The sequence below is a fragment of the Theropithecus gelada genome, chromosome 1 (genome assembly GCF_003255815.1).
Source record: "Theropithecus gelada isolate Dixy chromosome 1, Tgel_1.0, whole genome shotgun sequence".
NCBI lineage: Eukaryota > Metazoa > Chordata > Mammalia > Primates > Cercopithecidae > Theropithecus > Theropithecus gelada.
Genome location: NC_037668.1, coordinates 136,219,138 through 136,363,316, shown reverse-complemented (window position 1 = coordinate 136,363,316; position 144,179 = coordinate 136,219,138). Strand labels below are relative to the sequence as shown.

General features: G+C 40.2%; 2 protein-coding genes across 3 annotated transcripts; both read left to right on the top strand.

Moving 5' to 3' along the window:
* The first annotated feature begins 20,100 nt into the window (after window positions 1-20,100).
* Window positions 20,101-37,373, top strand: LOC112635384 (neuroblastoma breakpoint family member 4-like). The gene is made up of 14 exons (XM_025403498.1): window positions 20,101-20,277; window positions 20,380-20,592; window positions 22,007-22,106; window positions 22,970-23,184; window positions 24,217-24,289; window positions 25,150-25,361; window positions 26,814-26,865; window positions 27,724-27,863; window positions 28,840-28,891; window positions 29,711-29,880; window positions 30,901-30,952; window positions 31,695-31,867; window positions 34,880-35,116; window positions 37,168-37,373. The coding sequence occupies exons 2-14, from the start codon at window positions 20,415-20,417 to the stop codon at window positions 37,371-37,373; spliced, it is 1,860 nt and encodes a 619-aa protein (XP_025259283.1). The 5' UTR covers window positions 20,101-20,277; window positions 20,380-20,414.
* A 24,643-nt stretch (window positions 37,374-62,016) lies between these two features.
* On the top strand, window positions 62,017-118,092 carry LOC112606919 (calcium-binding mitochondrial carrier protein SCaMC-1). Of its 2 annotated transcripts, none has more exons than XM_025357881.1 (10): window positions 62,017-63,537; window positions 77,737-77,863; window positions 81,654-81,741; window positions 94,999-95,110; window positions 97,421-97,579; window positions 99,914-100,066; window positions 103,612-103,719; window positions 108,708-108,875; window positions 113,602-113,752; window positions 115,960-118,092. In XM_025357881.1, exons 1-10 carry the CDS (start codon window positions 63,355-63,357, stop codon window positions 116,142-116,144), a joined length of 1,434 nt encoding a protein of 477 aa, XP_025213666.1. In that variant the 5' UTR covers window positions 62,017-63,354; the 3' UTR covers window positions 116,145-118,092. The 2 variants fall into 2 exon arrangements, with proteins under 2 accessions (XP_025213666.1, XP_025213676.1); XM_025357891.1 differs by lacking the exon at window positions 62,017-63,537 and adding an exon at window positions 70,736-71,057.
* Window positions 118,093-144,179: the final 26,087 nt, after the last annotated feature.

Sequence of the window (144,179 nt, the reverse complement as noted above, 5' to 3'; positions counted from 1 at the left end):
TGTTGTTATGTGTGAATTTGAACCTGTCATCATGATACTGGCTAGTTAATTTTGCAGACTTGTCAATGTAGTTGTTTCATCATGTCACTGGTCTGTGTACTTCAGTGTGTTTTTGCAGGTGATTTTCCTATCCATGTTTAGTGCTTCCTTCAGGAGCTCTTGCAAGGCAGACCTGGTGGTGATGAAATCCCTTAGCATTTTCTTGTCTCAAAAAGATTTTATTTCTCCTTTGCTTATGAAGATTAGTTTGGTCTGATATGAAATTCTGGGTTGGCATTTCTTTTCTTTAAGAATGTTGAATATTGGCCCCCAGTCTTATCTGGCTTGTAAAGTTTATGCTGAGAGGTCCACTGTTAGTCTGATGGGCTTCCCTTTGTACGTGACCTGGCCTTTCTCTCTGGCTGCCCTTAACACTTTTTCCTTCATTTCAACCTTGGAGAACCTGACAATTATGTGCCTTGGGGTAGAACTTTTTGTGGAGTATCTTATTGGGGTTCTCAGGATTTCTGGAGTTTGAATATTGGCTTGTCTTTCTAGGTTGGGGAAGTTCTCCTGGATGATATCCTGAAGTGTGTTTTCCAACTTGGTTCCATTGTCCCCAACTGTTTCCAGTACTCCAGTCATAGTTTCAGTCTGTTTACATAGTCCCATAGTTCTCATAGGTTTTGCTTGTTCCTTTTCATTCTTTATTCTCTAATTTTGTCTGCCTGCCTTATTTCAGCACGATAGTCTTCAAGGTCTGATATCTTCTCTTCCACTTGGTTGCTTTGGCTACTGATACTTGTGTTTGCATCATGAAGTTCTTGTGCTGTGTTTTTCAGTTTCATCAGATCGTTTATGTTACTTTCTATACTGGTTATTTTAGTTAATACCTCCTGTAATCTTTTATCATGGTTCTTAACTTCTTGTATTGGGTTAGAACATAATCCTTTGGCTCAGTGAAATTAATTATTACCCACTTTCAGAAACCTACTTCTGTCAGTTAATCAGTCTCAGCTTCAGCCCTGTTCTGTGCCCTTACTGGAGAAGGGTTGAGATCATTTGGAACAAAAGAGGCATTCTGGCTTTTGAAATTTTCAGTGTTTTTGCATTGGTTTTTCCTCATCTTCATGGTTTTGTCTACCTGTGATCTTTGAGGCTGTTGACCTTTGGATGTGGTTTTTGTGGGGTCTTTTGTGTTGAAGTTGTGGTTGTTGTTGTTACTTTCTGTTTGTTTATGTTCTAACAGGCCTCTCCTCTGCAGGTCTGCTGCAGTTTGCTGGGGGTCTACTCCAGACCCTGTTCACCTGGGTATCACCAGTGGAGGCTGCAGAACAGCAAAGATTGCTGTCTGCTCCTTTCTCCAGAAGCTTCTTCCCAGAGTGGCATCGACCTGATTGATGTCAGCCAGAACTCTCCTGCATGAGGTGTCTGGAGACCCCTGATGGGAGGTCTAACCCAGTCAAGAACCACAGGATTGAATCGGGGACCTGCTTAGGGAGGCAGACTGACTGTGTCTTAACAGAGCTGGTGTGCTGTACTAGAGGAGTAGCCCTCATTGGGATCAGGTGGTCTCTTCAGAACCAGTAGGCAGGAAAGATTAAGTCTGCTGAACCTGAGACCATGGCTGCCCCTCCCACCAGGTGCTCTGTCCCAGGGAGATAAGAGTTCTGTCTGTAAACCCCTGACTGTAGCTGCTGGAATTCCTGCAGGGATTCCCTGCCTGGTGAGGAGGGATGGCTTCGGGTCCCACATAGGAAGCAGTCTGGCCATGATCTGCAACAGCCACTTTGCTGTGTTATGGGGGAATTCCACCCAATCCAAACCTCCTAGTCTCCTTAGCACTGTCAGGGGAAAACCTCCAACTAAAGCCTCAGTAATGATGGTCGCGCCTCCCCTGGGAAATGAGGTGTCCCAGGCGGACTCCAGACTGCTCTGATATCAGCGAGGATTTCAAGCCAGTGGATCTTAGCTTGTGGGGCTCCGTGGAAGTGGGACCGTCTGAACGAGACCACTTGACTCCCTGGCTATAGCCCCCTTTCCACAGAAGTGGACATTTCTCCTACCTCACTGGAGTTCTGGGTGCTGCTGGAGTATGTAAAAACTCCTCGGCTGAGCGCCCTGATTCATGCATGTAATCAAAGCACTTTGGGAGGCCGAGGTGGGTGGATCTTGAGGTCAGGAGATGCAGACCATCCTGGCTAACAAGGTGAAACCCCGTCTCCACTAAAAATACAAAAATTAGCCAGGCGTGGTGGCGGGCACCTGTAGTCCCAGCTATTCAGGAGACTGAGGCAGGAGAATGATGTGAACTAGGGAGGCAGACTTGCAGTGAGCCAAGATTGCACTGCTGCACTCCAGCCTGGGCAACAGAGCGAGACTCCGTCTCAAAAAACAAAACCAAAAACAAGAACGCCTGCAGCTCAGCACCTGCCCAAACAGCTGCCAACAAAAGCAGCTGTCACTGGTCTGCCCAGTATTGTGTTTGAGAACCAGTTTCGTGTTTGAGGCCCTGGTGATGTAGGCTCCTGAGGGCATCTCCTGATCTGCGGATTGCAAAAATCTGTGGGAAAAGCTTAGTACCCTTGGTGGGTAGCACTGTCCCTTACCACTTCCCTTGGCTGGAGAGGGAGGTCCCCCTGCCCTGTGCAGTTCCTGGGTGAAGCAATACCCTGCTTCTTCTCGCTCTCTGTGGGTCATGCCAACCATCTAGTCAGTCCCAATGAGATGAACTGGGTATCAGTTTCCAACTCAGTTGGAAATGAAGAAATCACCCACCTTCCTCCTTCCTCTCACCAGCAGCTGCAGACCAGAGCTGCTTTTAGTCGGCCATCTTGGCCCCTCCCCACAGAGGTAAGTTTAATAAGTCTTCTAAATTGTCCTTGCCATAATGATCAGTGATGATCTGTCTTTTTTTTTTTTTTTAATTATACTTTAAGTTCTAGGGTACATGTGCACAACGTGCAAGTTTGTTACATATATATACATGTGCCATGATGGTGTGCTGCACCCATTAACTCATCATTTACATTAGGTATATCTCCTAATGCTATCTCTCCCCCCTACCCCCTCCCCACAATAGGACCCAGTGTGTGATGCTCCCCTTCCTGTGTCCAAGTGATCTCATTGTTCAATTCCCACCTATGACTGAGAACATGCGGTATTTGGTTTTCCGTTCTTGTGATAGTTTGCTGAGAATGATGGTGTCAAGCTGCATCCATGTCCCTACAAAGGACACAAACTCATCCTTTTTTATGGCTGCATAGTATTCCATGATGTATATGTGCCACATTTTCTTAATCCAGTCTGCCACTGATGGACATTTGGGTTGATTCCAAGTCTTTGCTGTTGTGAATAGTGCCACAGTAAACATACGTGTGCATGTGTCTTTATAGCAACATGACTTATAATCCTTTGGGTATATCCCCAGTAATGGGATGGCTGGGTCAAATGGTATTTCTAGTTCTAGATCCTTGAGGAATCACCGCACTGTTTTCCACAATGGTTGAACTAGTTTACAATCCCACCAACAGTGTAAAAGTGTACCTATTTCTCCACATCCTCTCTAGCACCTGTTGTTTCCTGATTTTTTTTAATGATTGCCATTCTAACTGGTGTGAGATGGTATCTCATTGTGGTTTTGATTTGCATTTCTCTGATGGCGAGTAATGATGATGATCTGTCTTTTAATAACTTAAATGCTTTCCACACTTCAAGACTCTCACCCACATCAAAAATAAAATTATATATCTGCCGTATTACCAGGATTTTAGAATGTTGTACTTTATCCTCTAATTATAGGTCAAATAACTAAGGTAGAAAGGAGTAAAGCAACTTCCATGTATGTAGTGAGGATGTTGGGGGATCTGGGAATAAAATTCTGCCTTGGGATTCCCAAGAGGTTGATGATTATGATTTTTGTACTCTTAGAAACAAACTAAAATGGCATTCTGTTTTGTTCCTCTGCTTACCGTATTCAATTCTCTAAACTACAAAATCTCTGCTTATCGAGATAACTTGGATTGTCAATTTGTTGAGCTCAGCAAATGCATTTCCTGAGCCCTTCTGAGTAAAGCTCTGTGCTGGTTACACTGGGTATCTGTGCCCAGCTCAGCCTAGGTTGTGAGAAAACCAATAGCCAACACCCACAGGCTTATTCTGGTAAAAGGGAGATGATAACAAATGGTGGGTTTTTTTTTTCTTTTTTTCTTTCTTTTTTTTTTTTTTTGAGATGGTGTCTTGCCATGTTGCCCAGGCTGGTCTTGAACTCCTGGGCTCAGGCAGTCTTCCCTCCTTGGCCTCCCACAGTGCTGGGATTACAGCGTGAGCCACCACACCTGGCCTTGTGATGGTGGTTCTGATAGGGCTAGGCTTTCAACCTCCCAAGGATTCTGATCAAACAACTTCAGGAGAATCTTCTGCAGAGAGTGCCCAGCTGCCAACTGTCATAGTTGAGTGTCACAGAGTGGCATGGGTCTCCTCCCTCCGTTTCATTTCACAGATTACACGTTGTTAGTAGGAACATCAGCAGAAGGAGCATGAGGATGTTCCTTCTAAGAACTAGAAAAGATATAATAATGCTGCTGGGTGGGCTGTTGATTTTTAAAAAGTGATCAAGGGCCTTCTCAGAAAGTGATTTTAGGAACTATAATGCATAGATGGGATCAATTATAGTGTAAGAAGTGAAAAATTATTTCACTGAACAGCATCTAACAGCTTCTGGAGAAAACATATTTCCCAACTGACCCTAATGATGGACTTAAATACCAAAAAACAGAACCACTAACTTCTATTATCCTGCAGAAACAGGAGAACCTCAATACACTTAAAACTGGAAAAAATGTGTGTGCCTCTAGGGCCATGCAGTGAAACAGATTGCATGGTAGGTGACATAGGCAGGGGCAGAATGGAGTTTATGACAATGGCCATAAGATGATGAAAAAATTATTTGGGGCCTTGAAGCAGCAGGTGAACTGGCTTAGAGGAACATTGCACAGTTGTAGAAAAACAACTTTTGCAAAATTTTCCTCCACTCAGTGGGCACTACATATTTATTCTAGGATCTGCATCCATTCTTTCACAGACTGTCTACTTATTGCCTTGGGCCTACAGTAACTTTTCTGAGAGAGGTGAGGGATTAGCACAATAGCACACACACACCTGAAAGAAATAGTGAATTTCTAATTTTCAGATTTTAGTCTCTGACCTAACCAAAGAATTGACCATTATAGATTTTAACTATTAATAATATTAATGATGCTCACAAATATTAAGATTTAAGCACATCTTATGATAATAAGATATGCTTTCTAAAAAAAGAAATGTTAGAACTGTAGTCCAGGGATGTTAATAAAAGTGGCAAATAACATTACATCATCTTTAAAAAAAAAAAAAAAAAAAGATGAGGTCTCACTATGTTGCCCAGGCTTGTCTCAAACTCCTGTACTCCAGTGATCCTCCCACATTCCTGGAATCACAAGCTTGAGCCATCACCTTCGGCCCATATCATCTTAACATCTAACAGGAAACAGGTAAAAGAAGGAAGAAGGCTGACAACCCAGTGTACAGATTCATATGTAATATACAAACTGTTGATTGGTTATAAATCAGCAGAATTAAATCTATGTTTGTACTGGCTCTTGGGTTCTGTCATAGAGGCAGAACATTGAGAAATAAAAAATTGGATTATAAGATATATTCACTTAAGTAACTAGACTTTAGTAAACCACAGACAAACATTTAAGAAACCACCTTTAAAGCTGTTTGTGAGCCATGTTTTAGCCTATCAAGGTTGAACTCTAGGCGAGATACATAATGACAAATGAATGCTTTTGTTTTTTGTGACACGGTCAACAGACCCACTGGGAATGTGACCTTGTGAGTCACCCAGGTGAGCAAACTTGACATGATCGGATATAAACGTAGGTCAATAACTAAAGAGGTACTCAAATGTGTTACACATGTCAACTGTGACATAACAAACTGAAGGCCATTCATTCTCCCTTGAGGGAATGAAGCTGATACAGCAGGGCACTGCAGAATCAGGGTCCTGATGCTCACATACTGAAGTGAGTGGGCTCCTACTTCAGATGTGTGATACGATCTACTGTCTCCTAAGGCTGAGTATCCCACAAAGAAATCCCCTCAGCCCAACATTATTAGTTATTTTAAAGCTTTTGGTCTTATTTTATAATAGATCACACCAGAAATAAGAATAGTCAGGATCCGGTACAAACTCATGATAACTTGATAGATATATCATTGAAGACCATCACAAAGTCCCTGATACTACATAATGCTGGGATAAATTATTGAATACTAAATTTAAAAAAAAGGGATAACATTTCAGATAAACAGACAGGCACATGGGAAGTCTCATCAACTGCATGAGCACTCTTAAGGAAAACCTATTGATGAACATAACAGAACATTTCACATGCATTGGTCCACAAGGTACACACTCTGCCCAGCCTCAAAACTTAATATAGATTGGGACGTTCCTCTTCCTTGGGCTGATGATAAAGCTCCAAGTAAAATGAAAAAGATTCTTTTCACCTGGTAAATACGCAGGACCCCCCCCTCCCCCACCTGCAAAGATGTTGTCACTGCCAAATGTAACTTCAATTTGAAAAGCATTTGTTTCTAGCAGGATACAAGATCAATATACAAAAATCAATTCTATTTTATGTAATTCCAATGCACAATTGAAATGTAAAAAGCAATACCACTTCCAATAGTGTTAAATGTATAAAATACATAGGGATAAATCTGACTGAAAATTACAAAATGTTTCACAGAGAACATAATGAATACCTAAAAACTAGAGAGAAATTCTTTGTTCGTGGGTCAAGAGACTTAATATTGTTGAAATGTAAATTTTCCCCAATTTGATCTATAAATTCAATGCAATTCCGCTCAAAATCTCAGTGACCATCTTTGGTAGAAAGTGATCAGCTGACTCCAAAATTAATATGAACTAGCATAATCAAAATGCTAGTAAAATGAAGAACAAACTTGGAGGACTAGCTCTACCTGATTTGAAGAATTATTATAAAGTTATAGCAATCAAAACAGAATGGTACTGGGATATGATCTCACGCCTGTAGTCCTAGTACTTTGGGAGGCTGAGGCAATTCCTCTATGTGGATTTCCTGAACTCAGGAGTTCGAGACCAGCCTGGGCAACGTGACGAAACCTCATCTCTATTAAAAGTGCAAAAAGCCGGGCATGGTGATACACTCCTGTAATCCCAGCTACTGGGGAGGCTGACGCATGAGAATCACTTGAACCCAGGAAGTGGAGATCACACCACTTCACTGCAGCCTGAGTGACAGAATGAGAGTGTGTCTTAAAAAAAGAAAAGAAAAAAAATTGGTAAAATAGCAACAAAATACACAGTCCAAATATAAACCAATGCATATATGGAGAAAAAGATATTTGACAAACATGAAAAAGAAAAATATTTAAAAATGTATAAACTTTCAACAAATGGTAGAGGATTTTCTTTTAAACAAATGGACATGACATCTATGTGCATATAAAAATAAGTAAAAATCAGATTCACGTGTCATTCCATATATAAAAATTAGTGTGTATCAGAGGCTGGGAATAAGAGTGGGGAGAGGGTAGAAGTTGGTTAATGGGTACATTAAGTTACAGTTAGGTTGAAGAAATAAGTTCTAGTGTTCAATAGTGCAGTAGGGAGACTACTGTTAACAATAATTTATTGTATATTTTTTTTAATAGCTATAAGAAAAGAATTGGAATGTGTGTAACACAAAGAAAAGATAAAAGTTTGAGGTGATAGATATCCTAATTACCCTAATTTGGTCATTACACATTATATACATTTATCAAATTATCACACATACTCCCAAAACATGTACAACTACTATACATCAATTAAAACATTAATGAAAAGTAGATCATAAACACATTTATGATGATTGAAATCACATCAAGTATTTTTCTGGACCACAATAGTATGAAACTAAAAATCTACAGAAGGAAAAGTGGAAAATTTCACATATAAGTGGAAATTAAATAACATGCTTTTGAACAGCTGATGGGTCAAAGAACAAATCAAAAGGGAAATTTAAAAATATCTTGAGACAAACAAAAATGAAAACAAACATAATGGAACCTTTGGAAACAGCAAAAGCAGCTCTAAGAGGCAAGTTTATGATGATAAATGCCTACATTGGCTGGGCACAATGACTCATGCATGTAATCCCAGCACTTTGGGGAGGCCAAGGTAGGCAGATCACTTGAGGTCAGGAGTTCGAGACCACCCTGACCAACAAGGTGAAACCCCATCTCTACCCAAAATGTACAAAAATTAGCCCAGCATGGTGGCACGCACCTGTAATCCCAGCTACTCAGGGAGGCTGAGGCAGGAGAATTTCTTGAACCAAGGAGGTAGAAGTTGCAGTGAGCCAACATCATGCCACTGCACTCCAGCCTGTGCGATAGAGTGAGATCCTGTGAAGGAAGGAAGGAAGGAAGGAAGGAAGGAAGGAAGGAAGGAAGGAAGGAAGGAAGGAAGGAAGGAAGGAAGGAAAGAAGGGAGGGAGGGAGTCGGGGGGAGGGAGGGAGGGAAGGAAGGAGGGAGGATGGGAGGGGAGGGAAGGGGGGAGAGAAAGAGAAGAAAGAGAGAGAAAGAAAGAAAGAAAAAGAAAGAAAGAAAGAAAGAAAGAAAGAAAGAAAGAAAGAAAGAAAGAAAGAAAGAAAGAAAAGGAAACCCACATTAAGAAAGAGGGTCTGTAATAAGTAACCTAACATTATACCGTAAATAACTAGGAAAATAATGAAATACAGTTAGCAAAAGGAAGGAAATAATAAAAATCAAAGCAGGAACAAATCAACCAAACAATAGAAAAACTAGAAAAATTGACAAAACTGAGTTAATTTTTTGAAAAAATAAAATTGACAAACTTTTCACTAGACTAAGAAAAAAAGAGAAGAGTAAAATAAATAACATCAGAAATGATGTGGAGGTATTTCAGCAGATGCGTCATAAATAAAAAGTATCATAAGGGACTATTATAAACAACTATATAGCAAAAAATTGGATAACCTATAGAAAATGGATAAATTCCTAGACACATACAACCTATACAGATTCAATCAAGAAATAATAGAAAGCCTGAACAGACCAATAACAAATATGAAGCCAGCATCACTCTGATAGCAAAGCCAAAGACACCAGAAGAAAAGAAAACTACAGGTCAATATCTCTGATGAACATAGATGCAAAATTCCTCAATAAAATATTACCAACCCAAATTGAACAACACATCAAAAAGAATATATGTCTTAACCAAGTGGAATTTATCCCTGGGGTATAAGTTTGGTGTAGTATATGCCTTATTTGTTGAGAGTTTTTCTCATGAAAGAATGTTGAGGTTTGTCAACTGCTTTCTCTGGATCTACTGAGGTGATCATGTGGTTTTCATCTTTCATTCTGTATCACATTGATTTGTATATACTACACCATACAAATTTAGAGGGTTTTTTTTTCTATTTCTGTGAAAAATGCTATTGAAATTTTGATATTTTAACAATATTTATTCTTCCATACCATAAACATGGGATATCTTTCCATTTATTTGTACCTTCAATTTCTTTAACAATGTTTTATAATTTTCAGTGGATAGATCTTTGCCTCCTTGGTTAAATTTATTATTTGTAAATTATATTACAAAGCTATAGCAATCAAGACTGTATGGGATTGGCATTAAAATAGACACATCGACCAGGAACAGAATAGATAGGCCAGAAATAAACCCAAGTACATAAAGTCAACTACTTTTTGACCATGCCCCCAATAACACACAATGAAGAAAGGATAGTCTCTTCAATAAATGGTATTAGGAAAACTGGGTATCCACATGCAAAAGAAGGAAATTGGACTCATATACAAAACACACAAAAATCAACTCAAAATGGATTAAATACTTATGTGTAAGACTTAAAATCATAAAACTCCAAGAAGAAAACAAAGGGGAAAGACTCCTCGGCATTGGTCTTGGTGATGACTTTTGTTTTGCGGGGTGGGGTGGGAGTTGCAGAGGATAGGACACCAAAAGCAAAAACAAACAAATGGGACCAGCTGGGCATGGTGGCTCACACCTGTAATCCCAGCACTTTGGGAGACCGAGGCAGGTGGATCACCTGAGGTCAGGAGTATGAGACCAGCCTAGCCAATATGATGAAACCCCATCTCTATTAGAAAAAAATTTGCCAGGCATGGTGGTGGAAGCCTGTAATATCAGCTACTCAGGAGGCTGAGGCAGGAGAATCACTTGAACCCAGAAAGTGGAGGTAGCAGCAAGCCAAGATTGTGCCATTGCACCCCAGCTTGGGCAACAAGAGCAAAACTCCGCCAAAAAAAAGGGGGGGACCACATCAAACCAAATAGCTTCTGCACAGCAAAGGAAACAATCAACAACATGAAAAGGCAGCCTATGGATTTGGAGAAAATATTTGCAAGACATATATCTGTTAAGGAGGTTAAATCCAAAATATAAGGAACTCATAGAACTCAATCACCAAATAAATAAAAAATGGACAAAGGACCTGAATAGATATTTCTCCAAAGAGAGCAAACAGATGGGCAACACGTATATGAAAAGTTGCTCGATATCACTAATCATCAGGGAAATGCAAGTCAAAATCATGATATCACCTCACACTTGTTAGGTTGGCAACTATATAAAAGACAAAGGAGAAGTGTTGGCAAGGGTGTGTAGAAAAGGAAACACTTGTACACTGGTGGCAGAAATGTAAACTGGTACAGTCCTTATGGAGAAGAGCATGGAGTTTTCTCAAAAACTTAAAAATATGACACAGCAATCCCTCTTCTGAGTATATATCCAAAAGAAATGAGATCAGCACCTACTAGAGATATCTGCCCTCCCATATCCATTGCAGCATTATTCACAATAGCCAAGATATGGAAACAACTTAAATGTCCATCACAAATAATGTTTTTACTTATATATGAGAACGTGCTGTATTTGCTTTTCTGTTTCTGCATTAATTCACCTAGGAGCATGGTATGTTTCTCTAAATGTTTGTCTTATCTGATTTCCTTCCACAGTGTTTTACAATTCTTGTTGTAGAGATTTTTCACCTCCCTGGTTAGTTGTATTCCTAGGCATTTTATTCTCTTTGTGGCTATTTTGAATGGGATTGCATCCTTGATTTGGCTCCCAGCTTGGATGTTACTGGTGTATAGAAATGCTACTACTTTTGTACATTGATTTTATATCCTGAAACTTTACTGAAGTTGCTTATCATTTCTAGGAGCCTTTGGGCAAAGACATTCAGTCAACTACATTTGACCGTGACCCCAATAACACCCAATGCGGAAAGGATAGTCGGGCAAAAAAATGGGGTGTTCTAGGTATAGAATTAAATCATTAACAAAGAGAGATAGTTTGACTTCCTCTGTTTGTATTTCAATGCCTTTTATTTCATTCATTTGCCTGATTGCTCTGGCTAGGACTCCCAGTACCATGTTGAATAAGAATGGTAAAAGTGGGCATTCTTGTAGACGTTAGGAACAGCTCAAATGAAAAATCTATGAATCAACAACTCTATGCTGAAAAAAATCAAAGAAAAAAATTAACAACCTAACATTAGACCAAGGGGAACTAGAAAAAGAAAAGCAAACCAACCCCAAAGCTAGCACAAGAAAGGAAAACCAAATCAGAGCTGAACTGAATAAAATTGAGATGTGAAAGTACATAAAAAAAGCTCAACAAATCCAGAAAACAAAACTAGAAGAAATGAGTAAATTCCTGGAAACATACATTCTCCCAAGATTGAACTAGGAGAAAACTGAAATCCTGGAACAGACCATAAAGAGTTTTGAAATTGAATTGATAAGAAAAAGCCAACCAACCAGAAAAAGGCCCGGAACAGGTGGATTCATTGCTAAATTCTTCTATAATGAAGAGCTGCTAATAATTCTACTGAAATTATTCCAAAAACTTGAGGAGGAAGGACTCCACCCTAACTCATATTTAGAGGCCAGCATCATTCTGATACCAAAACCTGGCAGAGACATACAACATAAAAAGAAAACTTCAGGCCAATATGCCTGATGAACATAGATACAAAACTCCTCAGCAATAAACTAGGAAATCCAACCCAGCAGCACATCAAAAAGCCAATGCACCATGAGCAAGTAGGCTTCATTCCTGGGATGCATGGTTGGTTCAACATACATTATACGATTCATCACATAAATTTAACTACAACTGAAAACATGATTATCTCAATAGATGCAGAAAAGGCTTTTGATAAAATTCAACATCACTTCATGTTTAAAAAACTCCCAGCAAACTACACACCAAAGGAACATACCTCAAAATAATAAGAGCTACCTATGACAAACCCACAGCCAGTATCATATGGAATGGGCAAAAGCTGGAAGCATTCCCCCTAAAAACTGGTAAAAGAACAAAACAATAAATTACACTTCAATAACACTTTTAAAAAATTGCTCCTCAAAGACATTGGTAAGAGAAAGAAAAGACAAGCCATATTTAAGGAGAAAATGTTTGGAAATTATAGATCTGATATAAAGGACCTCTGTCTACAACACTAAGGGAACTCTCAAAATTTATTAATAAAGAGACAATCAAACTTTCAAGTGAATAAAAGATTTGTAGAGATACTCAGCAAAGAAGATTTATGGAAGGCACATAACAATATGACAAAGTATTCGATATCATTAGTCATTAGGCAAGTGAAAATTTAAACCACTGTATACCAAGTAAAATGACTAAAGTTAAAAGAATCACCATTCCACATATTGGCAAAGATGTATGGAAACAAAAACTCTCATACACTGCTGATGGGAATGTGAAACTTTACAAGCACGATATAAACAGTTTGGCAGCTTCTTAAAATAGTAAATCTGTACCTACCATATGATTCTGCTATTTCACCCAAATGAAAGGAAAGGATATGTCCATACAGATTCGTTGACAAAAGCTTTAGTTTTATAACCAGAAGCCATCCAAATCCATGAACAGATGAATAAATAAAATAAATTGTGATATATTCATCACATGGAATATTAGCAGTATAACACAGTGATCTATTAATACACATGACAACATGGCTACATCTCAAAATAATTATTCTGAATTAAAAAATCAAACCAAAATAATTTACATAGTGTATAATTCTATTTCTAGAAAACTTAATCTATTATGATAGAAAGCCAACCAGTAGTTGTCTGAGGTGGGGTAGAAAGGTGAGGGAGGAATTACTAGTGATGCAAGGACACTTTGGAAATGGTAGATATATCCACTATCTGTTTTTTTTTTGTTTTTTTTTTTTTTTTTGAGACAGTGTCTGGTTCTGTCACCCAGACTGGAGTGTGGTGGCACATTCTTGGCTCACTGCAACCTCTGTCTCCTGGGCTCAAGTCATCCTCCAAACTCAGCCTCCCAAGTAGCTGGGACTACAAGCACATGCCACCATGCCTGGCCAATTTTTGTATATTTTTTAGAGACAGGGTTTCACCACGTTTCCTATGCTGGTCTTGAAATCCTGAGCTCAATCTATCCACCTGCCTTGGCCTCCCAAAGTGCTGGGATTACAAGCATGAGCCACCATGCCTGTATATATTTACTATCCTGATTGCAGATGTATACGATGCTCAAACTTTTTAAATTAAACACTTTAATTATGTGCAGTTTTTTACATGTAAGTTATATCTCAATATAATTGCTAAAAGTTTAAAATATTATTTTAAAACTACCATAGCTTGATTTAATAAATCTGTTTATATTTAAAAACTGATATAATTCTGTATATTATCAGGACAAAAGAGAAAAACCATGTGATTACCTTGACATACACAGAAAAAGCATTTGGCAAATTGAAAACTTTTTTCATGATTAAAGAAAACAAACTCTCAGCTTGATAAGAACAGAAGGCAACACTTCCAACTCTACTAAGGGCATATTTGAAAAACCCACAGGTAACATTAATAAGATTGATTGCTTTCTATTAAATAGAGAAAAACATGGAATATCTGCTGTTACTCTTTCAATCCAGCATTATACTAGAGATATTATCCATTGCAATAAAGTAAGAACAGTAAATAAATAGAAACATTGCAAAGATTGAAAAGAAAGAATTCAAGCTATCTTTCTTCACAGATCATGATTATGTATGTAAACAATTCCAGAAATCTACAGAAATTTACCAAAACTATTAAGTGAATTTGGCAATGTTGCAGAATGTAAGTTTAATATAAATAGTCTGTTGTATTTCTGTATATTAGCAATGAGTGTTTGGAAAATAAAATAAAAATACAATTTCATTTAAAGTAACATCTGAATTCATGATGTGCTTAGAAACAATCAACAAAATTTATGTAAGGCAAGAACACTGAAAACTACAAAACACTGCTTTGAGAAATTATTTAAAAAAAAAAAAAAAAAACTAAATTAGTGGGGAGATAAACCTTGTCATGAATCAGAAGTGCTGTTATAGTTAAAAAGTCAGTTCTACCCAAATTGATCTCCAGATGCAATGCAATTCTAAGAAAAATTCCAACAGGTAATTTGGTAGAAATTTATAAGCTGATTTGTATGAAAATGTCAATGATCAATAATAATAAGAGAGCAATATTATAAAAGAACAATGGTGAATATATTCACTCCCTATTTCTAGATTTACTATACAGCTATGGAAATCAAGATAATGTGTATTGTTGAAAAATAGAACATATATCAATATAAGACAAAAGAGAATTCAGAAATAGATCCTTACATATATGTCTAATAAATGATTCTTAGACATGAACATAGTTATATGTATATATACATAATCACCTTTTGATGATTATCTATCTTTATCTTCAAAGCAGGTAACATTCAGAGAACATAAAAAGAAGCCACAATAGAGGAGAAATTATATTTCTCTCCAACAAAGGATTTTTTAATAGTATGTATATATAATGCAGTCTGATAAGATAAACAGCACAATGAAACAATTTCTCAAAAGACTTGAATAGATACTTCAGAAAATAAGATACATAAATGGTCAATTCGCAAATGAAAAGATGCTCAACTCTTTAGTCATCAGGGAGATCAATCAATACAACAATGAGATACCATTACTTATCCATGAGAACGGCTGAAATTAAAAAGACGGAAAATACCACATATAAAGCACTTGGAAGTTTTATACTTGCGGGAATGAAAAATGGTACAACTCCTTTGAAAATCTGGCTAACAGTTTCCTGTAAGACTAAACATGTACAGTCAGATGGACAGTCCTTCCACTCCTAGGAATTTACACACTATATCCACACAATGATCTGTATGTGGATGCTCATGATGCTTTATTCAAAATAGCCCAAACCTAGAATGACACAAATGTCCAGCAATAAGTGAATGTATAAACAGACATGGTATAGCCACGCAAAGGAATACTACTCAGCAATTACAAGGCATTAACTGTTGCTGAAAATACTCACATGGATGGATTTTAAAATTAATATAACACATGAAAGAAGGCAGACACAAAAGTACACAGGTATAATTTCATTTATAGAAAATGGTTAAAAATGCACTGCCAGAAAGTGACAGTGGTGCCTCAGACCTGAGGGTTGAAAGATTGATAAACTGCAAAGGGTTACAAGAAACTTTGGGCTTATGGAAATTCCTATATCTTGATTGTAGCAGTAGTTCCATTAGTGTATACATTTGTAAGCATGCATTGGATTATTCATTTTAAAGTGGTGCAGTCTATTGTACCTAATAAATATCCTTATAACGTTGATTTAGTCATCTTAATATCTCCATACTAGCAATTAGCAGCTAGAAAATGAAATTCAATAAAAAATAATAGAGATTAATATCCAAAATCATTACATGCTTAAGAATACATATAATGAAGCAGGTACAAAGCCCCTGAAAACTATTGGTGAGAGAAATTAAAGAAGACTAAATAGAGAAATATATTACATTCATGGATTGGAAGATTTAATTTTGTTAGGATATTACATCAACATAGTTCTGATTACTGTTTCTAGTAGGAATTTTTAGAGAAATGTAAAACCTAATTTCAAGATGTATTTGAAAATCAAAGAACCTAGAACAGGCAAGTCAGTCTTGAAGAAGCAGTAAGTTGTAGGAGTTATTCTGCTGGATTTCAAAACTCATTTTAGAGCTACAATAATTTAAAAACTATGGTACTAGTGTAAGTATATAGAAGTATATCAACATACAAAGAATACAGACTCAAACATTATGCTCACATATATACAGTTATTTAAAGTTTTTAAAAACAAAGACACCAGTGCTTCTCACTGGGGAAATGAAAGACTTTCCAATAAAAAGTTCTTGAGTGAAAGAAGTTTAAGACCAGCCTGAGCAACATAGCAAGACCTCGTCTCTACAAAAAATTTAAAAACAAAAAATTAGCCAGAAATAGTGATGCGTGCCTAGAGTTCCAGATACTTGGAAAGCTGAGGCAGGAGGATCGCTTGTGCCCAGGAGTTCGAGGTTGCAGTGAGCTCTAATAACAACTGCACTCCAGCCTGGATGACAGAATGAGAATCTGTCTCAAAAAAAAAAAAAAAACAATAAAAACAAAAAAAACAAGCATCTCACATTAATAGTAAGTGGCCAGAATATAATGCTGACTGCATGTTGTAAGGAAATATATTAAATGAAACAAATTGAATTCAAGAATTTGTTTTGTTTTGTTTTGTTTTTTGTTTGTTTGTTTTAATGTGTGTTTGCTTGTTTTGCAGAAATGAGGTACGGGGGAGAGAAACACCTACTTGGAAAGCACCTACACAACTGAATTGGAAAATGTGGAATGCGGATTGGGGAAGGGGGACTCTTCCTGACATCGGGCTCCAGTGCTTACAGCAAAGGGAACTTGGGCAAGTTACAGATTCTCTGTGCCTTGGTTTCTTCATCAGCAAAACAGAATCATCCCATAAACTGTAAGGTCCGTGGTATCAGAGTGTCCCCAAACTGACTGCACATCTGAGTCATGTTAACAAACACATTCCAGGCCCCACCTGAGGGCACTGAATCAGAATCCCTGCAAGGAGGACACTGGACTTGTATTTGCACTGACCTTCCAGGTGTTTCTTACTCTGGTCAACTTGCGGGTAGGAATCATTGAACTGCATCACATCATTCCAAAGCCAAAACACAAAAGCAGAACAAGAATGTTTTTCAATGCAGTCTCTAAAGAGGAGAAAACTGTTGGGGGAACCTAGAAGTGAAGGAGACATGCCTTGATGGGCTCCATCTTAACTTTATCCTGAGTATGGCAGAGACACGAGCCCTTCAGGACACATGCCTGAGGCAGTGACAGTCCAACCTTGGAACAGTGGAAGCCCTAGTTTCAAATTCAAGCTTGCTTTGAGTAGATGTTAAGTTTACATCTTTTTGCATGGCAACAGGGCCAACTTTCTCCAAGCTGCTCAACTTACAAGAAAAGGAATCGTACTGCTAAGACTTCAAACTTCAGCAGACTTGGGTAAGTAAGTCTTATAAATCTGTTCTAGCCGCCTAACAAGAAACCAGAAATTTAGCAAGTTCTTTTTCATTCAGGACAATTGTGTTCACTAGATCAGAAGCACTGAGACATGAGGAAAAGAACCCCTAAAAAGGGAAAGCATTCCTTCCTGCTCTAGGACATCACTGCCAACTTCAGGGAGGTTGGAACACAGCTGCCCACTCTACAGTATGGTTTGCTTTTGTGTCTGGAGAGTGTCTGACATCCTGAGACCTGGACCCATTTCAGAGAGCTTTGAGAAGAGCCTGAATCACTGATGGAATTGGACAGTGCATGTAAATGGTTCAGCAGGATGAGGGTAAGTGCAGGACACGGCCAGGTCATACTGAAAGACAATGAGTGGCGCTGATGGGGACAGACAAAGATGAAAAACAAAAGTTTGTGCTTCGACTTCAGAAACGCAAACCAATAACTAATTTGCTCTTATAAGTAATAACGAGTATTTTTCTATTTACATGAGAATTTAACCTCAAAATAGAAATCAGAAAACTATTAAGTCCAGGGCATAAAACCTAAGCCATAGCTTATACTTATTCTTTCTAAATAGAGTTAAGAGTATAAAATCTTCTCCATAAAAAATATATATCATGGTTACAAAAAGGCAAAAATCTTAATGAGAATCATTGGTATTCTATAGAAGAGTGAATTAAATACAGCCAAGGGAAGACCCAAGTGTCATACTTCTCTTGTGTATTAGGAAGTTCCATTGAAATTCCAGGTAATAGAGGTTATTTCCCATACTGATAAAACGAGGTTGCAGACACTTCTAAACTTTGACCCCAAATACTCTAGTAAGGCACATCTCTGTTCTGGAAAATGATACAGTAGTGAATACTATTCCCTTGACTCAATATGGTCATTCTGCCAGAATCACAGAAACAAAAAAATGGAAATATGGCCAAATACATGATTTGCTATCCTCTTCTTCAGGTTTCATACCTGTTTCTTATAGATAATAACATTACCTTAAGGATTATGATGAAAATACAAAGTCTAAATATGTGCAGTTTTGGGGAAAATGCCTGGTACAAATTGGTCGATTAATATTATTCATAATTATATGAATATTCACTGAATTATATGGATTCTGTGAATAATCACTGAATAAATGTGATTGCTTTTATTGACAATGCTCAAGACTCATCCCTGTGTGACCTCAAGTAAGCCATATAACTTTCTGATCTTTCTGATCTGCAGTTTCACCATTTTTAAAATGAAGAAATTTTGCAAATTTTTCCTCCTCCCATATAATATCAGGTCTCACACACACCAGAAAATAGATTTATTTACAGCTTTTGCTACATCTCAAAGCACTGTCATTACACAGTGTAGTTGGAGGATGGTGCAGGCTGCTGAGAGGCATGCTTTACAATGGGATTGATCCAGTCCTCCTCCCTTCATTTCCACATGAATGCTGAGTAGCCCGTGGTCACACTTACCACACCTCAACTCAGGCAAGTCCAGCAGCCAAACTTAGGAGACTTGGGCTACAGGACAATCTCCCAAGTTCTAGCATCACAAAATCTAGGTGGGGATGAAAGCTGAGAAAGTGAGGAGGTGGTTCAGGGGATCACGCTCCCCTACTCATCCCTCTCATCTCAAACTCACCTTCTATTGCACAGGAACACTGAGGATCACCAACCACCTCTGACCATGAGCTTGATCTTGCCAGGTTCTGTTACTGGAATGCAACCACACATGAGTGGTTTAGAGCAACTCAAAATGTATATATATCCAACAGTATTCCATAAGGAGTGTTCATGGCCCTGTTCTTTTCAATATATGGGAAAACTAAATGAAAATAGTTACAAGTTTACAAGACTTCCCAAGATACATGGTCACACATGCTTTCAGGGGATATATACAAATGATTTTCATCACTTGACACCTTGAAAAGAACTCTTGTGGGACCAGAATGATCTTTGTAAGTGATAAGTATGAAACGAGTGTTCAGTGACATTAAAAAAGCAAACCAATCCACGCATAGAGGAAGAGCTATGGATGTAGGGATGTGAAACTGGTCTTAAGTGTAGTGAAAAGACAAGATGCTTCCCCAGTAAGAGAAAAGAAACCAACATAACAATGGGATGCATCAAGAATACTGAGAAAGGATAGAAAATATTTTTTAAAAATAAATTATTCACTCATTTTCAGTAGGCACAGAAAAAAACTGCAGAAGACCCAAAGGATACCATAGCAGTCTAAAATTTGATATCTTTCACTTGTGGAAAAGCATTGAGATCATTTTACCTTAAAAAGAAGATGGGGTGACTTTGTGACTACCAGTAAGAAAACAACCTTATGGGAAACTATCTCTACCTTGATGATTTTATACACACAAGAGATGAGCAATGAGGAATAGGCTTAGATGTATTGGGAAAGAGGTGGGCCTGTAGCATTGTCACAAGGGTGCACTAATACTGAGAGTGACTGCTAAAGAAATGGTCCCCATCAGTGACCCTCAGGTGAGACCAGGGAGCCAAGTGTTTCAGCACAGGCTGGGCAATTGGAATACAGGGCTCCTAAGATTCCATGACACCCCCACCTTCTAATTCTGTTATTGCAACTGCAGACCGTTACCTGGCACGCTGGCTGCTACCTCCCTCACTCTTGTCAGAGTTGGAGCTATAGGCAGTGCCTTCACCTCTGAGCTCAGGCATCCTGGACCCTGTTTTTGCGGTTAAGGACTCTAAGTGTTGTGGTGTGTTGATCAAGTTTCTCTCAACCGTAAGTTAACAATTCCAGTTATTGTCATCGCTCAGTCCTGATGGAACCTAATTGATTTCACTAGTTTTTGAGCCATCATGTGTTTGGGTTTCTTCTCCCCAGTCCCTGACTTTACCTCTTCTGCCACAAACGTCAGCATGGTGGTATCTACCGACCCTTTGTCCAGCGAGAGGGCAGAGATGAACATCCTAGAAATCAACAAGGAATTGCGCTCCCAGCTGGCAGAGAGCAATCAGCAGTTCCGAGACCTCAAAGAGAAATTCCTTATAACTCAAGCTACTGCCTACTCCCTGGCCAACCAGCTGAAGAAATACAGTAAGTTCTATAGATTCACCATCACGAAAGTGAGGACCGATCACCTGTCTTCTCTCTGAGAAACTGAACGGTCTCTTCATCAAAATTAATGTCATCCTTCCCATACTTCTAGGAAAATAGAAATGGGTTTTTTAACTTCATGGTGTTAAGGATGGAAAACAGAGGCACAAAGTATTTAGCAACTTTTCCACATTTGCAGTCTGGTGTGAGGTGAGAGGAGAGTTAAAATCCAACATATTGACTGCTGATGCAGGCACAGAACCACCTGTTCTTCTCAGCAAGAGGCTAAATCATGTTTATGAGAATCCTCTCTGTACCATGTAAGATGCTGCAGACAGGTAACATCTAGTCTGTTGGTCTAAATGTCTGGGACTAATGAACTGCCATTCACTTCAAACTTCTTTGAGGCCCAGTAGGCAAAGCTGTATTCTGGGCACCCTGGGGGAAACATAGTGACAGTACACAGCACCCGCACTAAGGAGTTTAAAGAGGAGACTACTCCTAATAGTAACTGCGGCAGCCATAAGTGACAGCATCAAGAGCAGGGAGTACCATGGTGAGAGGGAAGTCCTGCTTCCTGGGGCACAGACTCTTATTCCTAAAGAGGAAGAAAGCTGGCACATAAGACATTATGGAGGTAGCAGTGTAGTGTACAGAGCAGGGACCCTGGGCTCCTGGGCTCCATCCAAGTTGCCTATCTTCTCAGTGCCTAGGTTTCCTCATCTGTACATGGGTTGTACAATAATACGTACCTCAGAAAAGTGCTGCAATGACTTACATGATCCATTTCTTCTCAATCTCCTAGAACAGTTCTTGGCACAGAGAAAACACTCTCTATTAGTTCTTCATTCTACTGGGTCTAACTTAATTCAAAGTTTATTAGTGTTTTGGCATATTTCCACTAAAGCCTCAGGGTGTTATGCCTCATATTTTATGCAGTTATATTCAGATACGATATTTTACATATTTGACATACTTGTGCTTAAAATTTCCAGTACCAGGGAAACCGTGAGTCCCATAGTGCTAAGGGTCTTTCCGACTGTGCAGGATATTATTACTTCATGCCCCAGCGCAGTGTTTTACAGGAGAGGCTGCAAGGCTTGGGAAAGTGTCCCAAGATTTGAGAGTCAGACCTCAGGGGCTGTGAATTCTGACTCTGCCTTGTTCCAGGTGAATCATCTTGTCAAGTTACTTGATGTGCCCTTGAGTTTTTTTGTCCCCATCTCTAAGTTGGAGAGTATCAGATGCCAGAAAGTTGGGAGGTTGATAACTAAAGATGTGGAAATGCCTGCCTAGAGCCTGGTACTGGGGCTGCTTTCATCCTTGGGATGGATGCTGCTGCCTGCCCTGTAGGCAGTGATCCCAGCAGCTTGTTCAGCCTTGCACTGAGGCAGGTGTGTCTGTCTTTTCTCAGAGTGTGAAGAGTACAAAGACATCATAGACTCTGTGCTGAGGGATGAACTGCAGTTCGTGGAGAAGCTGGCAGAGAAGCTCAGACAAGCTGAGGAGCTCGGGTGAGTAGGCCCCGTTGGGGGCAGGGAGATGGGCAGGGGTGTGAATCTCTGAAGTGCAGCAACTCAGCTGGGAGAACTAAGAGCTAAGCTGGGCCAGGACAAGGGCAGGCATTTACATGGCAAGCACATGTCACACAAATATTTATAAAATAGAGAACAGTCATCTTAGTAAGTTATGGGTTGCAGTTGTTTCTTGAACCTTGTTTTCTCTTTTTAAAACAAGGCATTGTTGAGGTGAAATTTGCATAACCAAAGTTATGCAAAAGAAAGTGAACCACCCAGCAGCATTTAGCACACTAAAATGGTGTGTGATCACCACCCCATTTACTCTTAGTTAGAATCACCTCCTGACTGCCGCATGTCATTCGTTCAATCAATGTTGCCTTCTTGACCCTGTCCTTTTTTTCTTGCTACATCTTTCCAATTCACCCCATTTGCACCTGGTCACATTTCTGTGCATGGCTTTAGTTCGAGTCACTGCAAGATGCACTGTGTGAATTTCCATATAGAAATGTCCATGGCCAAAGTGAAGAACTGAAAGGACATCCTTTTGGAACTGATCTAGGAAGACACCAGCTTTTGTTTACAGAAAAGAAAGATGAATGGAACATCATGGAGGATCTTACAGGAGCACTCTCTTATATAGAGGAAGCCTTTAAAAATATATACATATGTATAACTTAAAAACATATATATATATTTTATTTTATTTTTCTCTTGGCCAAAGGCATTTCCCCAAATATGTGCTGACCTTCTGCTTGGCAGGCTCCTTGAGGACATTCTCACAGAAACCTCTGTTGCAATGTTAGAACTGATCACTCATCCCTTTCCATTATTAAATGTTCTCTACTATCTCACCTTAGGCAATATAAAGCCCTGGTTCACTCTCAGGCACGAGAGCTGACCCAGTTACGGGAGAAGTTACAGGAAGGGAGAGATGCCTCCCGCTCACTGAATCAGCATTTCAAGGCCCTCCTCGCTCCTGATGACCTTGACAAGTCCCACGGTCAGGATCTCCGAGAGCAGCTGGCTGAGGGGCGCAGGCTGGCAGAGCGCCTTCTCCAGAAGCTGAGCCCAGGTGAGGTGGCCACGGGCCCTGATGACACACAGCTCTAGGCTTAGGGAAGTCCCCAGACCTCCACACCTCCACAATGACAATTTTATGGGTAGTGTATCTTTCCAGTAAACATCTGTGGCCATGACATGACCAGGACTTCCTGTGTAAAAACAGAGATGGGAAACCCATGGGGCTGGAGGTCACAGTATTGCAAAGGTCTCCTCCTTTCTTGATGGAACATGGTCTTTGGAGCAAGAGGCAGCATTCGTCCAGTTTTAAAGGACAGGAAGGAGGCTGTGACAGGAGGCAGCTTGTTAGAGTGAAAAGAGCCCGGCCTAAGAGTGAAGGTTCCCAGGCTCTGTCTTCAGCAATGTCTTTAGCAACTGAATTAATTTATCCTTCCTGGGTTTCTGTCTCTAAATCTGTAAAGGCAAACAAATTGTCTCTGGCATTCAAATGTGGGAACACTTATGACTCTATTTCACATGAGATAAAGCCCCTCGCTGTGTGCTGTTGGAGAAGGCACTTGAAGTGCTGGCATTTGGTGGTAGGAAGTGGCTTAGGCTGGAGCACTCCCCATGGAGACAATGTCCCTAGATAACGAAGTGTAAGACACCTGGAGGGCCCATGAAGTCCCTGATGTATGGAGTATTGTGGGACAAGGCTGTTTGTCCTGTTCTAAGAGAAAGATACAGGTTCTAAATGTGAGCTGTGACAGGACACAGAGCCTGTGCCTGGGAATCAGATCTGTGGCAGGATTGGGGAGACAGCTGCTGAAGTTCAGAGAGAGACTGGACAAGTCTTCAGTGATATGAAGAGGAAAGGTCTTTTCAATATTTGGCCACATCTTGATGGTGACCCTGCAGATCAGAAACGCATTGCCTCATGCATCAGGAAACCATTCCAGGGCATTTTCTTAAAGATAAAACATGAGAGCTTTCAGTACAGTGCAGACTCATACATATAGATGTTCATGTCTCCGTGCACATAGGGCTCACTGTGCTTGCATAGGTGAAGTGGGAAATATCTGAATGGACACTTCTGTATTTGCAGAGAATGATGAAGATGAGGATGAAGATGAGAAAGATGAGGAGGTTGAGAAAGTACAGAAATCATCTGCCCCCAGGTAACACTGTATAATCAGGAGCAAGTAATGGGTGGTAAAACATGAAAAGAGTCTCAGAAAGAACCCAAGGTGGGTGAAGGTAGTCACAGATTCCAGATGCAGGATAAATAAAGCTGCAGATACCATCCACTGATTCCATCCACTGACCCAGCAAGAAATAGCCCTGTTAACATGCTTGTCCATTGTCTTCATGGTACCTCTAAGCATGACCCTAGATGAACTCACAGCCCAAGCGACTTCCTGCACACACAGAGGAGACCTGTTCTCCCCTGCAGTGAAAGCCAGGAGGAGGTGCAAAGCTGCTTTCTACATGGTTGTCTTTATGTTCTTTTAAGGAAAGATAAATAGCAGAGAGGCAACAAGCAGAGGAATTAGGAAGTACCTAGCAAAGTTGAACACAAAGAAAAGCACCTAGACAAAAAGTTTACATTTCACAGCACAATATTAAAATTAAAAAAAAAAAAAAATAGAAGGCACACCATCTCTGGAGTCTACAATGGCTCAAAGGCCTGTATTCCCATGGCCACCATGTGTTAATTACAACCCAGCTTAGACACACCATGTGGCAGCTGTTTTTAGTCTCTGTGTGTGCTCTCAAGACTGTACCATACAGAGACAGCTGAGTCTCCGTCCTCAGCTCCTACCTACCCAGTGCAGTGATCACCAGCCACTGTTTCCTCTCTGGTTTTCTCTGCTCTGTTGCAGAGAGGAGAGGATTGTCTGTTCCTTCTTAAAGGGAAACTCCCCTTTGCTTTCTGAGACCACTCTCTTATGCCTCCTGTCAAAAGCAGTAGGACTTCCTGGGGTCCAATGCCTTTTGGTTTAATCTTCTGTCATTTCTATCCCACCGGACACATCAGGGAGGTGCAGATGGCTGAAGGAAAGGAAGTCCCTCAGGACTCACTGGAGGAATGTGCTGTCACTTGTTCAAATAGTCACGACCCATCTGACTCCAACCAGCCTCACAGGAGCACCAAAATCACATCTGAGGAAGACAAAGTCGACTCTGCTCTGGTTGTAGAGAATGAACCCTCTCATGATGAAGAGAAGGAAGCTCTAAACATTCTCCCAGGTAGCCTCTCTATTCTTTGTCCCTCCTGCCTCTGTCTAGGCTGAGGAAGATCAATTCTGAGGACAGGCTGCATACATACATATTGGTTTGATTTACAAACTAAGACAGAGCTGGGTGCAGTGGCTCATACCTGTAATCTCAGCACTTCGCGAGGCCTAGGTGGGTGGGTCACTTAAGTTCAGGAATTCAAGAGCAGCTTGGGAAATGTGGTGAAACCCATCTTTACACAGAATATGAAAAATTAGCCAGGCATGGTGGTACGTGCCTGTCATTGGAAATACCTCGGTGGCTGACAGGGGAGTCACCTGAACCCAGGAGGCAGAGGCTGCAGTGAGTCATAATTGCACCACTGTACTCCAGCCTGAGTGACAGACAGAGGCTGTGTCTCGAAAAAAAGAAAAATAAAGAAAGACAGAGAAAGAGAGAAGGAAGGAAGGAAGGAAGGAAGGAAGGAAGGAAGGAAGGAAGGAAGGAAGGAAGGAAGGAAGGAAGGAAGGAAGGAAGGAAGGAAGGAAGGAAGGAAGGAAGGAAGGAAGGAAGGAACTATGAGGGAATATTGCACACAGTTATCTGAGAGTCAGAGACCTTTCCTCATCTCCTTGTCCCATAACATGACTTTGTCTTCCTGGCCCCAATGTCAGCATGTTGGACCACAGTCAGGTGTGACAAAGTCATAGCCATCTGTGTACAGGAGGTAGCTGTCAGGCCTCCTGGCTCGGTTCCTATGTCTCTTGTCACATGCAATAATGATTAGTGTCCCTGAACAATGTCCATGGAGTTTCTATGCCTGTACAGGCCACTAACAGTCTCGCCTGTGTATTTGGAGCTGTTGTTTCTCTGGATTCACTGTTCTCAGACCGAGGCTGGGTCTCCTTTAGGTCAGCTTGTCCCAGTTAAGCAGTCACCTTGAAAGCAGGACATAAACACCTCTACCTTTATCTTGCTTATAAGTTTCCCTAAACAAGGCTGAGCCCTGAGTTCTTCACCCCATGAGTGGCCTATGTTTCTGTGTAGCATCGCAGACTCTTTTTTCTGCAAGGGTTGTTAGAATTTATCCATCAGTTCAGTCTCCTATATAAATTTCTCTAACCATTCATTGACCATGATATATGATGAGATAAATCGGTATTGCAACAACACTTCTGGAGAGTAGTAAGGGCCATTTTTGAATTCTTGTGAGAAAAGTTTTGTTTAACTGTTGGCACAGACTTAGGTCCGAGGAGAGGTGATTATGATCTGCCAGATGAGGGAGATTTTGTTTCATGGGTATGGAAAGAAGGCTCATCTACTTCTGACAACACTTAATGTAGGGCACCTTAGAACCTTCCTGTCAAAATGTCACATTCTTACACTGAGGATATTTATGTTCTTGTGCTATCACTAGACACTGATTTCATCTTGTGTGATGTGTGATTTCCTTACTGTGACCTGCTCTTCTGAATTTGTTTACAGAAAATCAGAATGATCATGAGGAAGAGGAGGGGAAAGCACCAGTGCTCCCCAGGTAACTGTGGATTTGTGGATTGTTAGTTCAATAGTGACACCTGGACACCACGGATCCAGGGAAAATAGGAAGCGACGAATTCTCTCCTCCATTCATCCAACTGCAAATTACTCCTTTCACGATCTTGTCTTCTTTATTGTGGTACTTGAATAGGTTTCAATTTCTTAATCCCTCTCAAGCATAGGAACTGACAATCAGTTGAGCCAGGTGAACAGATTAAACTCAGGGATTTCCTGATCTCACCTGTGGTCTCCCATGTGGTTAATCTAGAGTGAGATGCATATATGATTTCTGTGTGTTTTGTGTCAGCATGTTGGCAACTACTTAGTTGCAAGAGAGAAAATTAAAAATAAAAATTTCATATGATGTCAAAATATTGAAAAAGGGGGACCTTAAAGCAGCATCTGTGTGTCTGGAATGCCCCAAGAGCTCTGGTCACTTGGATGCTGCATGTAAATGTCAACACAATTTTTGTGAAGGAAGTGAAGCCCCATGTTAGATCTCTCTGAGGCAAGTCATGCTTCTAGTTTACCGGGAGAGTCTGGGTCTCCTGCAGCAGCTCGTTTGGGGCAAGTGCACTGAGCACCTGCTGCTCGCGTTGCTCTGTCCCCAGGACAGTCACATCCACCCCACATTTAGAAGGATGGGTTTTCTCTCTTGGAGGAGATGCCCCCTTTGCTCTCTGTGGCCACTCCCTTTGTGTCCCATCAAATCACATGACATGCTGTGGTGCTGAGTCTGTCTTGATCTAATCTGCTGTCGTTCCTATCATACCTGGCTCATCAGGAAGCTGCAGGAGTCTGACGAGAAGGGAGTCCTGCAGGACTTAACAGAGGAATGTGTTTTGTCTCATTCTAGACACCATGATATATCCAACTCTTACCTGCATCATGAAGTCACTTTCTCGGCACTGGATGAAGAGAAAGTTTGCTCTGCTCAGGATGTTGCCAGGGATTACTTCAATTCCAAACAGGATGAAACGCCACTTAGCTTCTTAGGTAGACTCCCTATTCTTTGCACCCTACAATCTGTCCATAATGACAGATGTCATACCTTCAGGAAGACACGATGCTTATATACCGGTTAGAACCAGGCTTTAGGATTAAGTTTGTAGGAAGGCATCCTAGGAGTCAGAGTTGTGCTCCATCCTCCTCCAAAACCACACATTGTCTTTCATCTTTGCCCCATTGGCAAATCACTGTACCCAAGGTTGACCTGACAAATTCATACCCACCTCTGCAGCCTGGGTGCAGGATGTAACCACCAGTCCTCCTGATTTAGATTTCATCTGTCATCTCACATGAAATCTTCTAATTTTCCCTCCCAAACAACCTGAGTTTCTCTGCCTGTCCAAGGCCACTGGCAGCCTTATGTATATCCTGTCATTACCATCGTTCACTTCTCTCAGGCTAAACTCCCTCCCCTTTTAGCAGGCTTGTCTTAGCTAAGAAGTCTCTGAGTACCAGAACATGACACCACTATTAGATTTGGTATGTTTCTGAAAGGAGGCTGGGCCCTGGAACTCCCTGCCTCATTAAAGGCCCATGTTTCCATGTAGCGTTAGAGAATCATTTGATTTAATCTGTCCTTCTAAATGTACATTCTACAAAAACACCAAAAACATGTTATCAGATGGAAACATGCTGAATACTGCAGTAACCTGCTAGGAAGCATTTAAGTAGATTTCCGGGATCTGTCAGTAAATAGGATATGGTTAACATTTTGCTGTGACTCAGGACAGAAGGGACTGTGATGATGACCTGTCGTATCAGGGAGATTTGCTCCATGGCTCAGGAAAGCAAACCTAGTGACTTCTCACAAGGCTCACCCTGAGGCCTCCTGGAAAATTTCTCTCACAATAGCCTGTTATCACACCGAGTTTATTTATACCCCTAGGTAGGTTTGCACACAAGGTCGTGCATGTTTGAATGGGATCAAGTTCATGTGACTGGTCTTTTCTTAATTTACTTGCAGAAAAGCAAAATAATCTTGAAGAGGTGAAAGGAAAAGAAACAGTTGATCCCAGGTAATTAAAAAAATCAGGGGCTCTCAATTCAGGGGTGATACCTTTGGAACTCATATCCACAGAAACCCAGAAAGTCCTGAATATACCAAATTAATCCCTTCATCCAACCAGAAATGATCCTTTCTAACCATGTTTTACATTTTCATTGTGATACTTGCATCGTTGGCCATTTCGCATTAACTTCTCAGGTTCAGTACATAAAACCAGTTGATCTTCTGAACAACTAAACAGTCCCAGAGATTTCCGTAAAGCAGCTAACTTCTTATGTTTTCAACCAGCCTGAGATGCATGTCTGCTTTCTGCTGGCTTTGCATTAACACAGTGCTAAGCATTTCAAGGCAAGGAAATTAGGTAGAAAAAAATTATTACTATACCACACATAGTAATGAGAGAAGAAGGACTTGATGGCATGACATTTTGGGAACATTATTATGCCTCAAATGCTATGTTTACCTGGTCACTACACATAAAATTTAATACCATTTAAAAGAAAGTAATGAAGCCACAATTATGGAACATGATATTCAGTAAGTCACGACTGTACCATACAGAGAGACTCAGTCTCCTTCCTCAGAAAATCGTGATCTGACCACTTCGCTGAGTTCCTGTTGCTTCTCTCTCTCTCTTCTCTCTTTCCCTCTCTCTGTATTGCAACCTACCCCATGGCAACCACACTGTGACCCACCAACAAGAGAAGAATATTGAACTATTTAATGGGCTGCCCCATTTGTTTTCTGCCATCACTCCCTCCTGCCTCACGTGAATCCAGCAGGGCTCTGAAACTCCTTGGATTAATCCTTACTCCTTCCTACCTTACAGGCTCAGCAGGGGACCGCTGAGGGGGGACAAGCGTGAAGTCCCCCAGGAGTCACTGGATGGATGTTGCTTGACTCCTTCCATCCTTTCTGACCTACCTCACTCCTACCACCCTTATTGGAGCACTTTGTACTATTTTGAAGAAAAGCAAGTCAGCTTGGCTCTTGTAGACAGTGAGTACCCCATTGTGAACACGATAAATCTCCAATTGGTATCCCAGGTAGAGTTCGAATTCCTTTCACCCCTGGCTGGACAGAGACGTGTCATTAGTGTGAGCAGGACTCACAGAAACAGGATGATTTGCATCAGAATTGAAAATCAAGTTGGAAGCACAGACATGGGGTGGGTCAGTGAGCTTTGCTCTCCTCCTCATCTCAGACCATGCCTGTGTCACCCTGGGCCACCGCCACGACATTGACAAATTCACACCAACCTACGTAGCACGTGCCCAACAGGTATCTGTCAGGTCTCTTAATCTGAATAAGATTCGTCTTGCCAGCTATTGTGTTCCTTACAAATTTCTTTCCCCAACCAAGTCCTATGAGATTCTACCCCTGCCCAAGGCCTGTGGCATCTTTGCCTATGTTTTGGTAAAGATATTACGCACATTTCAAAGAACCTAGTCTCATTGTCTGTGTCTCTGATGTTGGCCTGTTTTAGGTGAGCAGTACATTTGCTTTTGTTACGTTTCTAGAAACAAGACTGGGCCTTGTCACTCCTAGATGTCACGAATAGACAATGTCTCTTTGTAGTACCAAAGATTCATTTTGATTGCAGGGTCTGTATGTTCTCTCCTTCATTCTAATTTCAGTGTCTAAACTCCTTGCAACCTTGAACAATGTGGGTATTTGATGACTGAAGGCTGAATAGTGTAGTTTTCCTTCTAGAAAGCAGTTGGGGTGTTTGCCTTGAATTGGTGTGAAAAAATTGCATAACTATTTGCACAAAATCAGGACGGTTGATGTTGGGATAATGATCTACCAGAACAGGGAGATTTCATTCCCATGCTCAGGGAAGAAAACCAAGGCATCTCTCTCATGACAGGACCTCAGGCCTCCTGGAATATTTCTCTCACATTGTCCTGTTCTCCCACTGAGGAAGCTGATGTTCCTATGTTAGGACTGCACAGTGGATTGTTTGTGTGTGTAGGGAACCTGCTTAATGTGTCTGTCTCTGTCTGACTTTATTTGCAGAAACTGAAAAGGATCAAGAGGAGCTAGAAGATCAAGACCCGCCGTGCCCCAGGTAACTCTGAGGAATCATGGACAGTTAATTCAGTGTTGATATGAGGAGTCTCAGATGCAGGGAAAGTCAGAGTGTACAGAATATACCTGCTCCATCTGTTCAGCCAACCATGAAATAGCCATATTCATAAGGTTGACTCTTTTCATTGTACACCTGTATTTGTATTTCTTCCTTATTAATTCCTTTCAATTCTACTAATCTGCATTCAGTTGATTCTATTGAACTGATCAATCACAGACATTTTCTTCAGTTCCCTTTTCTGTCCTTTTTGCTTAAGTGAAGTTGAGCTGCAAATCTGATGTCTGCCTCTTTGGCATTACCATGTTTACAAGTATTTGACAGCATGAAAGTGAATGAAAATAACTCTGTCATGCTACAATGTTGAGAGCAAGAGATGTTGAGGATACAGGAACTCTGTCTGGGAAGACTCAAGAGTCTGTATTCATTTGGCTACTGATGCTACTTTCAACAAAATGTATGCAAAAGTACCCAATGCACTGTGTCCTGGCAGTTTCCCACAGGGATCACTCCATTACCTTCCTCCCCAGCTCATTGCCTGCCCAGTGCACTGAGAGCCTGTCACACTCTGTCTCCTGCTTCAGACATGGAAGCATGGTTGTATCTCTCTGAGGGGACTGTACTTTGCTTCCTCTGGGCCTTCCTGAGGGCCTCCCTATAGAACCAGCTGGGCACAGTGGTGTTGGTTCTCTCTGGTGTTTATCTTCTGTCTTCTTTACTCCAGGCTCAGCCAGGAGCTGCCAGAGGTAAAGGAGGAGGAAATTCCAGAGGACTCCGTGGATGAAGTTTACTTGACTCCTTTAGTTCACCGTGACCTATCTGACTGCCACCAGCCTTATAGCAGCACCTTGTCCTCATTGGAGGATCAACTCGCCTGCACTCCTCTGGGTATAGCCTGTGAGTACTCCAGCCTGGAGGTCACAAACCTTCGCTGTCCTCCCAGGCAGCCTCTGTATGTTTTGTTTCTGCAACTTGTGCAACTCAGACAGACCATCTCTGCAGGCAGGCCCTAGACACTGAGCCTGTTTTGAATTTGGCTCTTGGATCCAGTTTTAAGGACAGACATCCACTGGGTAAAGCATCCTCTTTTCCTGTCCCAAGTGCCTCCTCTGTCACCTGGCTCCTTCTCACAAGAGTAGGCTGTGGCTGTCAAAACAGGCCAGAGAGGGGTGTGATGAGGGCTTATTGCAAACTCTTGGCCATAGTAGCTCTGTTGGAGAAATTTATATAACAGACTTCCTTCTTTAAGATAGGGCATCTGTCTTTTCTGAAATTATGTTGCTAACTACATGCCCTTATCTCTTCTCTGGCCATCCACCTATGCTGGGAGTTTTTCCCGATTATTTGGAGGCCTGTTTCATGATTCCTGTGTCCCAAGCTAGTTTCTCTTCTTCAGGGATCCCCAGCTATAGGGCCGTGGGCCATTATGGGTCCATGACCTGTTAGGAACTGGGCCGCAGAGCAGGAGGTGAGCGTTGGGAGAGCTTTTCAGCCTGGATTCCACCTCCTGTCAGATCAGCAGGGGTATTAAATTCTCACAGGAGGTCAAACCCTATTGTGAAGTGCACATGCCAGGAATCTGGATTGTGCTTTCCTTATGAGAATCTAATGCCTGATGATCTGTCACTGGCTCCCAGTGACTGTCACCCCCAGATGAGACCACCTAGTTGCAGGAAAATGAGCTTAGGGCTCCCACTGATTCTACATTATGGTGAGTTGTATAATTGTTTCATTATATATTACAATGTAATATTTATAGAAATAAAGTACACAGTAAATATAATGTGCCTGAATCATACCAAAACCATTCCCCCTAACCTGGTCCCTGAAAAACTGTCTTCCATGAAACCAGACCCTGGTGCCAAAAAGGTTGGGGACTGCGGCTCTACTTCCTCTGAGGGGTCTTCCCTCCACTGACGCAGTCCAGCGTCCCTTCCTCTATGCGTGTCAGGCTTGCATCCTCTGCAGAGCTCCAGTGGTTTTCTCCACGTGTGGGTTTCTAGTTTCAATCAAGTTTTGGTCTCAGTGCTATATTCTCATGAAAACCATCAACAACTAGTGTCCCTCATGAGGTTCTGGCGTAACCGATGAGCAAAGCAGAGTGGTTCCTGTCCCCATGACGTCCAGAAAACCCTTCCTCTGAGCAAGTGCCCCTTGAGATAGCAGCTCCACAGGATGTGTAAAAACAAAATCCAGTTTTCATTTCTTCTTGCTCATTCTCTCTCTTTTTTTTAACTTCTATTCTGGGAATTTCATGTAGATTTTTGGGGGTTTTCCCCATTACATTGTCTTCTTGTAAGAGCAAGTAACTCTGTGCTGTCCCTCAGTATATTGAATTATGTTGTAATGAAATTAGCAAAAATGCCAGGTGTAGTGATTCACGCCTGTAATTCCAGCACTTTGGGAGGTCAAGGAGATGGATCGCCTGAGCTCAGGAGTTTGAGACCAGCATGGGTAACGTGGTGAAACCCTGTCTCTACAAAAAAATTAGCAGGGCGTGGTGGTACACACCTGTAGTCCCAGCTTCTTGGGTGGCTGAGGTGGAAGGATCACCTGAGCCTAGTTAGTTGAGGCTGCAGTGAGCCACAATTGCACCACTGCACTCCAGCCTGAGCAACACAGTGAGACCCCGTGTCACAAACACACACACACACACACACACACACTCACAGGCACACACACACAAAGAAAGAAACTAGCAACAAAAATGTTGGCCTCTATTCTATTTTGGTCAGTAAGTGCCTTTCATACTGGGACCATCCCCTTTCCCATTTTGCATTTGAGTTTCAAAATAGCAAATGCTTTTCTAGGATCACAGTGATTCATGAGACAATTAAAATACACACTGTCCTTGCACCTGCTGTATGCCCTGCCCCTTTGCAAGCAAGCTCTGTCCTGCTATAACCCATTCAGGGCTCAAGGGACACTTGTGAGTGGGCAGTGGCATCTCCATGTTGGAGCTGAGGTCACTGAGGCATATTTAAGAAAACTTAGAAAACCTTGCAGAGAATGAGGATGTGGAGAGGGGAGGAGAGAGAGGAGCCCCACAGCCACGTGGATCCGGCCCTGCAGGCCCCGTCCCCATCCTGAGCCCGACCTGGACTTGCATGAGGTCATTGGAAGTCTTTTCTTAGTCCACTAAGAATGTGTATTCCTCTCCCTGTGGAAATGGAAAGAATTTGTTTAAGGGGTGCCACCCGAACGCCACTGGAGCAGTGGGTAATGTGAGGATCGTGTCCTCTGTGACCTTCCTAAGGAACCGCACATGCTGATCTGTGGCTCTTGTGGCCCCTGAATTTCTGGGAAGGGACTGGTCCCTCTCCTACATTGCCTCTGTCTGCTGACACCCACTATATGGCAATAGGATGGATATGTGTGGGCAGGGGGTCAAACCATTATAGGCAATGGGAAATTCAAAATGCCCCAGAACCCAGAAATTTTGCCTCACTTAGTGTTTGGTCTGCAGCATCCCAGCCCTCTTTCTCGTGGTTCTTTCTCAAACCCTTGCACCTCTAACTCTTGGCCTGTTCTTACAACCCTGTGTATGGAGAAAAACAGCTCCTCCTCTCCTGTGCTCTGAGGGCTCTCTAGAACTTTCCCTCTAGGCACAGGAAAGAGATGAATAATAACAGAATAATCGAGATGGTCTTGTTAGACAATCCAAAGCCCACTGGACTGAAGCAGAGGTTTTTCACTTCAGGGACACCCCAGCCTGGGCCCCTGCTGTGTCAGTGTCCCCAGACACAGACAGGAAAGGTGACGTCGCCTGCACTGACATGATGTCTGTCTGTGTGGCGTGGGTCACTGGGTGGCTTTACTGAAAGCAGGGACATCAGGGATGCATGTTCTGGGCATGCTTAACAAAGGGAAAACTCAGATTGTTTCTACTGAAGCCCCTTCTCCTTTCAGCTCCCACCAAGGTGGCCTGTCCCCAAGGAACGTGGAGTGGAGACTTGAGCCACCACCTGTCAGAGGTGCAGGCTTCACAGGCACAGCTGGAGCCAAGCACCCTGGCGCCCAATTGTCTGCGACTACAGCTGGATCAAGGGTTCCACTGTGGGAATGGCTTGGCCAGGCGGGGCCTTTCCTCCACCACCTACAGCTTCTCAGCCAATGCTGATTCTGGGAACCACCGGCCCTTCCAAGGTAGGGAAAGAAACACAGTCATGAAGCTCTCATCCAGGTGTTGGTGGTCACGGTGCTGTGGGTGCAGGAGAGAATGGGACCACTCTGTGCTTCCTCAGGGTCAAGTTGAAATTCATGATGCTCCAACCCAGTGAGATGAGCAAAGGCCTGGGGCTTAGAACCAAATCTGCTCTCAGGTTCTGGGTTTGCCACTTTCTGCTTGTTGACTTTGGCCAAGGTTTTTGTCTTTTTGCTATTTACATCTCTGTTCCCTCATCTGAGATACCTGAAAAATTATATCTACCTGCAATCATTGTTGGGAATATTAATTATTATAATTTCTGAAGGGTCTGATTCCATAAGAATTGCCCCATAAACCTATGAATAGGTGTTATCTAATCCTTTTATCTTTCTGCTCAATTTGCACTTAGAAAGTGACTTCACGGATGATGTCTCCTCTGAGGTAGAGCAGTTATGAAGATCTCTGCTTTCTAGGGCCCCTCTTCCTTTCCTTTCTCACACAGACTCTTCTGCCAGTTTTCTTCCTCTCCTTCCCCATCCCTCATGAAGCCAATTTTCCCCTATCAGGCACTTTCACTAACAACCTATGAGGCACATTGAGTAACAGTGTAAATCCTCGGCCCACAGTCACTCTCCTGCCGTGTCCAGCTTCCTCTGCTTTTTCTTCTGCTTTTTTTTTTTGGAAATAAAAGGGCAACTTTCACATGGAAAGTGTTCACATCAGTCTGTTTTATGAAATTCCATTTAGTTCAAATTCTCCACTCATGTCCACGGCCATGTCCTCAGTTTCTGTCTCACAGGGATCCACTTGTGCTCAGATTTCCTTAAAACCCTGGGTCGTGTTCATTCTCACTCTCCGTCCCACTCAGTATCTCCTCCTGGAGCCCCTGGGGCTGCCTGGTGCTCATCTGTCAGGCGATGGCCTCGGCTGAGGAATGAGGGGACCCCGTCCTCAGGAGAAGGGAGGGTTGGGTGAGATAACGAGCACCATCTGGGTCCGAGGAGAGGACACATGGAAGGCGCTCAGGGAGTGTCGGGGGATGCACAGTCCCTGACACATGCCGTGAAAACTTATTTAAACTGATTTCTTCCCACTGGACTCTCCTTTGCTTCTCTATGGATTCTCACACCCCCAGCCAAGACTCACCACACTGGCTCAGACACACTCCCTCTTGCTCACCTTCCCTGGAGTCCAGAGCCTGAACCAGGCACCAGGTAAGAGGACAGAGTGAATGCCTTTTGTTTCATTAATATTTTTCTTCACCTGGTGATTTCTCCCCGCTGTCTACCAGGTCATTTGTTTCTCCCACACCTTTTCTTTCTCATTCTTCTCATGTCTCTAATTTTTTTTCCCTATTTCATTGGACCAGAATAGTGATGATACTGTTACATTCAATCTCTCCCAAATCCCTATATAATATTTTTCCTTTAAAATAACATGTACAGATATATGCATTTATATCATTTGTCCTATTATGTGTGATTATGTATATCTGGTGTGTATGCTATATAGGGTGTATATATATGTAGCAGATCATATAATGATGCAACTTTTATAAATTCTCTAGGTTTAGTCTTCCTGGTTCTTTTCTCTCATCACCTGCTGTCACCTCTGTCTGATCTCATCTTGGTGCCACATGGGCTGCCACCCTGCCAGGCCCTTCCATTCCCATCTCCTGTTTCAACACAGCTCTGATTTAACTTTGATTTTTATAATCTCAGCTCTCCCCAAAGCATAGCCTACCTAGAGTTTTATATCCTTGCCTTTGCCTTATCTACCTGGAAGCTATTTGTGTTTCTTAATCTTGTGTTTCTTGAATATTGCTGTGAATTGGCAGTGCCTGTGGCTCCTGGCAATCTTGTCATTACTGAGCAATGTAGGAAAGATAAACAAAAAGAAAACATTAAAGTGACTCTATTGGCTTCCCCTCACTCTTTGGACTTTCTTGTCCATGGCCCCTTTCTTGATTTGATGTCCTCTGGGTGGAAGAGAAAGTCACCGTAAGATGTTGGGTGCCAGTGGATCCCATTGGCTGTGGTTTTATTTTCAGAGCTCATTTTGGAGCCCTCCCTGGGGATGAAGAACCCTCCCGAGCTGGAAGATGATGCACTTGAAGGCTCAGCAGACAACACACAAGGGTGTCAAGTCATTGGCCAGATTCATGCCTCCAGTGTCCTGAAACCAAAGATCATTAAAAGAAAACTCCCGCTCAGCAAGTGGAGACTGGCATGCAGATTCCCTGGCCTGCAAGCTTAGGGTGCAGAGGTAATCACATCTATGGCTGATAGCTGCACTCACTTCTTATTTCTCTGTCTATGGTGACACCTCATTCTCCCACTGCTTTTTCTCTTCCATTTGTTCTTTCCAACAGCAGCTGTAACCTCTGTCTGGTGTTACCTCTGTGTCCCCTGGGTTCCCACCCTGACAAGCCCTTTCTACCCCCATGTCCTCTTTGCTCTCTGAACTCTGCTCTATTCCTTCTTTAATGTCTTGAGAGTCCCTCTCATGGACACAGGAGAGCCAGGCCTCCTTGTCCTCATCCAAGTGCATAGGTTAAGCTGCTGAACACAAGGATGTTTGCCTGGAATCACACACTCTCTTGGGAAATTTAACTTTCCTCCCTGCATCCCCAACTCCATTGCCTCTTTCTGCAGAAATCATTGCTTTAATACATCATTTACACATCGATTTCCCCCTTGAATCTTCTTTGAGCAACCCAACTGAGTCAACTCTTAATCATCACTTGTTCCTCTGAATGGGAAGTGTTAAAACTAAGCACAAAGAGCCCCACTTAGGAAACTAAATTAGAACCGGGGTCACAGGTGGGAGTTCCCTACTGGCCTGGAGTCAGGTTTGTCTTTAGCCCCAGATGTGCAGCCTAGTGCCAACGTGGAAGGAGTTGCCAGGGTCTCAGTGTTCTCACCTCATGGACTCGCTTGAGCTGACATTAACTGGAGAACATTTATGACATTCTAAAGGGACGTCACTCCAAAAGTACATGCAGAGGGCAGGACTTCAAAACTGCATACATCATGAGGTTCATCATTGCAACCTCTCTCCTTTTTATTCTCATTTCCACCTCTATAACTCCAGTTAAGGGTCTAAAATGCAAGTCAGATACATCTTGAGGCCAGTGTATATGAGAGAGCATTTTATGAATTAACTTTGAGAAAAGTGACTCCAGGACCAGCTTTATGCATATGCAAGATGACAGACAAGAATCTGTCTACAGGACAATCTTTGCTTTGGCCCAGCCCAGTTGATAAGAGAGAGATTGAACTGAAATTGTCAGGGAGAAGGCTACAATCCATGCAACCACTGGGAACAAAGCCAATCATGAGAGAAATGGGGAAAGGGAAGAAAATGATGGGAAATTGGGCTGGTCCATTTAGTATCTCTACATTCCTGCTGCCATGTAATAAGCACCTGGTGAGATTTCAATTAAGATGAACCCCTTCAACTCACACCTCGGGATTCTCACTTACATGGCCTGGGGTGTGGTTTGAGCATCTGTAGTTTTAAAATGCTCCCATGTGATTCTAATATGTGGCTAAAGGTGACAAGGACCCCTGGTCTACTATGACCTCAGGTTACCAACATGGAAGTGTCACATATGTGTGGCTACTCCACAGAAAAGGCTGAGTATCCATCAGCCTTTGATGGGATCTGTATTCCCCTCTCAATAGTACTGTTTGTATAGCATAGAAAAAATCAATAAGACGAACAAGAAAATTAATAGATTAGACTTTTAGCCTCTGCTTGAAGCACACTTGCTCAGTTTTGAATAAAAGATAAGAAATAGTCATTATATTAATACTTAATGTACAGAAATAATACCTCCCACATTACATATAGTGGAATTTAGTATTTTCTTTTGCATTTTAAAAGAAAACTTCCAGTTTACATTTCCCCACACCCATTTTATAGCCCACTCATGGGCTCACCACTGCAATGTGAAAATTTTACTTTTGGTCAGTTATTGTCCTTCTGCAAAATCCCTAAAGAGAACTCATTGGTCTCACTTTCCTAAAGAGAATACAGTAACAAACCAAGACTGAAATTCTGCAAGAGATTTTATATGAATACTTCTTAATGCCTCTCTTCACACTGGCATAAAATATTAAAAAGAAACCTTTCCCAAAATGTACTTGAGGAAAACAGTAAGTGGTAGAGGAGAATGTAGTAAAACACAAACTAATCCATTTCACTTGGCACTTCAGAGTTTTCTTGTTCTAGATATTGAGAATATTTCCAGAGATGCCTTAAGGTGGAACCAGATGTGGAATCAACTTCAGGGCATTAGAGAAAATAAGTTGGGCCGTGGTTACAGTCCCCGCTCTCTCTTTACTAACTCCATTTTTAGTCTCTTTTTAAAAATTTCCTTTCTTTCCTGATCCCCTTTGGACAAATACTTATAATTATCTTTTTTTTTCTTTTTAACTAACCAAAGAAGCAGCAGCAACATCATATTTATTTGTAAAATCTTATTCCTGCAGTTGCCAAGGTGACCCAACCTCCTCTCATGACTGTTGAGACGTCCAGATTGGAGCCTTTCCTCTCGCTTTCTCCAATCTTTATTGAAAGGGTCTTAGTGGGCGGATTCTGATTCCTGGGTTGTCAATAGCAAGTCATGTGGCCTTAGCTCAATCTTACCCCTGTGGCATCACCACTCCTCTGTTGTAAAAGATGGAACTGGACGTGGATATTGTCTGAGGTTTCTGCTGCTTCTCACACCCAGGGTTCTTCCCAGGGCCTTCACGTTCCTCCCTAGAAGACTAGGAGAGGGAGTTGTAAAGGGGTGGGTTTCTCTGCAGAAGGTTCTCTCCTTCTGCTCCCCTCTGTTTCTTGGCAGGCATCATTGATGCTGAGCACATCCTCACGCAGAGGAAAAGCCATCACTCTACTCCAGACAGAGGGGATCAGGAGGAAAGGGGCTGATGTTCCCTGCTGCTGGTTGGGCATAGGTGGGGTCCTTATATCCTGCACCCAAGGCTGACTGGAAGCTCAGGGAAGTTCAGGAATGTTTTGTTCTCACTTGTGGTTGGCGATTCCCCCTTCAGCCAGCCCAGGGCTCACCCTTCAGCTCATCCTCCCAGCAGGAGATCCGTTTGCCCCTGAGATATCACTACTTAGAAGTCTCTCCAGACTCAGCCACCAGGAGGACCTGACAAAAATGCTCATTTGATTTTTTCTCTCTCTCCCCTACAGATACCAAATACTGCTAGAAGGATGCAAAGGATGAAAGGATGTCACAAAAAGTAGCTTTTCCACTTGATGAAAACAACTAAAACAGCAAAGCAATTTCAAGTCCAAACACAATACTGCAGGGGTCCTTCACTGAGGATTGAATTTTAGACACAGAATACTCTTGATGATTTCAAACCACTACGCTCCTTTGATTTGAGAAGTCACAGTTCATCCCCCTCCAATTGTGATCAATGCCTAGGGAGACCAATGCCCAGATGGACAAACAACATTGACAGGCCTTAGCCCTGCTCCTCTCAATTCCCATCGTGTAGAGAACAGGAGTCAGGAGCTGCTGGCAGGAGACAGCATGTCAGCCGGGACTCTGCCAGGGCAGAGTATGAACAATGCCATGTTCTTGCTGAAAACGCTTAGCCTGAGTATCATAGGAGGTAACCCTCAGACAACTGCAGAATGTAGAACATTGAATAGGACAACTGACCTGTCTCCTTCAAACAGTCCATGTCACCACCAAGAACACAACAAAAAGGAGAACAGACATTTTGGGATCAAAAAGACTAAAAAGACGGTGTAGCTTGTGCCTTTTTAGTCATTTTAAACCCAAAACATCTCCTCGTCTTTTTGTTATTGTCATTGATGGTGGTGACATGGACTTGTTTGTAGAGGACAGGTCGGCTGTCTGGCTCAATGGTCTACATTCTGAAGTTATCTGAAAATGTCCTCATGATTAAATTCAGCCTAAACATTTTGCCAGGAACTCTGCAGAGTCCATGCTGTGAGCTTCCTACCTCAGTCCATCTGCAGGCAGAGAAGGCCCAGTGTGTCCATCCCCATTGTTGTGATACTAGGATGGTCACTTGGTAAAGGAGGGGTCTAGGAGCTCTGTCCCTTGTAAAGACACCTTGTTAATAATTAATTTGGAAAGCGGTTTGAAATAGTATCAATATCCTGTATTCTAACAATCTTCCTCTGAACATTTTATCATCAATTAATCACCCCTGCCTGTGTCAGTTATTATATTTATGTCTGTACTTTGAAAACTTTCTATCTCAAAATCTCACTTTATACTTGCTTTTGCTGGCATACTTCACAAAAAAATATATTCCCTGCCCGAATTTTAACTTTCATCCAAAATTAATTTTAATTTCTTTTTGCTGGCATTCTGTTGTGAAAAAGAATATTCTCTGCCCCAATTTTAACTTGCATCCAAAATTAATTTTAGTCCATCAGTTAAAATGTTTAAGTTTTAAATCTGTTTCATTAAAATATTTTTTGCCTCTCACTCTGGACTATTGGATTTTTTATGGATAATGTTTTAAGCTTTATTATTATGATTGATTTTGGTGGATAAGAATTTAGATTAATAAAACCATTCTTATTTCCCTGTTTCATTCTAAACTCCTCCATGTTCTAGTCTATGTTTACCATATGTTGTAGATTATATTTACTGTATTTCTTTGTTGATGTTGTTTTCTTTTTGTGTTTGTGTATGTGTGTGTGCTTTTGGTTTGTTATTTAGGAAGAGTTGTATAGCTCCTGTTTAACATTGCACTGAAAAGGTTTTCAATTGCCCAGTAGCAGGGTTCTGATCCACCAGGTCTCAGGCCTCATCTGTGTTTCTCCACACTCGCTTTCTGAAGAATATTTTACCTGTGTTTTGTCATTAACAGGACTTCGCTGCTGTGCTGGCCTCTGTTTGCCTGGTGCTTCCTCTCCCTCTGCTGTTATGTGGTTCCCAGACCTGGCTAAATAAAATCACCTGGGGTCCCCAGTGCTCCCTAGCCCTGGTTGGGGGCAGGATTATGGGTGGTATTTTTGACTCTGTGTTAATCCCTAGGGCTTTGAAGTGTATGTGTAGAAATTCAGCTATTATTCTATCCTACTTCTTCAAATGCAGAACTTCAACAGTATAAAAAAGGAGACAGAATCCTATACTACAACATCCCCATAATCACTGGCCCACTTCAACAATTATCATCGAATGGCTGAGCTTTACAAAATGCAATCCTTCCTACTTACCTATGAAGAGTGTGTGTGTGTATACGTATATATTAATATATATGTATGTATATGCATATGGCATATACGTGTGTGTGTGTGTTTTGTGTATGTGTGTGTGTGTGTGTATACAGACAGTTTGGACATGAGATTCTGGAGGCTGAAATTCCCAAGACAGAAAGATGGGTACCCAAGAAAGTATTTCCTTCTTACTAGGCCTTTTTCTTCTCCTCTGACCTTTGGTTGATTAGATGAGGCCCACTCCCCTTATGGAGGGCAATCTGCTTCACATAGACTGCCTATTCCAGTGTTAATGTCATCCAGATCCCCCCTCCAGTACACACACAGAATAACATAGGAACAAATGTCCTGGCACCCTGGGGCTCGGTCACAGGGACACACACAATTAACCATCACACAAGTTCTTTGTCATATTAGTGATTCTCATATTTTTCTCCCAATCTGTAGCATGTCTTTTTATTCTATGAATAGTGTCTTGTGCTGACCAAGAATTTTCAATTTGTATAAAGTTGAATTTATCAATGTTTTCTTTAATCATTTTGTTGATGTGATAACTAAGAATACTTAGCCTTACTGCACATTGTGAAGATTTTCTCTTATGTTTTCTACTGTAAGTTCTCTAGTTTTGTAGTTTACATTTAGTTCTGTAATTAATTTTGATTTAATTGTGATGCCAGTATGGAGGTTTAAGTGGATTTTTAAAATCTTTGTTTAGTTTTTTCCTTCAACTTTTATTTTAAGTTGCGGGGTACATGTGCAGGATGTGCAGGTTTGTTACGTAGGTAAACATGTGCCATGTGGTTTGCTGCGCAGATCATCTCATCACCTATTAACCACAACATCTATTAGCTACTCTTTCTGATGCTCTCCCTCCCCCCAACCCTCACCCCTCACTTCTGACAGGCCCCAGTGTGTGTTGTTTTCCCATGTGTCTATGTGTTCTCATCATTCAGCTACCACTTATGTGAGAAAGAGTGGTGTTTGGTTTTCTGTTCTTGCATTAGTTTGTTGAGGACAATGGCTTCTAACTTCAATGATGTACCTGCAAAAGACATGAGGCATTCATTTTTATGGCTGCGTAGTATTCCATGGTGTATATATACCATATTTTCTTTATTCAGTCTGTCATTGATGGTCAATGAAAGTCATAAACCCCAAATATCCCAGAAACACAGTGTATCCTAAGGACAACAAACACGAAGAAACCTACACCAAGGAACACTGTACTCACATTGATCAAAACCAGTGATAAACAGAAAATCCTAAAAGGAATAAAAGGAGAAAAAGCACATTACAAACAGAGGACTAAATGTAATGATGACATTTGATTTCTTATCAGAACCATTACAAACTGGAAGTTTGCAATAGTTTTATACACTGAAAAAAAAAAAAAAGAAAAAAAAAGCCATCAAAACTGACATCTGAATAGACTTCCGAAACTAAAGAGATTGAATTAGCAATCAAAAAAACTACTGGCCAAGAAAAGCCTGGGCCCAGACAGATTCACAGCTAAATCTTACCAAATATCTAAAGAAGAGTTGATATCAGTTTTTCACAAATTCTTCCAAAAATAGAGGAGAGAACATTTCCCAGCTTATTCTATGAGGCCAGTAGTACTCAAACACTGTAAGCATTGCCAGAACACTACAAATGAATATCGTGTTTAAATACAGACGCAAGATCCTCAACAAAATATTAGCAAACTGAATCCAGTAGCATCTGCATAAATTATACATGATGACCAAGTGGGATTTATCCCAGGGATAGAAGGTAAGTTTAACATCTGAAAACCAATTAATGTAGTATCAGTAGAAAATAAACCAAAACTAATCTGATCATCTTAATAGACGTAGGAAAGGCATACGACAAAACTCAATATTCTTTCAACAAACAAGGAATAGAAGGGAACTTCCTCAACCTGACAGAGGACATCTGTCAGAAAGCTTCGGCTAACATCATGTTTAGTGGGACAGACCGAATGCTTTCACCTTTAGATTAGGAATAATATAAAGATGTACACTCTCACCACTTCTATTCAATGTTGTATTGGAGATAGTAGCCAGGACAATTAGGTAAGAGAATGAAAAAAAAAAAATTGTATCCAGATAGGAACAGAAGAAGTTAAACTACCTTTATTTGCAGATGATATGTTCTTATATGTAGAAAACCTCAAGGAGTGTACTAAAATACTAGTAGAATTAGTAAGTTCATCAGGGTTACAGGACATGAGATCAGTACTTAACAATAAATTGTATTTCAGATTTTCAGATTAGGGATACTCAACTTACACACTTAAATCTCTGGATAGTGAAATCATGAGTATTTTTTCCTCTGTGATCTCCTATATTTTCTATATGGTAAATATGTGCCAGTTTCATAATCAGAAATGAAATTACAAAGATCATTTAAAATTAGCAAAAGAAATTGATACGAAAGAGATAATTTTAAGATTGCTGAAAAAAATCATTCTAATATGACCCAGTTAGCTAATATAGTTTCTTTGTTTTAAAGATTAATTGCTTAGACAGCATATAATCAGTATAAAACAAGTGTATTTTAATCTATTTTTAAAACTTAGTAACTTTATAAGAGTTGATTTTCTTAGTCACCATTGCTTTCATAAATAACCTTTGTTCTTCGAGGGGGAGCACGGTAATATTTCAATGCAAGCAAAGTATTGTTTACAATGCTGTTCATTGATTCATCCTGTCGGGTCGCAAAAGGCTACCAGGAAGTTTGTGAAAGATGTTTGGTGGGTAGCAGGAAGTTGTGAGGTTTAACAAATAAATTTGGCTACATAAAATTCTGATGGGTGCACGTAGTGGCCAGTACTCCAGTTCATGCATGTGCAATTTGGATTACTGTAGCCAAGTCATCATTAGGTTGATAATGATTTAATAAACCAAATAGGTGAGCGGGTTGGTGGCTCACACCTGTAATCCCAGCACTTTGAGAAGTCAAGGTGGGTGGATCACTTGAGGACACAAGTTCAAGACCAGCCTGGTCAACATGGTGAAACCCAGTCTCTACTAAAAATACAAAAATTAACTTGGTAGGGTGACGCATATCTGTAATTACCACTACTTGGGAGGCTGAGGCATGAGAATCACTTGAGTCCAGGAGGCGGAGGTTGCAATGAGCTGAGATTGTGCCATCACACTCCAGCCTGGACGACAGAGCAAGACTCTGTTTCAAAAAAATAATATTAATAATCTGAATAGTTTTTTAGATTCAGTGACACAAATGAAGAGCAATGGTCTTCATTTCTCTACTTTTATTTTTTTTGGTAGAACTGTTATTGTTTTAGACCAATACACATTTTTTTAACTATAAAAAAAATGTTTTAGAGTCGGTGTCTCACTCTGTCGCCCAGCCTGGAATGCAGAAGTGTGATCATGACTGACTGCAGCCTCAAACTCCTGGGCTGAAGTGATCCTGTCACCTCTGCCTCCTGAGTAGCGGGGACTACCAGGCATATGCCACCAAATCTGGCCAACTTAAGCTTGTATTTAAGTATTTTTTCCGAGGTCATAATGGCCTTTAGTGTGATAGTATATTCTAAACAATTTACGATTATGAATTTTGGTCCCCAAACACATGTTGTAGCTTCCAGTATAATTCTTCCATTTGCAGAAGAGTGAGGACATGAGGTATCGCTCTCTTCCGCCAATAATAACATTCTTGAGTTCATGTAGTACTTTAGAGTGTACTGTGTGGATCTCAGGATTCTTTCAATACTCCTTGCAGGATGGCGGAGCCGGCATTATGAATTTGGTCTTGTACATAAGGAAACTGGAACTTAGAGATTTGCAGTTAATTTGCCTGAAGCTGAAGATGTCTAAGAGAAGGAAATGTGAACTAAGATGATATTCAGAAAGGACAAGGTGGTTGGAACCAGACAAGCATGGATATGAGTCATGATTCTGTTATTTGGGAAAGTCACTCAATCTCACTGATAATCAGTTTTCACATACGAAAAAAAAAGGTTATTAATTCCATCTTTGCTGAAATATTATAAGACTTAAATAAGAATACATGTTAAGCATCTAGAATTTAGGATGTTTCTTTGACAGCCATCTCCATTCATTTCTCTTAAATATCTTCATGTTGAGGAGACAGTTGTAGCTGAATATTTTAAGCATGGAAACAAGCATGACTGGGGGATGCAATTATAGACAATTTTAACTGTGATTCCCTGGGTCACCATGAATTTCTCCTGTGGGATAAATTCTTCCCTTGCTCTAGATGAAAGGGCAACTCCTACAACTTATCACTTCCAGTTAATGAAAGGTTCTTCAAAAAAGGAATTCATATGTGAGACCCAGGGTGGTCATCAAAATTTCAACCTCAATTTCAAGCTAAAACTTCTTCTCCCTCCACTCAGGCCAGCTGCAGATCAAAAGCCTGCAGCGGAGAAAGTGGATGTGTTGGCCTTTTTCTTTTTTCTCCTTCTAGGATTGTTCCTTCTCTGGCTCTCTAACCACACCAGAGTCACAACAGGGTAGAGAGGAGAGGAAGCAGGCAGTCAGCAGGTTCCCACTTGACTCATACAATTGTGAGCTGCACTATGTTCTCTGCCCTGAGAGCTTTTAAAACCCTCTCTTTCTCTTATGGCTCTTTTTTGTGAGTTATGTGGAGACTCCCTACCCCACCGCATTACTATGGATGTCTCATGTAGTTTCTTAGTGGGGATCAGGTTCTCTCCTCCCTGGCTGGTCACTTATGTCTCGTTTTTCAGGTCCTAGACATCTGATGGTGCCTCAACATTTTTTCCCCTGCTGAAATCTGTATTTCTTCCAGAAGATTCTCTTCAGAAAAAAATCCAAGACAACCCCACCATGGCTGTTTTGCACAGTCCACATCTGGTACAGGAGAAAAATTCATATATTCTTTCTTTCAACAAACTGAGTGAGAAACTCACCCAAGGCAGCAGCTTCTCTTTCACTTTATTGTGAGAACTGTTAGCTTACCTTTCTTAATTATTTCGCTGTGTCCTCAAAACCTGTGACAATTGCATCAAGCTTTGTGTCTGTCATGAAGAGGGGATAAGAAATGCAGTGTATACATGCAATAGAATATTATTCCACTTGAAAAAGGAAAGGAATTCTGACGTGTTACAATATGAATGAACCTTGAGGACATTATTCTAAATGAAATATGCCCATCAGAAAAGGACCAGTACTGTATGATTTACTTATATGAGTACTTAGAGTAGTGAAATTCATAAATAGAGTAGCATGGTGGTTGCCAGGGGCTTCCAGGAGGGAGGAATAAGGAGTTAGTGTTAATGGGTACAAAGTTTCCTATTTGTAAGATAAAGAGATTTAGAGTTTGGTTGCACTAGTGTGAATGTACTTAATGCCACTGAATTGTACACTTAAAAATGGGTAAGATGGTAAATGTTATGTTATGTGCATTTTACCACAATTAAGAAATAAGGCCAGGCATGGTGGCTTATGCCTGTAATCCAGGCAGTTTGGAAAGCCAAGGTGGGAGGAGTCATTGAACCCAGGAGTTAGAGCTCAGATGGGGCAAAATAGTGCAACCCAGTGTTTACCAAAAAAATATTAAAAATTAGCTGAGCATCGTGGTGCACATCTGTAGTCTTGGCTACATGGGAGGATGAGGCAGGAGGATCACTTGAGCCCAGGAGTTTGAGGCTGCAGTGAGCCATGATTATGCCATTGCACTTCAACCTGGGCAACACTGTCTCAATAAAATAAAACAAGAAAAGAAAAGAAAACTAACTTTAACCATCTTATGCCATTTTTGCAGCATAAAATTGCATTATACACTTCAGGCTTAAATAGATGACTGAGTCATGGATAAATCATTCACAGGAATTACAAAAGTCCTGACTCAATATGAACCTTTAATTTTATTATTGTTGGAGGGATGCTGATGTAATCTTTTTTGCAATATAAAATATAATTTTCAAATATAAATGTGTTACATTTCTTTTCTTTTTTTTTTTTTTAGTAATACTGTAGTGCACAGTGAGTGAATATGGACAGAGAATATTTTTTAAAACAAAAATGTGTTACGCTCAGGTTTTAAATCATAATATTTTTAGCTCTGTATTGTTTGTTGGTGTATTTTAAGGCTCTATAACTGTAGTGATGAATAAAAAAGGAAAGATCCACTTAGTTTTCTTTCCTCTTACCCCCTCAGCCTGCATTCACCTTTCAGCTTTAATAATCTAGTCCAGAGCCATTCTTCAGCTTTCAGTTACAGCACCCTCTGCTGAGCTGTTAGCAACATTACGTTGTGGCCATTTTTCCATTAGTAGGTACCTTTTTTCCAGAAGTAAAATATAATTTTCAAAATAATATTTTGACAATGCACTACAGAGATGAACTCTCTGCAAATCCAATTGCTCTCAAACTATTTGAAACTTATTACAATTATACATTTACAGCCACATTACTGCAAAGAAACAAATTCATGAGTTTGAAGATACAATCAGACTTTAATGTAAAGGACATTCAGCTTTTGAGTGTATTTAGCAGAAAGACATGAAGGAAAATAACAAAAAGTTCTACTTTAAAAATGAGTCATAGATACTTTAAAATAAGAAATGTGCATTTAAAATTCTTCTCTGCAGCGTGTGTTAGCTGTTAAAATGAATGTTAGGGGAACAATTTTTATAGATTCTTAGGTTAATTGTTATTTATATGACCCAAATTTCTTCTAGCTATAAAACCCTTAAGTGTGACCCTTGACTAGATTATATGCTGTAGGAAGACTGAGAATTTTGTTGGTTTTCTTTACTGCTGCATCCCCTATATGAAGATCTGCATATGACACATAGTAGACACTCAATAAATATTTAATAGTTGAAGGAACAAAGTATGTAGGAAGAAATGTCTACACACACCTGCTTTGCACTTTGAAAAGCATAAAAGAGTTTACTATGGAACCACTTGTGATTTGTCCTTTTATTTCCATCTTACTTAGAGCCCTTTTCTTCTTAGAACTTTGATCACCATTGTTACAATATGGTACCTAACTCTTCAGTGTTTGGATCTCTTCTTGTAAAACTTTATACATCTAAAATGATTGGGGGAAGGTAGTTTATATAAGAGAATTCATGTAACTGTGCTTCTCTTTAAATAATCCTATCTAAACTTTTAATTAATGTAGTAGCAATTCCCCTGTCCTCTCAAGCAAAGAATGTAGATAATAATTAGCCTTTTTTGGAGTTATGCTTTTTTTCTGTTTGTTTTAATATTTATGATTACCTCGTGTTGTAATGAAATTCTAGCTTGGATGTTAGTTCTTCCTCTACCCACTAGTCTCTTCTGTCACTGTGCCTGGCTCAGACATTCCTGACCTCTCCCCAGCTACCCTATAGGCTTTCCTGCTATGAACCTGCTCTTCTGCTGGAAAGCAATTAAGCAAGTATGACAAGAGCCAGATGTTAAATAAAATTGAATATGTCTCTGAATAAGGACCAAAAATCAGGGTTTCAGTGCACAGCCTCTGTGTGGAGCTGAGAATTCCATCTTCATATGAATGAGGTGTTATCCCCATGTATCATCTAACAAATAGAACACATTTTTCTCCTAGCACATGATATCTTCAAATGAAAGCTGGGAAAGTTTGGAGTCTTTATGAACTTTTTCCATAGAATATATTCTCAAAGTATATAAGAAACAACATCAAATAAGCTCAGTGCCCATTACATACATTGCATCTTGCCAGTGCTTATTTGAAATGTCTCCTACACAAATAGGAAGAAATGTGGGTATTAGGGGAATTTAGTTTATTCTTCGTTCACCCTTTCTTTTAGACATTTGGCCCCAAAATAAGCAGAAGGAAGGTATTCTAGAGAGAATTTTTGGGACGAATGCCAGCATAATCTTACCTTGTGATTCTGTCTGGTTAAGGATGGATCATATGCTATGCACCTAGTATACAATTCCCTTTTCCCTTAGTGACCTTTGTGGGTATGGAATAATCACTGCTTCCACTCACCTTTGCAGCCGTCTTCATGCCAGCTTTCTAACCCATTCTCCGTGATGCTAGCAGCATTAGAGACAGCATCACAAGTGGAGAGATTGCAGGAAGGTAAATTATCGGCTGTAACTTTGTTGAGGGAAGTCACGGACCCTGAATGTAGGGACCTGCTGAAGCCATGACAGAAGAACATAAATTGTGAAGATTTCATGGACACTTATCACTTCCCCAGTCAATACCCTTGTGATTTCCTATGCCTGTTTTTTACTTTAATCTCTTAATCCCATTATCTTCATAAGCTGAGGAGGATGTACGTCACCTCAGGACCCTGTGATGATTGCGTCAACTGCACAAATTATTTGTAGAGTATGTGTGTTTGCACAATATGAAATCTGGGCACCTTGAAAAAAGAACAGGATACCAGCAATGTTCAGGGAACAAGGGAGATAAGACTTTAAACTCTGACTGTCGGTGAACCAGACGGAACAGAGCCATATTTCTTTTCTTTCACAAACAAATAGGAGAAATATCGCTGAATTCTTTTTCTCAGCAAGTAACATCCCTGAGAAAGAGAATGCGCCCTGAGGGTAGGTCTGTAAATGGCCCCCTTGGAGACGGCCATCTTTTATGGTCAAAGCCGAAGGGATGAAATAAGCCCCCGTCTCCTGTAGCACACCCAGGCTCATTAGGATGAGGAAATTCCCACCTAATAAATTTTGGTCAGACAGGTTGTTTGCTCTCAAACCCTGTCTCCTGATAAGATGTTATCAATGACAATGCATGCCTGAAACTTCATTAGCAATTTTAATTTCGCCCCATCCAGTGGTCCTGTGATCTTGCCCTGCCTCCATTTGCTTTGTGGTATTTTATTACCTTGTGAAGCATGTGATCTCTGTGACCCACACCCTATTCGTACACTCCCTCCCCTTTTAAAAATTGCTAATGAAAACTTGCTGGTTTTACGGCTCAGGGAGCATCATGGAACCTGCCGACATGTGATGTCTCCCCCGGACATCCAGCTTTAAAATTTCTCTCTCTCGTACTCTTTCCCTTTATTTCTCAAACCAGCTGACACTTAGGGAAATAGAAAAGAACCCACATTAACTATCGGGGGCAGGTTCCCCTGATAAACTTCAGTCATGGCCATGAAACTAGGCAACAACGGTGGGTATTCCATCAGTCTAGCATCACTTTGACCACTTTTGCTGTAGTGCACTGCTGGTCTGATACAGTATTATAGGTTGGTTTTGTTTAGATCACACAGAGGCAGTTTGCAGGGGAAAATATATCACAGGCAAACCTGAGGAGTGGTACAATCTGAGGAAGTTAGGGAGGGCTTTTTAAAGGGCATTAGAAGTTTGTACAATAAGAAAAATTAATTGACAAAAAAGTTGCAAGCACACTTTAAGGAATGCCTATATATGTTCACCCAGAGATTCCATCCAAGTTTCACACCAAATGTCCCAACAACTTATTACACTTACTTGTCAGATTTCTTCAGTTTCTTCAACTCAAAACAACACAGTCATTCCTGATCTTTGGGGACTTTACATATCTGAAGATTACAGGCTGGTTATTCTGTAGAATATCCTCAAATTTGTTTTCTCTGATGTTTCCTCATGATTCGATTCACGTTACGCATTTTGTTGGGACTATCACAGAAATGATATTCTCTCTATCACATGACCCAGGATCTTCTTTCCTGTTACTGGTGATGTTAAATTTGGTCATTTGAGTAAACAAGTATTTGCTAAGCTTCTTCACTATAAATGCTTTATTCTATTTGTAATGTATAATATTTTATTGAGACAGTTTGAAACAAGGTAAATATCACACTTCTTATTCAACTCTTACCCACTGAATGTTAGCAATTTTTGATGTTTTTTGCCTGAATTAATTACTTTTACCATGATGAGCACCAGATGGTGATATCCTAATTCCATCATTCCACTAACATTTATTAGTTGGCATTCAACTTTAGAGAAGAAATTTCTTTTATCCCCTTTGTATGACATCCATGTGGATTGATGGATTCCTGTTTCATCTACTGTGATATAATCTGCTAACATTATTTATTTTGATGTGCAAATTGTCTTAGGTTTTTCCAGGGAGAGCCCCTTCGAGCTGACTCTGTGCCCTTTTGACACTACTCCATTCTTTGAGCACTTACTATCTGGTGAAACAAGATGTTCTGAGCTTATTTTGCACCTTTGTTCTCCCTATCCTGGAATCAGCTATTTCTCCAAGGTTCCCTAGTTTCTTTCAGAGAGTGATATTTAGAAAGAAAGATCTGGGTACTGGATGTGCTCATTGCTACTAGGCCCTGTCAGTGGACAGAGGTAGAAAATATATGTATGTAAGTGTGTACATACATACATACACACACATTACACACATACACACACATCCCTTTATATTTCTATATCTACAAATATTTAAAACCATGATCTCACACCAAAACTACTAATTATAATCCAACACTATAGGATTCATTCTATCTTAACTCTTTTCATATTTGTAACTCACTTCTCTGACTTAGCTCTCAATATCCTCACCATATTTATTTGCTCAGTCCCCTTGTTTATAACCAATCCCTCAGCCTTATTAGGCTGTTGCCCTTCTCAGCCCTGAGTTCTGACTCTGGTTGGGCAGCTTTTCTCATTCGAGCCTGCCTAATGACTTTAATCTGATGAGGAAGGAAGGAAGAAGGAAGGAAGGAAGGAAGGAAGGAAAAAAGAAAGGAGTAAGGAAGGAAGGAGGAAGGAAGGAAGAAAGGAAGGAAGGAAAGTACGGATGTGGGGGCTTTATACATAAAAAATAAGTGTAAAATATCAATTCAAGTTCCATGATTATTGATTCTTGGAAGTACAAAGTATTTTTTAATTTTAGATATATCAATCTTTAGGACATAATTTAAATTCTGAAAATCTAGAAACAGTCTTAGTATAGTCTTTTTAATCATTTCAAAATGCTGAGGTATGTGGTTTTTAAGGCAGTTTGAATTTAACACAACTATGTTGAAATGAGAAGTATTTACATATTTTAGTGATGATGGCAATTTTCCGGTAACTAAGAGCCAAATTTTTGTGGTTGAGAATTGCTTGCATTTATTTTGGAGGATGGAATGGGGTTAGCAGATAGGCAGAGCAAGAGATGGAATGTGTTTTACCTGGAATTCCATTTCCTAAATGAATTGGAAAACCTGATGGAATTTCCAATTAGCTTAATGTGATGTAAGTGAGCCAAAACTTAAAATGATTGTTTCACTAAAGACTACTAGGACACCCAAATTCAAAATTTATTGCACCATAAAATTATCCTTCTAGAGATCTTTTGTGGGGCAAGATGACTGAATAGGAACAGATCTGGTCTCCCAGCGAGACCAACACAGAAGGCGGGTGATTTCTGAATTACCAACTGAGGTACCCGGCTCATCTCATTGGGACTGGTTAGACGGTGCAGCACACGGAGGGCTAGCAGAAGCAGGGTGGGGTGTCGCCTCACCTGGGAAGTGCAAGGGGCGGGAGAACTCCCTTGCCTAGCCAAGGGAAGCCTTGAGGGATTGTGCCCTGAGGGACAGTGCTATCCGGCCCAGATACTATGCTTTTCCCATGGTCTTCAAAACCTACACTTCAGGAGATTCCCTGGGGTGTCTACACCACCAGGGCCTGGGTTTGAAGCACAAAACTAGGCGACCGTTTGGGTAGGCACCCAAGCTAGCTGCAGGAGTTTATTTTCATAACCCAGTGGCACCTGGAACACCAGTGAGACCGAACCGTTTCCTCCCCTGGAAAGGGGGCTGAAGCCAGGGAGTCAGTGGTCTTACTCAACAGATCCCACTTCCAAGCAGCCCTGCAAGCTAGGAACCACTGGCTTGAAATTCTCACTGCAAGCACAGTACTCTGAAGTCAACCTGGAACTCGAGCTTGTTGCGGGGAGGGGTGTCCACCATTACTAAGGCTTGAGTAGGCAATTTTCTCCTCACAGTGTAAACAAAGCCACCAGGCAGTTTGAACAGGGCAGAGCCCACCAGAGTGCGGCAAAGCAGCTGTAACGAGACTGCCTTTCTAGATTCCTCCTCTCTGGGCAGGGCATCTCTGAAAGAAAGGCACGAGCTCCAGTCAAGGGCTTATAGATAAAACTCCCATCTCCCTGGGACAGAGCACTTGGGGGAAGGGGCAGCTGCAGGCGCAGCTTCAGCAGACTGAAACATCCCTGCCTGCCAGCTCTGAGGAGAGCAGCAGGTCTCCCAGCACAGCGCTGGAGCTCTGCTAAGGAACAGACTGCCTTCCCAAGTGAGTCCCTGACCCCCATGCCTCCTAACGGGGAGACAACTCCCACTAGGGGTCGACAGACACCTCATAGAGAAGAGTTCCGGCTGTCATCTGGCAGGTGCCCCTCTGGGATGAAACTTCCAGAGGAAGGAACAGGCAGTAATCTTTGTTGTTCTGCAGCCTCTGCTGGGGATACCCAGGCAAACAGGGTCTGGAATGGACCTACAGCAAACTCCAGCAGACCTGCAGAAGAGGGGCCTGTTAGAAGGCAAACTAACAAACAGAAAGCAATAACATCAACATCAACAAAAAGGAAGCCCATGCGAAAACACCATCCAAAGGTCACCAACATCAAAGATCAAAGGTGGATAAATCCATGAAGATGAGGAAAAAATCAGCACAAAAATGCTGAAAATTTGAAAAACCAGAATGCCTCTTCTCCCCAAAAGGATCACAACTCCTCTCCAACAAGGGAACAAAACTGTATGGAGAATGAGTTTAACGAACTGACAGAAGTAGACTTCAGAAGGTGGATAATAACAAACTCCTCCAAGCTGAAGGATCATGTTCTAACCCAATGCAAAGAAGCTAAGAACCATGATAAAAGGTTACAGGAACTGCTAACTAGAATAACCAGTTTAGAGAAGAACATAAATGACCTGATGGAGCTGAAAAACACAGCACGAGAACTTCATGAAGCATACACAAGTATCAATAGCTGAACTGATCAAGCAGAAGAAAGGATATCAGAGATTGAAGATCAACTTAAGTAAACAAAGTGTGAACACAAGACTAGAGAAAAAAGAAAGAAAAGAAATGAACAAAACCTCCAAAAAATATGGGACTATGTGAAAAGACCAAACCTACATTTGATTGGTGTACCTGAAAGTGATTAAGAGAATGGAACCATTTGAAAAACAAGACTTGAGGATATTATCCAGAAGAACTTCCCAAAACTAGAAAGAGAGGCCAACATTCAAATTCAGGAAATAAAGAGAACACCACTAAGACACTCCTCAAGAAGTGCAACCCCAAGACACATAATTGTCAGATTCACCAAGGTTGAAATGAAGGAAAAAATGTTATGGGCAGCGAAAGAGAAAGGTAAGGTTACCCACAAAGGGAAGCCCATCAGACTAACAGTGGATCTCTCTGCAGATACCCCACAAGCCTGAAGAATATGGGGGCCAATATTCAACATTCTTAAAGAAAATAATTTTCAACCCAGAATTTCATATCCAGCCAAACTAAGCTTCATAAGCAAAGAAGAAATAAAATCCTTTACAGACAAGCAAATGCAGAGGGATTTTTGTCACCAGCAGGCCTGCCTTACAAGAGTTCCTGAAGGAATCACTAAATATGGAAAGGAAAAACTGGTACCAGCCACAGCAAAAACATACCAAAATGTGAAGACCATTGACACTATGAAGAAACTGCATCAAATAATTTGCAAAATAACCAGCTAGCATCATAACGACCAAATTCACAAATAACAAATAACAAATAGGATGAAATTCACAAATAACAATATTAACCTTAAATGTAAATAGGCTAAATGCCCCAATTAAAAGACACAGAGTGACAAATTGGATAAAGATTCAAGACCCATAGGTGTGCAGTTTTCAGGAGACCCTTCTCACGTGCAAAGATACACATGGGCTCAAAATAATGGGATGGAGGCATATTTACAAAGAAAATTGAAAGAAAAAAAAGCAGAGGTTGCAATCCCAGTCTGATAAAACAAACTTTAAACCAGCAAAGATCAAAAAAGACAAAGAAGGGCATTACATAATGGTAAAGGGATCAATGTAACAGGAAGAGCTAACTATCCTAAATACGTATGCACCCAATACAGAAGCACACAGATTCATAAAGCAACTTCTTAGAGACCTACAAAAAGACTCAGACTCCCACACAATAATAGTGGGAGACTTTAACACCCCACTGGCAATACTAGACCAATCAATGAGACCGAAAATTAGCAAGGATATTCAGGACTTGAACTCATCTCCTGACCAAGCAGACCTAATAGACATCTATGGAACTCTCCACCCCAAATCAACAGAATATACATTCTTCTCAGCACCACACAGCACTTATCTAAAATTGACCACATAATTGGAAGTAAAAGACTCCTCGCCAAATGCAAAAGAACGGAAATCATAAAAAACAGTCTCTCAGACCACAGTGCAAATTGAAACTCAGGATTAAGAAACTCACTCAAAATCTTACAACTACATGGAAACTGGACAACCTGCTCCTGAATGACTCCTCGGTAAATAACGAAATTGAAGCAGAAATAAATAACATCTTTGAAACCAGTGAGAACGAAGACACAACGTACCAGAATCTCTGGGACACAGCTACAGCAGTGTTTAGAGGAAAATTTATAACACTAAATGCCCCCATGAGAAAGCGGGAAAGATCTAAAATTGACACCCTAACTTCACAATTAAAAGAACTAGAGAAGCAACAGCAAACAAATTCAAAAGCTAACAGAAGACAAGAAATAACCAAGATCAGAGCAGGACTGAAGGAGATAGAGACATGAAAAACCCTTCAAAAAATCAATGAATCCAGGAGCTGGTTTTTTGAGAAGATTAACAAAATAGATAGACTGCTAGCCAGACTAATAAAGAAGAAAAGAAAGAAGAATCAAATAGACACAATAAAAATGATAAAGGGGACATTACCACTGATCCCACAGAAGTACAAACTACCATCACAGAATACTATAAACACCTCCAGGCAAAGTAACTAGAAAATGTAGAAGAAATGGGTAAATTCCTGGACCCATACACCCTCCCAAGACTAAGCCAGGAAGAAGTCGATTTCCTAAATACCACCAATAACAAGTTCTGAAATTGAGGCAGTAATTAATAGCCTACCAACTAAAAAAAAAGCACAGAACCAGATGGATTCACAACCTAATTCTACCAGAGGTAGAAAGAGGAGCTGGTAGCATTCCTTCTGACACTATTCCAAACAATAGAAAAAAAGAGACTCCTCTCAAACTAATTTTATGAGGCCAGCATCATACTGATACCAAAACCTGGCAGAGACACAACACAGAAAGAAAATTTCAGGCCAATATCCCTGATGAACATCAATGCAAAACTCCTCAATAAAATACTGGCAGACTGAATCCAGCAGCACATCAAAAAGCTTATTTACCATGATCAAGTTGGCTTCATCCCTGGGATGCAAGGCTGGTTCCACATACAGAAATCAGTAAATGTGATTCATCACATAAACAGAACCAATGACAAAAACCACCTGATTATTTCAATAGATGCAGAAAAGGCCTTCGATAAAATTCAACGACCCATTCATGCTAAAAACTCTCAATACACTAGGTATTGATGAAACGTATCTCAAAATAATAAGAGCTATTTATGACAAACCCACAGTCAATATCATACTGAATGGGCAAAAGCTGGAAGCATTCCCTTTGACAACTGGCACAAGACAAGGATGCCCTCTCTCACCACTCCTATTCAACGTAGTATTGGAAGTTCTGGCCAGGGCAATCAGGCAAGAGAAATAAATGAAGGGTATTCAAATAGGAACAGAGGAAGTCAAATTGTCTCTGTTTGCAGATGACATGATTGCATATTTAGAAAACCCCATTGTCTCAGCCCAGAAACTCCTTAAGCTGATAAGCAACTTCAAGCAAAGCCTCAGGTTACAAAGTCAATGCGCAAAATTCACTAGCATTTCTATACACCAATAAGAAACAGAGAGTCAAACCATGAGTGAACTCCCATTCACAATTGCTACCAAGAGAATAACAAACCTAGGAATGCAACTTACAAGGGACGTGAAAGATCTCTTCAAGGAGAACTACATGAATGCTCAAGGAAATAAGACGACACAAATAAATGGAAAAACATTCCATGCTCATGGATAGGAAGAATCAATATCATGAAAATGGCCATACTGCCCAAAGTAATTTATAGATTCAATGCTAATCCCATTAAGTTACCATTGACTTTCTTCACAGAATTAGAAAAAAACTATTTTAAATTTGATATGGAACCAAAAAAAGAGCCCATATAGCCAAGAAAATCTTAAGCAAAAAGAGAAAAGCTGGAGGCATCACTCTAACTGACTTTTAACTATACTACGAGGCTACAGTAACCAAAACAGCATGGTACTGGTACCAAAACAGATATATAGACCAATGGAACAGAACAGAGGCCACAGAAATAATGCCACACATCTACAACCATCTGATCTTTGACAAACCTGACAAAAGCAATGGGGAAAGGATTCCCTATTTAATAGATGGTGTTGGGAAAATTGGCTAGCCATAGGAAGAAAACTGAAACCGGACCCCTTCCTTACACCTTATATAAAAATTAACTCAAGATGGATTAAAGACTTAAACATAAGACCTAAAACCGTAAAAACCCTAGAAGAAAACCTAGGCAATACCATTCAGGACATAGGCATGGGCAAAGGCTTCATGATGAAAAAACCAAAAGCACCAAAAACAGCAAAAGCCAAAATTGACAAATGAGATCTAATTAAACTAAAGAGTTTCTGCACAGCAAAAGAAACTATCATCAGAGTGAACAAGCAACCTACAGAATGCGAGAAAATTTTTACAATCTATCCATCTGACAAAGGGCCAATATCCAGAATCTACAAGGAACTTAAACAAATTTACAAGAAAAAAAAACAACCCCATCAAAAAGTGGGCAAAAGATATGAACAGACACTTCTCAAAAGAAGACATTTATATGGCCAACAAACATATGAAGAAAATCTCATCATCACTAGTCATTAGAGAAATGCAAATCAAAGCCACAATGAGATACCATCTCACACCAGTCAGAATGGTGAACTTTAAAAAGTCAGGAAACAACAGATGCTGGAGAGGATGTGGGGAAATAAGAACACTTTTACACTGTTGGTGGGAATGTAAATTAGTTCCACCATTGTGGAAGGCAGTGTGGCGATTCCTCAAGGATCTAGAACCAGAAATACCATTTGACCCACCAATCCCATTACTGGGTATATATCCAAAGGGTTATAAATCATTCACATGCACATGCACATTTATTGCACCACTATTCACAATAGCAAAGACTTGGACCCAACCCAAATGCCCATCAATGATAGACTGCATAAAGAAAATGTGGCACATACACACCATGTAATACTATGGAGCCATAAAAAAGAATGAGTTCATGTCCTTTGCAGGCACATGGATGAAGTTGGAAACCATCATTCTCAGCAAACTAGCACAAGAACAGAAAACCAAACACCACATGTTCTCACTCATAGGAGGGCATTGACCAATAACACATGGACAGGGAGGAGAACATCACAAACCGGGGCCTGTTAGGGTTGGGGAGGGGAGGGATAGCACTAGGAGAAATACCTAATGTAGGTGACGGGTTGATGGGTGCAGCAAACCACCATGGCACATGTATACTTATGTAACAAACCTGTACATTCTGCACATGTATCCCATAACTTAAAGTACAATAATAAAAAAAAAAGTATCCTTCCAGTAATGGTTATGGCTTTACACTGAACCAATCAAATTCTGTTACACAGCCTATGCTGTGATTACTCAAATTTGAGGGAGCAATGACCAGGATCTTTTTTTCCTTTCTGAATATGCTTGAAGGATTTTGAAATAGAATTGCTCCTTGTGGAGAGGCAGATTCTTTGGTCTTATTAGCACTACACAATAAGTAAGTGATTCAGTGCATAGAAGGGAGAAATGTGTTTACCAACTAAAACTAGCCGAATCTAGAATGATTATTAAAAGATTCCAAAGTGGGTGCTGAAAGAGGTCTTCAAGGACTGAAACTGGTCAAGTCTGAAGGTTATTCCAGTGGAAAATGGTAGTACATGAGAAGGCTAGAAGTTGGGGACAATAGAAGTAGCTGAATTGGGCTGAACCCTAGACTTTTGTTCTGACCAAGGAAATGAATTAAGGAAGTGTGAATTCTGGGTTTCTACTACTGGCCTCTAGGAACCACTGGTCTTTGGGAATTGCCAGTAGAAGTAAGCAGGGATGCCTTCTTTCGCCCAGATATTTAAATATCCACGTAAAGATTTCTTCTCTTATGCAGGAAGTTGCTAGTGTTAAATTACACCTTTTATCTTCATGGTATTATCTCAATTCATTGCAGACATAGTTGTGTAAAATACAGTAAAATGCAATCCTAGAAAATTGAAATTAAAAAGACAAGTTTTATTATTAGATATAACAAACAAAATTACTCTATCAAATTGCTATAAAGTTTCTATATCCTTCCTCTCAATGTCTGACTCGTTGCAAACAGGTAACAGGTTGCACTTCGAGTGGTTTGTTTCATACTAGCAGTGCTTCTCTAACTTTATGAAATGCTCATCCAGGGTTCTTGTATAAGTGCAATTCTTATTTAGTGGGCTTGGGCAGGCCTGAGATTATTTCTGACAAGCTCCCAAGTGACACTGATGCTGCCGATCTGTGGCCCACACTTCATAAACTCTTTGATTTTCACAGTAACACTGATGTGACACCAATGCTGCTGGCATGTGGCCCATACTTCATAACTATTCATAAACCGTTTTGATTTTCACACTGATCCTTTGAAAATTCTTGTTCCATTTTACTCATGTTTAAGTCAGATTTATTGAGATATCCCAGAATAAATTAACCCATGTTAGTATGCAGCTCTGCTGGCACACACATACGGTTGTGTAACCACTGCCACCATAATAAGCAAGATGTAAAATAGTTCCATCACCCCCATAAGCCTTCTGATGCTCTTTTGTCATCAGTTCCCCTCCCCGAAGTCCCAGGCCCTGGTAACTACTGATTTGCTTTTTGTCCCTATAGTTTTGCCTTTTCCAGAATGTCATTGTTGACAGGTATCAGTAATTCATTCCTTTTTATTGCTAATTACTATCTTACTGTATAAATGCAACACAGGTTGTTTACCAGTTCACCCATTAAAGAACATTTTGTTTCTGAGCTTGACAGTTATGAATAGAACTGCTATAAACACTCAAGGGAAAGTTTCGGTGTGAAGATAATTTTCTCAGAAAATATGTTGACAGGTAATGTTTCTAAGTATTACTTTTTTAAAAAAGTAAAATAGCCTGTAGCCCCAGGTACTCAGGAGGCTGAGGCAGGAGAATCACTTGAACCCAGGAGGCGGAGGTTGCAGTGAGCCGAGATTGCACCACTGCACTCCAGCCTGGGCGACAGAGCGAGACTGTCTCAAAAAAAAAAAAAAAGTAAAATGAAAGCATGTAAGTGTGAGATGACTGATTCAAGCAACCGCTCTTGATGTACAGAATATTCACAGCAGGGATTAAAAGAGGTTTTCAAGGACAGATAGAAAATTTGTTGAAGTTTGAAGGCAGTTCCAAAGGAAAGCGATGATTCTTAGTAAGATTGGAAGTTGGAAGTAATATAAAAAGATAAATCAGTTTCAAGATGACTTTACTAAGCAGGCAGCCCTTAACTTACAAATTCTAGATTCATATATGTCTTAAACATACAAAATGATATAAGGGGAGGTAAGCTCAGGGTCTGAGTTCCTGGCTGTTGGAACAACTGATTTCTGTGTAATGATTCAGAAGATGTGAGACAGCCTAATTTACAAGTACAGAGGTGTCTTCTTTCCTGCAAACAGCAGTACAACAATAGTTTCTCTTAAGCAACTGTGAATGAACAGAATTATTACAATTAACCAGATCTCATTTGATGGGCGCCTTAGATAATTAAGACCATTCACACATAATATACAACCTTGTTGTGAAGGCAGATATTTACATTCTCATTTTACTGATGAGAGACTACCTGGAGAGGCTATGTCACATCTGAAGGATTGGGTACTTTCTCTGTTGAGTCCAATGTTCCTTCCGTTATTCCATGCTAGGCAGTAACAAGTTCTGTCTTGCCTGAGTAATAAGCTCCAAACCTCGGAACCGCACCCATCTTGAGAAGGAGGAGGGCGCTGTTTTTTCTGATAAGCGCAGCTGGCAGACACTCTATACGTTTAATCACGGCAAATCTTAGCTAAGCTGTCTACCAAACTAGTCCCTCATTTTCTCATTGCCCACGTAGATGGCTGTTGGTCTTTTCTGCAACAAATCCAGGAGTTTCTCCTTTTTGTTTTTATAATTGCTCCAATAGAAGCTTTCGGATTCAACTCTCCGCTTTTTAAAGCAGAATCGCCATCCCAGGTGCGCAACCACGAAAAAGTTAGACATCCATGAGAGACAATGCCCTCCATGGCCCACTTTCCAGGCAGAGAGAAGCGGCTCTGGGCGGACCGCCTAGGCTCTGGCCCGAGGGGGTCTTTAGGTGGAGTAACCGGTCTTCAAGACCCGGCTCCCAAACCACTGACGCGCTGACGCTGCAGCCCTAGACCTTCTGGGGTCCTCCTCCTCGGACCCGCACTGCTGACGGCGGGACTGGCAACTGGGCGGAGATCGACCCCGGGCCCGCACAGCCCCTCCCGAGATCCACCTCGCAGTTCCCTCACTTCCTGCCCTCCGGAGGCGGGCCCGGCCAGTGCCGCGGAGGCCAGCGCGCCGAGCTCCTCCTCAGCAGCGGCGGGACGGCCACACCCTGCGCGTCGCGCGGGCTCGGGTGAGGTCTCCGCTCCTGCGCCCTGCGCGCTGCAGGCGCACACCGGACGGCGCCCCAAACGCTGTTGAGCCGCACGTCCCGCCCAGCCTGGCCTCGCGCTGGTCCCAGTCGCGCCCCGCAGCCCTCGATCTCCCGTGACTTCCTCGGCCAGGCCGACCGCGCCTCTGGGACCATGTTGCGCTGGCTGCGGGGCTTCGTGCTGCCCACCGCGGCCTGCCAGGAAGCGGAGCCACCGACGCGCTACGAGACTCTCTTCCAGGCGCTGGACCGCAATGGGGACGGAGTGGTGGACATCGGCGAGCTGCAGGAGGGTCTCAGGAACCTGGGCATCCCCCTGGGCCAGGACGCCGAGGAGGTGGGTCGCCGCCGGGGCGCCGCCTGAGCGCAGGGAGGGCTGCGGGCGCTGGGGACGCTGCGAGGACCGAGGAGGGCGGCGGCCCGAGGCGTTGCCAGGAGGAAGGAGGAACTGTGGCGCCCAGCGCTCCGGTGGCTTCAGAAACTCGGGCATGGGGCCGCGACCGGTGACCCCGGTAACAGAAGTGGGTCATAATACAAAAGGCTACTGGTATTTGTCCAGATAAAATGAGTGTTGTGGACACTGTGGCCCACGGGCACTGTTAAATTTTTAAGACCCTTTTGTCCTGAATCCATCCCAGGTTTTTTGTCTGTTTTTTTGTTTTGTTTTGTTTTAATACCTTGCAAACATGTAATCATTTTTAGCCGTCAGAATTAAGTGTGTCCCAAGTTCTGTAAAAAGGCGCACACATTCGATCTCTTCGAAGCTGCTTTGTTACACCAGCTATATGTGTTGTCTACTGTTTCAAAACTGTTTGAAAAAGAATCGCATGTTTCCCCCACTTCCTGTTGAGAAGGAATGGCGACATTCCATTGTTTAAGACATTTCTAGGTTAGTGCCCTAGGTACAGAAATTGATCTGAAGGGTTAACCTGCGGCTGAGCAATTTCGTTTTCTCTGAGTCATCTTAACTGTGCCCCTGAACTTCGCCCCTTTAGTAGGGTGGAGATATGTGGAACTTCTCCAACTCTGTTGAAGCGTTCCCTGACACTGGCATTCTCTATCCAAAGAGGGAAGGTGATTAGGTTACTGTGAGGGCCTACAACTGTTATACTGTTATATTTAACTTCTCTTTTAATGTCTTTGGTAGTTACAGGCCTCTTCAGTTTACTGTTTCTTCTAGAGTCAGATTTAGTAAGTTACAATTTTCTTTTTTGAAACTGCCCATTCTATCCAAGGTTCATAATACTCGCTGATGATTTTATAAAACTTCTGACTATATCTGTAGGTGGGTTCTCTATTTCATTCCTCATATCTATCCTTTTCTCCCCTTCAATCTTGCCAAAGTTTTGTGTATTTTATTCATATTTTGAAAGAATCAACTTTTGGTACTTTTTGCTGATTGTCCCAGAAATGGCCCTGTTGGAGTTCCCCACCATGTCCAATCATTGGCTGGAAGCAGCCCAGGAAAGAGACGGCCTTACTGCAGTGCATCAGCAGATGCCAGGGCTAGAGGCTAGAGGGTGGAAGTCGACTGTGTTCCTTACAGTAGGCGCCTTTGAAGGGAGATCTCAGTGGTACAACTCCATAGTCCCTACAATATACAAAAGCTCTTTGGAGTCCTCAGTGATTTTTAAGATTGTAAAGGGATCCTGAGATCAAAAAGCTTGAGAATCGCTGCTGTACCATCTTTTTTTATATAACTGCATCATATTCTGTTATATGTTTGTATCGTAGTATATGTTACCAATTCTTTTTAAACCACCATTTAGCTTACTGATAGTTTAAAAACGATGTAAGTGAAATTGCAATGAATATCCTTTGTATTCATTTTCTCATTCTGGTCCAGTTACTTTCATAGGATAAATTTTGAGAAGGGGACATTGCTGAGTCTGAAGGTAACACGCATTTTAAATTGGGATACATATTGCCTTTCGGAAACCTTGGACCCATTTTCACTCTTTTTTGACTGACAGTGCTTGCTTCTCCACATCCTCATTCATTCAGGGTATCAGTCTTTATAAAGTCTCCTTTTTATTGCTAGTGGAATTCCTTTTCACTTCCTGTCTTAGTCCATTTAGTGTTGCTATAATGGAATACCTGAGACTGGGTAATTTATAAAGAAAAGACATTTATTTAGCTCACAGTTCTGCAGGCTGGGAAGTTTAAGAAGTGTGGTGCTGGCATCTGCTGGGCTTTTCTGCTGTATCACAACATGGTGGAAAGTCAATTGGAAGTGGACATGTGTGAAGAAGCAAAATCTGAGGGTTGTTCTGGCTTTATAACAACCCAGCCTCGAGGGAACTGATCCATTCCTGAGGGAACTAATTCAGTCTCATGAGAGAGAGAACTCACTCACTACTGCAAGAATGGCACCAAGCCATTCATGAGGGATCTGCCTCTGTGACCCTGACACCTCCTGCTAGGTCCCTCCTCCCAACATGGCCACATCAGGGATCAGACTTCAATGTGAGTTTTTGTGGGGACAGGCAAAACATAGTACTTGCTTTGCCTTTTTGTTCTATTCACACCCTCCACAGGATTGCATTATGCCTACCCATTTGGTGAGGGCAGTCTTCTTTAATTGGTTTACTGATTCAAATGCTACCCTCCTCCAGAGACATCCTCACAGACACACTCAGAAATCATGTTTTACCAGCTATCTGGGCATCCCTTAGTCCAGACAAGTTGATACATAAAATTAACCATCACACGTGGGATAGAATTAGGATTACATTTATGGGGGGAAATTTCAGAGGTGTGTCAGGGATTTGTGTAATGTCAAGGAGTGAGGAGATTGGCCACTTGGGCATAGAAATGAGAACTGTGGAATGTCTCTTCAGTGGAAAGTTTCAAGATAGTAGTTTGTATTGAAACCAAAACTCAGCTTGAAGCGAAATCTCTATAAACTTTCATCTGATTTGATCTCATCTCCGTGTTTCCAAGCATTTGTAATGAATTGAGCATTTAGAAGAGAACAAATTTCTGTTTAAGTTTCTTTAGATTTTAGATGGAAAGAATGTAGAAATAAGAGTAGAATGTAGAAATAGGCATAAGGACTATAATAGCTAACCATTACTAAATGTTCCAGAATTATCCAGGGAAAAGAAAAGAATTCAAGGCAAGTCCTGAGACAAAATTAAGAACCAATTAGAAGTGAAAGCGTACTTTTTTTTTTTCTGATATGACCTTTCTTTTCTATATGTTCCAAATCTCCTCATTATGAAATTAGTAAAAAATTAAAGTTAAAAATTAGAGAAAATTCACATTACGTTCTCCTACGACTCAGTAGTATAAAGGTATAGACTGAGAGTAGAATGTAGTATGAGAACAAGAAGATACGGTATTTAACTTTACTAATTTTCTCATACTTGTCTAGTAATCCTATTTCCTTTTTAAAATCTTCAGTTATTTTCTTCTCTTTATGCACCTCCTTCTCCCTCTCCTCTTCCTCCTTCTACCCCCATCTTCTTTCTTTTCGTGGAGCCCTCAAGAATGGGATTAGTGCCTGTATAAAAGTGACCCAGAAGAGCTTCCTTGCCCCTTCTACCGTGTGAGGACACTGAGAAAACAGTGGTCCATGGAACCAGAAAGCGGGTCCTCACTAGACACTAAATCTCCTAGCACCTTGATCGAGGACTTCCAGTGTCTGGAACTGCAAGAAATCAATGCTTATTGTTTAAGTAAGCCAATAGTATTTTTGTCATAGCAGCCCAGATGGACTAGGACGATTGCCAAGAACAAGAAGGGAAGCAGCAAGCTACAAAAGGTTCCATCCTTGGTATGAATTGACTGTGTAACCCTTGTCAAGTTTGAGCCTTACTGGAGATTTACTTTCTTACTCTTAAAATGCAGATATCTTGCCTGCGTCCTGAACAGAGCTTTTAACAAGGTCATATGTGGCTGAATATGAAATTTCATGTTAAAAAACCCTTTAAAATGTGGCATCCCATTTACTAGCTGGTAAACTTCTTGAGGACCCTCTGTGCCCGTGGATATGAAGTGTATGCCGAATGATCACCCAGTGTTAGAGGAGTGGGTGGACTGGTAACCTGATTTAAGGGCCCTTCTAACTCTTACATTCTATGATTTTTTTAATTCTGTCTTTAAATTTTTACATTTACAATCACAGAAAAAATAGTCACATAGAAGAATAGTAGCTTAGCAAATGTTTATTGCATTGAATGGAATCAGGATTCACTCCATTAAGTAATTCCTCTGTTAACAAGGAGAGTTCATTCCATTTTTATTTCATTAATATTGCTTTTTTTTTTTTTTTTTTTCCTGGAGACAGAATCTCGCTCTATCAGCCAGGCTGGAGTACAGTGGTGCGATCTCGGCTCACTGCAGCCTCTTCTTCCTGGATTCAAGCGATTTTTGTGCCTCAGCCTCCCAAGCAGCTGAGATTACAGGCACATGCCACCACACCTGGTTAATTTTTGTGTTTTCTAGTAGAGATGGGGTTTTGCCATATTGGCCAGGCTGGTCTTGAATTCGTGGCCTCTAGTGATCTGCCTGCCTCTGCCCCTGAAAGTGCTGAGATTACAGGCATGAGCCACCATGGCTGGCCCATTTACTTAATATTTTAATTGTCAGACACTTTATGGTTTCTGGCACAATATTAAGGAGACATGATATAGAAATGATAGGGTGAATTTTAGGGCATCACAACAGAAAGATTATGGTATAAGAAAAACAATGAAATTCCAACTACATTTCTATCAAATGTTCTAAAATATATAAAATCTGTATCTTTTGTGTTTTCTCCTGATTTATATTCCAAATTTGATGTTACCTTTCTCTGCAGAAATAAAGTGTCTGAAAGAATGAAAAAAATGGAAGAATTCTTTAGTAAGGCATAAAATACCCTTTCAATCTTTGTAGCATTCTAAGCCTTTTCAGTCACCTTTCCAAACTCTCAACATGCCATATTCCCTGACTAGACCACAACTGTGTACATTGATCCCTTTATTTTCTTCTCTCTGCCTGAGATTTCTTTCATTCCCCCTTCTCTGCCTGGTATATGATTCCCATTGTTTAAGGGCACAGCTAACCTTTATAATTTTCCTAGCCCACTTTCTTTATCGGTATTCTGGAAAAAACATTTAGAAAGAAGCTTCCACAAGACAACATTCTGTAATACACTGCTTATTTTGACCATGCTGAGTTCAAAAATCTTATCTTTTTAAGGATCAAATGGAGCCCACCAAGTTATCTATATTTGACAGGATTTATGAAAACAAAAGGATTTGCTGAGAAAGTTTGAAGCCTAACCCTGGAATGTGGATCGTAGTGTTTACTACACATGAACTGGTTTAGTGGATATAATGGTTATTATTACAGGCTGTGGAAACAACAGGGTTCAAATGTTTTCACCACTTGCTAGACTGTGGCCTTGGGCATGTTATTTAATGCCTGGAGGCCTCAAATGTTAACTACAAATGATAAGAACTACCCAGTAACTTAGCATAAATAGTAAATTCATTCATTTAATATTTTCAAACAGTGCCAGATATGTTTAATGAACTGGTGATATAGTGGTAAACAAGACCTACGGTGTTCTTCATTGTATTCCCGACACCCTCCCTATAGTAAATACCGACAGCCTTCTTCATTGTATTCTCAACACCCTCCCTATAGTAAATAGGTCTGCGTGTGTTGCATAGGTGCTTGGGGAATAAAAAATAATAAGCAAATAATGAACAGGGTAATTTCAAAAAGTGGAAAGAGCTATTCAACAAAAATACCTGCCTTTTATTAGATGAAACTCTCAACTCTATGGTTTGCTCTCTCCTGTCAGTTCTGTTAAATGCCGTCAGTCTGTGTTCCTTATCACCCTGGCCGTGATTTCTGTCTTTTCTGCTTGGTCTTGTAAACTCTAACCCAAGGCTCATTCTCTGCCTGGCTATCTGCCTTCTGTGGCTCTTTGCCACTACCTACATTCTCGGTGATGCACAGGGAAGGACCATTCCCTGTGGACCATAAAATTCTCTTTTTGAAAGAATTCATTCTTGATTGGGCCACAGCACATCTTGTGAAACAGCATTAGACATTTGCCACTGCTCAACAGCTCTGGGGGAAAATGTTGATTGAGAAGCATACAGTGGTTTTTTTGACTAACCATGGTGCAACCTCCTCCCAGGGGAAACTTAAGAGTATTTCAGGGACATGTGATGGTCCATTTATGTCCCCAGTATCTGGCATGATGGGTGGTGTAGAGCAAGGGCTAACAGATAATGGCTAAATTAATTTTCTTTTTGAATTTTAATATTCAACTTTTTAGGGTACCCAATCTCCATATTTAGGAAAATAAATTACATAAAAAGTAGTTTTTATTGTGAAACTGCACCTCCACATTCCCTGTGGTGCAGGATGAGGGACCACAGGTGTTTGTCTGGGGAAACCAGGGCCCTCTGTGGTTCCAGAGGGTGAGGATTAAGAGGAAGCCCTGGATAGTGTTTATGAGTATCTCCTAACTTCTCTCTGGGACTCAAGATCACTGAACTTTTGCCTATTTTGAGATCATCTTTACAATCCAGCCACTAACAGCTGAAGGATAGGCTTGCCCTGGAGCCATTGTAGTGGTTAGATGAAGATAAAAGATAAAAAACTGTGAGGGGAGGTGTCACAGAAGAAACAGCCCATGTGGGCAGATTTTCATTCAATTCCTAGTCTTTATTACAGCAATTCTCCAGTGCTGCAACCTTAGAAAACGATTCCTACAACACAGTGTAGGTACCCATCAGCAGCAGATTGGATAAAGAAAATGTGGTACATACACACCATGGAATACTATGCAGCCATAAGAAAGAACAAAATCATGTCCTTTACAGCAACATGAATGCAGCTGGAAGCCAATAACTTAAATGAATTAATGTAATAACAAAAACAAATACTGTGTTCTCACTTATAGGAGGGGAGCTAAACCTTGGGTAAATGGGGCATAAACATGGGAATAATAGACACCAGGGACTCCAAAAGGAAGGAGGGAGGGAGGAGGGCAAGGGCTGGAAAAACTTCCTACTGCGTACTTTGTTCACAATCTGGGTGATGGAACCATTAGGACCTCAAACCCCAGTATCACACAGTATACCCTTGTAGCAAGCTGATGGTGTGACCCCTGAATCTACAATAAAATTATTTTATTTTTAAAAATCATTATAAAGATTTTTAAAAAGAAGGATTCCTAGACAGGTGCAGCAAAACAATTTTTTTTAAATGTTGGCAGGCCCCCACCGCCAATCACTTATGCTACAATAGCCCATGTCCCAACATTCCCGACCTACTCTCCAAAAAGAAGTTTTTAGATGGCCCTAAAGTTTTTAGATCTAGTTTTAGATGGCCCTGTGCTGGGTTCTCCCTGGAAGGTTCTGGGGAAAGGGGTGTGAGTTGCCCTAACTGGACTTTTCCTGGAGTGGGAGCCCGCGCTTCTGATCAGACGTGAGTGTGGCAGGAACTCCGCGGTCTCTCAGCGAAGCCCCAAGTGCGGTCCCACCGAGGTCCCGGTCCCGGGCCCTGCGCGCTCGCGCCTTTGCGCTGGAGCCGTTAGGATGAGCCCTCTCCTTCCAGCGCTTTAACTGATGAAGGTGCTTTGTGTTTGGCGCCCTTGAGGAGGATGCTGTCTTAGGCCTCTTCCCACTGGCCGTGTGGTGGGCAGAGATCCCCCTTGGTCCGTCGCACTTCCACCCCGCTGGGGCTCACTCCGGCCTCGGAGCTACGAGGGAGACATCCTCGATGGACTCCCTCTACGGAGATCTCTTTTGGTACCTGGACTATAATGAGGATGGGGCCTTGGACATTTCTGAGCTTCAGGAAGGCCTGGAGGATATAGGGGTCATTCAGTCTCTAGAGGAAGCGAAGGTGGGTCTCACTGGCGCTGTTAATCAGAGAGACGTTGGGGCTGGGAGCCCTGGAGAGGCACTGGGCAGAGAGAGCAAAATTTACATGTTCTCATGCTTGACCTGGGCCCACTGCAGTGTTCAGGTGGTTGACCAACGTTAACTGTTTACTAAGAATAACACAACACAGCTAACACATTTCTCAAGTATTTTTCTCCGTTTTCTCCCTGGCTGTAGTAAAATCTCCAACTTCAGATTGCTGTCAAGATGTTGGCTACATACAGCCTTGTCTTAAGAGTCACTTTGTTCAATGTGCTCACCTGTCAGTCACCCAGAGGGGCGTCTAGGCCAAAGATGCGCCCTCCCCAGTTCAGAGAACTGAGATAATCACTCTACATGTATTTGGGAGTGGGGTGGTGATTGGAAATTTTCTGATGTTATGTTTTGATTTCTGTTCCTGGAAGGGCGGCAGTATAAGTGGCTTGTACTCTTGGGTTTCACTAGTGCTGAGGTTTCTTCATAATATGTCTTAATAATGGACCCTAGTTATCAGTACTGAGCTTAGGCTAACCCTTCTCTTTCCCAGCAGGCTAACCTACAGGCTCCTTCTCAGCAATGCCTCGTAGATACTCCTATTGCAGTATTTCCAAGTCATTTTCCATTTGGAATTCATTTGTTGTATATAATAATTACTTTATAAGTATATTTGCTCTTTGGATGTTTGACCCAGTAGACTGGGAGATCCATGGGCAGGCGGCCTATTGAATTTATTTTGGATAATTGGTACTTTGTGCCCAAAAAGCTGTCAGTTGACATGTTAAAATTTAGTAAAACTCTTTCTATTAGCCACATGAACTTTGGGAATATTGAAGCTCCATTCAGTCATGGGTCAGTTCTAGTTTGAGCACATTCTATATTCCAAGCCCTGTACCCTGGTGTCCTCATCTGTTATATCAGAGGCCTGGACTGTGTACTTTCTGTGGACCAATTCAGTCCAAAATGTTATTTCTGCAAAGCTTATCTGGATTTTTAATTTCTAGAAAAAAAAGCGTTTCTCCTTTTAAAGTTAAGTGTTCTTGTTCGGGTGCAGTGGCTCATGCCTGTAATCCCAGCACTTTGGGAGGCCAAGGCAGGTGGATCACTTGGGGCCCGGAGTTCAAGACCTGGTTGGCCAATATGGTAAAACCCGATCTCTACTAAAAATATAAAAATTAGCCAGGTGTGGTGGTGGGTGTGTGTAGTCCCAGGAGGCTGAGGCAGGAGAATCACTTGAGCCTGGGAGGCAGAGGTTGCAGCAAGCTGAGATTGCGTCACTGCATTCCAGCCTGGGCGACAGAGTGACTCCATCCCCCCCAAAAAAAAAAAGAAAAGAAAAGAAAAAAGTTTAAGTGTTCTTCATATTTGTTTAAAGACACTCATATTTAGATTTGCAAGTGTGACTTGTGTTCGTTTATTTGATACAAACTAGCCTTTCATAAGAAATTATGGGTTAGGCCATCAAGTCGAATCTTTTGAAACACATTTCTTCCTTATTGAAACAAAAGGTTTGCAGATCTGTCTTGCGTTTTTGGCAAGGAGGCTTTGTGTACCTAGTGGTGACTGACGAGGGTTCACATGTCAAAACCCAAGGGAGGGGTATCCCCAGAGAATTCTGCACCAACCACACAGAACATTCTGTTTCAGAAGAGCACCGTTGTGACTTCTCCTCAGGTGACAGTCACATCACTTGGAAGTTTTGATATGAGGTCTCTTCCCACACGTCTCTACCTCCCCTAGTAGGAAAATTTGTTTATATAGACAAAACTCAACTGATAAAAAAAAAAAAAAAAAAGAAAGAAATGGTACTTACATTGTCGTATTAAGATACAAAAGCAATAACTTTTTGTTGTGAAAATGGTCTGTTTTTTGAACAATAGATTGTTTTGTTTTTTCCTGTGAAAGTTGAGAAACTAAGTATATGAAGAGATAATGGTCAGACCATAAATAAAAATAGAACTTTGACTCAAAATTTACAGCAGTCTGGCCAGAAAACCAGCCCTTTATCTAAAATAAACAGACCAGGAAACCAGCCTATTATGTCAGACTTATAGGAAGTCAGGTTACTATCTCTAGAGACAATACACAAAGCTATGCAATAACTGCTGTAACAGCCCCAAATGGTCAGAATTTGATTAATAACTGACAGCCCCTCTAATTTTTTTCTTCACTTCCAACTTAGGACAAACCAGAGAAAGTTAAATATGCACCACCTACTAATCAAATAGGATGCCCTGTTTCTACTGAGCCCACTTACAGCTTCCCTGGGCCAGCAGCCCCCAGTCAGGAAATGCCTGAAGCCTTCCCTTTTTCCCACTGTAAAGTTTTCCCACTCCTCTTCCTGCCTTTGAGTCTCTCTCAATACGCAAGTGAGAGTGCGTGACTGCCTTGCTATAGCAAGCTTGGGCCAGGTAGATTTTGCTTTTCTCATTTGATTGGTCTTTTATTTCTACAAGGAACATACAGGAAAATTTAAAGGGGAATCAATTCCTAGTCTTTCATGTTATAGTAGTCCCCTTTTATCTGCAGGGGAGCATATTTTCCAAGATCCCCACTGAATACCTGAAACTGGGGGGTAATATTGAATCCTATATATACCATATATATATATACACACGCACACACATGTATATTTTAGTATTTTTTTTTTTACTTTATCTTTAATTAGCTTTAGCTCTTTTTTTTTTTTTGAGATGGAGTCTCACTCTGTTGCCCAGGCTGGAGTGCAGGGGTGCAATCTCGGCTCACTGCAACCTCTGTCTACTGGGTTCAAGCAGTTCTTGTGCCTCAACCTCCAGAGTATCTGGGACTGCAGGCATATGCCACCATGCCTGGCTAATTTTTTTAAATTTTAGTAGAAATGGGATTTCACCAAGTTGGGCAGACTAGTCTCAAACTTCTGACCTCAAGTGATCCGCCCACCTTGGCCTCCGAAAGTGCTGGTGGGCCACCGCGCCTGGCCATAGACTATATATTTTTGATCTGATAACTGGTATGGCTACTAAGTGACTAACAGGCAAGTAGCATCTATAGTGTGGATATGCTGGATGAAAGGACATTCACCTTCTGGGCTGGATGGCACAGAATGTTGAGAGATTTCATCATGCTACTCAGAATAGTGTGCAATTTAAAACTTATGAGTTGTTTGTTTCTGGAGTTTTCCTTTTAATAGTTCAGACCATGATTGACCGCAGGTAACTGAAACTGTAGAAAGTGAAACTGTGGATAAGGGAGGACTATTGTATTGATAAGTCAGACTCATTAGGCAATCATTAACTCTTGATTTACCACAAGAAATGCTGCAGAAATATGGGTTAAAAAAAAAAAAAACTGTTCGAAGTTTTTTTGAAAAAAAAACGAAAAACAAAACTGACCTTTAGCTTGTTACTTCCAAAATGGTAGTGAAAACTGCGGTCCCAAAGAGTGAAAGGAACCAATGACTAAGAGAAAATCTTGTTTTCAGGATGACAGATTAAAAAATAAGCAACTTGCTGAAACAGTGTAAATCTCTCCACTTATAACACAAAACTAGTTAAAACTGGTTGGAATGAATATGGTCAACTCAAGTCTGCACAGAATGAACTTGCTGATGTTACAGCCCAAATTTCCACCACGTATTTTATACTAACTCCCCCCAGATTTTCACACACAATCCGTGAGGTAGCATGGAGAGATAACTATGCATGCCTAAGGTCTTGGGAGACCTCCCCCTTTCCTTCCACCAATCACCCACTAATCCAGAATCTGCCCCCAAACCTTTTCTAATAAAATGACTACCTTAAAGCCAGCCCAGGGAGACAGATTTGAGCTGGACTCCTGTCTTCTTGTGGGTCATCTTGCAATAAGAAGCTTTTCTTTTCTCAAAACCTGGTACTATAGTATTGACTTCTAGTTCATTGGGCAGCAAGCCCCTTTTGGTCAGTGACTATTCTTGTTCACTGATGTTTCCATTGGCCAAAATATAAACCTCTTACAGGAAACTTCAGTACATAAATGGCGCCACAGAATGCTGTGACATTTTTCTCTTGGATTGTAGCAGGTTACTGTACTGAATACTGTAGGCAGTTATAACACACTAGTATTTGTGTATCCAAACATAGAAAAGATACAGTAAAAATATGGTAATTTGTTCAACTTTTAGTTGAGATTCAGGGGGTATGTGTACATTTGTTACAAGGGTATATTGCGTGATACTGAGGTTTGGGGTACAATTGAACCCTGTCACTCAGGTAGTGAGCATAGTACCCAATCGATAATTTTTCAACCCTTTCCCATTCCCTCCCCATTCTTGTAGTCCCCAGTTTCTGCTGTTTCCATCTTTATATCCCTGTGCACCCCATGTTTTGCTCACATGTATATGTAAGAACATGTGGTTTTTGGTTTTCTATTTCTGCGTTAATTCGCTTAGGATAATGGCCATCAGCTGCAGCCATGTTGCTGTAGAGGACATGGTTTTATTATTTTTTATGGCTGTGTAGTATTCCATGGTGAAAATATGGTACTATAATCTTACTAAACCACTGTAATATATGAGGTCTGTCATTGACTGAAATGTATACAGTGCATGAATATATATGTACATATATATAATGTCATCCATTTTGTGTATTATTAGATTTGATTTGCTAATATTTTTTGTAGGAGTTTTGCATCTTTTTCACTAGTTGACATTGCTTGTAATTTTCCTTTTTTTTTGTGATGTCCCTGTTAGGTTTTAGAATCAAGTGTATACCCACCTCATAAAATGGGTTGGCAAATGTTCCCACCCTTTCAATTCTCTGGAAAATTGGTGTTTTTTTTTTCCTTAAAGTTTGGTAGACATTATTGTTAAAACCATGTGGGCCTCGATTTTTCTTCATGGGAATGTTTACAAATTACACTTTACATTTCTTTAAAATCTGAGTATAGGGCTACACAGAATTTCTGCTGTCTTCTGTCAGTTTTTAATAAGTTTTTATAGGTGTTTGTTATCTCACGTTCACATTTTTGATATAAAGCTGTTCATAATATCATTAATGTCTATAGTGTCTAGTAGTTTCCATCTTTACTTTCTGACATTAGTTATTGGCCAGTTTTGTCTATAGTGGCCATTAATGTCTATAGTGTCTAGTAGTTTCCATCTTTACTTTCTGACATTAGTTATTGGCCAGTTTAGGAGTTTATCAATTTTAAGAGTCTTTTCAAAGAACTGTCTTTTGGCTTTGTTAATCTTCCCAATGACGTGTTTTCTTTCTCATTACGTTTTGCTCCTTATTTCCTTCAACTTCTTTTTTGCTTCATTTTTAAATAATTTCCTGAGATTGAGATAAGCCTCAGTGATTGGTCACTGATTTCCAGTCTTTCTTCTTTTCTAATTATGAAAGATTAATTACTAAAGATTTTAAACCAGAAATCTTTCTCTAAGTGTAGCTTTAGTTGCAGCTCACAAGTTTCAGATCTGTCTCTCTAAGTCTGGAGGTTGGAGATCTGACCATGACCATTAAACTATCCAGTCACAATGTGGCATTATTTTTATTTATTTATTTATTTTTTTGAGATGGAGTTTCACTCTTATTGCCCAGGCTGGAGTGTAATGGTGTGATCTCGGCTCACTGCAACCTCCACCTCCCAGGTTCAAGCGATTCTTCTGCCTCAGCCTCCCAAGTAGCTGGGATTACAGGTATGCACCACCACGCCCAGCTAATTTTGTATTTTAGTAGAGATGGGGGGGTTCTCCATGTTGGTCAGGCTGGTCCTGAACTCCCGACCTCAGGTGATCCGCCCGCCTCAGCCTCCCAAAGTGCTGGGATTACAGGCGTCGGCCACCGAGCCCGGCCTAACTTGGCATTATTTACCTGGAAGAGTATGACCATCAGAACAGTAGAATTTGTGATCTTTGAGTGGGTGATTGTGAGTGTCATAATAGGTAGATAGGTTATATTTTGGGTGGTGGTAGGAGAGGGCTTACAGTTTGCTATGACAGCTTTTTATACGGATCATCCTTAGTAAAAGATTATTTAATTTTTGAAATCAAAGGGAAAAACACCATTTTAGGCTTTCTTCTTTCTTTCTTTTTTAGAGACAGGGTCTTTCTCTGTCACCAGGTTAGAATGCAGTGGTGCAGTATAGCTCATTGTAACCTCAAATTCCTGGGCTCAAGTGATCCTCCTATCTCAGCCTCCATGTAGCTAGTATTTATAGGCATGTGCCAACACATCTGGCTAATTTTAAAAATTTTTTATGGAGATGAGGTCTCACTATGTTGTCCAGTCTGGTCTTGAATCCTGACCTCAAGTGATCCTCCCCCATCAGCTTCCCAAAGTGCTGCAATATTTTAAATCCTGTGGTAGGTCAAGTGTTTGTCTTCTATCTTGGGGTTTATAAAGTACATGTCAAGAAATTTAGGCTGTGGTTATATTAGCTTTAAAAATGTCATGTTTTATAAAAATCAGTGCATCATTTTTCTGATTGAAAATTTAACACAAGACCCAGAATCTTTTTGCAGCAGTACAACTACTTTTATTATAGATCTTTGCCATAATGAATGATGATACATCTGGCCAAAAATAGGTACTATAGTCTTTTAGGAAAACAGCCAATCTGCTTGAAATATGTGTAGAAATAATTTAGTGCATCAGCCCATATTGGCAACAACTTCTTTCTAATGTTTTTTGTTCTTTTTATAGAAAATTTTTACTACTGGAGATGTCAACAAAGATGGGAAGCTGGATTTTGAAGAATTTATGAAGTACCTTAAAGACCATGAGAAGAAAATGAAGTTGGCATTTAAGAGTTTAGACAAAAATAATGATGGTGTGTCTTTCTTTTATATTTATCACCAGCTATGAAGAAGCATTTCTCGTGCTTCCAAGAGTCTAAAAGCATGCTTATTTAATCTCTGTGGTTTTAGATAATTATTATTTGTGTTAATACTTATTTTTCTTAGTAATATGATTTTTATGTAGAGTTTATATTATTTAGTGAAGAAAACTTATAGATAGCTTTTCTTTTTCATTACTTTGAAATGTAATGAATTACATTGCTGAATTATAAACTGTGGGCAGGGCCTGTTGTAAATATTAACTATGGAACATTATGCTGATTTGACTTAAACATGTAGGTTAAAAATAATAATTGTATTTTCTTGTCCTCTGGGTAAGTGAGATTTGTTTTTATTTGTGTACAAGAATGACAATTGTGTAGTCTAAAATTTAAAAAACTTTCAGATTATCTTGCATTTGTTAGTATTTTTGGAAGAATTAATTTAGAGAAGATACTCTGATCCTGGAAATTAGGGGAAAGTAGCATATAAACATTTAAGTATGTACCTTCTAGTTAAGAGTATGACTTCTCTATTTTGATTAATAGGTTGGAGTTTCTCTTAATCTGTTTTCTGTTGCTATAACAGAATACCATAGACTGGGTAATTTATGAAGAAATGAAATTTATTTCTGATAGTTCTGGAGGCTGGGAAGTTCAAAGCTGAAGAGCTGAATCTGGTGAGGGCCTCTTACTGTGTCATAACATGCTAGCAGGCATCACAGAGCAAATGCGCTACCTCAGATCTCTCTTCCTCTTATAAAGCCACTAGTCCCATCATGGGGACCCTACTCTGAAGACCTTATCTAATTCTAATTAGAAATAGAGTCTTGAAGCCCTCATCACCAGAGGCAACCTTTAACAGGAAGAGAGAATTTATAAAAATTGTAATGCAGTACCAGACCCCTCCCTACTTGTGAATAGTCAGGGTCATTTCATTTACAGACTTGTTATTAAAGAAACAAGTTAAACAAATACATTGACAGGAGATGTGGTTCATGTCTGAGATAAGCAAACTTTTTTGTCCAGAAGTCCAGATAATAAATATTTTAGCTTTGTGGGTCATGTGGTCTCAGTTGTAGCTACTTATCTCTGCTGTTGTACCTAAAAAGCAGCCATGGACAATATGTAAATGAATGGGGATGGCTGATTTCCAATAAAACTTTATTTCCAAAGATAGTTAATACACCTTATTTGGCTTGAGGGTTATAGTTTGCCATCCCTGATTTACACTGAATATTAAAGTTTAATTCAAAGCAAGTTCCTTCAAACAAACAAACTGAAGTCTTTAAATGGTTTTGAAGATTATTCACATCTGTGACTCTCAGCCAGGAAGAGCTGAGTTTGGGTTGGAAGTAGTGCTGTTGAAACATTTGTTGCCCATCAGCCTTACAATATATGCCACCAAGTCTAGTCTTAGTCCAGTCTTCTAGCAAAATTCAGCTTTCTTTCTTCTCTGCAAACTTTCATTCCAACATGGACCATCTGCAGTTCGGATTGTCTTGCGGGTCAGATTGTCTGTGTGCTGTTATGGCAGGCAGTAGCTGAGAGATGGAGCTACCTTAAGATCAATTGCCAGATAATCAGAGGTCAGTCATCCCAGTACATAAGTTGTATACATATCAATTGTTCATTTTATAAAATTCTGAATCAACTAGAGGAAATAAAGATGACATTTTGTTGGTATATTTGTAGGAAATCCACACAATGTTTCCATAATTTACCATGTTTGTATATTTTAAAACATTGTGGCATTATAGGTTCATATTTTTATTTTTCACACTTCTTTAATACAAAACATATACAGTTGATCCTCATTATTTGGGGATTCTGTATTTGTGAATTTGCCTACTCAATAAAATTTATCCCAAAAGTAACCCCAAAATATATACTCACAGTACTTTCCCAGGCATTCCTGGACACGCACAGAGCAGTGAAAAACTTGAGTTGCTTAGCATGTACATTCCTAACTAGTAGAACAAGACAACACTCTGCCTTCTTGTTTCAGCTCTCATACTACTAATTAGCAAGTATCCCTTTCAAAGTCTATTTTGTGCCAGTTTTTGCATTTTCGTATTTTTATTGGTAATTTCCTTTTTAAAACGTTCACCAAATGTAGTGCTGAAATGCTATCTAGTGTTCCTAAATGCAAGAAAGCCATGGCATGCCTTATGGAGAAAATATATGCATTAGATAAGCTTTGCCCCAAATTCAATGTTAGTGAATCAACAACACACATTAAATGAGGTGCCTTCAAAGAGAAACAGACATAAAACAAGGTTATGTATTAATCAGTTATGAAAGTGTTGTGATCAGAGGCTCACAGGAACCTAACCCTGTTTTTCCTGTAGGAACAATGGTTCGGTATTTGCTAATTCAGTGTTTGCAATGAATATAGAACTTTATGGAACATGATTACTGTGAATAATGAGAATTGAGCATATCTCTTTTAAGAGTGCAGTTCTAAAGGAGAATATTCAGAAGGGTATTTGCATAATTTCTTTGCTAACAGATGCTGCCTCTCACTGTCCTTACATGGTCCAGATTCTCATGCTGCTCCTTCCCTCTCCCCAGGAGGATTCTCTCACAATCCTGTCATCTCTCCAGGGTCCTTTCTCCAAGAAAGTCTATCCTTTCACCACTAACAGTAATTTTTGTCTTCCTCTTTTTCTGGAGAAGTCAGCTGCTTATGCTGCTTCAGCACCAGACCCTCTCTTTGTTTTGTTTCATTCTTTTTCATGTACAGTAGTCTTAGGATTCTCTTGAGCCTGTGAATTGCTGGAAGGAAATATAGCACTGCTTACATTTATTGCTTCTATTTTATTTTCTATATTCTCTTCCTGTCTTCTGATTGTTCTCCTTCTGTCTACAAACATGCTCTAATTTCCCTAGTATTAAAAATTTTCTGTCTATTATTGTTCTTTTCTCCTTGTTCCCCTTATTTTTACTGCCAGATTTTTATTTTTATTTATTTATTTTTGAGACGGAGTCTCACTTTCTCACCAAGGCTGGAGTGCAATGGCGCAATCTCAGCTCACTGCAACCTCTGCCTCCCGGCTTCAAGCAATTTTCCTCTCTTAGCCTCCCGAGTAGGTGGGATTATAGGTACCTGCCACCATGCCTGGCTAATTTTTGTATTTTTAGTAGAGATGGGGTTTCACCATGTTGGCCACACTAGTCTCAAACTGCTGACCTTAGGTGATCCACCCACCTCAGCCTCCCAAAGTGCTGGGATTACAGGTGTGGGCCACCATGCCTGGCCTTTTACTGCCAGATTTTTAAAAGAATAGTCTGTGCTTTAGCTCTATTTCCTCATTTACTACTTCTCTTTAACTCAGCCATATATGATGTTTTGCATAGTAAATGTCTAGTAATTTATTAAAAATGTAGAAATAGATACTTTTTAAATGACTAGATCCTACTTTAATTGAATTTGTCTTAGAGTTAGAATATCTTGATTTGGATCTTAGTTCTGCTACTTCTTAATTACATTACTTGGTAAGGCCACTTGAGAAGTTGGTCTCTTTGGGGGAATATTATTTATCTATAAGGCTGTTATAATTACTGAATTTTTAAAAAATGTGTGTTTATTTGTTTAATGTATTTGTTACATTTTTAGTATTGATGTTGGGATAGGCATTTAAGCAAATCTATAACTCACCTAATGCATAATTTTGCCTTAATCAGTTTAAAGCTTTCTCTTAAATGAGAGATTTGAAATTCATGATTTCTGTGGCTCTTGTCAGTTTCGAGTTTTATTTTTGCCCTTTTTATTTTTTTAAAGGAAAAATTGAGGCTTCAGAAATTGTCCAGTCTCTCCAGACACTGGGTCTGACTATTTCTGAACAACAAGCAGAGTTGATTCTTCAAAGGTAAGCTCTTCATGTTGGTCAACAATTGACTTTCACTTTAATATCCTGCATTAGAACTCTGTGTTTGTAAGTGTGGCTTTAAAACACCTCCCTAGTCTTCATTATGTATGTCCAAGATCTCTTTGTCTTTTTTCCTCCGATTTATGTAACTTTTTTTTTTTTTTTGAGATGGAGTCTCACTCTGTTGCCCAGCTGGAGTGCAATGGTGTGATCTCAGCTCACTGCAACCTCCACCTCCCAGGTTCAAGTAATTTTCCTGCCTCAGCCTCCCAGTGGTTGGGACTACAGGCACGTGCCACCACGCCTGGCTATTTTTTTTTTATTTTTAGTAGAGGCGGTTTCACCATATTGGCCAGGCTCATCTTGAACTCCTGACATCAGGTGATCCACCTGCCTTGGACTCCCAAAGTGCTGGGATTACAGGAGTGAGCCACTGCGCCCAGCCGGCAGCTTTACTGAGTTGTAATTCACATACCATAAATTCACTTTTCTAAAGTATACAATTAAGTGATTTAAAACATTTATTCATTTTTAAATTGACAATTATATGTGTTTATCATGTACAACATGATGTTTTGAAGTATATATACATTGTGGAGTGACTAAGTCTAGCTAATTAACATGATACATCTCATATTTAATGATTTCTGTGGTGAGAACACTTTACATCCATTCTCTTAGTATTTTTCAAGAATATAATATATTATTATTAATTATAGTCTTCATGTTGTACAGTGGAGCTCTTGAGCTTATTCCTCGTGTCAAGCTGAAATTGTGGGTCCTTTAACACAAACCATACCCCACTCCCAAAGTATTCTGCTCTCTGCTTCTATGAGATTAACTTTTTCTGATTCCACATGAGTGAGATCATGCAGTATTTGTCTTTACCTGGCTTATTTCATTCATGTTGTTACAAATAACAGGATTTCCTTCTTTTTTTATAGCTGAACAGTTTTCTCTTGTGTATGTGTAGCACATTTTCTCTGTTCATGCATTGGTGGACACTTAGGTTGATTCCATATCTTGGCTATTATGAATAGTGCTATAATGAACATGGGAATGCACATGGCTCTTTGATATATTGATTTCATTTTATATATGTATATATATGTATACACACACACATACATATAGTGGTGGGATTGTAGGATCATATGGTAGTTCTGTATTTAACTTTTAAAGGAACTCCATACTGCTTTTCATAATGGCTATATTAATTTACCTCCTCACCAACAGGGTGCAAAAATTCCCTTTTCTCTACATACTTGCCAACACTTGTTATCTTTTGTCTCTTTGGTAATCATCATTCTAAGTGTAGTATGAGGTGATATCTCATTGTGGTTTTTATTTGCATTTTTATGGTCATTAGTGATATTGAGCTTTTTTTTTTTCTTGTACATTTTGGACATTTGTATGTCTTTGAAAGATGTCTATTGGGGTTTTTTGGTTGTTTATTTGAGGTTTTTTGTTTTTATGTAGGCATTTACTGCCATAAACTTTGCTCTTAAAACTGCTTTTGCTGTGTTCCATGGGTTTTGGTAGGCTGTGTTTCCATTTTTTTTTCATCTCAGGAAATTTTTGAATTTTGCTTTCAGTTTCTTCATTGACCCACTGATCATTCAGGAGCATGTTGTTCAATTTCCATGTATTTGTGAATTTGCTGAAGCACCTCTGTTACTGATTTCTAATTTTTTATTATTGTGGTCAGAAAAGAAACTTGATATGATTTCCTTCTGCTTAAATTTGTTAAGACTTGTTTAGTGGCCTAACATGTGATATCTCCTGGTGCGCCCTGGTGCATGTTCCATATGCAGTTGAGAAGAATGTGTATTCTCTTGCCATTAGGTGAAATGTTTTATGTCTGATCTGTCCATTTGTTCTAGAGTATAGTTTAAATCTGATGTTTCTTACTGATTTTCTGTTGAGATGATTTGTCCATTGCTGAAGGTAGTGTGTTGAAGTCCCCTAGTATTGCTGTATTGCAGTCTATCTTTGTTGTTGTTGTTGTTGTTGTTGTTTTTGAGACGGAGTCTCCTCTGTTGCCAGGCTGGAGTGCAGTGGCGGGGTCTCGGCTCACTGCAGCCTCCGCCTCCCAGTTCAAGTGATTCTCCTGCCTCAGCCTCCTGAGTAGCTGGGGCTACAGGCACCTGCCACCACTCCCAGCTAATTTTTGTATTTTTAATAAAAACAGGGTTTCACCATGTTGGTCAGGATGGTCTTGATCTCTTGACTTCATGATCCACCCGCCTTGGCCTCCCAAAGTGCTGGGATTACAGACATGAGCCACCACGCCTGGCCAATGTTTGGTATTTATCTTTAGGTGTACTGATGTTGGGTTCATATATATTTACAAAAAACAATAGCTACGTAATTTATTAAGGGATATGCAATGTAAAATATATAAATTGTGACATTGAAAATTCAAAATGGGAGAACTGGAGTAAAAGTGCCTTCATATAACTTATTGTTATATCCTCTTATTGAATTGACCCTTGTATCATTATATAGGATCTTTGTTTCTTCTTTATACTTTCTGACTTAAAGTTTGTTTAATATGATATAAGTATACTCCTGGTCTCTTTTGGTTTCTGTTTCCATGGAATATCTTTTTCCATTCCTTCACCATCAGTCTGTGTGTGTATTTACAGATGAAATGAGTCTGTCATGGGCAGCATACAGTTGGATCTAGTTTTATTTATCCACTCAGACACTATGTTTTTTGATTGGCTAATTTAATCCATTCATGTTCAAGGTAATTATTGATAAGTAAGGACTTTGTACTGCCATTTTGCTTATTGTTTCATGGTTCTTTTGTAGATCCTTTATTCTTTTCTTCCTCTCTTGCTGTCTTTTTTTTGTGGTGAAGTGATTTTCTCTAGTGGTATGTTTTGATTTCTTGCTTTTTAGTTTTTATGTGTCTCCTATTGGTTTTTGATTTGTGGTTACCAAAAAACATCTTAAGAGTTATAATAGTTTATTTTAACTTGACAACTTCATTTTTATTGCAAAAACCCTCCAAAACAAACAAACAAAAAAAATCTACACTTTTACTTAATCCCTTGACATTTTGAATTTTTGATGTCACAGTTTACATTTTTTCATATTGTGTATCCCTTAACAAATTATTTTAGCTATTATTACTTTTAATAGTTTTCTCTTTTATCTTTCCTACTACAGATATAAGTGATTTGCATACCATCATTACAGTATTAGTGTATTTTTAATTTACCTGTGTACTTTCTTTTAGCAGTCAGTTTTATACTTTCAGATGTTTTCGTGTTACTCATTAGCATATTTTTCTTTCAGCTTGAGGAACTCCTTTTACATTTCTTATAAAATAGGTGTGGTCATGATTAACTCCCTCAGCTATTGTTTGTCTGGGAAAGTATCTCTCCTTCATTTCTGAAGGACACTTTGCTGGGTACATTACTTTTGGTTGGTATTTTTCTCCTTGAACACTTTGAATATATCATCCCTTTCTCTCCTGACTTGGTAGGTCTCTGCTGACAAGTCTGTTGCCAACCATATTGGGACTCTCTTATATGTTTTTTGCTTCTTATCTCTTGCTGTTTTCAGGATCCTCTCGTTTTTAATTTTTGATAGTTTTATTGTAATATGTCTTGAGGTAGTCTTGTTTGGACTGAATCTGATTAGAGACCCTTGACTTTTTCTGTATGTAGAGATTTACATCTTTCTTCAGGTTTGGAAAATTTTCTGTTACTGTTTCTTTAATTAAGCTTTTTACCCCCTTTATCTTCCTTTTCTCCTTCTTTAACTCCTGTGACTCAAAACTTTGCTCTTTTGATGCTGTTCCATAAATCTTGTAAGCTTTCTTCATTCATTTTCATTCTTTTTTCTCCTCTGTGTATTTTCAAATAACCTGTCTTTGAGTTCATAGTTTCTTTCTTCTTCTTGACTACTTCTGCAGTTGATGCTCCCATATTGCATTTTAATTTTGTTCATTGTATTTTTCAGCCCCATGATTTCTGTTTGGTGTTTTTCTTTTATTATTTCAATCTTTTTATTACCTTTCTAATTGTGGTCACTGATTATTTTCCTAATTTCATTGCATTGTTTCTTTGTGTTTTCTTGAAGTTTGCTGAGCTTTCTTAAAACAGTTATTTTGAATTCTTTGTAAGTTCATACATCTCTGTTTCTTTAGGGATGGTCACTGGTAATTTATTTTGTTTCTTAAGTGATGTCATTTGTTCCTGATTGTTGTTGATGGTTGTGGCCATGTGTTTATGTCTGTGCATTAGAAGAAGTAGGCGCTTATTTCAGTCTTTGCAGACTGGCTTTGTCTGAGAATGCCCTTCAACAGTTAGCCTGTCTAGAGATTCTTTAATATTTAATTAAATATCTTTAATATTTTGAAGAACTTTCAAACTGTTTCTAAAGTGTCTACACCATTTTATAATCTCAGCAGCAATGAATGAAGGTTTCAGTTTCTCCACAGCCATATCAATACTCATTACTGTCTGTCGTTTGATTTTTTGATTTTTATTTTTTGTGAGACAGGGTCTTGCTCTGTCATCCCATCATCCCATTTGGAGTGCAATGGCACAATCATGGCTCATTGCAGCCTCAACTTCCCTGGCTCAGTTGATCCTCTCACTTCCTGAGTACCTGGGACCACAGGCATGTACCACAATGCCTGGCTACTTTTTATATTTTTTTGTAGAGATGTGGTTTTGCCATGTTGCCTAGTGTATTAGTCCATTCTCATGCTGCTATAAAGAACTGCCTGAGACTGGGTAATTTATAAAGGAAAGAGGTTTAATTGACTCACACTTTTGCTTGACTGGGGAGCCCTCAGGAAACTTACAAGCATTGGTGGAAGGGGAAGCAAACACGTCCTTCTTCACATGATGGCGGGAAGAGCAGTGCCTAGCAAAGAGGGAAAAAAACCCTTATAAAATAATCAGATCTTGGCTGGGCGCGGTGGCTCAAGCCTGTAATCCCAGCACTTTGGGAGGCCGAGGCGGGCGGATCACAAGGTCAGGAGATCGAGACCACCCTGGCTAACACAGTGAAACCCCGTCTCTACTAAAAATACAAAAGATTAGCTGGGCGTGGTGGCGGGCACCTGTAGTCCCAGCTACTCAGGAGACTGAGGCAGGAGAATGGTGTGAACCCAGGAGGCGGAGGTTGCAGTGAGCCGAGATCGTGCCACTGCACTCCAGCCTGGGCGATAGAGCCAGACTTTGTCTCAAAAAATAAAATAAAATAAAATAATCAGATCTCATGAGAACTTACTCACTATCATGAGAACATCAGAATGAGGGTAACCTCCCCCATGACTCAATTACCTCCCACTGGGTCCCTCCCATGACATATGGGGATTATTGGAACTATAATTCAAGATGAGACTTGGGTGAGGGCACAGCCAAACCATATCATTTTGCCCCAGTCCCTCCCAAATCTCATGTTCTCACATTACAAAACACAATCATGCCTCCCTACAGTCCCCCAGTATCTTAACTCATTCCAGCATTAACCTAAAAGTCCAAGGCCTCATTGGAGACAAGGCAGGTCCCTTCTGCCTATGAGCCCGTAAAATCAAAAGCAAGGTAGTTATTATACACAATGGGGGTACAGGCATTGATTAAATACACTTGTTCCAAATGGGAAAAATTGGCCAAAATGAAGGGGCTACAGGCCCCAAGTAAGTCCAAAATCTAGTGGGGTAGTCAAATCTTAAATCTCCAAAATGATCTCCTTTGACTCCATGTCACACATCCAGCTCATGCTAATGCAAGAAGTGGGCTCCCATGGCCTTCAGCATCTCTACTCCTGTGGCTTTGCAGGGTACAGACCCCCTTCTGGCTCTCTTCACAGGCTGGCATTGAGTGTCTGTGGCTTTTCCAGGTGAATGGTGCAGACTGTCGGTGGATCTACCATTCTGGGTTCTGGAGGATGGTGGCCCTCTTTTCACAGCTCCACTAGGCTGTGCTCCAGTGGGGACTCTGTGTGAAAGCTCCAACCCCACATTTCCCTTCTGCACTGTCCTAGCAGAGGTTCTCCTTGAGGGCTCCACCCCTGCGCAAACTTCTGTCTGGACATCCAGGCATTGCCATACATCCTCTGAAATCTAGGCAGAGGATCTCAAACCTTAGTTCTTCTGTGTACCTGCAGACTCAACACCTTGTAGAAGCTGCCAAGGCTTGGAGCTTGCAGCTTCTGAAGCCATTACCTGAGCTGTACGTTGGCTTCTTTTAGCCACGGCTGGGATGCAGGGCACCAAGTCCTGAGATTGCACAAATCAGCAAGGCCCTGGGCCTGGCCCATGAAACCATTTTTTCCTCCTGGGCCTCTGGGCCTATGATGGGAGGGCCTTCCCTAAAGACCTCTGAAGTGCCCTGGAGGCATTTTCCCCATTGTCTTAGTGATTAACATTTCACTCTTTGTTACTTATACAGATTTCTGCAGCTGGCTTGAATTTTTTCCTCAGAAAATAGATTTTTATTTTCTGTCACATCATCAGGGTGCAAATTTGCCAAAATTTTATCCTCTGCTCCCTGTTGAATGCCTTGCCACTTAGAAATTTCTTCTGCCTGATACCCCAAATCATCTCTGTTAGGTTCAAAGTTCCACAGATCTCTAGAGCAGGGGCAAAAAGCCACCAGTCTCTTTGCTAAAGCATAACAAGAGTCACCTTTGCTCCAGTTCCCAACAAGTTCCTCATCTCCCTCTGAGATCACCTCAGCTTGGACTTCATTGCCCATATTACTATCAGCATTTTGGTCAAAGCAATTCAACAAGTCTCTGGGAAGTTGCAAACTTTCCAACATCTTTCTGCCTTCTGAGCCCTCCAAATCTCTAAGAAGTTCCAAACTTTCCCAGTCTTCTTCTGAACCCTCCTAACTGTTCCAACCTCTGCCTGTTACCCAGTTCCAAAGTCACTTCCACATTTTTGGGTACCCTTTTAGCAGCACCCCACTCCTGCTACCAATTTACTGTATTAGTCCATTCTCATGCTGCTATAAAGAACTGCCTGAGAATGGGTAATTTATAAAGGAAAGACGTTTAATTGACTCACAGTTTCGCATGGCTGGGGAGGCCTCAGGTAACTTACAGTCATAGCAGAAGGAGAAGCAAACATGTCCTTCTCATGGTGGCAGGAAGAAGAAGTGCTGAGCAAAGAGGGAAAAGCCCCTATAAAACCGTCATCTCTCATGAGAACTCACTCACTATCACGAGAACAGCAGCATGGGGTTAACCACTCCCCATAATTCAATTACCTCCCACCAGCTCTCTCCCACAACACATGGAAATTATGGGAACTACAATTCAAGTTGAGATTTGGGTGGGGACATAGCCAAACCATATCATCTAGGCTGGTATTGAAATCCTGGGCTCAAGCAATCCACCCACCTTGGCCTACCAAAGTGCTGGGATTACAGGCATGAGCCACCATATCTGAACTGTCTTTTGATTTCTTTCGATTTTAACAATCCATTGGTTCCGCTTCTCTAGATAACCCTGACTAATATATAATTGGTATGAAGTGATATCTCATTGTGGCTTTGATTTATATTTCTTTCATGGCTAGTGACTTTTTTTGTACTTTTGGGATATTATTATTATTATTATTATTACTAGTGTTTGTACTTCTTCAGTAAAAATGTTAAAAACACTTTTTAAAGGCAGAATGTGACCAGAGTTTCCTATAGTTATATAACCATCATGGACCTTCCCTCAAGTGCTTAGCCATTAGTGTTACTCATGTCACTCCAAATGTCAGCTTGTTTTCTTCCATTTCACTGTCCCTTTGTGTCCCAAACCTGAATTCATGGGAAAAACATCTAAATAGTGCTTAATATGGTTTGGGTATTTGTCCCCTCCAAATCTCATGTTGAAATGTGACCTTCAGTGGTGGAAGTAGGGATAATTTGGTCACGAGAGTGGATTCTTCATTAATGGCTTGGTGATAAGTGAACTGTATTAGTTCATGAGGGCTGCTTGTTTATAAGAGCCTGACACCTCATTTCTCTTGTCCTTCTCTCACCATCTGACACACTTGCTCACCTTTTTCCTTCAGTCATGAGTAAAAGCTTCCTGAGGTCTCACCAGAAACTGAGCAGATGTTGGTGCCATGCTTGTACAGTCTGTAGAACTGTGAGCCACATAAGCCTCATTTCTTTATAACTTCCTGAGTCTCAGGTGTTCGTTTAAAATAACGCAAAACAGATTAACAGTGCTGATTGAAACAGCTGTGACTGGGTCATCACAGTGTGAGAGAGGAGTCACTGGGTTGAAATATAGCTTCCTACTTACACCTGTTCAGTAGAAGCTATAGATATGAAGTAGCTAAAGCAGGCATTCCCTCTGAAACGGGTTTCACATACATCATAATTATCTTCTGCTCTCATTTTTCTTTTAGGCTTTCATCTCCATCTCATTTCCCATTTCCTCTCATTTTCATATCTTTAGGTTTCTTTCTCCACAATTATTCAGAACCTTGGAACCCTTCACTCCAGTTATTCTTTGTCTGTTCAACTTGTTTCTCAGCTTCATGGCTCTTATGGTTTGTAATCATTGACTTATTTGTGTATCTCAGTGGTTGGGAGTACAGTTTGGAATTAAAATGCCTGGGTTGAAACTCTTAATTGTACTCTACTTACTAGCCTTGTGACTATAACAAAATCCTTAACCTCTCTTTGTCTGTAAAATGGAGAGTATAGTAAATTCATGGGCTTGTTTTAAGGATTAAATGAGTTAACATGGGAAGTACTTACAACAATGCCTGGCAAATGCTCAATGAATATTGGGTATTGCTTGCTTTTGTTTAGTGCTTGTTGTTCCCACTGAGGGCACAGACCATGTGTATCTGGTTAACAGTTCTATGTCTACTATATTACAATAATGGACTCTCAGAAAATACTGAAGAATATGTTAAAGAATGAGTAGAATTATGCTACTGAAAAGGGTGAGTTGAAGGTAGGTAGGGGAAAGGGCACATACAGTCCTGGAAGCAGCATATATGGGGAATGGGTCACACAATGTTTCTTGGTACTCTCTAGACCATAGTGGGCCACCTCTTAGCTAGTGGTCTATGGATTATTTCAGTAGTTTGTTGGAAACAGCCATGGATGTGATAATAATGACCCATTTGTGAGTTTTAAGAAAAAGGACAACTACAATACTAGATAATAGTGTGTAAGTTAAGAGGGGAGGGGATGATTTATTTTAAACTGTTCTAAAATAGTTACCTTATTTAGGATGGTGGGGTCAAACATTAAGTTTAGACTTTGTTATATGTATGTGGTAAAATTTCAAAGTAAATGATTGACACTATAGTAGTTGAGTATATAACTTCAAAACCAGGGAGGAAAGAAATGGAATAAGAAAATAAATACAAAAACATAAGATTCAAACAATCCAATGAAGGGGAGAGAGGAGAGGGAAAAACATAGAAAGAAAGAGATAATTAGAAAGCAATAGGTAAGATGTGAGAAATAAATTCAAGCGCAGTAAAACTCCACTAAAATGTGCCCTGCAATAATGTTGGGGCATGATTTCCCTTCATTTCCATTCTCAAATGGGGCAGGCTAAATAAAGTTCTTACCCTGTTTCCATGGGGGTTTGAGGTGGGTGACTAGTAAGTTAGAAGATAATCACCTTTTGATCAGTTAGAACTTTCTCAGTTTAGTCTTCAATTAATAAAAATTAATGTACATTTTGTCAGAAGGTAGAGATTGTAAGATGAAAGAACAAGCAAAATAAAGTCCTACTAACCAAAAAAAAGCTGGGGTAGCTATGTTAATATCAGCTATGGGATAGCTATGTTAATATCAACTAATTTAATATTAATTATTATTAATAATCTATTCATAATAGATTATATAGTAAAAACATTAGTAAAAATAGAATGTCACCACATTTTAAAATTCAGTATAAGGATATAAAATTTTTAAGCTGGTTGATAAAATTCTGGGGATAAATTGGCAAATCCATCACAGTGGTGAGAGATTTTAACACAGTTCTTCCTGTATTTGGTAGGTCAAGCAGAGAAAAACTTTAGTGAAGACAAAACATTTTAAATACATAAACTTGATTTAATGGGCATGTAATAGGACCTTGCATCAAAAAATTAGAAAAAATATTTTTTCTTAGGTGCATATGGAACATGTATAAAAATTGATTTCACAATAGGCGGTAAAGCCAGGTTCAACACATTTCAGAGAACTGGTATCATAAGAACTACTTTCTCTGACCACTGTGCATTAAAGTAGAAGTCAATTACAGACATAAATTATAAAAAATGCCAATATTTTAAAATGCGATATACACTTCTCAACTTATGGGTCAAAGGAAATCATAAGTGGAAATTCAAGGACACATTGACTTGAAAACATTAAAACTTATGGAATATTTCTAAGATGGCACTTGTAGGAATTTTATAGTCTGAAGCTTTTATTAGAAAATAATTAAGTCTGAAAATTAATGTGCTAAGTTAGGGGAGAGAAACTGGAATAATCTCAAAGAAGTTAGGAGGAAGGAGGTAATAAAGAATATGTAGCAAAGATGCAGTAACAGGATCAACAAAGCCAGAAGCTGTTTGTTGGAAAAGGCAAGCCTCTGGAAAGATTGATGAAGAAAAAAGAGAAATGAGATGTAAGTAAATCATGTTCAGTTACAAAGAGACACATAAGAACTTTTAAAAAACTGATAAAATATTATGAATTATTAATGCCAATAAATTTGAAAACAGACAAAGTAGATGAATTTCTAGAAAAATAGAACTTACTGGGACTGAATCAAGAAGAAATAGCTGATAGTACCTAAGCAATTGAAGAGATTGGGTCAGTAATTTAAAATGTTCTCATAAACAAAACGTTAGCCCCAGATGGTTCTTGCAAATGATTAAAGAACAGATGTACAAACATTTCCAGAGTGTAGAAGTACACTATCTTATCCTTTCTAGATTGTTATAACTATAACACCACAAGCAGACAGTCTATGAAACAGGGAAAGTATAGGCCAAGATATCTATGACTTATATGTAAAATTTAAAGAAAATGTTAGCAAACTGAATCAGCTGTATTAAAAAATACACCACAATCAATGCATTTATAAGAGCAACTTAACGAAATTTATTAGAAGACATTAAAGAAGACTCAGTATAGAAAAGATGTACCTTCTCTCCAAATTGGTAATAGAGATTCAGTGCCATTGAAAAAAACCCACCTGGTTTTTTTTGAGGAACTTGTCAAGCTGAGTCTCAAATTTATATCAAAGAGCAAAGGCCTAAGAATATCCAGGACATCCATGAAGAACTGTAAGAAGCCAGGGGCCTGCCCTATCAGATACCAAGTGTTGTTACTAAGCCATAACCAAGTCAGTGCTATTTCTACAGAAACAGACAAGTTAACAAATGGAACATAATAGAGAGCCCCAAAACAGACCCATCCATATTTTGGATTTGTCACATGAAAGAAGTAGCTTCGCAAAACTTTGCGAAAAGGAGAGTGTATGCAATAGATGATGCTCATGCTCATGCTCATGCAGACAAAAAGGAAATTGGGACACCTGCCTCTTACCGTACACAAACATCAACCTAAACGTGAAAGTTAAACTATAACAGCTTGAGGTGGTGGGGAAGAAACATCTTTATCTCAGTGTAGGGAAGAATTTATTTTAAAAAGAAGACACAAAAAGCCATACACAGAAATGAAAAGACTGTATTCAACTACATTAAAAAGATTAAATTCAGCTGCATTAAAATCAAGAGCATCTGTACTTGGACAGCGTAGAGTGGAAAGACAAAGAGAAGGTATTTGCCAACTTATAACTTGAAGGATTAGAATGAACGATATAAAGAACTACATAAATAAGAAAAAGATAGACAACCTGTTAGAAAAATGGACAAAGACATGAACAGCATATTTCACATGGAAGAAACAGCAGTAGCAAATGAACATGGTAAGAGATGCTCAACATCTTTAGTGATTTGAAGGGAAATGCAAGTTATACCCACAGCAAGACTATCTTATCTAAGAAGTTTGTCAATACACTAAATGTTCTGTGGTTTTAAGCTACAGAGTTTGTAATTCATTTATTTATTCAATAAATACTTGGTGGCAGGCACTGTTTTAGAAACCTTGGTTATAACTTTGAATGAAATTAAAAAAAAATCCTTGCCTTGTGCAGGCTGCTTATGTGTGGGAGGTTGGGTGGTGAGGTCAGGCAACAAACAATTACATTAAAATAGAAAATAGTGATATAAATAAAGCTATAAATATTGCAACCCAGAGTAATACTATAAACATAAGTAGTGACTAGGACTCTCATGCAGATATACCTCTGTGCTGGGACAAGTGAAAGTTTAAGTGTAATTTCCCATGTGCAGGTCAAAATAAAAAAATGACACTAGAAAACATAATAATGAGTATCTGAAAATTGCATTTTATTTGACTGCTATCCTTTTGCATCATTTTCATACTAATTATAGAATAAAATTTGTAGGGTGCACCAAAGCTTTTTTTTTTTTAAAAAAAAATCCATTAATTCAATAAATAAATGAGCACCTTCTTTGTGCCAGCCGCTGTAAGAGGTGGCCCAAAGAAGGGAATAAAACAGTCAAAATCCTGGCACAATTGGAATTTCTCTTAGGAGAAAACAGATACAAATGGCATTAATTACCAAGAAACTTGTAAAACAAGCCAAATATTAATGATAAATATTTAAGACTACAATATGTTAATTTTAAGATTGAAAATGAGGTGCCAGGATTTCTTAAGATGCAAAGGCACAGTCACTGAGAGTTTGATTTTTTACAATCACTGTTAATTTTTTAATTTTTCTAACTTGGAGGAAATTGATAACATGTTTTGAGTATATTTCAAAACTACATTCAAATGTTGCAATAGAACATTAAGAATTATCTTCATGATCCACTAAGTGCGTGAAAAAATGGATAGTGAATCTATTCATTACCATCTTTCAATATTTTATCTTTCAGTTTTTGTGTTTTGTAGCTCATTGGCAGAGTTTGACAGAGTGCTGAAAGTAGTCTTTGGTGAGCTGGCTGTAATGTTGGGACCCATTTTTATGTAGATAATTAAAACTATCTAACAGGACCATAAAATGCTTGCTGCCATTTCCAACAACCTATATTTGTGGATGGGGTTTTTTAATTTAAAAAGAATATTATGTTAGAAAAGAAACTGTCATTCTGTAAAGTGGCCAGTATTGTCAGTTTTATTTATCAATTTAGTTTTGTTCTTTGATCTTTTTTTTTTTTTTTAATTTCAGCATTGATGCTGATGGGACAATGACCGTGGACTGGAATGAATGGAGAGACTACTTCTTATTTAATCCTGTTACAGACATTGAGGAAATTATCCGTTTCTGGAAACATTCTACAGTAAGTATACTTTATGTATTTATACTTATTTGGAGCTATAAACCATAGGTACAGTTATCAACCAAGAACACTCTGTAACACTTATGGGCCAGAATACCCAAGTCCCAGTAGCTCCTTAACCTGTAGAGTTCTATTTATTCTATTAGGCATAGATTTATAGAGTTGTTTAAAAAAACAAAACAAAAACAAAACCCAAGACTGCATAAATGTCCATTCTGAAAACTTGGAAGAAATACCACCTTGATGAATAAGCTGTCCAGCTTTTACTGGCATTTATGTATTCTGCCATAGGGAAGTGTAAAAGTTGTAGCCTTTTCTTTTACTTTTTTTTTTTTTTTTTTTTTTTTTGAGAGGGAGTCTCCCTCTGTCGCCCAGGTTGGTGCAGTGGCTGGATCTCAGCTCACTGCAAGCTCCGCCTCCCGGGTTCACGCCATTCTCCTACCTCAGCCTCCCGAGTAGCTGGGATTACAGGCGCCGGCCACCTCGCCCGGCTAAGTTTTTGTATTTTTTAGTAGAGACGGGATTTCACCGTGTTAACCAGGATGGTCTCGATCTCCTGACCTCGTGATCCGCCCGCCTCGGCCTCCCAAAGTGCTGGGATTACAGGCGTATTGTCCAAATAATCTCAGCACCTCATGGTTGCTAAGGATCTGTGTCCTTGTTTGGTCAGATTGCTTAGATTTATCTCTGGCTTAAGGCACTTACAATATTCATTAAAGGCATTAAAGGTTACAGAATCTTTTTGCTTCATCTGCCTAGCATTTCATACCAGTTTGTTTTCCACAAAGCTTTCAAATTTTGATTGTTTCATTAATGTTCCGCATACTGATGTAAACCAAGTTCTATTATTATGCAATCTGCTCCTGAAACTATTGGGAACTCTCTGAAGGAGTTTTTTTTTTGTTTTTTTTGTTTTTTTTTTTTTTGAGACTTAGTCTCACTCTGCCGCCCAGGCTGGAGTGCAGTGGCGCCATCTCGGCTCACTTCAACCTCCGCCTCCCGGGTTCACGCCATTCTCCTGCCTCAGCCTCCCGAGTAGCTGGGACTACAGGCACCCGCCACCTCGCCTGGGTAATTTTTTGTATTTTTAGTACTGACGGGGTTTCAGCATGTTAGCCAGGATAGTCTCCATTTCCTGACCTCGTGATCCACCTGCCTCAGCCTCCCAAAGTGTTGGGATTACAGGCGGAGCCACCGGGCCCAGCCTTTTTCTTTTTTCTTAATGGGCTTGTCTTCTACGCACTTAAGATTTTACTAAATTAATATGCATTAAATGAAGTCAGGAGTTCACATTGCCACTAGTAACAATGCCTAAGCTTACATAAAGCATTATAAAATTGTTGGCGATTAGTGCCTTCTCAGCTATGAATATAAAATAATATACTAGTAGTTCAGTTGCCTAGATAAATTTTACACTATGTGAAGTTTTATTTACATAATTCTTACTGTATTTTTTAAGGTAGTTGATAACAGGTGAGACTACAATCATGTCTCCATTTTATTGATGGTAGAATGAAGGAAGAGAGGGTTACTACCATAGGATAATAGGATAGCTCCTTCCCCTGGCACTCTTGCTTGTAAAAATAATTTTATGCCAAAACAATTTAGATAATAGAATTGTAAAAATAATATTATAGAATTGTTTCTCTCAAGCTATGGTAATGTAGAATAGGTTGAAGGGGTGATGATTTGAAACAATACCTCTCCATTAGCTAAATTTTATATAGAATCTGTTGCATGTTTTAAATGACAAGTCAGATTTATAAAAATATTTTTATAAACAGTAGAAAATGAGTTTAGGGGTATTCACATACACAATTTTAATTTTTATTTACATATTTAAAACATCATGCTATAAAGTGTAATGTGGATATAAATTTGAGATAAAGGAAGTATTGTTTAAGCACTGATGAACTAATTTCTTAAAATATATCATCACCAATTGGTTTTCTAGCCTTATGAAAAGTGGTTGCAGTAAAAAAGATTGACTATATCTGATAAAATGCTGCCCTTTCATTCTAACCTAGACCTAGAGAAGAAAAGATACTGTGAATCTATGATGAAAGGAAGTTGTAACTGTTGGTTTTGTATATTTGTAATTACTGTTTATTTTCATTTCTTGTGAACTGATACTGTACATTGTTCGTTGTGAATAGAAGACATAATCTTTGTGCTCAAATTGGTTTAGTATAAATTCTAGGGAGTGAAGTTCATATTAACAGTAAAATAACATATGATTCTCTCTAAAACAGAAACGTCTTCTGGGATTATATATTTTTAACTAAGGGGATCTTTTTTTCATTTTAACAGGGAATTGACATAGGGGATAGCTTAACTATTCCAGATGAATTCACGGAAGATGAAAAAAAATCCGGACAATGGTGGAGGCAGCTTTTGGCAGGAGGCATTGCTGGTGCTGTCTCTCGAACAAGCACTGCCCCTTTGGACCGTCTGAAAATCATGATGCAGGTGAGCTTTATTATCGTGTGTCCAGGTTTGCCCTAAATATTCTAAAACAGTGAGAAATGTGGTGCTTTGAAAAAGAAGTTTTAAAATTTCTCAGTAATAATCTTTTATACCCTAAAAAATAAATCTATTTTGTTGCTGTTAACTCTGAAATCAGTCCATGTAAGTATGGCAGTGTACCAAACCTTAGATTGTTAGTACGTGTATGTAATGAACTTTTAATCTTTGGCATTCTATGACTATTCAAATGTTTAATTTAAATAATATCTCTAGCTATTCTTGTGGGTTCTCCTTATTTATAGTTTCCTTCCTTTTTATATACTTTATCAAAAGTAAAGTGTTTCTGAAATCTAGAATCTTAGACCAGCAATGTAATTTTAAAAATTATTCTGAAGCTGAGGTTAGCCTGGCTTTATAGACTGATTTTGTTATTTACTGGCAGTGTAGCATTGGGCTGGCCAGAGTGGAAAGAGGGAAAGGAAAATAATTAATATGTAGTTGCTTATTGTGGTAAGCCAGTTAATGCTTGCAGCAGCCCAGTGAAGTAGGTATTTTATCATTTTTCCAGGGGGAATCTGAGGCCCAGAGAATTAACTTTTCCTTTACCACAAATGAGAGGGGAAATGGAGTATCTTTGCCTCCAGTGCTCTTGGTTCTCATGCTGCATGAAACCTCTGAGGTCTCATTTTCCTTCATTCTGGGATGGGGATAAGAATATCTAACAAGAATGGTTGTGAGAATCAAACAATATCAGGTATGTGAAAATGTCCGGTACACTGGAATAACCTATTGGAACATAGTAGTAGTTTACAAAATATTTTTAAAACTTTGTTATACTTATGGTCAGCAGCTTTTATATTTGTCCATAGATTTCTGGACAAAAAGATTTCTGACAGTATTTTAAACTAGCATTCCTTCAGAATGTACCCAAATCCCAAAATGTATTTAGGGGCAAAGCTAATGCTTTAAAGGAAAAGGAGAGGGGATTGGTGTGTGTTTTTCTTTAGGAACAGTAGTTAAGTTGACTTTTAGAGAACTTGAATAAGCATTTATTTTTTCCTTTGTCCTATTTTATTGTGAAGTTTATTTATTTAAAATAAAATGGATTTCTCTGGAATTTAGTTTCTGCAAATGTGAGGAGTTTTCACAGTCAACCTTCAGGTTCGATACTTCTCTAGAAATACTCACATAACTCACTGAAAGCTTATTATCCCTGGTTATGGTTTATTACAGGGAAAAAATACAGATGAAAATCAGTCAAGTAAGGAAGCTCATAGGGCAGAGCTTCTGTTATCCTCTCCCTGTGGAATCTCCGTGTCTTACTTTCCTGGCACTGTTGTGTGACACTAGGCGCAGAATATTGCAGACCAACCAGGGAGGCTCACCTGAGCCTTTGGTGTGCAGAGTTCTTATTGGGCCCCATTTTCATACTGGCCATATGGCTGGCCTTCAGAATTTACCCGCTTCTGTGAGTGCGTGTGTGTGTGTGTGAGTGTGTGTGTGTGTCTGTTTAGTGGTATTCACCCCTTTTATGTGAGCTGAAACAATCAGAAGAATGTCTGATTTGTTTAATTATTTTTGGTGTATTGGATTTAATCAGTTTTTTCTGTAGGTGGTCATAAGGTATAGTATTTTTAAATGACTACCACATCTGTAGTATAAGCCAAGTAATTTATCAGTATTCACAGGATGGGTACATGTTGTAATGAATTTATTGCCTAGAGAGGCCTCAAATGCCAAAGAAGGTACAATTTTTATTTTTGGTTTCAGGCTGTATGCGTTCCAGTGTTTGTAACCCTGATATACACAATATCCAAACCATTTCAGACCCATTTACAGTTCATGTCTTACTACTTCTTGAGGACTACAGTAAGATACTACTCCCTGTCCTCAAGAATATAAACAGTATTACCTGCAGTATATATAATATAATATAATATAATATAATATAATTACCTGCAGTATACTTTTTTATTTCTCTTTAACTGAGCTTGTTCATGTTTCAAAGGGTGTTCCATTGCCTGATACATAATTTAGTTAATGTTATCTTATGAAGGTTGTTCATAATTTTAATGTTCTTCTTGTCTTCTCTCTCTGCTTTCTCACACCGAAGATACCAATTATTCTTAGTTTTAGAGTCAGAGACAGGCGTCTAAAATCATGGCAATACTCCCTCCATCATTATGTATAATTTATTTTTTCAACCTTTCTATATTTTATTTTCAAATATATCTTCTTGCAGTTAGAAACAGTATTGAAAAAGATTGTATGGTTGCTTTAGAAAAAGTAACAGTAATATGCCAGCAGCATTTTATATCATTCTGCTTTTATTTTTAGGTTCATGGTTCAAAATCAGACAAAATGAACATATTTGGTGGCTTTCGACAGATGGTAAAAGAGGGAGGAATCCGCTCCCTTTGGAGGGGAAATGGTACAAACGTCATCAAAATTGCTCCTGAGACAGCTGTTAAGTTCTGGGCATATGAACAGGTAATTTTTATCACCTATGGAATTTATTAACAAAGAGGAGTTAGTAAACGGATTCAATAAAGGTTAATGTATAATGCTTTTGGGATTCTTGTTTTAATACACAATAATCTTTCGCGTATACTCCATAAGAAGTATCACTTATAGATTAGACTAAATAAAATCAGAGATTTATCATGACCAAGTTACGGGATTCTTAATTCATCATATTATTTATAAAGAAAGTTTGTTTTTCTAAGTAGTTCTTAAAGGAAGGGTAGAATTTTAGTTTATTCATTCTGAATTCTGAGCAGAAGCAGCACACTAACGTAAGTTTTATGAAAGTGTCACAATCTAACCTGTGGAAGGAAAACTTACAAGTTGAAGTCCTTTGTGTAATTTGACATTGCTGTAAAACTGAGCTGAGTTTGGAGTGACAGCTCCATGAAGGCAGGGGCATGGCTTCTTCCCCATGTACTCCAGCACCTAGACAGAGCTTGGCATGTGATAAGTGCCAAGTGAGTGTTGAAAGAATGAATGACTGAACAAAGGCATTTACCTCTGAATCACTTCTCTGTTGACTTTTGTTAACTTGGATTTTTTGAGCTATTGCTTCAGCCTAACTCAATGTAAAGGGGAAATACCGAGGTAAGTTTTAGAGTTTGGGTTCTCTTTATGGTCGTTGGCAGAACTGTCTAGTTGAGAAGCCACAGATTACTTTTTCCATTATTTATTCCATCGTTGTTTATCAAGGACTGTAAGGGCCTTGAAATTCAACTCCCCACCCCCGTAGTTTTTGTATTATTCCATGTAGATTTTAGATTATTCTGGAGAGTGTTTTGTTCTTGAGCAACAGAATACTCTTGAGAAGATTATGGTATCCTTTTTCTTTGCCTGGGAAATAGAGAAGCAAAAAAAAAAAAAAAAAAAAAATTTAAAGAGAATCTAGTCTCCAGGATTTTAATGAGAACGTATCCTTGGGAAGGTTATTTTCCTTATGTGAAGGTTTAAAGATTCAAATCATGATTATTAAGGGCTAATGTTTGAGATACCCTTAGGTTATTCTGACTTCATACTTGGATTTTATGATAGGAAAGCCAGAGCCTAAAATAAACAAATACTCAATGCAGTTATTTTAGTATGCAAGAAGTTTAGTATTTTTGAAAGTCCATGGGTATTACAAACAAATATGCATATTTTACTTTATGTCATTTGTCAAATTCTTACCTTGGTACCACCAGCAGGCATCCTCTGCTTCTGTCCACCCAAGCTCCTTCCTAAGACCTCTTTATAGTATTGTGATTTCTGCACACTAACTTTCTTAGACATCAAGAGAAAGCTGTCTACACAGTGTGGTGTAGTGTTCTTATGGGCTCTGGGCCTATGGTGCCGCTGTCTCCTGTCCTGCTGAAGGTCCATTCGTCCCTCGGGGCTCTCTAAAAGCCACCTTCCTATGAGAAGCATGTCCTAAGCATCTCAACCAAAATCAGTTCCTCCCCTGTCTAGCCTCCCTCGAATGCTGAATTGCAGAATATCCCATTTTTCATTGGATGATGGAAAACCCATTGTTTTCTCCGTGGGTTCTAAATTACTTCAGGGTAAATAGGCTGTATATATTCTCAAATTTCCCAGAGTATGTAACTAGCTCACTTTTAGATTCAGATAGGTTTTGTTCATTGAATAGCTAGTACTTTAGGAAACTAAGAAAAAGATCTTTTCAACCTGGTGTGTAGCTCTGTCAAACACATCATCAGTTTGGGGTAAAGCTGTGTTCTCTGTGGGTTGTCATTACGATAGTAGTGTAATTGTGTCGTTGACAAGGTGGTAGTGTGGGATAGTGTTCTCATGGTTTCAGCTGCCATCTCTGTACTGACTGCATTCCACTCCAATATCTTTCTCTTTATCTCAACACCGTAGATCTACCTGTGTACTGTGTGTTTCAGCATCTCTGCTTGCATGGCCTAGGAGTGCCTCACACTCAACATATCCACCATGCACGTCATCTTTCTGCTACTCCCTGTCTCCTGACCCTGCTTCAGCAACACATACACACCCTTCCTCTTTCTATATGTCATATGGTGGGGAATGTCCTTTAGTACCTTACTCAGGAGTTAGTTCCTCCGGGAATGCTTCTGTTTTAATTTCCTTTTGTTATTTCACACTGAATTCTGATGTTCTCTGCACTTATCTTCTTGGTGAGACTGTGAGCTTCCTTAGGCAGTAGCTACTTGTATTCCTAGCACCTTGCCCAGTGCCAGGAAACTTTTATTAAGTGAATGAAAAGACAGAACTGCCGGACTGGAATTTGAGCTCAATTTGCCTCAATCTCAAGCCATTAAGATGAAGGGAAGCTGGGCATGGTGGCTCACGCCTCTAATCCCAGCACTTTGAGAGGTAGTTTGCTTGAGCCCAGGAGTTCAAGACCAGCCTGGGCAACATGGCAAAACCCCATTTCTACAAAAAATATAAAAATTAGTTGGGCTTGGGGTGTGTGCCTGTACTCTGGAGGCTGAGGTGGGAGGATCACTTGAGTTCGAGAGGCTGAGGTTGCAGTGAGCTGAGATCACACCATTGCAGTCTAGCCTGAGTTCCAGCCCAGGTCTGCCTGACTCTCAATCACATGATATTAATATCCTGACCAGTCACTATTTTGGCTGTATTGGGGTCATATTTCCACCCTTGGTCCAGTTAGCTATGTTGGGTCCCTTTAGTACTGATAGCCAGGGAGATGCTGGGCTTGATAGGTTAGTATAATTCTATGTATTACCTGCAAAAACTGTTTTTATAAATTGTTGTGTTAATATTTGTTTGTCACCTATTTATTCGTTTTATTTGCACTGGTGGAAATAAACTCATCTTTTAAAAACTGTGGGGAAACTATCCAAACACTGTGAAAACTTGATTAACCTTGTATTTTCTGTACGTCTGGGGAAGAATGCTGTTATGCTGTTTCAGCAAAGGAGCAACTTGGTCCAACCTGGGAGACATCTGTATTCTGTAGAAATCTGACTTGAAAACCACTGTCCAGTAACTGCGTGTAGTAGCATTTAGGCCTTACTCTTCTGCTACGTATTATTAATGTAGTGTATACATTTCGAGACACAGCATCACATTTGTCAATTTATTGATTTCTAGGAGCTGATTTGTATTCTAGGATTGTCTAGTTGGCTTGGGCTGCCATAAAATACCACAGAGTGTGTGGAATCAACAGAGGAAATTCGTTTCTCACAGTTTCGGAGGCTAGAATGCCTAAGATCAAGGGCCAAACCAGTTTGATTTCTAGTGAGGTTCTCTTTCCAGCTTATAGACAGCTGGTGTGTGCTCACATGGTCTTTTCTTGGTGCACATGTGAGGGGAGAGAGAGAGAGTGAGCCCTCTGGTGTCTGCTCTTATAAGAACACTGATCCTTTCATGAGGGCTCCATCCTCATGACCTCATAACCCTAATCCAGAAGCCTCATCTCCTAATACCATCACATGGGAGGTTAGGGCTTCAACATATGAGTTTGGTGGGGGCACAGCTCAGTCCACGGCAGGTAGTAATGTGCATTTTAAAACTTATTTATACAGTACAAGAAGTTACTTACTGAAGAAGGACAAAAAATCGGAACATTTGAGAGATTTATTTCTGGTTCCATGGCTGGAGCAACTGCACAGACTTTTATATATCCAATGGAGGTGAGTACCATTGTGAAGTCTGACTGTGTGATGGTGTTTGTGTTGGTTGTCTATTGCTCTCTAACAAGTTATCCCAAAATCAACAGTTTAAAACAAGTATTTATCATTGCAGAGTTCGTATGGGTCAGGAATCTGGGAGCAGCTTAGCTGGGTGCCTCTGGCTCAGGGATTTTCACAGCCCATAGTCAAGATGGTAGTCAGTGCTGCAGTCACCTCGAGACTCGGCTGGGGGTGGATTCCAAGCTCATTCATATGGTTGCAGCCAGGCCTCACTGGCTATGGGCTGGAAACATCAGTTCCTTACCACATGAGCCTTTCTGTAGACTGCCTGAGTATCCTCAAAACACAGTAGCTGGCTTCCCTATAGTCAGTGATCCAACAGAAAGAGAGAGAGAGAGAGTGCCCAAGACGAAAGCTGATATCTTTTGCCTTTTCTGCTGTATTCTGTTGATCATACAGACCAACCCTGGTAGAGTGTGGGAGGGGATGCTATAATGATGTGAATACCAGGAGACAAATATCATTGGGGGTCACATTAGAGGCTGGCTGCCACTGTGTTGGTGAGAAATATAATTCTCACTCCTGTCCAAAGAGTCTCTGTGTGATAAATTTAGTAATGGAATCTCAGGATTTGATTATATGGTGGTATCCTAATTAGACATCCTTTCATTATTACATAGGTTGGCAAAACACAGACCTACGGGCTGTTTTGTACAGCCCTTGAGCTAAGAATGTTTTTTTACATTTTTAAAAAGTGGGCAACACAGGATGAAGCGAGAAAGATCTAAAATCGACATGCTAAAATCACAATTAAAAGAACTAGAGAAGCAAGAGCAAACAAATTCAAAAGATAGCAGAAGACAAGAAATAACTAAGATCAGAGCAGAACTGAAGGAGATAGAGACACAAAAAACCCTTCAAGAAATCAATTAATCCAGGAGCTGGTTTTATGAAAAGATTAACAAAATAGATAGACCACTAGCCAAAATAATAAAGAAGAAAAGAGAGGGGAATCAAATGAACACAATAAAAATGATAAAGGGGATATCACCACTGATCCCAATACAAACTAACGTCAGAGAATACTATAAACACCTCTATGCAAATAAACTAGAAAATCTAGAAGAAATGGATAAATTCCTGGACACGTACACCCTCCCAAGACTAAACCAGAAAGAAACAGAATCCCTGCATAGAACAGTAACATGTTCTGAAATTGAGGCAGTAATTAATAGCCTACCAACCAAAAAGAGCCCAGGACCAGACACATTCACAGCCGAATTCTACCAGAGGTACAAAGAGGAGCTGATACCATTCCTTCTGAAATTATTCCAAACAATAGAAAAAGAGGGACTCCTCCCTAACTCATTTTATGAGGGCAGCATCATTCTGATACCAAAACCTGGCAGAGACACAACCAAAGAAGAAATTTTCACCAGGCGCGGTGGCTCACGCCTGTAATCCCAGCACTTTGGGAGGCCGAGGCGGGCAGATCACGAGGTCAGGAGATCGAGACCATCCTGGCTAACACGGTGAAACCCCGTCTCTACTAAAAATACAAAAAATTAGCTGGGCGTGGTGGTGTGTGCCTGTAGTCCCAGCTACTCGGAGGCTGAGGCAGGAGAATGGCATGAACCTAGGAGGCGGAGCTTGCAGTGAGCCGAGATGGTGCCACTGCACTCCAGCCTAGGCAACAAAGCAAGACTCCGTCTCAAAAAAAAAAAAAAAAAAAAAGAAATTTTCAGGCCAATATCCCTGATGAACATCAATGTGAAAATCCTCAATAAAATACCAGCAAACTGAATTCAGCAGCACATCAAAAAGCTTATTCACCACTATCAAGTCAACTCCATTCCTGGGATGCAAGGATGGTTCAACATGCAAATCAATATAACTGAATTCATCAATAAACAGAACCAGTGACAAAAACCACATGATTATCTCAATAGATGCAGAAAAGGCCTTCAATAAAATTCAACACCTCTTAATGCTAAAAACTCTCAATAAACTAGATGTTGATGGAATGTATAACAAAATAATGAGAGCTATTTATGACAAACCCACAGCCAATATCATACTGAATGGGCAAAAGCTGGAAGCATTCCCTCTGAAAACTGGCACAAGACAAGGATGCCCTCTCTCACTACTCCTATTCAACATAGTATTGGAAGTTCTGGCCAGGGCAATCAGGCAGGAGAAAGAAATAGAAGGTATTCAAATAGGAAGAGAGAAAGTCAAATTGTCTGTCTTTGCAGATGACATAATTGTATATTTAGAAAACCTCCTCACTTGCAGTGAGCTGAGATCCGGCCACTGCACTCCAGCCTGGGCAACAGAGCGAGACTCCGTCTCAAAAAAAAAAAAAAAAAAAAAAAAAGAAAAGAAAAAGAAAAGAAAGAAAACCTCCTCATCTCAGCCCCAAATCTCCTTAAGCTGATAAGCAACTTCAAGCAAAGTCTCAGGGTACAGAATCAATGTGAAAAAATAACAAGCATTCCTATACACCAATGATAGACAAACAGCCAAATCACAAGTGAACTACCATTCACAATTGCTACAAAGAGAATAAAATACCTCGGAATACAACTTACAAGGGATGTGAAGCACCTGTTCAAGGAGAACTACAAACCACTGCTCAAGGAAATAAGAGAGGACACAAACAAATGGAAAAACATTCCATGCTCATGGATAGGAAGAATCAATATCATGAAAATGGCCATACTGCCCAAAGACATTTATAGATTCAATGATATCCCCATCAAGCTAACATTGACTTTCTTCACAGAATTAGAAAAAACTACTTTAAATTTTATATGAAACCAAAAAAGAGCCCGTATAGCCAAGACAATCCAAAGCAGAAAGAATGAAGCTGGAGGCATCACGCTGCCTGACTTCAAGCATACTACAAAGCTACAGTAACCAAAACAACATGGTACTGGTACCAAAACAGATATATAGACCAATGGAACAGAACAGAGGCCTCAGAAATAATGCCACACATCTACAACCATCTGATCTTTGACAAAAACAATAGGGAAAGGATTCCTTATTTAATAAATGATGTTGGGAAAACTGGCTAGCCATATGCAGAAAACTGAAACTGGACCCCTTCCTTACACCTTATACAAAAATTAACTCAAGATGGATTAAAGTCTTAAACATAAGACCTAAAACTATAAAAAACCCTAGAAAAAAACCTAGGCAATACCATTTAGGACATAGGCATGGACAAAGACTTTTTGACTAAATCACAGAAAGCAATGGCAACAAAAGCCGAAGTTGACAAATGGGATCTAATTAAACTAAATATCTTGTGCACAGCAAAAGAAACTATCATCAGAGTGAACCAGCAACCTACAGAATGGGAGAAAAATACAGAGGGCTAATATCCAGAATCTATAAGGAACTTAAACAAATTTACAAGGAAAAAAAACCCCATGAAAAAGTGGGTGAAGGATATGAACAGACACTTCTCATAAGAAGACCTCTATGCAGCCAACAAACATATGAGAAAAGGCTCATCATCCCTGGTTGTTAGATAAATGCAAATCAAAACCACAATGACATACCATCTCACACCAGTTAGTTAAAAAGTCAGGAAACAACAGATGCTGGCAAAGATGGGGAGAAATAGGAATGCTTTTACACTGTTGGTGGGAGTGTAAATTAGTTCAACCATTGTGGAAGACAGTGTGGCGATTCCTCAAGGATCTAGAACCAGAAATACCATTTGACCCAGCAATCCCATTACTGGTTATATATTCAAAGGATCATAAATTATTCTACTGTAAAGACGTGCACACGTATGTTTATTGCAGCACTATTCATGATAGCAAAGACTTGGAACCAACCCAAATGCCCATCAATGATACACTAGATAAAATGTGGCACATATACACCATGGAATACTATGCAGCCATAAAATAAGGATGAGTTCATGGTCTTTGTAGGGACATGGATGAAGCTGGAAGCCATCATTCTCAGCAAACTAACACAGGAACAGAAATCCAAACACCACACGTACTCACTTGTAACTGGGAGCTGAACAATGAGAACATATGGACACAGGGAGGGGAACATCACACACTGGGGCCTGTTGGGAGTGGGGGCCTAGGGGAGGGATAGTATTAGGAGAAATACCTAATGTAGATGACGGGTTGATGGGTGCAGCAAACCACCATGGCACATGTATACCTATGTAACAAACCTGCACGTTCTGCACATGTATCCCAGAACTTAAAGTATAATTTTTAGAAAGCAGGCAAAAACAAAAGAAAACAAAAAGAATGTACAACTGAGACCTAATATTTTAGGCTTGCAATGACAAATATTTTACTATTTAGTCTTTACAGGAAAAGTTTTCCAACTACTGCTTTATAGCAAAAAATAATATTGTAGATGTGGAATTTATTGATATAGCAGAGGGTTTTTTAGTAACTGGTAAGACTTAAGCAAGATAAATACGATTTTCACCGATATGTGGTATGCATGCTAATATAGCTTTTTTTCCAAGCATCTTAATATGATTGTTTATATTACTCCACATACCTCTCAAAAAAAATCTAAATACCTATTTTCCCCTTATATCCTCCATATCAATTAATAGTATCATCTTCCAACTCCCCACTGCCCCATCCTGTGTTCCAAGCTAGAAACACTGGAGTTATCCTTTATGCTACCATTTCCCTCACCTTCCAGACGCAGGTGGTCACTGGTCAGTTTTGTTAAGGCATCAACAGATTATCTTGCCTCCATTTCCTTGGTCACTTCCTTCACCAGATCCTCCTTGCAGTCAACGGGTCTCTCTGGCTGTGGTCTTAGCCCCTCAATAGAGGTAATACATGAAGGAGAATGTATCAACAAACTGTACAGTCTTTTGAGTGACAATATGTGCTAGGTATTTGATCTGTGTAAAATTACTTCATTTGAATTCCGTGATGATAGAGTTAATATGAACAATAATATTTTGTTATTTTTTTTATATCCAGGTTATGAAAACCAGGCTGGCTGTAGGTAAAACTGGGCAATACTCTGGAATATATGATTGTGCCAAGAAGATTTTGAAACATGAAGGCTTGGGAGCTTTTTACAAAGGTTATGTTCCCAATTTATTAGGTATCATACCTTATGCAGGCATAGATCTTGCTGTGTATGAGGTGAGTTTATAGAAATCTTTTGAATCTGAAAATGCAGTTAAATAGCTCTTGTTAGAATTGGACTTCATGTGAAGTAGACATATACCATAAAACAGTTTGTGACCAGAAGTAAATTCAAGTATATGTTATTTGAACTTTCAAGTAACTTGAGTGTGAATGTACATAGGGCCACTTTTGTATTAGATTTTCTTGGGAATTGCTTTTATTAATGAAGAGTAGACTCAAAGTTAGGTATAGTTGTTCACCTTAAAAGGTGGTTGTAGAGATTGTTTTCAGGGAAGACAAAAAAAGCAAATAAATTCCTTTGTTTTGGATTTGCAAAAATCTGACATTAAGCCAAGTGATTAACGTGACTAATGTGAGTAATACAGTTTCATTTCTTGTACTGAAGAATACAAATCTTGGATCAACCCTGTAATCTAAATCATTTAATAATTTATGAATCTCACAAACATTTATTGAGCACACACTATACAAACCTCTGGGTTAGACACTGGATCTGGGGATTCAAAGGACTCTGTGTGTGCCTTGAAGAAACTGAAGGTCTGGTGGGGGAGACAAACAACTAAAACCTAGTGTGGTTAGCTGTGCTGCGGTAGACATGAGTCAGGGTGCATGTTAGGATGGGATCTAAGCTACAGCATAGAGGAAGAATTTAATGTGTAATGAAAAGAAGACTCGACTTTTTTTTTTTTAAGAGCTTTGTTGAGATTTACTTCATATTCCTTACATTTCACTTATTTGAAGTATACAAGCAAATCGTTTTTGGCCTCTTACATATTTTTTTTTTTTTTTTTTTTTGAGATGGAGTCTCGCTCTGTTGCCCAGGCTGGAGTGCAGTGGCGTGATCTCAGCTCACTACAAGCTCCGCCTCCTGGGTTCACACCATTCTCCTGCCTCAGCCTCTCGAGTAGCTGGGACTACAGGTGCCCGCCACCACGCCCAGCCAGTTTTTTGTACTTTTAGTAGAGACAGAGTTTCACCACATTAGCCAGGATGGTCTCGATCTCCTGACCTCGTGATCTGCCCGCCTCGGCCTCCCAAAGTGCTGGGATTACAGGCGTGAGCCACCGCACCTGGTTTCTTACATAATTTTTAAAAATTATGATAAAATATAAAATTTACCATTTTACTCATTGTAAGTATACAATTTGGTGGCATTAATTACATTCACAATATTGTGCAACCATCAACACTATTTCCAAATCCTTTTCCTCACTCCAAACAGAAACACCTTAAGTTTTAAGCAATAACTTCCTACCCTCCCTAACTCAAACCTTTGATAACCTCTAATCTGCTTTCTATGTCTAGGAATTTACCCATTCAAGATATCTTATAAGTAGAATCACACAGTATTTTTCTTTTTGTGTCTGATTTATTACTCTCAGCATAATGTCTTTAAGGTTTGTTCATGTTGTAGCATGTATCAGAACTTCATTTCTTTTCATGGCTGAGTAATATTCTGTTACGTGTATATACCACATTTTGTTTAGTCCTTCATCTGTTGAAGAACATTTGGATAGTTTCTACTTTTTCAATATTGTGAATCATGCTACAGTGAACATTGGCATCTGCGTATCTGTTCGAGTCTATGCCTTCAATTCCTTTGGGTATATATCTTGGAATGGAATTTCTGAGTCATGTGGTCATTCTGTGTTTAGCTTTTAGGAGCTATCAGACTGTTTTCTACAGTGGCGGCACCATTTACATTCTCACCAGCAACATACAAAGGTTCCAGTTTTTCCATGTCCTTACTAACACTTAATTTCCATTTTAAAAAAGCTTATTTTTATTGTAGCCATCCTCTTAGATGTGAGATGGTATCGTGGTTTAGGACTTTACTTCTTGTGCTGAGTTTTTTAAAAAATTATGTTTAAAAACACATAACATAAAGTTTACAGTTTTAACCATTTTTAGATATATGGTACAGTAAGTGTTAAGTGTTTGTGGTTTGTTGTGCAACAGATCTGTAGAATTTTTTCACCTAGCAAAACTTAAACTCTATACTTATTAAACAACAGCTCCCAATTTCCCCTTCACCCCAGCGCTGTGTAACCTACTTTCTTGTTTTATGAGTTTGACTACAATAAATACCTTGTGTAAATGAAATCATGCGGTATTTCTGTTAATGTGACTGGCTTATTTCATGTAACATAATTTCCTCAAGTTTCATCCATGTGATAGCAATAGCATATGACAGGATTTTTTTGTTTTTGTTTTTGAGGTTGAATAATATTTCATTGGGTATATATATATCACATTTTATTTATCTGTTGATGGACATTTGGGTTGTTTCTACATCTTGGCTATTGTGAATAGTGCTGCAGTGAACATGGTTGTGCAAATATTTCTTCAAGATACTGTTTTCAGTTCTTTTTGACATATACTCCGAAGTGGAATTTCTGGGTCAGATGGTAATTCTATTTTTAAGTTTTTGAGGAACCTCCATGTCATTTTCCACAGTGACTAGACCTTTTTGTTTTTTAATATTGCTATCAATGTACACCAAGATTCCAATTTGTCCACGTCCTCCCCAATACCATTAAGTGGGGTTGTAAAGTCTCCTACTATTACTGTGTTGCTGTTTATTCCTCCCTTCAGTTCTATAAATGTTTGCTTCATATATGTAGGAATGTAATATTCGGTCCATATATAGTTATAATTATTATTTCTTCCTGGTAACGTGACCCATTTATCATGATGTAATGTCCATCTTTGTCTCTTTTGACAGTTTGTCTTAAAGTCTATTTTGTCAGATGTAATTATGGCCACCCTGCTCTCTATGGGTTCCCGTTTTTATGGAATATCTTTTTCCATCCTTTCACTTTCAGCTTATGTGTGTCCTTAGATCTAAAGTGAGTCTCATAGATAAGGTATAGTTGATTCTGTATGTGTTATTCACTCAGCAATTTGTATCTTTTAATTGGGGGATTTAATCCATTTACATTTAAAGCAGTTAGTGATAGGGAAGGACTTACTGTTGTCATTTGGCTAGCTGCCTTTCGTCTTTGTCCTGTAGCTTTTTTGTCTTTCCTTTCCTCTCTTCCTGGCTTCTTTTGTGTTTTGTTGATTTTTTTTTTTTTTTTGTAGTGATATGTTTTGATTCCCTTCTCATTTCCCTTTGTGTGCGTTCTATAGATGCTATTTTTGTGGTTACCATTGCAACTACATAAAACATACTAAAGTTATAGCAACTCATTTTAAACTGTTTACAACTTAACTTCAGTGGTATAGAAAACTCTGTTTCTTTACATCTTTCACCTCCTCCCCACCAACTTTATGTCTTTTGATATTGTATATCCTTAACATAGATTTATAGTTACTTTTTTTGCTTTTCTTCTTTAAATTCTGTTTAAATTTTGTTTTTGAAATAGATTTTAAAGTTATTTATATACCTTCATTACAACACTATAGGATTTTATATTATTCTAAATATTGACCTTTACCATAGAGTTTCATGTTTTCATATGGTTTTGTGTTGTTATTTATCATCCTTTTGTTTCTCCTTTTAGCCTTTCTTGTAGGGCTGGTCTAGTCGTGATAAGCTATATCAGCTTTTGTTTGTCAGGGACAGTCTTAATTTCTCCTTTTTTGAAGGACAGTTTTGCCCATACAGTATTTTTGTTTGGCAGTTTTTTTAAGTTTCAGAACATAGAATATAACATTCCATTTCCTTCTAACCTGCAAGATTTCCTTTGAGAAATGCACTCAATGGATTTTTTAATCCATTGAGATAATTTTTTTAATCCTGTAGGATTTAAAATTTTTAGTCTAACAGGATTAAAAAAATTAAACTAGTTATGTAACAACATGTATTTTATACTTAAAATAGCTCATGTTTAAAAAGTTGATTATCATATCTATTTTATGCAATTTCTCCTAATTATTGCCTTCTAATGAAATACAGAGATCTAGAGTAATAGGGGATAAAGTATGGCCTTTTGATCAGCACGCCTGGTTCTGAGTCCTTCTTTAAAAACTCTGGGCCTGGTGTGGTGGCTCATGCCTATAGTCTCCACACTTTGGGGGGCCAAGGCGGGCGGATCACCTGAGGTCAGGAGTTTGAGATCAGCCTGGCCAACATGGTGAAACCCCGTCTCTACTAACAGTACAAAAATTAGCTGGGCGTGGTGGTGGACACCTGTAATCCAAGCTACTCAGGAGGCTGAGGCAGAAGAATCGCTTGAACCTAGGAGGCAGAGGTTGCAGTGAGCTGAGATTGGGTCACTGCACTACAGCCTGGGTGAAAAGAGTGAGACTCCATCTCAAAAAAACAAACAAAGAAAAACTCCACTGAGATGAATTTTCCTCATTTCAGAATAAATCAGAATAAAATCAGAATAATAGATTTATGTCAGAGTTTTTGTAAGGCCCAAATGAAATATGTGTAAAGTGTAAAATGAGATACAATTAGTAGAATTATATTGTTTTATTAATACTCACCATAAGAGGTGTTCTTTAGATCCTGCAGCGTTTGGTACGCAGTTCACGTTTGTTTAGAAGAATGTGAGTAACCAGTGCAAAGCTCATGTGTTCTGCATCCCTAGTGGCCTCCCACCTCTCCATAGAGCCGCTGCCTCCTACAGTGCCTGCAGCTTCTACAAATGCGTGGCCCCGTGCTGCAGAAATGGGGCTTGTCACGAGGCTGAGAATAACTGTGAAAATGTTTGCATTGAGTGAAGTTGTAGAGTTCGTTAATTATTTTTCTTCTTTATTTCTCTGGCAGCTCTTGAAGTCCTATTGGCTGGATAATTTTGCAAAAGACTCTGTGAACCCTGGAGTCATAGTGTTGCTGGGATGCGGTGCCTTATCCAGCACCTGTGGTCAGCTGGCCAGCTACCCATTGGCTTTGGTGAGAACTCGCATGCAGGCTCAAGGTGAATTTTTGATTACAGAACCACACCGATAAAAGTGCTGCACCAGTAATATGCTTTTAGAACTCCAAGTTCTACTCAGATGCAGAGTGTAGTTTTAAGATGGCATTTCTCAACCATTTTTTCATTATTGCCTCCTTAAGGAATCTTCTCAGAAATTCTTTTTCTGAATACTCACTCGTCATGAAATTTTTATGTGACTGAAGCATTGCATATGTACTGTGTGCATACATATGCCTTATACATAAACAGAGTAAGATTTTTTTGACTGTGTTACATGCACGTTTTAAGATTATAAGCTTTGGTATCTGATGGATTTGGGTTCATATCCTTGCCTCAGACTTCTTGGGGTTTTTAATGGGAATGAAAATTGTACAGTGTTGTAAGAATTACCAACAATATAAATAAAGCATCTTGGGTTTGTTAAATTCTTGGTAAACGGTGGCTGGAATCAGTTTTTAGTGTTGTGTGGACCCTACAAGTTTTGCTCTGTGATTCCTCCTCACTGTGACACTGTCTCCATGGTTGGCTTTGATTACACTGTACCGTCCTGGTTGTTCTGCCAGCCCATTGATAACTGCTACCATTTGCTCACTTTTATTGCTATCCCAACTCTATTAAAGTATGCATTCAAATGCCTTTCTTTTCTCTTTGATGTTTTCCCTGGTCAGTCTTATCCATTGTTTTCTTAAGTAGTACACCTTGGGCATCTACAGCTCCGTTCCCAACCTCCCTTCCAAGTGCCAGCCACAGCAACCCCAGCCAAGCAGTCAGTCATTAATTGGCAAATACTCCCTGAGCCATTGTCCTATTCTAGACACTGACAGATGCTTGGGGTAGAGCAGTCAACAAGTCAGATGTGGCCCCACCAGTGTAGAGTAGAGAAGACGTATATCCAGCAAGTAAACAACCTGGTTAAACCAACTCCCCTTTTGTTAGGGGAGCACAGAGCAAGGAGCTATAACCTAACTTGGGAGCTGCAGAATGCTGTCAGTGAAGCTGAGACTAGAAAGATGAGTGGGCACAGGCCAGTGGAGTGGGAGCAGAAAACATTCCAGCTGAGGGAAAGCATGTGTGAAGACACTGAGGCAGGCACCAACATGGTGTATTGGAGGAGCTGAGAGACAGTCATGGCTGTAGAGAAAAACACAAAGTAGTGAACTACACGTTTCTTATGTATTCTCTCATTTCACCATCATAGCCATCTTGGGGATGGGAATACTACTATTATCCCTATTTTTCAGATGAGCAGCTGGGGCAGAGAGAAATTAAGTAACTCCCACAAGATTATACCTGTGGTAAATAGTGGGACTGGAAATCAGACACATGCAGTCTGATTCCAACCCTCTTGTCTGCCAGCTCCGATCCAGACCTTTGCATGGCTGATATGGCTGATAGATTGTCTGTGGCTGATAGATTGTCATTTCTGACCTCAAAGTCTGATCATTTTACATCTGTTCAGACATCTTTGCAACCTTTCAGTATCAGTTCCAAAGTTCTTAGTGGGAATTTCAAAGCCTTTAATAATCTGGCCCCACTTTATTCACTATCTGTGTAATAACCACATACAACAATCAGCTGCATCTCCATAGCACATAGTGCTCCTCCCGTTGTCTTGGTTGTGCCAGCAACACTGGATTTCGCTTTCTCTTGTTGCTTGTTGAGGTCATTTCCAAGGCCCAGGTCCTTGTGCTTTCCCCAAGCTTCCCAGAGCTTCTTCCATACTCCCCTTACATCCTGGGATTTAACTGTTCTGTCTTCAGCGCTTGTCTGGTAAGAAGGAGACAGCAGCAGTGTGGGGTGGTGGAAAGTATACCAGCTTTGGAGTCAGACCATTGGATCTCAGCCCCAACATTTTCTACTTAGGATTTTTAGGACAAATTTCTCCATCTTTCTAAGCCTCCAATTGCTCACTTATAAAATTGATATAATATTTATCTTGCAGGATTGGTATGGAAGGTAATTAACCCAGTCTTTAGAACATAGTAATTAATAAATAACTATTATTACCATCATTTTTATAGTTAGGACACGCACTGTTAGGTGCTATAGAAAGAGGATCATAAAAGGGATATTGTCTTGGGCTCCTTGGAATAAATGTTATCCTTTTACCGTATTCTAGAATATCATTCTGAATCATAATTGTTTGTTGTAATAATAATGAAACATGCTTGAATATTAAATTACTCTCTTCTTTTATTATTTTTTAGCCATGTTAGAAGGCTCCCCACAGCTGAACATGGTTGGCCTCTTTCGACGAATCATTTCCAAAGAAGGAATTCCAGGACTTTACAGAGGCATCACCCCAAACTTCATGAAGGTGCTCCCTGCTGTAGGCATCAGTTATGTGGTTTATGAAAATATGAAGCAAACTTTAGGAGTAACCCAGAAATGATGTTGCATTTTTTTGCTTTAGCGTGATAATTGAAACTTTCAGCAATCCTTGGAGTGACTTTTTCTCCTCGAATTGAAACAAGTCTATGGCAAAAGAAGCTGCATTTTTTTCACAAAAGGGAAGACGACAACAATGGTCACTTCAAACTTTTGGGCTCAATTATATGTACACAGAAATGTTAAAAATCATAGTTTTAATGTGTTTTGAAAAGGCCACACAATTTTACTTTGTCTTTTCTTAATAATCCTGCAAATCTCTGCCCTGAATCCGAAATCTGAAAATGTACTTGCTTGAACAAAATTTGTTTTGTGTGGTAGAGTTATAAATCATTAATCTTTATTTCGGGTGGTTCATGTTTATGCCAGTTCCTTTATACTTAAATGTCTTGTTTTATATATTTTGAATGTCTTTATGGATTTCTTTAAATTTCCTTGTAGAAGAACCACTAATAGAAAATCATTACATTTAAAATATACCTTACAGCAAAAGCATCCAAAGAAGTGTAGGGTTTATGTCCTTATTTTTCTCTCAGCTGAATAGGAGTGAACACAGTGGTAGAATTTCTAAAGAGAAGTGATGAAATTATATTTATTTCAGTGGGCACTTTTCCATTTTATATGTACCGTTATTTGGTTCCTGGAGTTATACACTAATTTTCAGTGTATTACTGTTCAATTATCAACACAAGACAACTTATTTGAAAGATTCTGTTTATTCTGCCATTGCTTTGAAAAGCAGCAAGAAATGAAATCCTTTGACTTATATCAGCTTCTGAAGAGCATCTTTGTTTTCCTTTGTCCTTTGTTTCCTACATTTTGAATCAGATTCCATTTTAGTCAGGAAGACTTCTTGGGACCGTTCTTAGTAACCTGAAATTTCTTTTTTAATTGCATGAAGTGGGTTGATCGTGAGCAAATGACGTGCTTATTTCTCCCTCATTGTTGAATATCTTTGAACTTGCTGTTCTCAATTTGGGCAGCACAAAGGTGAGAGATACATATTAATAGTAGTATGTATTACTCTTATACATTAGATACCTATTTTTAAATGAAAGGCCCAATTTGTAAACATATGCGTTCATATTTTCTCTTGCCCCAAGTTTTAGGAACATGTTATGATATAGGAGACTTAATTTATAATAATGAGAGCATTTTTTTAAAATTTTACTAATACAATTTTTGTAGTCAACTCTCTTTTCTTATTTGTGTGATTGGAACATAGAAAAATATTTACTAGTTGAAGTTATTATCAGTTTTTAATTTAGTTCTTAAACTCATTTGACTTCTAATAATTTATGTTATAAATTGCCAGCATTTTAATGAAAATCTAATGATGTAATAGGCATTTTCTTTATTTGAACCTACCTCTTTTATTTTCTGAACCAAAGAGAAAGATGGACTGGTGTTTGTGAAACATTTTTTAAAATGTAATTTCATTTATATTAGTTATGTTTGATAAATATCTTAGTATTTTTGTAATATGATAAGCCTGGGATTCTATTTTAAGGGTTATTTGTACTTTTGAGTAATATATAAAGTGATAATATTAAGGTACATGATCAGCTCTTTCTAATTTTACTCATAAAAATTATGGAAATGAATCATTTTGCTAACTTTTGAAATTTCAAACTTCTGGAAAATATGAAAATATTCATTGTTCATTATGAATTTAAATTGTTCCCTATTTAACATTTGTAAGGTATGAATGTGATTTGTCTGTACATCTTGTATCTTTTCCAAAAAATAATTCTGTATCTTTTGGATAAAAGCCGAGAGTCGAAGATAGTATATTTCTGGCAGTACTGAATATTTACTTACAGTTTCTATCAAAAATATATATTTGTTTCTAAAATTACTTGTTTTCCAGTTTTTATTATTTCAGAGAAAATTCTTAAGTCTCAGTTTCCTAATTTAAAAAAAATTGTAAATAAAGCAAAAAGTGTGTCCTACAGCTTAGCTGGCTTAGATGTTTGGCACCGGTTTGAATCATGCTTTTTACATCTGGCTCCATGTAGTCTTTCCAAACATTTTGGCCCTTCCCGAGCAGCCTTTGTAGATATTGTCTGTATGATGCATTTTGACACAAGATGATATTTTTTGTGATATCAAAATTCCACATTTACCAACTAGAGTTACAGCCCTGGGGTTCCCAGTACCAAGGGGGACCCAGAGCTACAGGATTGGCCTGGCTCATCTTGCCGTGGAGTATCAGTTTGTCTTGAAATTGTGGGGAAAAAATTCTAAGTTGAATTCACTGGTAAGTAATTTTTTAAAATTTTATAATGCAGATTACAAATGCAAAATTTGACTTAAAAATTAAAACATAAGACTGCAGAGAAATTCTGCATTTCAACTCCAGTACTACCCAGACTTCAGAAATAACTTATCAGTTATTTCTGTAAGCTTCTCGCTTACCTGAATACCTGACAGGTAAGATGGCTGTAGCCGACACAGTTCCCTGCCCACATACCTGTCCCTATCCACAGCTGCACAGGGCAGCTCTGTGTGCAATTGCCAGCATCTGCTCCTCTGTTCTCAGGGAACCTTTGTTAGAAAAATGCTGCCATATTTGTTTCTTGCCTATTAGTCTTGTCTCCTAGTCAAGAGAATAAATTTATGCAAGCAGAGATTGTACTTTACAGTGTTTTGACTTTGAGCTTGACATTAGGTTGCATTTGTAAAAGTGTGGCATGGCTTCCTCATCGCCCAATAGGAATTTTACCAGCCCTTTTGTTCTTGTGGAATGTCCTTTTTTGAGAAGAGCACCAAAAGAGTAACAATATTATGGAGGGAGCAACCCTCCTTTGCCATATCCTCTCACTGGGAGACACGTGGAGCAGTCTGAAGTCATTTAGGCCACTCTCTGGGAGAGCACATCCTATGATGTTCTCCCAGCCCAGCCCCTTCCACTGTGCTCAAGTTCAAGCTGACCAGCTCTCTGATCACAGTGTAAATGAAGATGATTGTCAGTGGGCCCCAGAGCCCTATACCCAGACACTCAGCCACAGCCACTAACCCCAGGCCACTTCAGCATTTATTTACCAGCATTCACTCACTCATTTGTTCTTGCAGTGAGCATTTATTAGGCACCTGTTATGGCTTGGCTTTATCCCCATCCAAATCTCATTTTGCATTGTAACTCCCACAATTCCCACATATCGTGGGAGGAACTGGTGGGAGGTGAATGAATTATGGGGGTGGGTCTTTCCTGCGCTGTTCTCATGATAGTGATTGAGTCTCATGAGATCTGGTGGTTTTAAAAACAAGAGTTTCCCTGCACAAACTCTCTCTTTTCCTGCTGCCATCCATGTAAGATGTGACTTGCTCCTCCTTGCCTTCCACCATGATTATGAGGCTTCCCCAGCTACAATTACACCTTTTTTTGTAAATTGCTCAGTCTTGGGTATGTCTTTATCAGCAATGTGAAAATGGACTAATACACTAAATTGGTAACCGTAGAATGGGGCGTTGCTGAAAAGATACCTGAAACTGTGGAAGTAACTTTGGAACTGGGTAACAGGCAGAGATTGGAACAGATTGGAGGGCTCAGAAGAAGGCAAGAAAATGTGGGAAAGTTTTGAACTTCCTAGACACTTGTTGAATGGCTCTGCCCAAAATACTGATAGCAATATGAACAATCAAATCCAGGCTGAGGTGATTTAGAATGGAGATGAGGAACTTCTTGGGAACTGGAGCAAAGGTGACTCTTGTTATGTTTTAGCAAACAGACTGGGGGCATTTTTCCCCTGCCCTAGAGATTTGTGGAACTTTGAACTTGAGAGAGAATTTAGGGTATCTGGCAAAGAAATTTCTAAGCAGCAAAGCCTTCAAGAGGTGACTTGGGTACTGTTAAAGGCATTCAGTTTTATAAGGGAAGCAGAGCATAAAAGTTTGGAAAATCTATAGTCTGACTATGAGACAGAAAAGAAAAACCCATTTTCTGGGGAGAAATTCAAACTGGCTGTAGAAATTTGCATAGGTAGCAAGGAGCAGTTAATGTTAATCCCCAAGACCATGGAGAAAATGTCTCCAGGCCATGTCAGAGACTTTCATGGTAGCCCCTCCCATCACAGCCCGGGAGGCCCAGGAGCAAAAAGTGGTTTTGTGAGCCAGGTCCAGGGTCCCTGTGCTGTATGCAGCCTAGGGACTTGGTGCCCTGTGTCCTAGCTGTGGCTGAAAAGAGTCAATGTACAGCTTGGGCTGTGGCTTCAGAGGGTGGAATCCCAAACCTTGGCAGCTTCCATGTGGTGTCGAGCCTGTGGGTGCAAAGATGTCAAGCACTGAGGTTTGAGAACCTTCACTTAGATTTCAGAAGATGTATGGAAACACCTGGATGCCCAGGCAAGAGTTTGCTGGAGGGGCTGGACCCTCATGGAGAACCTCTGCTAGGGTGGTGTAGAAGGGAAATGTGGGATTGGAGCCCCCGCACAAAGTCCCTACTAGGGCACTGCCCAGTGGAGCTGTGAGAAGAGGGCCACCATCCTCCAGACCCCAGAATGGTAGATCCACAGACAACTTGCACTGTGTACCTGCAAAAGCTGTAGACACTCAACACCAGCCCATGAAAGCAACCGGGAGAAAGGCTGTACCCTGCAAAGCCACAGGGGCAAAGCTACCCAAGATCAAGGGAACCCACCTCTTGGATCAGTGTAACCTGGATGTGAGACCTGGAGTCAAAGGAGATCATTTTGGAGCTTTAAAATTTGACTACCCTGCTGGATTTCAGACTTGCATGGCTCTGTACCTCCTTGTTTTTGGCCAATTTCTCCCATTTGGAATGACTGTATTTACCCAATACCTGTACCCCCATTGTATCTAGGAAGTAACTGCTTGATTTTGATTTTACAGGCTCATAGGTGGAAGGGACTTGCTTTGTCTCATATGAGACTTTGGACTGTGGACTTTTGGGTTAATGATGAAATGAGTTAAGACTTTGGGGTACTGTTGGAGGCATGATTGGTTTTGAAATGTGAGGACTGAGATTTGGAGTGCCAGGGTGGAATGACATGGTTTGGCTGTGTCCCCACCAAAATCTCAACTTGAATTTTATCTCCCAGAATCCCCACATGTTGTGGGAGGTACTCAGGGGGAGGTAATTGAATCATGGGAGCTGGTCTTTCCTATGCTATTCTTGTGACAGTGAATAAGTCTCATGAGATCTGATGGGTTTATCAAGGGTTTCCACTTTTGATTCTTCCTCATTTTCTCTTGCCACTGCCATGTAAGAAGTGCCTTTCACCTCCCACCATGATTTTGAGGCCTCCTCTGCTATGTGGAACTGTACGTCCAATGAAACCTCTTTTTCTTCCCCGTCTCAGGTATGTCTATGGGCGCAAAAATGGACTAATACGGCACCCAATGTGGACTGAGGTCACAACATGGAACAAAAGACTCAGTACTTCTTGTCTAGTGGGGAGAGACAGATGATAAACTATTAATAAGTAAAATATGTAGTGTGTCAGGTGGTGCTAAGTGCAGAAGGGAGAGCTGGGGCTGTGACCAGGACTGCAGTTTGAGAGAGAGAGATAGAGAAGGCCTTATTGAGGAGGTGCTGTTTGAAGGTGGTGCAGGAATGTGCTATACTGAGTCTGGGAAGAGCATCCAAGCAGCAGAGGGAAGCAGGTGCAGTAGCCGCAGGAGGGAGGAACCTGCAGGAGGCCCGTGTGGCTGCAGGGGAGGAAGCCCAGGGAGGCAGCAATCCAGGAAGCAGAGGGGACTCTGAGGGAGCCACATCATCATGCATTTCTCTATTTCTTGCTTTCTAGTGCTGCGATAGCAGCAGTTTCTTGAGGGTGCTCCCTAAATAAGATTCAAATGTCTCTCCTCAGGGGGTGGAGGACACTTGGGGTGGTATCATTGGAAATGATGGAAAATGCCTCAGTTTCTGGGAAGATTCATGTCCATCACAGGCAGAATAGCTTACTGCTACCTGGACACGTGGCCCATTCCCTAAGTAGCATGTCTATTGGCTTCTGTGTGCCTCTCCTCCTCCAGGGAGAATTGTAATTTTTAAAAAGAGAATTAACTTAGAAACCTTAAAATCTTTCTAGATATTTTCCAAGAATTACAGAGGATTTTAATCTTAGCAAACTAACAAGGCTACCACTATCCTCACTTCCTTCTCCGATCACCCTGTACCTGCGCAGGGTTGGTTTGTTTATTTGTTTTTAATTTACACAAGTTTGACAATGTTGGAAACAATCCTTTTATTGGATTTTTTGTTTTGTGTTCATTGATGCTGTCCTGTTTTAAATTAACTTCCACAAAGTCAAGATAACCACAGCAAACAAGTGATTTGTATTTTGTTATCCCGGAAAGACAGGCTGGTTTGTCCAGGGATTTTAAAGCTTTCTAGAGTACCCTTCGAACCTAAGCTTATCACAGACTCCCTGTTTTCCCTAGTCAGCGTGAGTTTACGCTCATCTCATTACACTGGTTCCACCGCACAATCTCAGCCACGGGCTCAGGAGGAAGTGGCCTGAATCCCAGCACCTGTAATCAGTGCCTTCTGTAGCTATGCGTCACCCAGCCAGTCTTTGCCATACTGCTGGGGGTCCCCACATTAATCTTAGTGCAGCAAATGGGATGGTAAAAATGTGGTATTTCTTTATTTTATTTAAATCAACTGAAGTCCAGCTCCTTAACCACTCAGTGTTGTGCCAATGATCTAGGATGTTGGCCCCTTTGGACACTGGCCATGGTCTACACCACTCACGGCTGAGGCACCCTTTGTTCTAGCCTGCATGGTCCCTTGTTTCCAGCAGTTGTGCCATGCTTGGGATGGCAGCAGTTGGGAAGACATGGAGCATCTGTGTCTGGGGTCTGGCCTTTTCATTCTGAAAAGGTGACGAGCAGAATGTGGATCTCCCTTAGCCTTGGGACCCACTAACCTTTGTCTTCTTCCAAACCTCTGACCCACCTCTTTTTCTCTCTGCTCTTAAAATTATCCCTCTCCTTTTCCCTCTGAGGCCCCTGTCATCCTCTCTCTGCTTCAGTGTTTGCAAAAGACAGAAGAGCCTTTGATCAAAAGTGACTTCTGATTTCTACTTTAAAAAATCACAAAGGGGAGGAAATGCTAAAGGCCTGACTCCTGCCCTGAAATGAGACAAAAGGGAAAATATAGGGAAATAAATACAAATTAGTATTTTACGCTGTTGTCCTGCTACAGGCTGTCAAATTGCCTCCTGTGTCCTGGTACTCTGTCTCAGGAGTAAGCCTTGTGCCTTACAGCAGTACGCTCTGCACATAAAAGGAGATGATTGTTTTGTTTGTTTTAACATAAACAGATTATTATACCTATTGAATCTCCAAGTTCCCACACTATATTGATATGTGGCAATGCAGTTTCACAACCAGACAGTTCAATAAATGGTGTCCAGGTTGAAGGGTCAACTATGTAATTAAAATTCAACACTTTTCAATGGCCTGGGGAGGAGATGGGAAGTATGGGAGAGGGTACAATTAGTTGGAATGCTGAAAAGAATGATAAGGTGAGACTCCCTCTCTGCAGGGAGTCTAGAGCTGTTTCTAAATCTCTTTTGTTTTTGGATGTGTTCGTGAATATGAGTGCAAGCTCTCAGAAGACGAGGCTGATAAAGTTGCAAGTGTAGAATTAGAGGTGAAACTGATGAGTCGGGTGCTTGAGTTTCTAAGTAGAAGAATCTGGTGGAATTCTTCTACCAGAAGATGAGGAACATGGTTTAAAGCTCATCCTTCAGTGATCTTTGTTTTTGTCCTGATTTTATTCCCTTCCTGCTTTACTCTTTGTAAAGATGTTCCCCCTTAAGATATATGGGGAAATGTTCTATAAGGTAATAAAGCTATATTAAGGTGAACAAAAAGCAAATGAATGAAGACTTTTGCTGGAGTTTGGAAAGTTAGCTATTTTATATGTATGTTTTTTTTGACTAGCAGAAATGTATGACTATTATTTTAGGGAATTCCAACCAGAGATTGTGGGAGACTTTCTTTACTTTGCTAAGACTTAATAATTCACTTACTCTTTTTATAAGTGGCCTTATAAAAAGACCACTTACTCATTGGTCAAATGGGTTGTTCAACAATATTCTTTCTATTTTATTCACATAGCATTAACTAATAATCTTTCTATTTTATTCATGGTACCATTAACATCATCAACACTTTATTGAGTGTAATTGGATTTATTATAATTGATCACAATAAACTGCACATGTTTAAATTATATAATTTCACAAGTTTTGACATATGTATATACTCATGAACACAAGATGGCGAACATGCCAGTTTCTGAGTACATTAGGAAACCACCGATTGCTTTTTTTTTTTTGGGCGGAAGGGGGATGGAATCTCGCCCTATTTCCCAGGCTGGAGTGCAGTGGTGCGATCTTGGCTCACTGCAACCTCGGCCTCCCGGGTTCAAGTGATTCTTCTGTCTCAGCCTCCTGAGTAGCTGGGACTACAGGAGCATGCCACCATGCCCGGCTAATTTTTGTATTTTTAGTAGAGACAGGGTTTCACCATATTGGCCAGGCTGGTCTCGAACTCCTGACCTCGTGATCCGCCTGCCTCAGCCTCCCAAAGTGCTGGGATTACAGGTGTGAGCCACTGTGCCCTGCCTGATTGCTTTCTTTCTATCACTGTAGATTCATTTGTATTTTGTAGAATTTTATGTAAATGTCTAGCTTTTCACTCTGCAAAGTTAATCAGAGTTATCTGTGTTGTTGCATGTCTCGATAATTCATTCTTTGTTTTGCAGAGTAGAATTCTCTTGTAGGAATATTCCACAGTATGAGGCAAGGCCCTACAGAGAAACTCTATATAGAAAGGGTCTCCATGGGACCGGGTGCGGTGGCTCACGCCTGTAATCCCAGCACTTTGGGAGGCCGAGGTGGGCAGATCACAAGGTCAGGAGATGGAGACCATCCTGGCCAACGTGGTGAAACCCATTTCTACTAAAAATACAAAAATTAGCTGGAAATGGTGGCACACACCTGTAATCCCAGCTACTGGGAGGCTGAGGCATGACAGTCACTTGAACCCAGGAGGTGGAGGTTGCAGTGAGCTGAGATCGCGCCACTGCACTCCAGCTTGGGTGACACAGTGAGACTCCATTTCAAAAATTAAAAATAAAATAAAATAAAAAAAGAAAGGGTTTCCATGGAACACTTGATCCCTCATTGGCAGAAGAGGTCAAGGAAAAACACCAATGTGAAACAAGGGCAAAAGGTGAAAGAAAATTAAAAGGCAGTTAATAACTTCAGGAAAAATTAAAAGGCTCTAATATAAAAGAAATGTGGCAGGGCATGGTGGCTCACGCCTATATAATCCCAGCACTTTGAGAAGCTGAAGTGGGCAGATTGCTTGAGGCTAGGAGTTTGAGACCAGCCTGGGCAACATGGTGAAACCCCATCTGTACAAAAAATAAAAAATTAGCTGGGCATGGTGGCCTGTGCTTGTAGTCCCAGCTATTGAGCAGAGGGCAGCTAAGGTGGGAGGATTGCTTGAGCCTGGGAGGTCAGGCTGCAGTGAGCTGTGATTGTGCTGCTGCACTCCAGCCTGGGCAACAGACTGAGACCCTGTCAAAAAAAAAAAAAAAAAAAAAAGAAAGAAAGAAAGAAAGAAAAAACAAAAAAGAAATATAATTATAGTGAATACTAGCTCGGCAGTGAAAAATACTGCAAAGTCACATCATCAATGTGCTTTCAAAATAAAACGGTAAGCCTAAATATAGCTATAGAAGAATGTAAACGAGGAAGCAACAAATGTAATCACAAGCTGAGCAGTAGGAGAGAGGACGTGGGGCAAAAAGGGAAGGGTAAGGAAGGTGGGGGTGTGCAAGCCTCTTGCTTACCTGGGTACCTGACAGGTGAGATGGCTGTAGCAGACACTGGCAGTTCCCTGCCAACACACCTGTCCCTGACCACGGCTGCACAAGGCAGCTCTGTGTGCAATTGCCAGCATCTGCATTGGGGTTCCTCTTGATGCTGGAGCTCAGTTGCTGCCCATGTGACAGGAGCAGCTCTAAACTAGTGGTTGTGAGCTCTGTTTCGCACTGGCTCCCATTTCTACGCTGGGTCTGGCGCAGGTGCCTATGGTGGCAGCTGGTTTGATGATGTGCCCTTTACTGGTGGCCTTCCCCTCATCTTACTTTCGCATCCTGTCCTCGAATCGTCCATTTCAGGGTCTGCCTCTGAAAGAACCCAAACTAAGGCAGTCAGTCCACCACAGACAGACATGGAAATAGCAGCAGAGCATTTTATTTAGAGATTATGGAGGAAAACACCAAAAGAAGCAACTAACAGAACTATAGGAAGGGGCGGAAGAAGAGATCATGCTTTTAAATATATGCACGGCATGTACTACTTTAATATAATTAAAAACAATCACTTAAAACATAAAGCAAACTGGAACAGTATAACAGTGAAATCAAAAGCAGAGAGCACGAATATATCTGAGCGACCTGGCCTGAGGCCTACCCCGCCGTCCCCCTTAATGTTGTTACCTGAGTATGTCAATCATTGTCAAAAGACAAGCATAAACTGAAATCGATTATTGTATGGATCTCAACAGATGGAAAATATCCTCTGTACAGCAATTTAAAAAGTATAACGTTAATCACTGTGTTAGGGATTAAGTATACTTCCCACTCTGTGTTTTTGTAATTGTATAGGAAAAATCATGCAGAATACATTGATAATCACTGTAGAAATGAGATGAGATTTATTAACTAAAACACTTAACACTTCACCTGGCACTATATGAAGAAGCACTTTGTATAGGGCATTATGTGTAGTTTATATATATAAAGAAACATTTTGTGTATTGGGTTTGAATGTTACTTGTTGTTGAATATTCTCCTGCTAGTCCACCCTGTCCCCATGGAAGTCCACCCTGTCCCCATGATGCCCCCGGAATCAGAAACGCTCTATGCTCAAGCAGTCCTGGGAAACCACTATTGCAAGTAAATCTCAGTGCCCTCTACTTTCCACTAGATGGCAGACTTCCCCCAGCTCTGTGGACGGCAGGTACCCAGGAGAGGAGTGCAGAACTTCAGATCTTTACTTTCTCCCTTTCCCTTGACCTGGAAAATCACTGGTCTGCCTCTGAGGCCAGATTTAGATTTCCTGCACAAGCCATCATTACCTTGTTTAGAGAAGTGAAATTAGGGTCGACCTGTCCTGTCATTCCAGGACAGAAGGTGACAAAGAAGGTCCTTTATGCATAGCACTGAGGAGAAGGGCTTGTTCTTATTTTTTAAGACATTTTCCAAAAATATAAAAATTCTGTTTTACAAGTCAACTAAGAAACGATTGTAAAACAAGTATCACTGTTCATATACAGAGTCGTAGGTAAATGTTCAGATACCAAAATTGTGACCATAGGACATATTTTTGGATATTTGTTTTCATAGTGTGATGAATATTTTTGTTTGCTTAAAGTAATTTCAGAAGTGTAATCATAATTCAAGCTTGAAATACAAGAATGGTAAAATAAGAGCAAAAATAAGTAATAAAACGCACCACAAAGTTTCTGACTCCATTCCCTTTTAGGGATTTCTTCTTTTACTAGTTATTTTTATTGATTTGTGTGACACCCTGGCTGACACGTTTTAAAATAAATAAACTTTGGGTTTCAGATAAAAAAACTTTTGCATGGCTGTCTCTCTGGAACAATACACATCAGAGGAAGAAATTAATAGGAAAATCAGGCAACCCTCTCTGTGTTTTTGAATTAATCAGGAATTTCCTTCAATTCTAGTAAACAGGTGGAAATAGAAATTTTGAGCTGAGAAAAGTAGGAATCAGGACGTGGAAGGGAAAAGCTGGGTTCTGCTGCGGTGATGTGGGCGACCCTCCATGATGTGCCAGCTGTCTGTTCTCCCAGCTCTCTCCTGGCGGCAGGAACTGAGAAGAGGCGCCCCTCGCTGCCGGCCCATGGGTACCTCTCCTCTCCCCTGTCCTTTCACCCCACACTCTGTGAGTTGCTTTTAGATATCATTCTTTACTTACCAATTGTCTCTTTCTCCCCTGCTTAACTTACCATGAAAAAACTGTGACATGATTACCCCCCATAAATGCCTCTGGAGGAAAAGTGCTAGAAAATTTAAAAAGAAAATTAAGGTGATAAAACTGGCCTCATTAATCTGTTAAACTCCTTCAACACTGCCAAAAACAGAGAAGAGCTTTTCAGCTCAGTTTCCCCAAAATTCACAGAAAAAATTACTGTACTTGAAAACACAGAAGGCCAGGCACAGTGGCTCATGCCTATAACCCTAGCACTTTAGAAGGCCATGGCGAGAGAGCTGCTTGAACCTAGGAGTTTGAGACCAGCCTGGGGAACATAGTGAGAACTCATCTCTACAAAAAATGAACAAAAATTAACCAGGTATGGTGGTGCATGCCTATAATCCCAGCTACTTGGGAGGCAGAGGCAGGAGGATCACTTGAGCCCAGGAGGTAGAGGTTACAGTGAGCCAAGAGTGCATCACTGCACTGCAGCCTGGGCAACAGAGTGAGACCCCATCCACTCCCCCCATAAAGAAAAGAAAAACACAGAGGATGTAAAATGGAGCTGAAATAGTGAAATTCTGCCCAATATTTTAGGCAGTGCTGGGATTTTCTCACTAAATGATCAATATTTAAAACTAAAATATTTTATTAAAATTAGAAATAAAAAATTATAAAAGTGAAGATTATAAGGCTCATTCAAAGAGACGAGGGTGTACTTATATACTCTCTGAGTTTTAATTGCAAGATGTTTTGTGACTTATGATGGGGTCATGTGACATCCCGATAAACCCATTGTAAGTCGAAAATTCCATAAGCCAAAAATGCATTTAATACCCCAATAAACCAATCATAAAGCTGAAAAATCATAAATCAAACCATGACTAAGTTGGAGACTGTCTGTATTGTTTACTTTAATATTTTGGAATATTGTTTTGAGTGTGTGATACCAAAATCTACTTGACATTTAAACACTGATTAATGCTAATGATTTTCACCCGGTCTTTTTTAAGCCCTAGCACAGCTGCTTGAAAACTTGGCTGCACATTAGAACCACCTGGGGTGGGAGCTGGGGTTAGCTTTTAAAACTCTCAGGTCATATCCCAGACCAATTAAAGCAGAGTCTCTGGGGTGGGACACAGGTAACAGTAGTTTTAAAAGTCCCCCAGGTGATTCCAACTGCTGCCAAGGTTGAGAACCACTGCAATCTGACTTAATTCTGACCACTGCCTACACATGATCTTATTAATGGTTGGGATTAAAGTACTATAAATAAAAGGACAGTGTTTCCCAGTGCCCTCCCAGGTGGAGGAGGCCAGGAGGGAGAGATCATGGGATTTGCTGACCAATTAGATAGAGGTTTAAGAGAAGCTGTTAGGCCGAGGCAGATAGATCACTTGAGGTCAGGAGTTCGAGGCCAGCCTGGCCAACATGGTGACACCCCCCCCCCCCCATCTTTACTTAAAATACAAAAATCGGCCAGGCATGGTGGTGGGTGTCTATATCCCAGCTACTCTGGAGGCTGAGGCAGGAGAATTGCTTGAACCTGGGAGGCAGGTGTTGCAGTGAGACGAGATAGTGCCACTGCACTCCAGCCTGGGCAACAGAGCATGATGCTGTCTTAAAAAACAAAACAAAACAAAACAAAAGCTGTTGAGTCAAGGATGACTGTAAGTGTTTGACCCAAGAAAGGCAGAATGATGAAGTTGCTTTTGAGATGGGAAAGTAGCATGAATAACAAGGTGGGCAGAGTGGGAAATGGAGAATTGGGTTTGGACACATGGAAGTTAAGATGCTCATGAAATATCCAGGTTGAAAGTTCAAGTAGGAAGTTCTGGAATCCAGGGAGGGGTTCAGGCTAGTAGACATACACATTTGACAGTCATCAGCATTTAGATGGTGTTGAAAGCCTTGCAGTCAGATGATTCTCTAAGGAGTGAGGATACATAAGGAGGGGATGAAGGCTGGCCCCTCTAGGAAATGACCAGAGAGATGAGAAGGGAGCTGTGGAGATGCTGAGAAGCAGAAGCCAGAAAAGTGGGAGGAAAACGTGGGGAATAGGATGTGCTGGGGTCACACCAGGTAAGATGAGGACCCGGAACCGAGCCTGCCTCGCACTCCTTCCCTCAGGGGAAGGAGAGGAGGCAAAGAAGGGGGTGGCAGGAAGGAGAGTCCTGCTCTACCACACTGTTTTTCTCCAGCAGCACTGATACTATCCCAGGTGTGAGCACAAAGCTGGGCGCCTGATTGGCCCAGAGTAGAACTGGGTAAGTGCTGAGAGCGGAGGGGAGGGAGACTGAGACTGCTGGGGAGGGACTCTGGTTAGGACCATTGACTCTGAGTTAAGGGAAAGGAGGAGGTGGAGGCATAGAGAAGTGTGGGGGTCAAGGGACAGGGGGTCCCAAGGAATTTGAACAAAGGGCTGGGAATGATTGTCAAATAAATTGGAAGGGAAGCCTCCCGCCAGACAGATTTTGAATCATAAAGCTGACAGGAAACAGTTTAGGGCGATAACAATTTCTAGTGACCCAGCTACTTTAAAGTCTTTAAGGGATGAGGGGTGAGCAGCACGTAAGAATGTGGCAACAAGGGGTGGGTAAGCGATCAGACACAGGACACGGGACTGTTGACGAGCACGGTTTTCACAGGAAGGTCTGTGGTGGTGGGAGGGGGAACTGCGAGGGAGAGGAGGGGACAGTGAGGGGAACACATAGCCTGCCTGCCACTCTGCCGAGGGCGAGGGGCGACCTCCTTGGAGGCCTTGGTTCAGTAGGAAGGGGGGCTGGGAGGAGGCACCTCGCGAGGGCTGGGCAGAGCTTTATGATGCAGAGATGTGAGGGCTGAGGAAGGAGGGCCTAGTGAAGACAGGTGCCACGCCTGTAACCCTAGCAGCTTTCGGGAGACTGAGGCAGGAGGGCCGCTCGAGCCCAGGAGTTAGAATCCACCGTTAGTAACACAATGAGACCCCGTTCTCTAAAACCCCAAAAAAGCCAGGTGTGAGACGGTGCCGGTGCCCCACCAGTCCCCTCTCTTTCCTGAGGCTCCTGCTCCAGGCGGTTCTCCTAGGGGCAGGCCCAGCCTCTGGCTGCACTGGGCAAGCGCAAGGCAGATATGGAGGCCCCATGCCGGCGGGATGCCAAGGTCAGCTGGTCACTAAGTCCCAATGGAGTCATCACCCGTGTTACTAAGAAAGTATGGGGCCGGCACAAACCCCAAGCCGGCACAAACCCCAAGCGGGAGCGAGGAGAATCTGGAAAGCCGAGCCGAGTGGGAGAGGTAGCTGGAAGGGCCGGCTGCGCGGGACTGGGAGTATCCAGGAGGTGGGGCATCTACCTGCATTTTTGTGCGGTGATTTTTTCAATTCAGTCCCGGTGAAGTCCGGGGTGGATGGGCGTGGCACATCTAAAAGGGCAGGAATAGGATGGGTGGAAGGCACGGTTTCCAAAGAGGGCTATGCAATACTTACTACAACAGTGACAAGATTGTAAAGAAAAGGAGGAAACTAAACATTATAAAATATAGAGGCTGTGCCTTTTAAATCAAGAATAGCCAATTAGCCTATTGTGTTATGTAATATCTCATTCATTAGTCATTGAATTACCTCTGGCTGTGTGTACTGTTTCCCTGACGTTAATTTTTATTCCATTATGAAGGAATAAATCAAATCCAGTGAAAGGAAATCTGACCTCTTTGCTGTCTCCGGGAGGAAGGCCTTGAACCAAGTCTTTTTTGTGGTTTAATATTTTCGGTTTCAACTTAATAAAGAGGAGCCTGAGGGATAAGAAAAGAGGTCAGGTTTTGTCTTTTCCACTTGAAGTACATAAACAGAATAGAAAGAAGTAATGACGTGTTGTCAATTGTAAGGAACATGAAATCAGCCCAGAAAATATGAAATGTTGATGGGGATACACAAGCACCAAGTGTTTATGGTACGACTGAGAACAGAGCAATTAATTCACAAAGTTCTTGTGGATGCCTGCTAACCATCTAGCAGAGCCTTTTCTAGGTGGGAGGCTTGTACAAAGGTAAACAATATGCTGTTTTCTTCTTAGAGCTCACAATCTGCTGGAAAGGCTGACATGAGAAAATAACTCAATACAAGTGCTAAGTGCTGTAGCAAAAGCTTGTTCAATGATTTATGAGAACAATGGGCAGGGCATTTGACAAGTTGTGAGAGGGGAGATGAAATGTTTGCTGTCTTTGGAGGATGAGGATAATATTTCCACACAAAGAAGGTAAGTGAAGCATGTTCTGGAGAAAGGAGACGGCATATGTAAAGGCATAGAGGCAGGCAGCATAGGTACATTTGGGGAAATTGCTAAGATGTTCTGTGAGGTTGGACTGCTCCCTGGGGAGAGTGGTGAGAGCTTTGGTTAGAAAGATAGGTTAGTACCAGTTATATGCCATGCTGAGGCACTGGGTTTGATAAGAGAACCACTGGAGGATTTAATCAAAGGGGAATGCATGCTTAGCTGCATCTTTCTGAAAGGTGGATGGGTTGGAGAGGAGTAGATGGGAGGCAGGTGTGGACTGAAGGCAGAGGCTAAGCCCTTACCTCTCATATCTGTATCCCCATGTGTTGTGCACATTATTTGGCATACGGTTGGTACTTGATAAATATTTGTTGGATGAATAACTGAAAGAAGGAAAACGAGATTTCTGATTTGGGGTGGTGGATGTGAAGTTTTAGGAGGTGCCGCATCTGGGAGAGTCATGTCTCTCTCCTGCCCCTGCCAGATTTGTCAACTCGTGCCTCATGGGCCCACTGGCTCATAAAAGTGAAGTGTTGATTAGGGAGAATGAGAAGGAAAGAAACACCAAAGAGCTGCTATCACAGTAGTTAGGTGATGAGTATTTCAAAAAGAAAAGAGTGATCAACACCATCCCATGTAGTACAGATGTCCAAAAAGAACAAGGTCCTTGAGTTGTGCCAAGTCTGAGGCTTCAGTGAGAACAGTTTGGTGGAGTTGCAGCTACAGATTCCAGATGGCAGTGAACTGAGGAGTGAATGGGAGGGAAAGAAGAGGGGTTCAGGAGGATAGACATTCTTTCCAAAAGCCGAGCTTGAAGGGAAGAAGGGGAGGAGGCAACCTGAGAGGGAGGTGTGATCAAAGGGATGCTTTTTTTCAAGGGTGGTAGGCTTATGAATTTGAGAAAAAACAGTGAGGGAGGGAAGAGGTTAAAGTCACTAGGGAGAGATGGAATAAGAGAGATGGGCTCAAATATAGATAATTACAATTCAGATACTTTTAGTTTGAAGTTTGAAATCTGATTTTTGAAAGAATGTGTAAGTGACAGCTAGGGAAGCAGTAAGGGGTGGAGGGGAGAATGCTGGATTGAGGGTAGGAAACCTGGGTTCTGGTCCCTGCACCTTTCCTGACCAACTGGCAGTGTCCCCAAACTATCAGTCTGCTCTGTGCCTTCGTTGTTTCACCTCTCAGACAAGCAAAGTTCTCTGGAATGATTTCCTTCAGCAACAGAATTCTGTGATTCAAAGTATTGTAAGCTTGGCAATATCTACATTGAAGATAAGACTCTTCCCAAAGTACAGTTTGCTTCCGTCATAAATTAGCTACTTCATTTTTGGAATTTTTGCTTTATTTATATTATCTTTAAGAAGAATTGAGATAGTAGGTGAGAGAGAACTTTGGAGACTGAAGAAGTAAAACAGTATGAAAGTCACATTTCTGGTTATTAATAATCATGCTAATATTCTTGACCTACAGACCTCACATGTTTTTCCTATTTTGTATATATTACCCCAGAGTAAGAAATCTTAGCAAAAGGAGAACCAAAATTAAATTAGCTCCTTATCTAAAGCTTTTAGATGCCCTGCTATAAACCTCTCAAGGATAATAAACTAATCACTTCCCTGTGGATGGTGAATTTATGGTTTGCATAATTATTTCCTCATGATTTAATTGAAAATATTAAAGATTAAGCACACAGATACCAGGGATCCTAATACCGGATTACGTATTTCCATCTGTTGTGTCTGCAGCACTTGTGGCCTGGAAGATTTAAATAGAAATGCTTGCGAAAGATGATGAGTCAGATGTGGGGCTGGGCCATTCGAGGGCGTATTTAAGAACATGATCACTGGCCGGTGGATGCCATTTTCCGGGGTTCTGTGGAGAGCAGAAGGCTAGCAGTTGCCTTTCCCTACCTCTGGCTTCTTCCTAATCCTGCCCATCAGATCATCCTGCAGGATCTGGCAACGCCACCAACAGTTCACACCCTTGGGCCTGGCAGCACAGGACTTGGCTGGCTTGTTATAATATCAGCCTTATGAACCCACCCACTGCATGGCTCTCTCCTATATTTCAGAGGCACAACCAGTTGTACCAGCTGGAAGCCTGACAGCCATCTTCAGTCCTCCTTTTCTTTCTTCTCCCATGTCCCATGCATCATCAATGACTGTGGATTTTGCCTCCTCCACAGCCTTTCTTCTGTATCCCCTTGCTCTTGTTGTGTTCAGGAGCTGCCTCCTCCTCTTTCTGTTTCTCAGCCTACTCCCTTCATATCCACACACTACTGCCAGGGTGAAGTTCTGGAACTTGGCATTCAAAGTTCCTCCTGTTTTGGCCTCGGATGTTTCTAGAGTCTGGTCTGTCATCCCTTTTACTTTCACATCTATTAATAGATTCCCACAAATGTGGTGGCTCCGTTTTTGCCTTAACTGCCCTTGGTACATGGCTTTTCCTGCTGCCAGAACTTCATGGCTAATGTCAGCTTCCCTTTGAAGACTTCCTAGTCCAGTTTCTCCAACCAGCCGAAGAAGGAATTGCTAGTTTCTTTGTTCTACTCCTCTTGTTGCACAGATTAGAGGTTCTACATCATATTTAGAGGTTTAGTTTAATCTATCATCACAATTAGACTCTGAGCTTTTTAAAGGCAGGGGACTAGGTCCTACTTATCTTTGTATCTTTAATGTCTAGTATACAATAGGCACTCAATACATACATAATAAATGGAGCTGAATTTTGTTTTATTCTTTCCTTCATTGGCTATCTAACTCTTTCATTTATATTTTCACAAATATGTTTATTAGAATAGACAGTTTTTTACACATATTCTAATAATACTAACACTAATATTACTACTACTAATAATAATTACTTTTATGTATTATGTGCTTCCAAAATGCAGGCACCGTTCTGAGAATTTGACATACATTATTTCTTTTATTCCTCACAACAGTCAGGCGAATGAGGCGTGATTGCCCTTATTTTATCTACCTGAAGAAACTTAACCTTGGAGATGATGCAATTGGACTAAAGTCCCATAGCAAACACATTGGACAGGCCCGCAGACCTGGGCCCACCAGGAACATGTACCCTTAGTTGTCTTGCACGGGACTCTTACTAATTGTACTTATCATTTCTTGAATGTACTTTAGCAACAAAATGTTTATCAATTGTTTTAAAGAAGTTTTGAAAATTGCACAAAACCACAATGAGATACCATCTCATACCACTCAGAATGGCGATTATTAAAAAGTCAGGAAACAACAGATGCTGGCAAGGCTGTGGAGAAACAGGAACACTTTTACACAGTTGGTGGGAGTGTAAATTAGTTCAACCATTGTGGAAGACAGTGTGGCGATTCCTCAAGGATCTAGAATGAGAAATACCATTTGACCCAGGAATCCCATTACTGGGTATATACCCAAAGGAATATAAATAATTCTACTCTAAAGACACATGAATACGTATGTTTATTGCAGCACTATTTACGGTAGCAAAGACTTGGAACCAACCCAAATGCCCATCAATGATAGACTAGATAAAGAAAATGTGGCACATATACACCATGGAATACCATGCAGCCATAAAAAAGAATGGGTTCATGTACTTTGCATGGACATGGATGAAGCTGGAAGCCATCATTCTCAGCAAACTATCACAGGAACAGAAAACCAAACACCACATGTTCTCACTCATAAGTGGGGGTTGAACAATGAGAACCCATGGGCACAGGGAGAATATCACACACCAGGGCCTGTTGGGGGATGGGGGGCAAGGGGAGGTAGAGTATTAGGACAAATACCCAATGCATGTGGGGCTTAAAACCCAGATGATGGGTTGATAGGTGCAGCAAACCACCATGGCTCATGTATACCTATATAACAAACCTGAATGTTCTGTACATGTATCCCAGAACTTAAAGTAAAAAAAAAAATTGCACACGGTGTTAATACTTTCTCTTATTTAAAAGAAAAACGTCACAGAAAGAGTTCTTTGACCACTGCAAAGGATGAAAAAAAGACTGTTTTTACTACTCTCACAACACATCCTACTCAACATGGCACATCCTGCTTCACTTCTCACTCCAGATGTGCATGAAGTTTCCCCACACACCAAGCAGTTCTCCACTAGACACCAAGGGGGTGTTCTGTCATTCAGTTTAATTCTGACACTGTCTACCTGTAGTCAGAGTCAGATCCCACAGGTGAAGGGCTCAGTCCTATGAGACTACCTGCCACTTGAAAATGCCAACTGCAATTCCTAGCCTCTAGAACACCTGACTGACTATAAACTGGGGGTTTCCACAACCCCCTCTTCAGGTTTGTTCACTTCCTAATGTGGCTCATGGAACTCAAGGAAACACTTACGTTTAACCAGATGTTATATTAATAAAGCATATGATAACCATACAGATGAGCAGCCAGTTGGAAGAGAAGCACGGGGCATGGTATGTGGGAAGGGTATGGTGCTTCCATGCCCTTTTAGGGTGTGCCAACTTCCAGGCACCTCCGTGAGGTCAGTGTCATGCGCGTCCATGTGAGGAGACCACCAAACAGGCTTTGTGTGAGCAATAAACCTTTTTAATCACGTGGGTGCAGGCGGGCTGAGTCCGAAAAGAGAGTCAGCAAAGGGAGATACGGATGGGGCCGTTTTATAGGATTTGGGTAGGTAAAGGAAAATTACAGTCAAAGGGGGGTTGTTCTCTGGCGGGCAGGAGTGGGGGTCACAAGGTGCTCAGTGGTGGAGATTTTTGAGACAGGATGAGCCAGGAAAAGGAATTTCACAAGATAATGTCATCACTTAAGGCAAGGACCAGCCATTTTCACTTCTTTTGTGGTGGAATGTCATCACTTAAGGCAGGGGCAGGGCATTTTCACTTCTTTTGTGATTCTTCAGTTACTTCAGGCCGTCTGGGTATATACGTGCAAGTCACAGGGGATGTGATGGCTTGGCTTAGGCTCAGAGACCCAACAGTCAGCAACCTGGAAGATCCTCAAACCCTGACCTTTTGGGTCTTTGTGGAAATTTTGTCACATAGGTATGACTGATTAATTCACTGGCCATTGATGATGAACTCAACCTTCAGCTCCGCTGCCCTCCACAGAGGGGAATGTTCTAATCCTGTAACCACAAGGTATACTGTCACTGAATTGTGTACTAATACAATTGTGTACTAATACTAATAGGGAAAGAGCAAGCTATTTCAGCAAAGAGGCCCCCAAATATAGCTGATTAAATAAAGTAGAAGTTTATGTTCTCTCATGGAATAGTCCCAATGTGAGCAGTTGAAGTGGAGTGTTGACTCCATTCACATGGCCATAGACCATGATTTAGCCATGTCTGCAGGGTTGAAGCTAGGTGGAAGGTAGTTCCAAATTCTATCCTAAGAAAAGAGGAATGCATAGGGGAGCTCATGTTGGTGTTGTTCTAAGAAGCAGACCCCAAAGAGGCACTCAGCACTTTTCCTGATATGCTACTGGGGGGACATGGGCATTTCATATCTTGATAGATGCTGTCAAATAGCTTTCCATACTGGGCAACTGTACCTGTTTACACTGTTTCCAGCAGAATATGAGAATCTTCTATGTTCTCCTTATTGCTTGATAGTAATGGATTTAATTTTTTTCTACCAGTTGAAAAGATGAAAAATGATGTCTTATTTTTCTGTTGAGCCTTTTTCTTATTGATTTCTGAGTTTCTTTCTATTAGAGTCTGATCTTTTATTTGGGATATACATGCCAAACAACTTCTCTTGGTCTCCAACTTCTCTATTAACTGTTATGATTGGGTTTCTTAACCTTGGCACTACTGACTTTGGGGCTGAATAATTCTTTGACTGGGTGGGGTGGGGGGACTGCCCTGTGCGTTGTAGGATTTTTGGAAGCATCCTTGGCCTCTATCCATTAGATGCCAGTCAGATCGTGCCTCCCCTTCTGAGTTTGGCAACCCAAATGTCTCCAGGTATTGTGAAATATCCTCTGAGGCACAAAATTGCCCCAGCTGAGAACAACTGACTTACACAAAGTGTAATTTTTAGAGCAGTCAAATTGATAAAGCGTTTCCTTATGATTTTGCTTTTTGTGTCTTGTTTAGGAAAGCCTTTCCTACCCACAAATAAAGTATCTTATTTTTTCTAGATTTCAATTGTTTATTTTTCTTTAAAACATTAGGTCATTAATGCTCCAGAATTTTTTTTTTTTTTTGTATAAAGTAGGAGGTAGGGATCTGTAGCAGACCCAGTTTATGCACCACCCCAGATATGCCTGGGTCTGCCGACTGCCCTGGATCCTGGCTACCTGCCTTGTTTCCTGGCCAGAGCAACCCTGGCAATGGTTCATTCATGATCATAAAGTTATGGCCCCCAATGCCACAGACTGAAAAATCCCCTCTTCAGCATTGACTGACAAGCAGAGTTTGCCACACAGGCCATATGGGACCTGTGAAGCCTCTAACTTCCTTAGCGGCTCTCCAAGGGGTCAGGGAACATAACCAGGAAGTACCAGGGAGTTAAAGCCTCAGCAGGTGGGCTTCTGCTAATGGTAGTGAGGAGGGGAAGGGAAAAGCCAGCATTTAGATTGCTTCCTTTTCCCATGGTGTTCTAAGATGCAGTGGTTTCCTATGGCCTTCCGGAAGATGTGCTGTGAGAACTGCAATGAGCTGTGTTGGTGGCAAAGCTGTGGCCAGCTCAGTAATTTGCTCTTCGTCCTTGCCACAATGAAGTGTTAGCCCATAGGCTCTTCCTTGGGCCTGTTCTAAAGTCAGACTCTCATTTTAACATTTATCTCACATGGATAACTAGTTTTCCCCACTTTTTTTTATTGAATTGACCATGGCTTTTTTCACCCTGGGGATGATTTTGGCTGCAAGTAAAAAAAAAAAAAAAAAGAAAAAGAAAAAGAAAAAAGAAAAGAAAAAGCAAATTGCAAATGAAAGTAACTGCAAATGAAAGTAACACCCCATTTCCCACAAGGCCAAGAGTACCCACGCAAAGTGAGTCTGAGCAATATCCCTAGGTGTCACAATGGAGATATGCTAATAGTGATTCTGGGTTATGGAAATATCTTTAATGAGATATGTTAAATTGTCAAAATTAAGAGAGGAGGGAACAACTGCCAAATAAAAATTAAAAAAGAAATTGCGTCAAGGAAATAATTGCTGAATAACCCCACACTGTTCTATTCTTTTAAGAATATAAACAAAAACACTGTTTTTGGTCTTTGAGAGTTCAGAGTGGGTGTTGGACTCCTCTCAGAAGTCTGGAACAGTTACTGAGCAACTCAACAACATGAGAGTGTGGAAAGAGGGACCGAAGAGCCAGGGAGAACCCCGTGTTCAAGAGTATTTTTACAATATCTCCAGTAATTAGAGATTTGTCTTGTTAACAACCTATTATTAGGGTTAAAGCTGTTAGCAATTTATTTGTTTAGTGTAAATTGCAGGTTTTGAAAGGTAATCTCTTTCCAAGTCCTGGAGAAGATAATCAGCATTGGGATACCGGGAATTTGAGTTGAGGAATTGAGGAAGTAATAATAAATGACTATTACTTACTGAGCACTGAACTGGTCCATTTCCTTGAATTATCTGATCAGGATCTCTTAAGGTGGGTCCTATTATTATTCCATGGTATTTAGAGGAAGGACATGACTGCTTAAAGTTGTACCCCTATTAGTTGGCAGAGTTGGAGTTAGAACCCAGGATGTTCTGCTTCTAGAGTTGATGCTTTAGTTTTGTGGAGCACATCTGGAAAATTAGGGGTGGTGGCGTGGGGCAGGGGAGGAAGACCCAGAATCTGGTGAGAGTGGGATGGAATAATAAGGATAAATTAATGTTATAAATTATTGTTAGTATACAGATAGCTACAGTATATTGGGTACCTACTCTTTGCAACCTATAGGGGAAGAAAAATAATTTTCCCTCTACTTTTCTAAATTCTCAGCTGGGCCCCTGTAACAAAGGACAGATTGGTAAGAGAAAAACAGCAGTTATTAACATGTATATCACATATGTAACACATAGGAGTACCCAGAGATGAGTAACTCAAAGGTTTGGTTAGAACTTGAATTTTTACAAAATCTTAGCAAAGGGACAACAAACTTTTAGTGATAGACAAAGGAAAAGGACCTTGAGTCTCTAGGGAAAGCAAATTGTGGGATGGCAAATATATGGTAAACTAATAGCATTTGAAGGCTTGTTACTAAAGTTTGTTGTATAGATTCCTCTGGTGCCATCTCTAGGCTGATGAAAGTTTAAATTTGCCCTCCCTGGGAGAGAGGGGAGGAGGGATACCTTTGTAAATTTATGTCCTGCTTTGTGGCAAATAGGAGGAAGGCAGAGAGCTTTTCTTGTGTCTGTTTCTTCTCAGTTGCCTTTAGCTCAAAATAATTCTTATGCCAAAGTGACATATTTTTGGAGAGGCGTATTTTGATCTCCTACAAGCCCATCTTATATATATCATATTATTAACCCTCTCAACAACTCTAGGAGGGCTGTGTGATCCCGTTTTACAGACGGAAAAGGCAAGACTGAGAGAAGTTGCGTGAAATTCTCTTAGCCACACATCTCCAAAGTCCAGAAAGCAGCCTGATTGCCAGGCAAAGTAAGATCACCTGACTTCCTTCTTACCAGGGCCACAAATTGCTGGTGCCGTTTAGAGAGGGACATGCTCTTAGAACCAGAAATTGCTTCAGCATTGTAAGTCTGTCAAAAACTGCCTTGGGAAGCAATTGAGACTCCAGAACTAGAATTCTATTAGCTTATTATCCTACTTTGAATTTGTTACATTAATATATCGAATTAACCCAGAGCCCCATGTAGAGTTTAATTTGTATGTCTTCCCTGGGGAATATTGGGCCTATTGCAGAAATTCAACTTCCACAGGTAGCCCTGAACCCTGGAGGTTAAGGTAGGGAGGAGCTGCAGGAGGTGCCTCAGATGGAGTCCTGTGGTCCCTGGGCTTCCTGAGAGTGGCCTAGCCTGGCTGTGCATCAATTCTGTGTCATCTTCTGCAGACCTTTGATTCCTCTCAGAACAGCATGGAAATCCCCAAGTTAGTGCTACTCTCAAAGTCACCCGAAGACACCTCAGCCCAAAGTCATTCATGAGTATGAGCCTCTGGGAGGTTGGGTGACACTCTAAGGCTCTTTTTAAAAATGCAATAACCTGTTTGCCATTTGTATGTCTTCTTTTGAGAAAAGTCTATTCAAATCTTTTGCCCATTTTTTGATTGGATTATTGGATTTTTTCCTATAGAGTTGTTTGAGTCCCTTATATATTCTGGAAACACATCATATACCACATAAATATATATATACCTACTATATACCCACAAAAATTTTAAAAAATAATATATATATATTTTAAAAAGTAGTCACCTCCTGAGCTATAATAATTTGTGCTATGGAAGCTTTTCAGGGGGACTGAGCCAAGGGCCCTGAGTCTCAGGATGGGCTCATGAGTTTTTTGCTGGGGGCTGCAGTGAAGGGGCTCCTAGCACTCTTGCCACTCATGCCAGAGCCTAATCTTCCTTTGTGCTCTGATTACCACCTCCATTTCTTTTTCATGGACTCCCAAGAAAGTCCTGGTTCTCTTGCCATATTACTCAAGTCCTAGGAAGAGGATTGGGTTCACTATTTTCCCTTGATGTATAAATACAAATTAAATGCCAAGAGTGATGCTGGACCATACTCACAGATTTGGTAGCTTAATTAACTGTGTTTTCTGGAAATGGAATTAGGCATGCTAATAAGACCTTAAGTCAAACAAACCAGGCTGACTGATGAAAAAGGGCTTTACTGACAACTTCATTAAATATATATAAGGAAGTGAGTTAAGCATTTCAGCAGAAAGGAACTCCAGGAGACAGTGGGCAGGAACTAATAGGAGCACCAGCAGGGCTTAGAGATACATGAACAAGAAAAGCAGAGTTCTGAGGATGAGAATAATTGGCTTTGGCTTGGATGTATGCCATTATAGAGAATTAATGAGGCTTTATTTATACACTCATTGCAAAATATTTATGGAGCTATTTCTCTATCCAGGTGCTGTACCAGACAATGGAAAATGGGATGAAGAACAAGATCTACTGTCTACCCTTTTGGTACTTCCAAGTCTAGTGGGCTAACGTTATTGATATTTTATAGACAACTGTAGCTAGTTGATAGTTTGGGCAAATTAAATTTCTAATATTTTTATTTTATAAAATCACTATTTTTGAAATATGCAGTCAAAGGTGTCTAAAACTCAAGCATACAGTTTAATAAAAATCATAAATACCTGAATAGCTATGTCTCAGCTTAGAAACAGAATATTACTAAACTTTAGAAATCTCCTGGGACCCCAATCCCAGTTTAATTCATTTCCCAGCCCCCACCCAAATGTAACTCCCTTGAAATTTCAGTTAGCTATTCTCTTCCTATGGCTGTTTTCCTTTTGTATGTTTCTCTGCACAATATTTTGGAAATCTTAAAGTACATAAGTGAATCTAAAGATCATTTTATTAACTTCATTATAATATTAACTCTTTCTGTCCAAGAACATGACAATCTCTCCTTTGTTTAGGTCTTTCACAAAGTCTTGAAATAAAGGTTTATATATTTTTTTCTGTAAAAGGTTGTTACATCTTTTGTTAGCTTTTCCTCCTAGATAAATGTATCTTTTTTCTTAAAAATATATATTAAATATATCCTTTAAATTTTGGTTTCTGACTGCTGAGAGTATAGAGCAATATAATTGACATTTTTATATGGATTTGGTACATAGCAAGGCTAAAATTTGTTATTTATTCTAATTTTTTGTACCGGTTTTGGATTTGTATGTAAACAATCATGTAACATGCAAATATTGACCTGTCTCCCTTTCAGATCTTCATTTTATCTTATTTTATTTCATATTTTTCTTATCTTATTATATAGGCTAGGATCTCTAGTACAATGTTAAATTGAAGGAGTGGTAAATGGGCATTCATGTTTCGTATCTAAAGGTGCCTGATAGTACGATGCTGAAGGTACTTGTTTTAAGAATGAAGTTTGCTATTAGTTGTTTTCAGATGTCCTGTAGTAAGTTAGAGACTTTCTATTTTTAGTATGCTGAGTTTTATTCTCTTTAATCATGAATGAATATTGAATTTTATTAAATGCTTTTCTTATGTCAAATGAGATAAAAAATTAGATTAATTTATATTAATTAGTGCTTAATTTTAAATCAAACTTTCATTCCTAAGAATGAAAAACAACGTGATCATGTTGTATTATCATTTTACATGCTTTGAGATTCAGGGTGCTAATATTTTCCTTAAGCTGTTTACAGTTGTGTTCCTGAGTAAAGCCTGACTTTTGTGCTGTGTTCATTTGGTTTGGGTGTGCAATTGTAACAGTAGTCCATAATTTGAGTTGAATTTTTTTTGAATGTTCTCTGGAAGAGTTTATGTAAGATTAGAATAATTATTTACTTAAATGTTTGCTAGAATTTGCCTATAAAGCTCTCTGGGTCTAGTTTTCTTTGTGGGGAGGTTTTACAATGTTGATTAAGTTTGTTTAATGGTTATCGAAATGTTCAGATTTTCTATTTCTTTGGTTATTGCTGGCAAGGACTTTTCCCCCCTGGGGGTTGATATATTTCAAATGACTTTCAAATTTACAAAAAAAATTGTTCATAATATCCTCTAGTATCTTTATGTTTCCTGTCTCAGCCCTGAAATCAACTATTCTTCCAGGGAACCCAATTTCCTTTGGTGAGGAATAGTATTTACAGACCATAATCAAGGTGCAAGCAGTGTTTATTGGTACTAAAATATTGCCTTTAAGT

Excerpts from the sequence above, each read along its gene's own strand:
- LOC112635384 (XM_025403498.1), top strand. The coding sequence starts at position 20,415 with ATGGTGGTATCTACCGACCCTTTGTCCAGCGAGAGGGCAGAGATGAAC. Across the intron at positions 20,593-22,006 it reads CAACCAGCTGAAGAAATACA|AGTGTGAAGAGTACAAAGAC; the intron begins GTAAGTTCTATA and ends GTCTTTTCTCAG. Across the intron at positions 23,185-24,216 it reads TCTCCAGAAGCTGAGCCCAG|AGAATGATGAAGATGAGGAT; the intron begins GTGAGGTGGCCA and ends CTGTATTTGCAG.
- LOC112606919 (XM_025357881.1), top strand. The coding sequence starts at position 63,355 with ATGTTGCGCTGGCTGCGGGGCTTCGTGCTGCCCACCGCGGCCTGCCAG. Across the intron at positions 81,742-94,998 it reads GCAGAGTTGATTCTTCAAAG|CATTGATGCTGATGGGACAA; the intron begins GTAAGCTCTTCA and ends TTTTAATTTCAG. Across the intron at positions 95,111-97,420 it reads GTTTCTGGAAACATTCTACA|GGAATTGACATAGGGGATAG; the intron begins GTAAGTATACTT and ends TCATTTTAACAG.